Source organism: Pleuronectes platessa, chromosome 5 (genome assembly GCF_947347685.1).
Source record: "Pleuronectes platessa chromosome 5, fPlePla1.1, whole genome shotgun sequence".
Lineage (NCBI taxonomy): Eukaryota > Metazoa > Chordata > Actinopteri > Pleuronectiformes > Pleuronectidae > Pleuronectes > Pleuronectes platessa.
The window spans coordinates 19,941,600-20,085,778 of record NC_070630.1 but is presented as its reverse complement, the minus strand read 5'-3'; the positions used below and the strand labels follow the sequence as shown (position 1 = coordinate 20,085,778).

The 144,179-nt window shown below is 40.7% G+C and overlaps 40 non-coding genes across 40 annotated transcripts; all 40 read right to left on the bottom strand.

The window, feature by feature from the left end:
* Nucleotides 1–48,275: 48,275 nt before the first annotated feature.
* trnaq-uug (transfer RNA glutamine (anticodon UUG)) lies at nt 48,276–48,347 on the bottom strand. The gene has a single exon. It is a non-coding gene; the product is annotated as a tRNA-Gln (tRNA).
* Nucleotides 48,348–50,335: 1,988 nt separating this feature from the next.
* On the bottom strand, nt 50,336–50,406 carry trnaq-uug (transfer RNA glutamine (anticodon UUG)). Its single transcript has one exon. It is a non-coding gene; the product is annotated as a tRNA-Gln (tRNA).
* A 1,158-nt stretch (nt 50,407–51,564) lies between these two features.
* Nucleotides 51,565–51,636, bottom strand: trnaq-uug (transfer RNA glutamine (anticodon UUG)). Its single transcript has one exon. It is a non-coding gene; the product is annotated as a tRNA-Gln (tRNA).
* Nucleotides 51,637–53,851: 2,215 nt separating this feature from the next.
* trnaq-uug (transfer RNA glutamine (anticodon UUG)) lies at nt 53,852–53,923 on the bottom strand. The gene has a single exon. It is a non-coding gene; the product is annotated as a tRNA-Gln (tRNA).
* A 613-nt stretch (nt 53,924–54,536) lies between these two features.
* Nucleotides 54,537–54,608, bottom strand: trnaq-uug (transfer RNA glutamine (anticodon UUG)). Its single transcript has one exon. It is a non-coding gene; the product is annotated as a tRNA-Gln (tRNA).
* Nucleotides 54,609–55,221: 613 nt separating this feature from the next.
* On the bottom strand, nt 55,222–55,293 carry trnaq-uug (transfer RNA glutamine (anticodon UUG)). The gene has a single exon. It is a non-coding gene; the product is annotated as a tRNA-Gln (tRNA).
* A 2,216-nt stretch (nt 55,294–57,509) lies between these two features.
* trnaq-uug (transfer RNA glutamine (anticodon UUG)) lies at nt 57,510–57,581 on the bottom strand. The gene has a single exon. It is a non-coding gene; the product is annotated as a tRNA-Gln (tRNA).
* A 352-nt stretch (nt 57,582–57,933) lies between these two features.
* On the bottom strand, nt 57,934–58,005 carry trnaq-uug (transfer RNA glutamine (anticodon UUG)). Its single transcript has one exon. It is a non-coding gene; the product is annotated as a tRNA-Gln (tRNA).
* Nucleotides 58,006–59,163: 1,158 nt separating this feature from the next.
* On the bottom strand, nt 59,164–59,235 carry trnaq-uug (transfer RNA glutamine (anticodon UUG)). Its single transcript has one exon. It is a non-coding gene; the product is annotated as a tRNA-Gln (tRNA).
* Nucleotides 59,236–61,451: 2,216 nt separating this feature from the next.
* trnaq-uug (transfer RNA glutamine (anticodon UUG)) lies at nt 61,452–61,523 on the bottom strand. The gene has a single exon. It is a non-coding gene; the product is annotated as a tRNA-Gln (tRNA).
* Nucleotides 61,524–62,136: 613 nt separating this feature from the next.
* trnaq-uug (transfer RNA glutamine (anticodon UUG)) lies at nt 62,137–62,208 on the bottom strand. Its single transcript has one exon. It is a non-coding gene; the product is annotated as a tRNA-Gln (tRNA).
* Nucleotides 62,209–63,366: 1,158 nt separating this feature from the next.
* On the bottom strand, nt 63,367–63,438 carry trnaq-uug (transfer RNA glutamine (anticodon UUG)). Its single transcript has one exon. It is a non-coding gene; the product is annotated as a tRNA-Gln (tRNA).
* A 2,215-nt stretch (nt 63,439–65,653) lies between these two features.
* Nucleotides 65,654–65,725, bottom strand: trnaq-uug (transfer RNA glutamine (anticodon UUG)). Its single transcript has one exon. It is a non-coding gene; the product is annotated as a tRNA-Gln (tRNA).
* Nucleotides 65,726–66,338: 613 nt separating this feature from the next.
* trnaq-uug (transfer RNA glutamine (anticodon UUG)) lies at nt 66,339–66,410 on the bottom strand. Its single transcript has one exon. It is a non-coding gene; the product is annotated as a tRNA-Gln (tRNA).
* A 1,971-nt stretch (nt 66,411–68,381) lies between these two features.
* Nucleotides 68,382–68,453, bottom strand: trnaq-uug (transfer RNA glutamine (anticodon UUG)). Its single transcript has one exon. It is a non-coding gene; the product is annotated as a tRNA-Gln (tRNA).
* Nucleotides 68,454–68,805: 352 nt separating this feature from the next.
* On the bottom strand, nt 68,806–68,877 carry trnaq-uug (transfer RNA glutamine (anticodon UUG)). The gene has a single exon. It is a non-coding gene; the product is annotated as a tRNA-Gln (tRNA).
* Nucleotides 68,878–70,035: 1,158 nt separating this feature from the next.
* trnaq-uug (transfer RNA glutamine (anticodon UUG)) lies at nt 70,036–70,107 on the bottom strand. The gene has a single exon. It is a non-coding gene; the product is annotated as a tRNA-Gln (tRNA).
* Nucleotides 70,108–72,323: 2,216 nt separating this feature from the next.
* trnaq-uug (transfer RNA glutamine (anticodon UUG)) lies at nt 72,324–72,395 on the bottom strand. The gene has a single exon. It is a non-coding gene; the product is annotated as a tRNA-Gln (tRNA).
* Nucleotides 72,396–73,008: 613 nt separating this feature from the next.
* trnaq-uug (transfer RNA glutamine (anticodon UUG)) lies at nt 73,009–73,080 on the bottom strand. Its single transcript has one exon. It is a non-coding gene; the product is annotated as a tRNA-Gln (tRNA).
* A 2,216-nt stretch (nt 73,081–75,296) lies between these two features.
* trnaq-uug (transfer RNA glutamine (anticodon UUG)) lies at nt 75,297–75,368 on the bottom strand. The gene has a single exon. It is a non-coding gene; the product is annotated as a tRNA-Gln (tRNA).
* A 2,085-nt stretch (nt 75,369–77,453) lies between these two features.
* trnaq-uug (transfer RNA glutamine (anticodon UUG)) lies at nt 77,454–77,525 on the bottom strand. Its single transcript has one exon. It is a non-coding gene; the product is annotated as a tRNA-Gln (tRNA).
* A 1,158-nt stretch (nt 77,526–78,683) lies between these two features.
* On the bottom strand, nt 78,684–78,755 carry trnaq-uug (transfer RNA glutamine (anticodon UUG)). Its single transcript has one exon. It is a non-coding gene; the product is annotated as a tRNA-Gln (tRNA).
* A 724-nt stretch (nt 78,756–79,479) lies between these two features.
* Nucleotides 79,480–79,550, bottom strand: trnaq-uug (transfer RNA glutamine (anticodon UUG)). The gene has a single exon. It is a non-coding gene; the product is annotated as a tRNA-Gln (tRNA).
* Nucleotides 79,551–81,707: 2,157 nt separating this feature from the next.
* On the bottom strand, nt 81,708–81,779 carry trnaq-uug (transfer RNA glutamine (anticodon UUG)). The gene has a single exon. It is a non-coding gene; the product is annotated as a tRNA-Gln (tRNA).
* Nucleotides 81,780–82,718: 939 nt separating this feature from the next.
* trnaq-uug (transfer RNA glutamine (anticodon UUG)) lies at nt 82,719–82,790 on the bottom strand. The gene has a single exon. It is a non-coding gene; the product is annotated as a tRNA-Gln (tRNA).
* A 613-nt stretch (nt 82,791–83,403) lies between these two features.
* Nucleotides 83,404–83,475, bottom strand: trnaq-uug (transfer RNA glutamine (anticodon UUG)). The gene has a single exon. It is a non-coding gene; the product is annotated as a tRNA-Gln (tRNA).
* Nucleotides 83,476–84,633: 1,158 nt separating this feature from the next.
* Nucleotides 84,634–84,705, bottom strand: trnaq-uug (transfer RNA glutamine (anticodon UUG)). The gene has a single exon. It is a non-coding gene; the product is annotated as a tRNA-Gln (tRNA).
* Nucleotides 84,706–85,429: 724 nt separating this feature from the next.
* On the bottom strand, nt 85,430–85,500 carry trnaq-uug (transfer RNA glutamine (anticodon UUG)). The gene has a single exon. It is a non-coding gene; the product is annotated as a tRNA-Gln (tRNA).
* A 1,403-nt stretch (nt 85,501–86,903) lies between these two features.
* On the bottom strand, nt 86,904–86,975 carry trnaq-uug (transfer RNA glutamine (anticodon UUG)). The gene has a single exon. It is a non-coding gene; the product is annotated as a tRNA-Gln (tRNA).
* Nucleotides 86,976–87,718: 743 nt separating this feature from the next.
* trnaq-uug (transfer RNA glutamine (anticodon UUG)) lies at nt 87,719–87,790 on the bottom strand. The gene has a single exon. It is a non-coding gene; the product is annotated as a tRNA-Gln (tRNA).
* Nucleotides 87,791–88,514: 724 nt separating this feature from the next.
* On the bottom strand, nt 88,515–88,585 carry trnaq-uug (transfer RNA glutamine (anticodon UUG)). Its single transcript has one exon. It is a non-coding gene; the product is annotated as a tRNA-Gln (tRNA).
* A 1,403-nt stretch (nt 88,586–89,988) lies between these two features.
* On the bottom strand, nt 89,989–90,060 carry trnaq-uug (transfer RNA glutamine (anticodon UUG)). Its single transcript has one exon. It is a non-coding gene; the product is annotated as a tRNA-Gln (tRNA).
* A 743-nt stretch (nt 90,061–90,803) lies between these two features.
* On the bottom strand, nt 90,804–90,875 carry trnaq-uug (transfer RNA glutamine (anticodon UUG)). The gene has a single exon. It is a non-coding gene; the product is annotated as a tRNA-Gln (tRNA).
* A 2,249-nt stretch (nt 90,876–93,124) lies between these two features.
* trnaq-uug (transfer RNA glutamine (anticodon UUG)) lies at nt 93,125–93,196 on the bottom strand. The gene has a single exon. It is a non-coding gene; the product is annotated as a tRNA-Gln (tRNA).
* Nucleotides 93,197–93,939: 743 nt separating this feature from the next.
* Nucleotides 93,940–94,011, bottom strand: trnaq-uug (transfer RNA glutamine (anticodon UUG)). The gene has a single exon. It is a non-coding gene; the product is annotated as a tRNA-Gln (tRNA).
* A 1,403-nt stretch (nt 94,012–95,414) lies between these two features.
* trnaq-uug (transfer RNA glutamine (anticodon UUG)) lies at nt 95,415–95,486 on the bottom strand. The gene has a single exon. It is a non-coding gene; the product is annotated as a tRNA-Gln (tRNA).
* Nucleotides 95,487–96,229: 743 nt separating this feature from the next.
* trnaq-uug (transfer RNA glutamine (anticodon UUG)) lies at nt 96,230–96,301 on the bottom strand. Its single transcript has one exon. It is a non-coding gene; the product is annotated as a tRNA-Gln (tRNA).
* A 1,403-nt stretch (nt 96,302–97,704) lies between these two features.
* On the bottom strand, nt 97,705–97,776 carry trnaq-uug (transfer RNA glutamine (anticodon UUG)). The gene has a single exon. It is a non-coding gene; the product is annotated as a tRNA-Gln (tRNA).
* Nucleotides 97,777–98,519: 743 nt separating this feature from the next.
* On the bottom strand, nt 98,520–98,591 carry trnaq-uug (transfer RNA glutamine (anticodon UUG)). The gene has a single exon. It is a non-coding gene; the product is annotated as a tRNA-Gln (tRNA).
* Nucleotides 98,592–99,315: 724 nt separating this feature from the next.
* trnaq-uug (transfer RNA glutamine (anticodon UUG)) lies at nt 99,316–99,387 on the bottom strand. Its single transcript has one exon. It is a non-coding gene; the product is annotated as a tRNA-Gln (tRNA).
* Between the last annotated feature and the right edge of the window lie 44,792 nt (nt 99,388–144,179).

The window sequence follows — 144,179 nt, the reverse complement described above, 5'->3', positions numbered from 1 at the left end:
TGCCAGATCACACAAAAATAAATAACAAAATGTTCTAGACAGGGATTAATCTACTAAAACTTGGCCTGTATTCAGGCACTCCTAACACCCAGCCACAGTGACTCACCTGTGTGGTTTAGGATATTATATTATTTTAGCTTTTTTTTAAATGGGTTTTCACCGAAATGGGGGAACTTAGGGGGAACATTTAGAGGCACAAATGTCTTTCCACCTGATTCCATTTGGATACAGAACAGTTGACTATATTGCAGTCGTGGGTGTTAAAATAAATGTGATGATCATTTACTCTCCTATCTGAAATGGTCCAGTGTTCTTGTTTAGAAGAACACTGACATACAGCACCTATTGTTGACTTACTGTGTGGACATTTGATCATCCATTGTCTTTGAACCTAAATGAGTTTGAATAAATGGTGAATAATTTCTCATTTGGGGGTCAAGTTGTGTTTAAGTGCGGGGCCCTTGCACTAGCAGTGCTATGACTAAGCAGCTCCCTCCCTCAACACTCCCTCCGCTTCTCTCCCACCAGCATGTGCATACTCTAATATGAATAATGTTTCTCCTCCAAGTCCCCCCTGTAATAAATGGAGTGCCATTTCGCACAATGGCAAAGTCAGGCCCGTATTGATTAACTCTCATCATCGACTCACGACGCCTGCTTCCTTGATTTATGATTGTCTGTTATTTTTACATTAGCTGTCAAATTCATCTTGTCTCTCCACAGCCGGGGTCGGCATCTGCAAACAGTAAACACCCAGCACCCTTGCTACTAACCCCCCACCCCCCAACCTGCGCCCAAGGGAATCGGCAGTGTTCTCTGTTAAGCACCGCTCCAGCGCAGCAGATAGAAATGTGTTCAGGCTGGTTTCACAGCAGCTTCAGGAAGGAGAGCCGTGTGGAGCTGTCAGTGGACGGTACCAGCAGACAAGGCAGGAACAGGGCAGATTGCATGGCTCATTATATTTAAGGTATAGAGGTGTTTTATCCACTGTAGTGCATCCTGTTCAAGTTGACTAACCTTTTCAGCCAAAACCTATAATCTGAAAGATGATGCAGAGTCATCGTTGTTGGAAAATACGATCAAAGGTAACTCGTGGCCAGTAGGAAGAAAAGGAACTTAGGACCTTTCAATGTACACAATGAACTTCGACTTGAAATTAATTAAATTGTTTTTTTAACAATTACATTTCTATTCAGCCCTTTAACTGAGGAAACTCTTATAATTGGAGGTTTCTCAGTTGAATGAAAATAAACATGTGTATATATTCATAACACTGGTACATTTGGAATGTAACATATGCTGCTTCTGCATATCCACTTTCTCCTTGATTTGTGCATTTAGTCAATAGGGTTATACTCCACATCGGCTGAAAATCTCTTACCCTGACCCTAAGTACAGTTTTATTTCCCCCTCATTTGTACTATTCAAATTTGTATTGAATTTAATTGAATTTATCTCAAAAGTATAATTTAAAAAACTCTATATTTAAAGGCACTCATTACAAGTAACTAGTTTCTTAATGGTTTGATGACACTGAACTGCATCAAAAATTGAGCGGAACAAAACACAGGCTGAATTTGTAAATCGTTACTCTACATATGTAGACCGGAGCAAATTTATCTTATCAAATTAAATTATAGGCACGTGTTCAAAGTTTTGACAAATATGGTATTTTTGCTACATCATAAAATAGCTGCAAAAGTTAACGTCTGCTCAGTCTGAATGTTCTGCGTCTGTTTGAACAGCACTGAATTAGCATATGTATTGCTGTTTTCCGATGGCAGTCGGAAATTTGCATATTCCAGGATTGAATTTCGGTGGAAGGCGGGCTCGTGTAAGACAATATGTTTATGACTTTGCGATAAGAGCACAAACCTTCAATCGCAGCTCTGCAATTTGACCTGAAATTTCCCAAGACGCAGAACCTTAAACGATTTGAATAATGTTCCACAGATGGATTTTTCTGTTTTACCTTGCTTTAAAATGACAGCCAGATAGACACTCAGCACGTGCAGTATCCATGCTTTGCTTTTCCATTTGGAATCAAGATTGGTCCTTTGGGCCAGCCTGGTGATCAGCTATCAGTTTAAACACAGTGTCCAGCTCTGTCAATTTAGAGAGCTGTTATTTTGCACACCTCCTCAACTGAACTCGATCTAGCAAATGTCAAGGTACACAGGTCTAAGTTGGAGGATCCTCCCCTTTTCTCTATGTTTTTTTTCCACCTACCCTTTCAGCTTGGCGGCGTTTCAACCTTGGAGAATGAAACGATAATAACAGACAGGGCCGAGGCGAATACTATTCGGGTAAAACGGGTCCTCGGCTCTAATGGCGGAGCTGTCTGCTCTCCCGGACCCGCTGGCACGTGGGTTCATTGAGATTCCATTAGAGGCTGCGGGGAGGGATTTCATTGCAGCCTTCCTTTAGTTTGCCTGACACTCACACGGGGATCATTGTAAATTGGCTCTGTCATAGCAGACAATTTTTGAGATGTGAAGTAAATTAAACATGTAATCACACAGGAAGCTCTACCGTGGGTTCCCAACACTTGACTCCCGTCGCGAGCGGCCAGAGGCATCTCACCAGCTTGTTTCCATTCCTCGTTACCCTCCTATCTGTACCTCCATCTCCTTATTGTTAAATTACACTGTACCATTTGCTCTCCTGCCACGTGGAAGAGATGATTTGCTGACCTCTAACATTGCCTGGCCAAACTCTTGTGCAGTTTAATAGTGTGCATCCTCTGACTCAACTACCTGCTTTTCAATGGGGATATTTACATCACTGTCACCTGTTTAATACGGTTGGTAAGGCAACTTACCAACCGTATTATTTTTCTGGAACAGTGCTATGATCAGCTGGAACATGTTCTGACACTGGCTTTTTTTCCACTTGCCCAAAAGATGAGCGAGTGTGGGGACATAAAAAGCTTGTTTGATAACATGTTAAGTCATCTGAGGGAACCTGTATTGATTTTAATGAGACACTATGACCAGATTATTCAAAAAGCATCAGTGGCTAAATGTTCCAGACAGGAACAGATCAACCCACAAGAGGGGCACAGGGCAAATATGAGGCAGTCTCTCTTTTTAGCAGTGAGCATTGGCATAATTGACATAGTTAATTTCCTGTATTGAGGGTGAATACCTTTTTAAGTTAATTATGACTCTCTTTCAACCCGATGTTTCTTCATTAGGCAAATGTTGCAAACCTACATTGCTTCAACCATCATGGTTTTAGACCGAAGCAAATTAGACACGTCATTGTTTTAGACGAGGGTAATGACAGCTCCCAGTTTGTTTAAATATATTCTGCATAAATATATATATATATATATGAAACATGTTATAATTATTTTTAATAAAAATGTTATGGTATATCAGAACTCTGTAGAACTGAAGCCACTGCTTGATCATTCTTTTTTATTAAATTATTTATCAAATCATTCAAATGATATATAGACTGATGTTTGAAACGATTATGTGATTTAAAAATTGCCAATAGAAAAAAATGTAACTGAATAATTATTAGCTAAAGCTGAATAAGAACTAGGAAGATATGGCCACTATAGACCATATCTGCCCTCTACCTCTACACATATACTCTGTTGTGTGATTTCAATGTCAAACCACTTATTTGCATCATATGACATCATATGCATATCACACGCTTTGATAGGACCAGGCTTGGATACCACATAATTCCTCTTTTACACACTCCTTTCCCTGTTCCAGCATCTCTTGTTTCTGCTTTGTGATTAAGCTGTTGTATGTTGTCTCTTCCCATTCCTATGTTACAGCTGAAGGCCCAGTGAAGTGCTGTTGGCAGTACACCGGCTGGGTAGAACTTGAATGGAGGAAACAGCAAGGATAGGGCAGCATAGGCTGAAAAATTAGGTCCCTGCCTTGTAATTCAGCGGCGGGAGCTGATATCATCAGGCTGCAGTCGGATATCAGGCAGGTAATACCACCCACCGACTGTAATCGCTAATGAAGCTACTATTGAGTTTATAATGCGCTAAATGATGCAGACTCCCACTCCAGATAAACATGTCCCAAATAAACGATTTGGGTGGTAATTGCACTCTGCCAGTGGCTTGTTAATAGAGTCGGGCTCTGATGAAAGGGTTAACTCTTTTTCTGAAGCATCCTCTCACTGGCTCATTGCACTCTCATTTCTACGGAGATCTCAGCATTCCCTTGGTTATCAGTGTACTTAGAAAGAAAACCTAATTAGACAAAAAGCCCTTTTTTCTCATTCTCTAATTAGGTCCTTAACATAATTAGCAGGTGATGTTAATAACCCTCTTTTAAAACCTATTAAAAGGCTGTTTGGGAGCAAGTGGTGAAGAGGAGTTGGCCTGTGGGCAGTCAGGCAACCCCTCTGAGGGCCCCGGCGAGGACATCCAAGCATGTTAGGAGTACGGTTCATCAGGACTGGAGTGCCGCTGCACCAGGACACTGGCCTCCTTGGAGACCCTCTTAATACAGAGTAGTGTATCTCCTCAGCCATTAGGGGACATTACAGCGCACCAATACTGTACAAACACCAGCCTGGACTAGAGCTGGGTCTGCTGAATTACTGGGCAAATGTCTTCAAGTTGATCTTTTTGTATTACAAATCAAGTGAAATAAACTTGTATTTAAATAATCATGAAATAGAGCATAGAGGTGCATTAATCAATATTTTTATGTTAATGATCAGTCAGATAAGTGTGAGTGTGCATTGTGAAACAGCTCACATGTCATTAAAAAACCTACTGACAATCTACAGAGCGGTTTAGCGTTGTTTAACTCATTATAGTGGCTTAATGACCAGCAAACTCCACTAATCATCCTGGTTTCCAGCGTTAGAATGCACCACCATACAGCACACAGACCCAGTTAGTGACCAGCTATACTAAGAGGGCATCTAAGCAAATCGAGAGCCCGATTAGTTTTCATAAGAGTTGATGGAGACCAAATCAGAGCAATTATTTGAGTATGGATTGGACTTATACATTCATCAGATGGCACCAAAACACAACTCTAAATAAATGTTATTTTTGCACAGTTTTTGCTCCACTGTTTGTTATACTCACCTTCACATCCTTATATGTCAATATGTTGTGTTTGCAGTTTGCTGTGCTGCCCCAATTTGGCCAAAACTTGATTGATGCTGAAAAAAAAGGTTTAAAGTCCTTATGGTATGAGATCATTTGAAAATATTATACCTCTACTTTATGTCTTGGTTTTTACTGCAAACTATATTTCACAAATCTGGGTGTATTTTGACTATTCTTTATTGATATTTATTAGTATTTACTGGTTTCCATTTACTTCAATATGATTGTCTATTATGAGACTGTTAGACATGTGTTATCCATTATGGCCGGGATAATGTTTTATGTGATCAATCAAAAGCAATTTATATTATTGCTTTTGAGGAAACAGACTTTTTAAGTTCAATCTGTATAAATGACCATAACAAAATTATGTGTAACTTAAATATTGCACTGCAATAGCTTAAATATATACATATATATATACATATACATATACTACATAGCAGCTTTATGATCCACCCATAGTTTTATGGGAATTTCACTCTGATAAAAAAAAATGGAAACACTGAATTTTATACACTTTAAAAACATGTATTTGTTCTAATAAATACAAGTCTGATAATAGCTGACTCTAAAACTTTAAAATACTTTTACAAAGTGAAAAACCCTGCAGAGGTTTCATCTGAGGTTTCATCGTCTAACACTTGACTTTTTCTAATGTTTTAAGATCAATATCTCTGCACCCTTTTCAACGTGAATTCCTGCCACAACTGACCGGTTCACACACTTGCCACAGTATGTGTCCAAGCCACTGACATTGTTTACAAACCACCGGACAGAAGGAGGAATTGCATTGTGTTTGTATATGGTCTGGTAGCACAAACCACCAGGGGGCATTGTGTATTCAATATTGCACCAAGAAAATTACCATAGGCAAAACAGGGGTGCATTGTCACTAACTGGCCTCCAGTGAGATGCTGTTGACAGGGCTCAGGGAAGTGCTGCAGGTTCCAGTGAGCAGTCTGTGCACTCTGCCGAGGAGGAGGAAGATGAGGAAGAGGCTGCCGCCGACCAGAAGAGCCCAGTCCTCGTCTTTAATTAAGTATCTGAAACATCAATTTAAATGTAAATATCGGCGGTGCAGCGCCACTCATGCGTAAATTAGAGGGTTGGCCCAGCCACGTTTCTCTCTCTCCCAAGTCCCTCGCTCACTTACGCTGACATCTGCTCACAGCTGCTCGTCCTGGGGCTGTCCCCCACCCTGCACGCGCACATGCACACACACACACACACCGACACACATATCAACCCAGAATCACGAAAATTTTACCAGCACACTTGGACCCTTAAGTTACTGCTGTTTGTTTTTGTTTTCCATTGATTGAAGTCTGTCTTTTTCATGACTTGACGACTTCTTAATCAAAACATTCAAAGCCTACTGATATGTGTGTGAATGTGCATAAACATTGTTCGTGATTAATAATCTTTATAAAGTATTACGGGCATTTTCAAATCTTCCTCAGAGCAATATGTCAACAGTTCTGCCACCTCCAAGTTGTGAAGCTGCTCCTTTTTCTGTTTCACATTAACTTTGGGTCAGATGTCAATGTGGAACGTGAAGGGTGCTGCATCAGGGCCATAGTTAAAATGGTTAGAAATGCTGAGGTCACAAGCACAAGTCTCCCCTAAGTCTAAGCACAACTTTATAGTAAGCTTCTTAAGAGTTCAAAAGTCAATGTATGAGGGTCTCCAATGTGTTATTAACATATCGCATTATCTTTTTAATTTTACTGCACCAGTTATATTTTCTGTTATTTGTATACTGATGTAGACCAAACCAGAGCTAAAACGACTTTGAATATCGGACTCCTCGCTGCACTCACAAACACATTGAATGAATGAATGTTGTTCTGTTGGATGTGTAAGTACTGAAAAAATGACTTTATAAACCTCTGTACCTGTGGTGTTTTTATCTGACACATTGTTGATAGTGGACTGCATGCAACAATGGTGCCTGCTTCAATTTGAATCAGAGGACGTTGTGTATGTATTGATAATGTATTTATTATTGTGGGGATTTCTGGTGGATCTGGAGAATGGGATGGTGAGTTGAAGCAGGACACCAGGAACAGCTACTGCAATGTGCATATTCATATTGCATATTCTATGATCTGATATGCAAACTACTGCACCTTGAATGAACAGGAAAGGATTTTCCATGCAAACTGAAAACAGGCATCAGGTAATTGTCCATCTTGTTTTTCAGATTTTGTCTGACAAAACAATCCTCAACCTTTTCCATTGCTTTTAAACTGCCTCTCAAGGCCTTCACCAGTTGCATCATTTTGAATTCTGTGACTGAAGATCAAAAAGTTAACCCACAAATACCGTATATACCCCCATATCTTGCTTTCTGTTATGTGCAACCAAGCTTTATGCTCCTATTCACGCACACGCACACGCACGCAAGCCAGTGTATGCATGTCAAATGTCAAGATTATTTTAGCTCCAATGCAGTGAGTGTCTGTGTGTGTGTGTGTGTATGTGTGTGCAAACTGTTGCTTGCACCACTAACTGCCCCTTCCGCTTGCTTGCTCTCCTTCTGGAGGCACCCTAGTGGCACGGCTGGCCTTTAGCCGTCCGTCTGCTGGCCCATCAGGACACAGCTCATAAAGAAGAGGGATGATTTAATGCAGGGGTGGAGGTGATGTCTTCTTACGGCCCCCCCGAGGAGTGCCTCCCATCTCGTTGCTCTCACCAAAGAGGCAGAGCAGAGGCCGCTTCGCTGCGGTCACGGAGGGAGACACCAGCCCTGCATCACCTCACTAACCTCAAGCAGAGCTGATTAACCAGCTCATATTCAATCGTTTAAGGGTGAAGAAGTGAGCACAGTACTCACATTGTGTCCAATATCTGCCTTTTGTGTATTCTCCCGGAGTTTAGATCATGGTATTAGGATGACACCCTGGTGTAATGCCTCAGGAAGATCTCGGCTCAGAGCGAAGACTCAACTGGTGTTCAATCTGCAACTGCCAGTTTGCTGATGGGTTGTTAAATGCGGCTAAAGGAATTAGGATTGACATGTTCACTCCGCAGAACAATGTAGCTTTAAGTGGCATAGTCTCCGCTCCTACGGCTCTACGTGTGTGAGAATGTGCTAATCGGTTAGACAGCACTAATCTGAAGTCAGAGATTTCCATAGGATTTTTCTCTGTTAGAGCTGTTAAAACCTGACCTTCAGAGCAGGGCTGAGTGTTGAATGAGTGCATGTGTTCTGCCAATGAAATGATTGTTCTGTAAGAATAGTTATCTTAAAATAGGGAACAATGGCCTGCAGAAGTTCACATTCTGAGGTATTAAAACATTTATATGTTATTGGACACCAGTGAGCCCAGGTCTGAGCTGCTGATCTAACTGAATGATCTTTTCTCTGCTGAAGCACATGAAAGCCTTTTTTCCAGCAGTCTATTGTTGAAATAGAAATAAAAAACAGTATTTGGCAAAAAAGGGTCCTCCTTGTGTTCCCTCTAAAATACCTAGTTAATGGTGCCCTGTGGCCTAGTTCTGTTTAAAGTCCAACAAACATGCCAAGTGTATTTCTTTCTCTCTTTCAAAATATTTCAAAGTATTTAACACTGAGCAATAGTTTACATCCATATTTATGAGCCTGCAGTCGATCAGATCCGTAGATCAGAGGAATGGGGTGGAGCCTGTTAAATTGGTCCTTGTGTGACCTGCAGTTGCGACACACAAACAGCGCCATAGTGCTAACAGGGGTCTAAAGCTGCACAGGGAGCCTTTAATCAGCTGTGGTAACAAATATTGATATGAATAGAGCGTACACCATACATAACTGCAGGTCGTCTGGTCACCAGTTGAGGAGGATTTGTGACTTCTTGCAAGAGAAAGTGCTTGTTGCTTCTCAGCTTCTGCCTCCTCGTCCTTTTGCTCCACATTAAACTAAACTACTTGAGTTCCTCCAAAAGTTAAGTCGAAGCTAAAACAACAAAAAACATACTACAAAAGTGATCCAACATACACTAACATGCAGGAGGCAGGATTCATGACCTATACTGCAGCCAGTGACCAGTTGGCAATCAAGATGATTTTTCTTCACTTTAGAGAAGCTGTCATGTTGTTCCTCTTAATATACAGTATATACAGTAGAGTTATGGGGACTGGACCAGACCTCGACTCGGACTTGGCACAGACTCTTCTCTAATAACTTGAACAATCTTACTGAACCTAAACCTCTCAAACTATATCAAGGTTACCATAAATATGCTTTCATTTCATTTTGTTTCATAGTTTAAAATCAAAATGAATACTTTTCGTTGATATTGAGTTTAGCTGAATCAGCATCAAACCATCACAGATATGTACAATGACTTTCCTGGTAGATGGTATCAGAGCCTCTGTAATCAGTTGTGTGCACTGTTACCACCACTGTACATTTCAGAACTCAACTGTTCAAATGCAACATCTCCCAAAATAAAAAGCCATGAGAGCCTTGGCCTGCAGTTCTTCCTGTCAGTGAGAGTGGGGATTTCTGGCAGTGAACCAGCTGACTGGTAAGCCTGTCCCAGCGCTGGTGCCCACTGGCAGCCATCAGCAGCCACAGCGCATGCTTTGGAGGACCACCCTTGCCATGGCAAGAGTAATTCCCCCGTCATCGCTCTGTACACCCGCACCTCAGTGCTGGCTGGCATGGCTCCCTGTACACATTCTTAGTCAACAGGATTAAGCTTGCTTAGTGTGAGCTCTCCGGGATCACCTATACTCTATATTGTACACCCACAATGCTGGCTCACCAGTTTGGCTACAACAGCCTGTTTTTTTCACCCCTCCCTCTCTGAATTGGGAGCATATGAATGTGGTTCCCTCGAGCAGAGAGAAGAGGATTGAGTGGTGACAGAGGCCAATCGCTTCCTGGCCTAAATGGAAGATCTGAGTTAATTTGCCATGCTATTTATAGCGTGGGATTAATAGACTAAAAACCATTGGCTGGTTGTGGCCTTATACTGTTTCAAAGCATGCCAGTAAAGGACTAATAAGAAGCCCAGTCGAACCAGCAAGTGCCAAAAATGAAATCAAGCTTGTGACGCTGATCATTTGTTATCACTAAATATTCTCATTAGTGACAAAATTAATTTCGATTTGTTTTCTTCGATTGCATAAATGCCACACAGCTTGATTCAATTCTCTGAATGGTTTATGACACAGACTTTAACTTTACCAACAAGCACACTTTGCCAAGTGACATGTCTGGATTCATACGTTGTTTTACACAGGAAACGCTCTCATCTGAATGGGGGAGCCTCTCGATGTATCACAAAAGGTAAGGACTATTAAACACTTAAGCAGCAGAGCCTGATAAACGATACTCCACTCCTCCTCACCTCATTCATTTATTCATTCAAGACAGTCAGCTTGGAAGCTGTTGCAGTTTACATTATCACACCAATCAAATAAATATAATGATTTATTTTTTGTAAAGCGATTTACAATAACCTTTGCAAGCTGTAATCTCACGCAGGCTGGTTGACGAGCGCAGCACCAGACCAAATCACCTAACTAGTGTCATGGGTGATTCATGTCCATTGAGTACAATTAGATAATTTCCTCTGTTTTTTATCTGGAAAATGGGAGACTTGAGCAACTTGGGGATTATCACCTTTATGTTTAAAAATGAACATTTGGTGGATGTTTTATAGACAAGTATATTTCTTTTGGCTCTTTATATTTACATCTATCCACATTCAAGCAAATAAAATAATTGAAGGATTTGCATTTCCTCAACCAAATGTAATCTTTAAATGTTAATAATATAATTTGCCATGTCAGTGTGTCTAAAACACTAAGATATACTCCACTCCGCTGACAACAACTATGAGTTTGTTTTCAGTCTTTGCAGGATACGACACCTGCCTGAGCCACCTATGACTATGGATCAAAAAAGATACAATTTTCAAGTAAAGACACAACTTGTGCCAGTCACTCTGCTCAATTTAACCTTTCCTTTATTATAATCAGGGTTATACGTGACTTCTGCGCTAACGTGTTTAAATAAAGAAGCAGCACTTGAGTCTGAGCGTGACCTTCCAGTCGGGTGATTTCCCCTCACTGAATCCTGGGAAAGCTCTCCTGACTCAGTATTTTGGTATTAAATTGTACCTCTATACTATTTGTGTCACATTAAAAAATGCTAGCGGTACAGCATGTCATTTGGGAGAATCGGGGCATTTGCTCCAGAAAATTAATGTGGCTTCCTCCAGGATCTCCGTCTCTTTCTTCAGGCTTGTATTTCATCGCAAATGAAATGCCCTTCTACTAGCAGCACTCTTTTGACAAGAGTAATATTTAATGAATAGGTCTATTATACACTTCCAGGTCTTAGGGTATATTTCTTGGGAGTGAATAGGCAAGCAGGCGTGTGAGAGTGCATCATGTGGAATTGACAGAGACATTCAGAACCATTAACCCGGTCATGTGTCTGTGATATTTGGATAATCACAACTCAGTTAGAAGAGCTGTGAAATTTCTTCAATATTGACTTAAGAGTTTGTGTTCACTTCGCCATAATGTCACACCATTATATACATTATGAAGTCTTTGTTTTGTCTGCATGAGCAAGAGTGCAGTTAATTATTACTGTGATCATTAGATAACATGCATATATGTGAGAGCACATTTTATGCAGGGAATATGCATAATAGTGTTTATATGACATGTGGGTGAATATTACTGTCAGTTCTCAATAAGAATGTGCAAATATGTAATGTGTGCACAAGCATACTGTGTGTGTTTGTGCTCCATGCCTGCAAACATATGCTTCTGTGTTTGTCTGTGTGCACGCACACCTGCTGCTCTGTGTATGTGCAGAATGTGCATGTTTGTTCATGTGTCTGTAGGAGGATAATAGCCATCACATGGTCTCAAGTTAATTTCCCATGTAAATAGCACACTGCTGCTTAATCACACAAAAACTAGACAGAAATGGAGCATGGCTGCAGTGTTCAAACATGATGAACGCAAGGTTTTACAAATCAAATGCAAAATATATGTATAATATATACACATATAATATATATACATTTATATATCCTTTTGTATATATAATATATATATATATATATATATTGTATACAATAATAATATATACAAAAGGGAGAATGGCTGAGCTATAATGGCACATCATATTTAGGTCATCTTTGGGTCATATCTTTTCCTGTCAAGCTTCTTGCCTGTTATTCAACAGTTTGGTTTGGGTTAGGCTTTAAATCATGAAACATTGCACGATACATAAAAATCAAAATAATTGTGCCATGACAACATGCAAAATAATTCGGCATGTCTGTTATATTAGGCTGTATATCACCTGCAAGCACAAGTGCACACAGTTGACGTGATGGAATGGCTTCACACTTTTTCACTGATTGACAGTTGGCAGCAATGTGCCGTGAAATACAGGGAAGAACCCTGCTGTTCAGCAAACATGTATGCAAACAGTGCTTGTAATCTAAACATGCATTTTTGTGTTATTCCTAGACAACTGCACAGTGTAAGCTAAAGGAACAATTTTCTACCCGTAGAACTCCACTGAAATACTCTTTGCGAAAAGAACTGCAGACAATAATGTCAAGATTTCCCCTTTCCAACTGTTTCTGGAAAGAGAAATAATTTATACATAATATTTCTGTTTTTAGTGCCACAAACTGTGGGGCACAAAAAAACAGGTGGAAAGATGGCCTGGGCAAATAATCAATACCATCAGCTTTCTGGCTGCATACAATCCAGTGTGAAAAAATATGTTTTATTAATGTATTATCGGGGAAGCAGTCCTTTAAGTAATGTTATAGCCAACATCATGAGTCCAGCCAACTGATCTGAGCTCTTCATGACAGAGAGGACAGCCACAGGGCCGTGAAGCTGTGTGTTAGCTGTTCGCCACCAGCACTGAAGGTGCAGGAAGTCAACGGTGGTGTGTGCGTGTGTTTGGTGGCCGACGGTCGCACTCCGTCACGCCTCGACTCACCGCTGACCCCTCCTCGTCCTTCACACTGGGGCCAGGAGCGCCTCAATAATTTCGGCAGCAGCAGCGGCTTAAAACCGCCAAATCATAAAAAAAAGCCACGGCGAGCTAGAGTGAATTACGAGGAAATATGGCCTTCCTTTACAGCGGGGGCCGTGAATGAAGCCATAAAATTATGAGCAGTTTTTATGATGGCCCATTGAAGTAGGATGCTTGTATATTGATGGTTCACAGGCTGTATCCCTCTTCTCCCCATGCGGTGGAAGAGCTGACAAAGGGGCCCCTGTGTAACTATTTTTCATGCATTTAATATATTAATTATCCGGTAAATGTTCCCCAGGCAGTGCTTGGGATAGCAGAGAATGACAGCTTTTCGATGAAGCTCCCGGGCTGGCCCATCAGGCCGCAGTGTATTACGTGGGAAAGGTCATTGTGGGGTTAATGTAACTTTTTATTTGCTGATTTTTCATACTCGGGGAGGGCGGTAAGAAAAGGAAGCATAGCTGTTTTAGGAAGGAGAAGAAGAAGAAGTAGAGCAAGACAGAGAGATGGGCAGGGACAGAGGCAGAGGGCTGGTGTGTGTTGTGAGCGTAGAAGATAACACCAGGGATTTTATTATTGTGTTTGGGTTCAGACTTTTTTTCCTGTCTGATATTGCCGCTTCCAGTCTCCTCACTATCCCACTCTCACAAAACACACAGACACATACACAGACACAGCAGTTCTGGCTCTGTAACATGAGAGAAACTGAGAGGTGAACTCACAAAAAAGGCATTACTTCAGTGTAACTCACTGATTGTCTGCAATCATCCATATCCCACCTTCACATCCCATCCCAAATCAATTCTTGATCAATTTCATGCCTTGGAAATAAATCATTTCTCCAAAATGGAGAACATATTCAGTTTGATCATTTGTGCTCTTCCAGAAGTAATTAAACTGCTGGGTGGAATAACTGAAAAGATTATTGTGCCGCTGCTGCTGCTTTATGCCAACTATTTCTCCCCTCTACATTTTTAGATTATGATGCTGGAAGCATCTCTTTCAAACATGGTTATGAGAAAGAGAGGAAAAACACAAGAAGGGAAAACCTGACTTTTTTTAATCACCATATGCACCCGCACTAATTCAGGTGCTCTGAAGTGCTGTCAAGAAACAATTGAGTGGAGAGTCCGCTGAAATGATCAATTGTGCGCAGTCCCTAGGTGGGGCTCTCATTTGCTGGCACATTCCTCCAGCTGATTGAGTTAATTAGGCCGCCCCCACATCCTGCTGATTGGATGTAAACATTAATATGCCAGAAAATGACTCTGTCGATGTTTACAGCAGCATTCCGCGCTACGCTAAATTGATCGGCTATGGAAAAAAAACAACGGCCGGCTGCTGTGGTTTGATCCCACTTGGAGATAGTGATGTGGTTCATAGGCAAACACCCCTCAGCCCACCCCATTCCCTTTGCTCCCTTCTCCATTTCTTTTCGTTACAGCGGTCAGTAATATTCAAATGTTTTTGATGTAACTTGTTAAACTTGTTCTGGAATGAAACAGATTTTCTTTCAAACTGAAATGTGTTGGTGAACTTCCAAGCACTTGTTTTGTTTTGCTTCTCCTCCCTGGACAGCCCCTCACTTTTCCACCCAGACCCTTGTGACTTCCCCTCCCCTCCTCAAAGCTGTAGCGCTGCGGTGTTGAAATACAGAGCGAGGACGGCAGCGTGCGGTGAGATGGTCTTTTATAAATCAGAGTGCAGTGTGAAGGCCCAGCTCGATATCTCATCATAGACGTGGTAGTGTTCGGAAAAGTGGCCAGAGCAATGAGCCAAGGCTCAACTATCTATTCGGAGGTGTACGTGCTCTGTGCAAGTCTGTGGATGGTATTTCTATTGACCACTGAATGCACCATTGTACACTGATTTATGAATATGTGCTTTCATGAGTACTGCATGCATTCATGGTTTAGAGGCAAAACATGGTTCATTTGTCAGAGAGGCTAAAATGCATTCAGCTGAATGAACACAGATAGGCCTGTACCTGTCTGTTAATAGCTGCAGCCCAGAGCATGATGCGTACTGTCACCCTGTAGCTTTTGTAGTTTCAATAGATTTGATGAGATTGTTTGTTAAGAATTTTTCTTTCTAATATTATATAATTTACGCATTAACATGGACATTTAAAGTTGTCTATAGTAATTGAATTAAGAATTTGCAAACAACTGAACATATTAAATATATACCGTCTGTATTCATATGGAGCTTTTAAGCATTTTTTAGATTGTAGTTTTGTTGGAAACTAAAGAGTTAAAAGACAAAAGGTGAATGTAGGATGACAATAAGTGGACACAAAGATGATTGAAATAAATGGTAATGTTGCTCTGTGTGCACTGCTTGTGTAAGTGGGCAACATGTTAGCTATGTCAAAACAGTAGAAAAATCACGAAAGTATTTTAAGCATTTCACTTCTTGCAGAATCTATGCACACGTACCGTAGAGATTCACTTAATTCTAATAAATAATTTTATATGGACTTAATAGGGTTGGTGATTCTAGGGCCAACACGTCAAAGAGGCATTGATGCAAATATGAAACCAACACCCAACTTGTAATAAACCAGCAGCGTTCTTTGATGGGCCCAAACTCCCAACTCCAAGCTGCTGATGTCGAACCTTGCTCCTATTGACTTGGCATTAACACAACAGTTATGACTGTAGAGGGTTACAGCTCTTGGTTCTGACAAACCATCACTACCCCCATCACCCCCCCCCCCATCTTCCTGCCTCACCCATCCCATCCTCATCTCAACCCCCCTGTGGTGCATCAAGCCCCATTAACCCCCCGCCTGCCTCTCTGCAGACTCCCTGTGTGCTTAACACAGTGGCGTTAGCGTAAAAGATGCTCCTTCAGATGAGCTTTACACAGTTTAATAGAGGTCTTGGAGAGGTCCACATTAATATAGTAAGGCTGCTGAGAGGAGGCCATGACTTACAGCTCCCACTCCTCCAACAATACACCCTGTCGTCCCCATTTTTTTTATCCTCGTTTCCTTTTTTCCCTGAGACAAGTCATTTGGCGGTGTGGCGACATGTCTGTCCTCACGCTGGTGGTGCTGTGTAAACTTTAACCTTGCAGCTGGGTTATAACCTACTTCCATCTGTGTGTGTTGACAGCAGTGGTGAAACAGCCACAGTAAGGTGGTGACTTATGCTGCCTTTAGCACAGTGCTGATGTTGTGGGCGTCTAGTTGAGCTGAGCCTTTGGTACATAGGCCAAAGAGTTGAAGAGGGGAATTTCTGAGGGAGCTTAGTTTGATTGTAATACACAGGAAGAAAGTGACTTTGGTCTACAACAGCCTCTCCACAGACAGTAAGACATGTAGGTGGCCTTTCCTGATTCTGTCCTATTTTAAACTGCAATTTATGGATCCTCAGACTTCCAAGCTGATAGCACTTTGGTCCTGCAGAATATCTGTAAAGTACACAATACGGCCAGCAAACCCCCTTCCATCGTCCAGGTCTCTTACCAACCCATCCAAAACATGCATGGTAATTTGCCTCGCTATAGATTATAATTCTTTGTTTAATGATCATTTCTATTTCTTGCTAATTGTTTTCAGATGAAGGGATTGCCCTGTTACATCATTTAAAAAGCATGTCATGGAATGCCAAATTTATAATGTCATCATCATTTCCCAATGAATAATATTATAGTGTTTTAAATGCAATGGTTAGAAATTATAACAAACTTCAATACAGTGTCATTACAGGGAATATAAAGAGAGGAAGCATTTATTTTTCCCTGTTGACTAAGGAGGCACCATGCTGGTGAAATGTTATGCATGATCCTCTGATGGCCTGATGCCACGAAGGCAGCATGGAGCATGTTATATAGGTCATACATAATATTTGTAGCCCTCCACACGACCAACTAATTCCAGGATCTTGACAGGGTGAAATTATACAAAAGTTTGCTGAAAATTGTATATGTATTACCATTGCCAAATATGAGAGGCTGGTTAGATACATAAACTGAGAATAACAATGCAAATTAATAATTTGCTGTCAACCTACCTCTAAAAAAAAGTTATCCATGCCTTTTGTTTCTTAACATACATGACTCTTCTTTCCTTCAGTGTGTGTTATATTCCTCTGTCTTCCTTGTGCAGGGTAAACTGAATTTCAGTCCATTTTAAATTCACAATGCGTAGTTATCAAGGCATTCAATAATAATAATAATAATAATAATAATAATACACTTTATTTAAATAGCACCTTTCCAAAACAATGTTTACATGTGCTTTACATGATACAAACAACAGGAATCATAAAAGTGTAATCACAACAACATCATCAATAGAGCAGTATAACAAGCAAAATAAGAAATCCTATAAAAATACTGACCTGTGTAGATATTTTCTATGTCTGACTTATACCTCACTTATGTCTACTAATATTTGTATATAATGTCCTTGTACCTTGAACTGTATTGTATAACTGACATCCAGCTATATGTGAATATCAGCATAGGACTGATGATGACTTTCCGGATACCTGGAAACATGAGAATGTTTTCCAATCGCTACCTTCTATTCCACTTAATACGACCACTGTGCAAGACAATGTTTCTGTCAGTCCATTACTTTTGAAATCTGTGGTATTATGGCAGTGGACTTAATGTGTTGGTGTTTTTGTCTTTTGTTTTGAGTGCATTTGCAGTTTTGAATCCTGTAAATATATCATTCCGGAACCGCACACAAACACATATACACTAACACCCACACACACATACAAACACACACTCCTTAATACTTGCTAAAAACTGATTGTTATTTTTATCTTACCTCTACTTCATAATTCTGACCCCTCTCACCCTATCAGCTGTCACCCATGCCTGCCCACCCCCTCCCTTTCAATCTCCACCACCCTCTCTCTCTCTCTTTTCCCACTTTACCCTTTTTGCTCTCCATCTAGATCCCTTCATAGCTATACCACCCTCTCTCCCTCCCTCCCCCTCTCCAGTCCCCACTCCCTCTCCTCCCCCCTCCTCAGCAACACCCCCACACCCCACCCTGTTTCCCTTCCTGCACAGCCGTCACTCTGAATTATTTTCAATGAGCTCCTTTATAGCGGGCACCAGATCTCAGCTCCAACTCATCACTGAGCACAGGGCTGGTGGGACGCGCTCTGCATTTCGATCAGCTCTGAGCCTCCACTTTGCTATTAACCCCTTTCACACTAAACCCCACAACCGCTACCACCACCACCACCCTCCTCTTCCACCACAACCCCCCTCTTTCTACACCTTAGCTCACTCATTTCTCTACCCATGTTTATGGTCTCACCTCTCTACCTCCAATTCAGCCTCATTCTTTTTAATTCCCAATTTTCTATAGAGTCTTTTTTCTCAATTTCTACCTTGTCCGCACACTCCATACATTCTGTTTCCTAATTCAGACACTTTATTTGTATGATGGTTTGTCAAACAACATCGCCGAAGTGGAATTTTCATCATCCACAGCTTTCTATTCAAAGCAAACTGAGACGTTAAAAATGTACGAGTTTGAATCATTTTACAAGTTGAAGTGTGACAACTCTGCACCTGTAGTAACCATCTTGAATTGATCAGATAATGTGTACTACACAGCATTATATGACAACATCTCAAGTAAAAGTATCATTCATCAGTGTTCTCAATACACTGAATGGATTTAAGTGAGTATGACAGACGACGTTTACCAGCCTTGCTCCATTTAAATCCATGGCGGCAAAATTAGATTTAAAGCCATGCAGAGTTTAAGCATCTCAGTTGTCTTTCGTCTTCTTTTTTATTAGCACTGAACAGGTGACAATCATTTCTACCATTGTGAATATGAGGAAGTTCACTAAAAACAAAGACTGGGTCTGCTCTGTCAAATTTCTGAGATGACCTAGATGACGTTGATGTCTAATGTTGGACCGGATATTAATGTGATGTTTTTACATAAATGTCTAATTAAGTAAGCAGAGTTCCTGCTTTTTTTAGGTATTTCAAAAACAAGATTTATTTGAACCTGTCCTTGAAAATGTAAGTGTCATTACTGGAAAAAATGTAAAGGAAATAATATACTATGTGGCATTCTTAAGGGATATGTCTCGAAACCAAAAGATGTAAACAAAAATGTTGTGAATATTGTATTGCAAATGAATTGTCTTACAATGAAAGGCAAAGGAGATTGACTAAATAATTCAATAACATTTAACTTTCTAAACAGGATATTTTAGAAACTCATCTACTTTTTAAACAGAAATGCAAGGGTTGAAAAAAATATACTAACCCAACATAATGTTGCACTATGGGAAGTATAAAAGCTTGAGTTATTTTAGGCTCCCAAATCTCTCAACTTTAGGCATTAACTCACAAGAGGCAGACTACAGAATAATGGTCACAGCAGACCCTGACCTCCAGGACAGTGTTAACACAAACTGAACGATGAAGGTGTCATAAAGGTCGACTTTATAGCTTCATAGTGGTACTGGGTTGGATTCTGGAGTATTGATGCCTGCACTGTGACGAGAGATGTCACTAAAATGTCTTCTGCAAACCTTGGAACACAAGTCTAATGTAATACCTTACTTATTTTTGTCCCAACAATCTTTGTGCTGTGTCACATGAAAGATCCCAAAATTTGGTTCAAATACATTTTATTGTGAAATGCTGATATATTGCGTTTTAATATATTGTCTCCGGAGAAAAGGTGTTATAACCTTAATGGTATATGTATTGCATCTGTACAGAATAATGAAAACTCTTTAATAGACACAACTTCTACTATTTTACACAAGTGGTAGAATTTATATAAGTCTGCAGTTAGTAAAGTAACTTGTTTTTATCTGCCTACCAGCTGCTTTAAAAAACTAGAACAAAATAAGAGTAGGATACTTATGTCTGATGCTGCTTTATTCCACTCCACATGTAAAGGTATTCTTTTTCATGTACAAAATGTAGTGCATGAGGAGTAACAAAGAGCTTATGAGTATTCCCGGGAATAAGTCACATTTAGTGAACGATCCAATGAGATTGTTGCTTTGCAGCAGTTGGGCCCAATAAGAATTCCACTGAGAATTGCTGCCGCTTAACTGGACGCTGATAGAACTAGTGTTAATCACTCTGTCTGTCATCCCGATGCTCCAAGGCAAGATTAAAGTGCGGTGTAAAAGCAAAGTCAGGAAAACCCCTAAAAGGACTCTCCGTCTCACTCTCACTGACAGCTTGGAGGCACGTGCCAACCACGAGGCGTGTCTGTTATCACAGAAATTTATCTTCAAGACTTCCCGATTAGTGAACAGCAGCAATGACCCAGTGCCGGTTCTGCTTCGCTATTCGCCCATTTTATGTAGTGTAGTTTCCAGGAATGTAGGACAAATGGGAGATATCTTACCAGCAGAAGTCAGCCACCATTGTTAAGAATAACGGCTGTCGCCTACAGGAATGATTTGTCATCAACAGAGGGTTCAGGTTTGGTGGCAGTCACTCCCTTTTCAAGTTGGAAAAGCCTGTTTGTTTGAAGATCACTTGACTGTGTTGAATCAATTAAGTCAACCGTGGCTAATCCGAGAAGAGTGTGAGGAATTGATTTGGGGACGCAGCCAAGTGATGGGTTTGACAGTGGCATTGTTTATCCTATATGTGCTGGGCCTTGATGTGCTGAGTATGATACAGCTGTTAGAACATGACCAGAGATAGGGAGGGGAAGGGAAATGAGAACAGTGTGCACATACAATAAGCAAGTCAAAAGTTTGAATAAAAAATTGCATATATGTCCTTCCCATATAGTTTATTGTGTATGTTGGTTATTGGCCTAGAAGGAGATCATTTTAATTAAATTAATGACAATTTGGTCAAATATAATTTAAAGCTGTTTTAGAATGATGTGATTGGACATTAGCTGATATACATTTTCTGGAGACTTACTAAACCATAACTATTGCTTGCAACATGAGTAAAACCTCTGCCAAAAAGATATACACACATATTTATAATCCCATGACCTCTGACAGGGTGGATGTTGCCCCATACTTTCAGACAACCAAACATAGTTATCAATATTGTTAATTCATCCTTACAGCTGAAAGGCTTATGAGGTTTCCACTGCTCATAATTAGTGGTGGCTAAGATAGTGTGGCTCGCCCACTCATCAAGGAAGTGGTTTAGTTTAGTTTCAAGAATAAACACAGAAATATTCATTTTACTAACAAGCAAACAATATATCTTGCCATTTAAATAGAAAACCTGTCAAGCACATAGAACTTGGCAGACTATCAACACATGTAGTTAGAGTTTCATAAATCATCTCATATCTGCCTTAATGCGGCTGAGTTTTAGTGGCATCAGGATTCCTGCAGCTTATACAAAACCTTCTTCCGCAAATTTTCATTGTAAACTTGTTTTTTCTTGAGAGCAAACATTTGAGTTATTCCGGTCTTCTCAGTCGGTAGACTGGCATCATCATGCACTTCTCCAAAATGTCCTTTGCTTGCCCACCTCTCTTTGTTCTGGCAGCCTGATCAGTACAGAGCACCACTCACCTCAGCTCCACTCCACATGGAGGACCATCACTCCACACGCAGATTACAGTGCTTGCTTCAACTTAGCTCTGTACCCGATAGAATACTATACCAGTCAATGAGTACACTCTCCAGTGGAGGACTGTGACCATTAGCACGCCTCAAATTGATTTCTGTCAGTGAGCACTCTGTAATTATGTTGCACCTTGTAGTGCGTCATATTTTGGTCAGAGAATGCTGCTGCTTGGCTTTATTGTCCCTGATAACTTGTCAAAGACAAACGAATTGTAAGATTGTGTTGTGGACATTAAAAAACCAAACCTTTCACCTGTAGAACACATATTAAATTGTGGGTTTCACATACGGAGGGCGATGTGCAACAAAGACAGTTGATAAATAACTTCATTAAACCTTGAAGAACCCTTTTCATCCTCTAGCACAAGTTATGTACTTTCGGCTTTTGCATTAGATATCTTTACTTGCAAACTCATAATTTAGTAACCAGTGATAAAGGTCAGTTTAGCTTATAACCATCAAAATATCTCTAGCCCTTTTTTCAACACTACATGTCATCACGTATCTATAGGTTTTCTACCAAAGTTATCTTAGAGTAAAGTAGTTTGAATTAAATCTCGATGCAGAATACAAGATTTAGTTTATTAACAGGAGGTAATAGGGTTCGTTTAGATGTTCTATTTGCACTGCTATTCTATTTATGATGGGTGATTGGCAAGGTAGCAATAGAGAACACTTGCCTGCGGAGGAAATTTATTTGCTCAAGCGTAAAGTGCATGTGAAAGTATCTCTGTGTGATAAGCAGAGAGTACTTGTCTTGTGCACCCGCCTATGTATGTGTGTGTGTTGTCTTGATAATGTACCAGTGAAATACTGCATCACTGATTTGAGAGCAGTTTTTTTTTTCTTTTTGTCAAAAGCATTGCCCACGCACCAACAATTGACCTGATCTTATTCTAGTACATATTATACATTATAGGAGAACGGTGTGTTTAACTTGCCATCACTTTGCAACTTATGTAAGCTGGGCCCCATAGTGGCCCAGGCAATGTCCCAAACCTCTGTGGAGAGACATGAAGATACCAGTTCACAGACAATACCCATTCAATCTGATAGAGCTTCAGAGGAGCTGTTGGGAAGAATGGGATAAGGTTGCTAAGTGGCTTCTACAATGTAATGAATTAAGGGACTGAATACTTTTTGAAATGAGAGATTTCCATTTGCTATTTTCAATCAATAAGCAAATAAAAGGTTTTTAGATTGATGACGAAAACTACAGGTTTTTCACAATTTCAGATTAAACGCACAACATAATTTGTACAGTATATATGACCATGTGTATGGACCTTGTCTTTCAGTTTGCACATGCAAGCGCCTATTTTGTATACCCTCTATACTACATATGTGCACATGGACACATTTAACACATTTTCAGGAGGAACACTTATCTGCATGCATGTGTCAGCAAACGTTATCAGCCACTAAAGGTATTTATGTAACATGGATGCAGCGCTACCGGGTTGAAAGGAGAGAATAATACAATAATTGAGTAAAACTAGAATTACTACGTTACAGTTTTGCATCCCCGCAGAATAGTCAACTGACAGTTCACATGTCCAGGCTCATATAAAATATGTAGTGAAGAATTTGAAGGGAATTGAATAAAGTGTATTACATGTATTTTGACATAATTAATACAATAATGTTTTGGACAAAAACCTGTTTAGAGAGGTCACAGTGATTTTCACCATCAATTTATTATTAGTCCATTCTTGAGTCGGAGGGGACAAATGTGCCAGATATAATGAGATTCCCTCCAGGTGTTCCTGAGCTATCATGTTCACAAAAATGTGACGGGATGTGATGGGATGGGAATGTGACGGCAAAATCAAATCAGTTAAGGCTGGAGTTCAAGCAACTGGTTTTGCCAAATTTCAAGACATTTTCTGAGATTTAACGTTCACAAGAGTGAAATAGCTAGACAACCTGAAAACATAAAATCTCTACCTACATTTGTCGCCAGCATGGTGCCATGAAATATAGAATGGATAACTTTCTGTTATGTGTTGTACTTTTGCTTTGTGAAGTGGACGTGACGCCTATAGATATCAATCTGACTCCGATATGTAGGAACCAGGAATGTTTAAACAACTGTACTATACATAACACAACATAACATCTTTAGAATCATCTCTTTAAGTAACTATTAAATAAAGCCATTATTATGTGCTTGAAAACAATTGCAGCATTTTTTTCTGGGACAGTCTGAGAGCTCAGTGCCTCATTAAGCTCGAATCAAGAAATACTGTTTGTAAATTAACCATGTTTTACACTCAGTATGGAACTTAATCACAACTTTTACACTCAAAGACAACACTGACTGATTGGTGAGTGAATGGGGGGAGGCTTGATGTGGCGGCCTAGTGTTCATCTGAGGTGAGGATAGCAACAATTTCAAAAAGTGAAAAAGAGGCAGCGCTCCTGCAGAAATACACTTCAAAATTACTACTGTACAATGGAGGAAATTGTAGTTTAGACAAAAGCCAGAGAAAAATGAGCATTCTGTCGATACAGGGAGTGGTAATTACAGTAGAAAGAGGCAACTATCGCATCTAATCCTCCATCTCTAACCGACTGCCAAAAATCCTCACTCTATCACACACGCACACACGTAAACACAAAGCTTCTCCCCCTGTAATAACAGTTTATGGAGCAACATTGTACAGCCACATAATAGCCATGTTATAATTTGCTCTAACAACTCTAATTATGCCTCTTATTGATTCAGGCACACATTTTAATAGGAGCAGCCACACCTCTTGTATTACCAGCCATTGAAGGTGTTCAATGGTGAGCATTTGAAGCTTCTCGTCCTCTTCATCCCTCATGGATGTGTCCCTGACAGTGTAATTCGCCGCTCCAATTCTGAGGCCACTGTAAACATCGCACAACAACAGTCATTTTAGCACTCAGGAACCTTGTGCCCTTACCGCACCCCCACCCCTCCCAACAGCAAAGGAGACAGGGAGAGAGGCGAAAACAAAAGGTAAAGAAAAGCTAGTTTATTGTGGACTGTGGCGAAGTGGGTCAATCTCAGTGTTTTCAAGTGACAGCTCACCTCATTTTATTTCTAATTGCTATTGTGGATTTGGAGTCGAGGTCGCTGGAGACAAGCAATTGTAGACGTGCGTCTCCCCTGTCACTGTACATTCACTCCTCTCCTCTCTGTGGTGGGTTCCTTATCTCCCTGTGGTTGACATGCAGCCTTCAAACTTGAGGGGTAGTGACTCGTGTTCACCAGGTCTCTACCTGGAACTGATAGATTAAAAACAATATAGCATATTTAAAAACTTGAGTCTAAAACGAGCATATAATGCTGCTCCTGTTTGTCAAGTTGCTCTGGTGATGTGTTAAGACCAAAGATCAGGGTGTAGATATTCACTTCATTTACAGAAATCTTGAATTCTAGTTATTCTTTATTTTCTATGGCAAACTGTTGAAAAGCATTGGGTAACTGTTGGGTTTCTCTATACATTTTCAGCTCTCAACCTTATTATGTTATGATTAGGTGCTTAAAATTGGCCTGAATTGATTACCTTTTATTTAGTCCATTCATTTTTTGCCATGAATTTTTGTGAAGCACGTTCTAACCATGTTTATATAAGTGCTATACAGATACAGTTATTATTATTATTATTTAATGCAATAATTTTATTATGAATGATGTAAGAAAGCCTGATTCACAGTATAACATGATCATCTTAATAACACAAAGCCCAAACATTAGATTATTTTACAGCACACACATGCACACACTTCAAAAAAACATATGCAAATAGCCTGAAGAACATAATATGGACTATTAACCAAGCAACACTTATTTCATTTTAAAGTTGTATTATTCCGTACAAGTCTAGATTGACTGTAGTTATGAAAGAACAGGAATTAAATAGAGAGGCTACATGAAGTCAGTGAAGCTGGTTGCCTGAGTCTGAGGGAGAGCTGCACAGGAGAAGAAGAGAGTACCGGAGAGGAGTTTGAGAAGGTGTGAGAGAGACAGTCAGGACGCAAAGTGTGTGTGATAGAAAGGAGAGAGCTAGACAGTGTGACAGTATATTAGAAAGGCAGCACTATTACCCCTGCTGGACATATAAATATTACAGTTTTTAAATGTGTTAATCAGTATGTGGAGTGTTTTTCTTTTAAGATAAAAAACATGTGAACAAAATAAACAGAGTGAACCAATGAAAATCTTGAATTAACACCTCACAGTTATATGCCTCCAGCAACCAGCAAATAAGTATGTATTCACACTAATGTACCATAATATATATCATAAAGAATTCAAGGGAACATCAATATGTGTTATTGGTATGTGGAAAGGAAAAGGTGGTGTCATTCGAGGAGAGGTAAACACATGTACCTTCTTCGTCTGTAATTCCTTTTACTTTCCAGGCCGCCTGAGAAGAGTTCCTTTCCCAAAGCAATTTCTCTGTTGAAATTGTATTTGTTAAGTTCACCTGATGATTATATGAGGTATCATCATTGAGAAAAAATCAAGTGAGAATCTTCTAAAGCTTGGTTTATAGTTCCATTGTTTTGTCTCCAGAAAGCGCCCCCTCTGCTTTTTTACTACTCACAGTAACTTTGTAAGATAATCACTTGATTTCTGAAGAAGCCTCGTATTCATTTCTTTTTCAGCAGAATACATTCCAGCAGAACGAGAACTGGCGTTTTCCAACTCATGACACTGAAAATACTCTATGAGGTTAACTTTGCAGGCTGTGACAGTAACGGTAAGTAAAGACATAAATTCAAGATGGCATCAACATTAATAAACAATATATTTGACTCTATCAACCTGAAGTATAGTTGACAATAAAAAAATCTAGTTGATAAAATATAGACATTCATTTATATATGATTATTTTTGTTACGTTTTTTGTTTTACTATTTAAGTGGAGACTTTTTTTTTTCCAATGCAGCACTGTACCAGGACTACACCTGCCAGCAGCACAGCAGGGAGCACAGCAGGGAACACAGTGAGGCACAGGCCACACTGGCTGCGTGAGTGGAGTGTGTGCATGGCAGATCCTCTTGCTTTTCCTGTCTGTGGACATGTTATCAGGTTAGAACAACCACTCTGCCTTTCGTCTCAGGCAGGTCTCCTCTGCGTCTGCTGTGTCTGAGCCACAATGCTGTTCTAGAGAGTTGGAGTATTGCCATTTTCTTCGGGTGCCTTGAGAAGTTGCCCAGAGAAGCATTTTCAATTACATCTTCATGTGTTCAATGGGCTTCATACACTTGCATCTGTTGGAACTGAGAGTAGGACATAGGTGTTATGATGACTGGAAAACAACAGTCCTTGTTTCCAATGCAGTCCCGAAAACAGTCCTCAGTTCTTCTATGACTGAGAGATTTAAAGTCTGGAGTCACAACAACAGGAATCAACCACAGTTGACACTAACCCTCCAGTGGTTTGTTCTACTGGTCCAATTTGGGAATCGCTTTGTTTGGACACCTGTGTCAAATAAGATTTTACTGTACTGAGGGACAAAACTGAATACACATTGTACACAAGCAGTTAAATGTAGCCACAAGAAAAGCAATAAACTGCCATTCACCAGGGCTTCCTGTGACAGTGTCCTTGTGTTACCCGGAGGAAGACTTCACCGAAGGCCACTGGATCACACTCAGTCATTTGTTCTCCTTGAAGCTGCCAGCCTCATCAAATTAGACCAATTAAAAAAAGGAGCTACGATGTATTTGCACTTCTGCTGTGTATTAACGGAGTATAATTCATGCTGTTTAACAGTATCCCTGTGGGGCTATATACCAAACAATGCAGTCGGCTACCTGTATGTCAATAAACTACAACATTCATGGATGTCCACTGTATGTGAAAAATTATGTCGCAAAGTCATGCATTCAAATGTCAGCATAACCAAATGTGTTTCGTTACAGCAATGTTGATACACAAGAAGTTTTAAGGTAACTTGTCGGTTGATTGTAATACCTGGTTGAATTTTAATAGATACTAATCATAAGGGACAAAAAAGCTGTATTTTAAAGATGGAAAACCTTACGTTTGACGGTAGAGTAAGAGAAATACCACTGTCACAGGATCAATAGTTTGACATGACTTTATAACAAAGTTAATGTGACATTAGCAGTGCAGATGGGTACATTTCTACGACTTCGGCGGAATATTTTTGGTAGATGGTGGAGGGAAGCTCCAGGCTCTTGTTTGCATCCCCCAAAAAAATTTACAGACAAAATTTCATTATACTAATGCAAATGCTGGCTTCTAGTTGGCCCACTTGGCTTTTAATTTGTGATTTACTGAAATTGAATTTGTGCCGGGGACTGCATCTAGTGTTATCTCAGGTTTAGCGAGGTGCACAGACAGTTCAACTTTCTAGTGAAAACCTTTTGGTCAGACAGATACAGTCAGTGTAGTAAAGGTCTGTCTATTTACAGGTTATACGGAAAACATATTTTTGAGTTGAAAGGATGTTTTAATTCCAGATGAAGTGGTATTCATAGCACTCTTATTATTTTTCCTACCTTCCCTCTGTTATGCACATATTCACGTTTGTTTGTTTAAACTGTATGTCTTTCTTTGTGAAGCACTTTGGTGCAAAGCCGTTTTGTCCATTGTTTGTAAAACCCTTTCTTTCCCACCACGTGCGTTTTGCCCTTCAACCTTTCGTTTTGCTTAGACCTGCTGTCCTCCCTCCACCAGTCCTTTAAAACCTTGCCCTTCACACGCCCCTCTCTCCCATCACCGCCATAACTCATTTTCAATACACCAGTAGGAAAAGAATGAGCAAAGATAAAACATGGGTCACCTTCAGACTAGCATGGTTATGGTGAATCCACCATCATAGCAAGTGTTTTATAAGGAGTTTTGACAACTAAGTCTCCTTAAACCATTGCATACAAACTCAAACAGTGTCCTCTGCAGGGCTGGACATAAAAATAGAGCCACGCATGAAGTATAAATCAGATACATTTTTCGGACCACAGAATTATTGGGGCACATTTTTACTTTTGGTAAGAAACCCTGAGCCAACCTTAACAAAGAGAAATCATCTAGTTCATGAATTTTAACTCATAACAACAGGAGAACAAATTTAAGATCACAGCCCAAACGCTTGTGATTTTTAAATCAACCCTAAAACAAACAGGCAGCCAGAGGAAGGATGCTAAAACAGGGGTCAAATGGTAACTTTTTGGGGATTGTGTCAAAAGCTGACTAACAGCATTCTGTAGATTGCGTAGTAGGCAATAGATATGTCTAAGTTATTATAAAAACTCTACCTGGCAAAAGAAAAAGAGGGAGAGTCACAGAAAATAAGGCGACGCTGTCCCTGTTTCAGTGGTGAAGTTAATCCAAGAGCTGAGTGAGCCTGGTCCCCGGAATTCTCTTATGGTCCAACAGCTGACTAACACAGCGCTCCACCTGGATTTGTCCCAGTACTCCTCATGATCTGTCTATCATAGAAACGTTCAAAACATGAACTATAACAGACTGTAAGTGGGTTGGTTTAGATTATTGTACATCTTTCACACTGCACATGATTGCCGAGTAGGTTTATCCTCAATCTAACTCTTCAATGTTTGTTGGTAGAGAGATATGTCCCAACATTTTAAATATCCCAATTTCAGGCCAAATTATTGTTAACCAGTCACAAATTGACAAATGCCTGGCGTTTCTTTACTTTTTTGCACTGCTGCCTTTGTTTCCCCCCTGGTCACGGAGCCGTGAGATTGTTTCAGCAGTAGCGAGGTGTTGTTCCCCCCTCCCCTTCTGGGTGGGAGCTTACCCAATAAATGCCAACCAGCCCAGGTGTGAAGTGTGGCTTTGGCATGTTGTGCTGGCTAGCTAAAAGCCTGCTGTGTTTGTGTGTGTGTGTGTGTGTGTGCGTGTGTTTGTGTTTTCAGTGCCAGTGTTCCTTGACAACTTGGTGGTGTTTTCACTGTCTGCAGAGAAGTGTTGGAGGTCAGAGAAGCCAAGTGGAGGGCATAAGAAGGAAAGAGGGGGGGTTGCTTTTGTTTGTTTAGCACACAGAACATCAGTAAACAACAAGGCCACATAGATACATGCACCTGGCATTTAGAGTGTGACTCCACAAACATGAGTAAAAGGATTGCACTGAAGTCTAAGCTCAAGGCTAAAGATGGATATTTACACACTCACCCATCCACATGTATCTAGCACTATATGAGGACTCGTATACCTAAACACATCCAAACACATTTACATTTTCTTGGACCACAGGCAGGGAAAGGAGGCCCTGTTTAATTGTCAGCCTCCCTGTGAAGTTTGCAGAGGGTGCCAGGACTGGTGACACATGCAGGGATCATCGCCAGCCACGAGGATCAGGAGCAGCAGTTGTGGGCAGCCCGGCACATCCACCCATCACGGCGCCCTGCAGTCCACTGTGACACCCAGGGACATGACACCGCGCCTGCAGTGCTCCTCCAAAACAGAAGAGACAGAGATTTGAGTTAGAGGCACCAGGGAAATGTGTGACAGTGTGAGAATGGAGGCGCGAAGGAAAAGAATGAGAGTAATGAGAGGAGAATAGGAGAGAGTTGGAGAAGAAAGCCCTTCTTAAGTCCTACTGACAAACTGATCAGCTTGTGATTTACCCTGTTGCCTTGGTAAAAAGTCATGATGTCTGTAATTAGGGTTGAGCAGGACTATGACTTATACTGCAAGTTATTAAAAGTATGATTATTGACACATTTTCTGTTTAATAATAAGCATGCTGTAGTAGTTATCCCTACATTATTCCCGTGGTTATATGTTCTTGGTAATGAGACAAATTAATACCTTCCTCATATAAATATGAAAGGTTTCGGATTTTTGTGTGAATATGATATAAACATTTAATTCTTATTCACTGGTTTAACCAACATTCCAGTACAATCTTATAAACAGTTTAGGGATAAAAGAAAAATGCACTATCAAAAAATTTACTGTATCATGCAATACATAACACTATCATGATTTAATGTATATCAGAAATATTTGCACAATGAATACTGTACGGATTCAAATGAATATAAAAAATATAAAAAATTGTAAAAAAGGATTAAAAAAACTGTATAAAGTTAATAATTAGCACAGTTAATTTTTCTACAACCTATAAATGTGAATTAATTGTTGTAATTCCATGAAGTTAAAAAATTAGAACTTTAAAAATAAATTACAATTGTATATCCGTGTTACCAGCAGACCATCCCTATACTGTGGACAGAAATGGATGGAAAGTCCATGTAGTCCAATTCACAATTGAAAAAGACCCAAAAGACAAATAACAGAGACACAAATACACCTATACCTTTAACTACCAACCTCCGCCATGGCTGAACTCTGGCCAGCAGAGGGCCCAGCATCAACACCACTGTCTGTCACCGTATCTGTCAGTCAGTGGGTGGATAAATCCCCCCCTTCCCTTCATCCCACACCGCCTGCCCATGACACTCCATCCTTAATCCCACCACCCTCTCCCCCTTGAACTTTATCACCTATTAAATGCAGACCAAATAAATCCCACATGAAAAAAGGAGGAGGTTGTATATATATATATATATATATATATAGAGGAGGTTTGCTATATATATATTTTAAACACACACACATACACACACACAAACACTTACTCCTCCCTTCCAGTCTATAGCCCTGGGCTGGCACGTAGATGCCCTTGCTGTATGACTTGATGGGGCAAAAAACTGTTATTTCCCACTACACAGCTTTTCAAATTGAGTCTTATCCACTATCCTGGCTCTCCCTTTCTCCTCTCAGCCTTGCCGACCTTTCCACTCAAGACCATTCGTCCACCACCTCTTTTACTGTCCTCATCTGTGACCCTTTTCCTTAAATTGTGCTGTCATCAGTGTTTGAGCTGGATTAGTAGAAGGGAGATGGGTGGGGGGTTGGGGTTGCTGTCTGACTGTTAGATGGGACGAGCTGATGGCACCTGCGCCGTGAGGTCAGTCATTACGAAGCCAGGGCGGATTGGTGGCCATGACAGCACGTGCTTAACCTCAGGCTGGTAACATGAGGGATGCCGACTGAGAGAGACTGTGGTAAATGTGTGTTTCTAAAGGTGAGGCTCATTTTGAGGTGGGCTGAAGGGGTTGAGATCAGTCAGACAATCCTGGTTTCGAGGGAGTTTGTTTGCTTTGATTTTAGGGGTTACATCACAAGGATCACAAGCTGTGACCTGCCTGTTAGTTGTGGGGAATATGTGCTACCTTCAGCACCTATCTGTTACTGAATGAAAAGCAAGGTGACAGTTAGCTGAAAGCAGTAAGATGGAGTTGAGAAATTGTCTCTCAACCACCTGTCTGTATGTGTGTGTGTTTGTGTGTGTGTGACACAAAGTACTACAGAGGCAACTTTGAATTTAAGCTGGTGTATACTCTGTGTGTGTGTGTCTATCTGTCTGTGGACAGATGTTGTGTCACAATTGTGGAAGTAAGATTCACAATTTACTGCTGTACAGTTAAGATCAACATATAAAATGAGTTTGAAGAAGAATGAGGCTACTAAATATTCCTTTAATAATGGTATGTTAATGTTGAGCACAACAAACTATGATCAGCATCCGACTTGTAAATGAAACACACAAGCCAAACAAAAATCAATCAATCACATTTAATTTTTATAGCCCATATTCAGAAATCCAAATTTGTCTCATAGGGCTTAACAAGGTGAAACATTGTCTGCCCTTAACCCACAAAAAGAGTAAGAAAACTCCCCCCCAAAAAACATGTTAGCGAAAGAAATGTAAAAACTTCAAGGAGATTCACATGTGAGGGATGCCTCTCCCAGGACAGACAGAAGTGCAATAAATGCCGCCTGCGGCAGAGCACGTCAACAAAAACAAGATATTTACAACATTCATGAGAAAAGACAGTGTCTAACATTAATGGAGAGTTGTATCAATGTTTGAAGTATTTATACAAAATAGGAAAATCTGACAGAGAGGAAGGGAGCAGCAATGACAATTTTAATGATGCAAACCCCAATCATGATCCAAGATCATGATCCACAATCAGGGTCCACGATCCACAATGTGGCCACAGCAATGATCCTGGATCTGCAACGATGGAGCACAAGGACTCTGGGGAAGAAGTCAGTAACATGTATCGATTGGAGATTAAAGTGATAAATAGGGAGAAGTGGAAAGATAAGTTCCACGTGACATGTGTCACCGCACAATCTAGACCTATAGCAGCATAAGTGAGAGCTTGTTCAAGACAGATCTGAACCAGCTTTAATAAAAAGGAAGGTTTTAAACCTTCTCTTAAAGAGAGGGTGTCTGCCTCCCGAACTGAAACTGGGAGATGATTCCACAGAAAGGAGCTTGATTGCTGAAGGCTTTTACTCCTACTACTTTACGAGACTCAAGGGATAAAAAGTAAGCCTGAATCCATGGCTCTAGTGTCATATCTGATGGTGCAGTCAGCAGTGATAAAATTCAGAACTAAACAGAGTGAAATTCGCCTATGCTTTAACATTTTACAGTCATCTCCTCCTGTCAGCAATGCATGTATAGTAGTGTGTCGACAAAGAGTAAAATTTGGGGATTAATGTTATGTATTTTCCCTCTTCTCTGCACCCTTGTTTTACGTGTATTCCAAAAGGCATCTGAACGGAAATTGTAGCCAATATATAGAGTCAATAACACAAATGGTAAACCGTTTGTAATTTATATAGCGCTCTACTATGCGGGGCAAGGACACTTCAGCATGCAGATGGGTCAAGACTGGGATCAAACTGCCAACCTTTCTGGTTGGAAAACGACCGCTCTACCCCTCAGCCACAGCCGCCACGTAGGCTACAATGAAACTATAGTGGACTTGAGTGTGCAAGTTCTTGATTTATTCCTCATTTGAAAGAAACATCAGCTAGTATACCATGTGTTATATCACTGCATAATTTCCCATGTATCTATGTATTATTTATTGATGTTTCCTCAACTCACTTTATTTTCATTAATGTACAATATTTATTTATGATTCCTCAGCTGGCGTCATTTCCATCTCCCATGATTGTGTCTAAACCGAGATGACAACGAAGTGAGGATAAGTGTGGAGGGTTGGCACTGAAGTGATGAGTTATTTTTTTGGTCATTGTTGTCAACCCTCGTCCTCCTCCCCCCATCACTTTCCTCTCTTTAAACCCCCCAGTACATGTCCGGACAGCAGGGGGCTGGAATCAAATTCTCTTTGCCTCCCCATCTTTGACCTGAATCTCACTGGGACCCATAGTAAAAGCTCAGAGTGGAGGAGAGAGGGAGTCTGGGAGGGAGGAATCAAGTGTGACACGGAGAGAGAGAGAGAGAGAGCTTGGCTTATATGTGTGTGTGTCTCTGTGTGTGTGTGTGTGTGTGTGTGTGTGTGAGAGAGCGTGATAAAGAGAACTGCAGAAGAGATTGTGAATAAGAGGGAATATAAATCCAACATGTTGTCTACCTATGCTGCACTACTCTGCAATAAGTTACAAAACTGTGAAGATCAAGTTCAAATTTCTTATGTAAAATGCAACCAGATGTTACTGGACTGCTTTACCTGAATTGACAAATGATGCAGCAGTGATTGCGAATTTCAGCTCTTTGAAATATTTCTGGGAAAAATATATGATAGGGTAAGATTTGGATCAGAAATAAACGTAGATGTCCAAACAATATATTTTGCACATGTGGACTAAATTATCAGCCATATATTATTTATGGTTGCTCAACATAAAGTCTAGATTTACATCTTCATATCCAGTCTGGATCTTGAACTCAGTTGTTTGCACTTCACCAGTTTGATATTGATAATCTAAACACACTACTTTTACCTAATGTGCCCAGACTACCTCCAGTGCCACCGCTGGGGGGTTCTTTATATTAACCAATATGTATATTTTATGCAATTGGAGAAATGATTTATATACAGTATGCACAATAGGGTTTCATTAACATAAATTAGTATTTCAGTTCATTACTGCAAAATGTATTTCCCTTCGGGATTGCTGTCTATTTTAGATGACGGCTGTGTTTTAACTCCTGTTGCTACTACTCTGTCCTCTCTCACCCTCAGTCGTGGTCCATATGGTTCATGGTGTCATATCTGATCCTGCCGGGTCCCTAATTAGTTTGTTTCTAAATGAGGATCTGTGTGTGTGTGTGTGTGTGTGTGCATAAATCTTTATAAATCATTATAAAACATTATTTAGAATGAATCCTGTTATTTTTTTCATCATCTGATTATTCATCCTCATTCACCAATATCTTCTTAACAATGTTCTTGAATCTGTTCTTTTCTAAGAAAAAATGTATTCATGACATCCTGTTAAGCTGCAGTATTGATGTATGTCATGTGTTCGAAAAATTACGAAATACACACAATTAAACAACCGGAAATGTCCATCACTTTTAGTTGTCCCTTTGAAACACTTCCATTGTCGTTTACTATAGTTCCAGCGTGTTTCTGTAATGTGGTGTGCATAATGTGTTGTGATGTGTTGTCAAATTGATGAAAAGGTTTTCTTACTTTGCTTGTGTTTTGTCTACTTGCATGTTTTTTCTTAAGTTGCAGTGCGTTGAGCTCTCAGGGCCACTGTACCAATGAGCATACGTAAACGTCCATTAATGCCCACTTTAAAGGGCATAAGACAGTGTTGTGTGCACACATAGGAATCACAGAAACGGGAAAGAGCATTTAAGAAGACAGGAATGATTGAACTAAAATCTCAAGACGGCGCCGAACCGGACTCAAACCATAAAAAAGTTGTTGCAGTGCGCACCTTGTGGTGCAGTTGTACACTTGGATTTCAGAATTAACAGGCCACACTAGGACGGAACATTTCACTAAAAGCTGTAGCAGAAAAACTATGGAACATGTGAAACATTTATATGTGAACACCAGTGTGTAAAATGGATGGGTGACTACTTGCTACTTATTATTCTCCTCTTCAACATGTTCAGTTGTTTAAAAAATATAAACTGCTCATAAAAGTGCCTTTTTTTGGAAAGATAAAGATAAGAAAATACTATGTTAATTTGTATCTTATCACACAACTGTAGGATTAAAGGTAAAAAAAAGAATGATTATTTTACACAAGCATTTCAGTTGTCAACTGTGCGTAAGAATGCTCTTCAGTGTGCGTAGATGCTGTTCTTACGTGAGAACAAAATAAGAAAACATTGGTCAATGTCAGAATCATCGCATAAACTGCGTAAGTGGTTTTTCAAGAATAAGTTTATTCTTAAGAATGGTTGGTAAATGGGTCCTATTGAATGTAGTATCCTTGGCGCTCTGGTGATACTTTTCAAATGACATTCACAGCAATTGCAACAAGAAATGAAGGGAAAGAGAGAGAGAGCGATAAAGAGATCCATCAGATGTCTTTCAGTACTAATGAGCCAGTGAATTGGACAGCAATCAAACTGAGAGAACACACCCCTTGCAAAGCTATCTTTATTAGGTTATTGCACTAACTAATATTCATTTTAGACGACCTAGTCCAAACTCTATCCCTAACCTTTCCCAGGACATCAGAAATAAAGTTTTGCCTCATTAGGACAGGGCCTTGGTCCCCATGAGGACTATTTCCGACACAGCCATCAGGGCAATATGGGGTTCAGTGTTTTCCCCAAGGACACTCCATCATACAGATTGGAGAAGCTGGGGATAGAATCGAATCTGATTACTGGGCAACCCTCTCTCAGCAAAAGCAGTCTCAAACTCCTTGAATTTAAACTCAATTCAATTCAGTTTGATTTGCCCAGCGCCAAATCACAACATATATTAGCACAAGCTCTTTTCATAGGCAAGATGAGACCTTACAATAAACCCAACAGTTTCCCCTTTGAGAAAGCATTCGGCGATCATGGAGAGTAAAACACTTTTAAGATACAGAGACCTCTGGCAGAACCAAACGCAATGTGCCTCAACCAGCTGAGGTGATAAAAGAGGAGAGAGGAGAAGTTGGTGGAATGTGGGGAGATAAAAGAGAGTTGGAGAGGGAGGAGAGGGAGGAGAGTGAGGACAGGTACACAATCATATTTAGGGTCTGTCAGACTGGTAGTCATAATAAAGATACAAATGGTGATACTTGATAGATGTTATGGTGTTATAGATGACAGCAGTTCTAGTAGTAGTAATAATACTAATATTTAATAATTATTTAGTCTATAATGAATATGTAATAACTGTGACTTTATGGGTCAATATGACCTGTTTACTATTATGTATGTAAATAATTGTAAATTGTTGTAACGTTTGTTTGGTGTTGAGTGGATCTCACTGACCCATTAAGGTAAAAATTTGATTCCCCAGATTTCCCTCAAAGAATAATTTATTAGAATCTGGTGGGTAAAAGTAGCAGTTCAAGATAACTGGGACCTCAACAATGCCTTGTGATAGCTCAAAAATAACTTAAGTTTTGAATTCCTTCAAATCTTCACCTAACTTGCACTTATTGTTACGGTTTGGTGGAGGAGATGGACCCAGGATGCAGAGGTTACAAACAAAAAGGTATTTAATATAATAAAAGGCTTTAAACAAGACAAAAACAAAACAGGAACACTAACACAAGTAACTCTGGCGACAAGGCACACGGAGAACAAGGAACGAGGAAGCTGTTTGAGACAGCAGGAAACAAACAAACCTATAGAAGTCTACGTGTAGAAATGTGTAGCACAACAACGAGTACAAACCGACCAACAGCTTGGGGAACACAGAGGGTTAAATAGACACAGAGGGAAGGCAGGAACAATTAACCACAGGTGAAACACATGAGGACTGGGAAGACAATCACCGAAAGGAAGTGAAGATAGAAACCACACACAAGGGACAGATACTACAAAATAAAGCAGGAAACAGAAAATACAAAGAGACTGAAATTAACAAACTAAAATGACAGGACATCACACTTATGGACTCAAACGGATCACTCCAACTACTAAACGTTTGTGCAAAAATTAATGCAGTAATTAAAACCTATTTTACTGTAGGATAAAAGGATATTTTATATCCAAAGGGTCAAAGGTCAACTGCAATGTGACCATTGAGACTATTTTCTTTCATTTGACCGGTTGGCAGTTGCCCACAACCATAAGGAGGTCATTCTAGTTTAAACTTGCTTCCTGTCAGGATGGCTTGAAGTGTTGAGTGTTGAGGGTTAAGACATGCTTTTAGGGTTAGATTTTGGTCTAACACAGGGGTAGGCATTTAGATGTGACGGTTGAAGTTAGTGGCTAGGGAAAGCACTAGGGGTCCCTTCCAATACAGTTAGACAGGGACATGTTTGTGTGTGTGTAAAGCAGTTGGCAGACACTCATGAGTACAGCTTTGTCATTCTTGTTAACAAAAGCCATTCAATGTGTGTGTGTGTGTGTGTGTGTGTGTGTGTATGTGTGTGTGTGTGTGTGTGCGTGTGTGTGTGTGCATTCAAATGAGGGTGTTATCTCCTTACCCAGGGTGCTCAGGGCCTTGTCTTGCCACCCTCTGATCCCTATCTTCCTCCCAGTCGTTCCCTCCATACCTCCCTCTTCCCTCATTCAAATTCTTGCCCCAACACTTTCCCCTCCCTCCATGTCTGTATACTAATTTCCATACGTCACACGCACACACACACACACACACACACACACACACACACACACACACACACACACATTTGAATCATAACACTTGTGAGGAACCTCCTGGCTGATAGAAAGAGTGTTCATCAGTAGGTTGACCACCTCATGAAATATATCAACAATGAATGGATGAATTGTCGAAACATACACTGATTATTTAAGAGCAATGCCTCATGGCTTTGTTGACAAGTCCCCCTTTCCTACAGATTGAACAATTTATTCTCAAAGTCCAGCTATTGTATGAGTTATAATTTATATAAAGTTTTAATGCCAAGCATTTAGAGTGTAAGTATATGACTATTGGTAAAGGCTGTACAATTTTGGATCAGCACTCAAGTGGCATTTAGCCGGAGCAGTACTGAGCCCGAAGCTTGCCCGTTATTTCTTTAGCTTTTTCTATTCGTCTTTAGGATGGCGCCTAATTGAACTTTAGAACTTGCAATCTATTGTATGATGGATTTTACATGAAATCAAAGTTGAACTTGCACCACATCACAGGGTATGAAGAATAGAGCCATGATATTTAAACACACCCTGTCACATATAGGTTAATGTGGAGATGGCGGAGGTATAAATTATAGTACCACTCTTGATACCCCCCCAACAAACCGTGATACAACCATGGCAGGACAATGCCTTTTAAGCTGGCACTATGCTACATGAAGGCCAATTAATCACTAATATAGAGTATGTGTGCTGGCATCTCCCATAATTATTTTGACCTGAGCTACATTTTATCCCCACAGGTGACTGTGAAGTATATAGCTGCTGTGAATTGATAGTTTACCATGAATAAAGACGGTACACTGTTGGAGTGTTTCAAAATATGGTGTGGCTGCTGAAGCACTGCACATATGAGGGATAGTTTAAAGGTAATACAGCAAGAGACCACTATATACTGTAGTGTAATTCCCTTGACCAGGTGTGTGCGTGTGTCTGTGTGTGTGTGAGAGAGAGCGTGAGAGAGAGAAAGAGAGAGTCTGTGTATGTGAGTGCGTGAGTGAGGGTGTGTGAGTGAGAGTGTGTGTGTGTGAGAGAAAGAGAGAGTATGCATGTGAGTGACTTTGTGTGTGTGTGTGTGTGAGAGAGAGAGAGAGAGAGAGTCTGTGTATGTGAGTGCGTGAGTGAGGGTGTGTGAGTGAGAGTGTGTGTGTGTGAGAGAAAGAGAGAGTATGCATGTGAGTGAGTTTGTGTGTGTGTGTGTGTGAGAGAGAGAGAGAGAGAGAGAGAGAGAGAGAGAGAGAGAGAGAGATTGTGCGTGTTTGTGTGTGGGTGTGGGTGTGGGTGAGTGTGTGTGTCAGGCTATGAATTTTATTACAGCTCCAAAATAGACTCTGGCCCCAAAGCCCAGGCCTCTACACATCTTCAATTTCAAAACGGTGGAGAGCGAACGGAGAGGGAGGGCAAGGAGGGGAGTGGGGGGAATGAATAGGCTGCTGTGAAGTAAAAAAAAAATAAAAAAGGGAGAGAAGGACCCAAAAGAATGGCAGTGAGGGGAGGAAAATGAAAGTGAGCTGATTCAATCTTCAAGCACCTTACAAGCGTTTGCGTCACGTTTCTTGTTTAAAAGGACAGGTTGGCGAGAGGATGTAGAGAAAGAGCGAGAAGTGTGGCGAGCTAGTGTTTGGGGGGAGGTCCACAATTCCGCCTCGTTTCTCCCCCTCCCTCTCTCACACATTTATTCCTTCTTCTCTCTTTTCCAAACTGTAGTGAAAAGATTAAATTGTTTACGAGTGCGAAGCATGGCTAGCTAGAGCGGATGAGCCAAGAGCGACAGAGATAGACATTCTAATTCACGTCTGTACTTAGCGCCCGGGTCCCTGTGTGGAACAACTAATTCTTTTATCTGTCTGCAACACTCAGGGCTTCAGCCACTTTCAAAGAAAAAGATATATATATTTATATATATATAGACAGAGAGAGAGAGAGAGAGAGAGAGAGAGAGAGAGAGAGAGAGAGAGAGAGAGAAATTGAAGAGGGGTGAGACAAAAATAATTGAATGGGGAAACATTTTCTTACACTGTGATAAAATAATCAATCTTTACTTGAATACTTTATTTAATTTTTTTCCTCTCATCTCCCCCATTCTCGTCACCCCCCAATCTCACAAAGAAGGGCTGTCCAAGTGCAGTCTTAACCCTTTATCTTGACTGAGCAGAAAGACATTGCCAGCATCTCTGTCTGAGTTGGGTTTGCGGGGAGTGGGAGGTTGTGTGTGTGTGGGTGTGTGTGTTTGTACTCGACCACATGCTAGTAATATGTGTGTAGGCTACATGTTAGTATGTGGTGGGATTGCACAGCTTGATGAGAGATGGACAGACTGGTGTGTGTTGGTGTGTGTATGTGTGTGTCTGCAAGGCGAGTAAGGTGGGGGGATACAGCATGGAGAAGAATTACTGTTATCTCCCAGGCAGAAGAGGGAAGGGGGGGAGATAAGAAACTGCTGCAGCCGACAGAGAGAGAGAGAGAGAGAGAAAACCAGGCTTGCAAGAAGTTGTATGTCGATGGGGCCCGCGCCGTTGTAAATTGGCAGGATATTCAGAGCGAGCTAGCCCTGCTTGTGTGACTGCATCCATCTCTTCTTTTTTTAAATCAGAGGTCTGCAATCCTGATAGTGGCATTGTGCGTGGTACACTGTATAGAAAGCTCATCAGTGCTGGTTGCCTATTGGGGTGTTATCAGACCTAGTAGGTAACTGCACGCTTATAGACTGCACCCAGATAATGGGGGGCAGAATAAAAGAGATAAAGGAGGGGGAGCTCTTCTCATTAACAGCTATCTCCTACACTGCAGACACTAGGTTGTATTGAGTGGTTCCTACGCTGCGCATAAATTAAAATGCACCCACAGAGAGGAAGTGGAGGGACTGAGGAAGAAGAGGATTCTTGAAAATGACAGTGAATCAAAAGGATGGGGTTGGGCGCCGTTGTGGAGTTTCCTCTCCTTTCGGTCTGAGTGAGCCCTGCCCACAGGCCGCAGAAGTACCATGACGTGTGTACTAATAAGAAAATGGACCAGCTGGTTGATGGATATGTCAGCATGTGTTGGTGCCTGTCTTACTTCACTGTTGGCCACAACAGAATGTCCATTCTACATCCAAACAGGGGCTTACAAACAGAGTTCTTCCCTCTGGCAGTGGCTTAAAGGGGACATATTATGAAAATGCAACTTTTTTAGTGCTTTTAGACGTTAATTTGGGTATCTGGCATGTCTACCGTCCCAAAAACTCTGGAAAAAAACAACTGCGATTTGTTGTGGTTCCTCTATGTCAGAAACTATACGCTATAGTGCATCGAATGGGATTGTGACCAGAATTGACGTCAAAGTCAGTCTACATGGCATAGCCCCCCCCGCCCCCCCCCCCCGGAGGCGGAGATCTCTTTTGAGAAAACTGAACACTTGCAGACAAGAAGACAAGTGAACCAGATCCCCGAAAGATGGTCGAGATTTAAACTGATGTTCTAGTCGTTTATTTGAGCCATCCTTGTAACACCGTACACCTTAATACAACTTTGAACAACTTAGAAACACCTTAAAACAACCGTGGACACCGTAAGACATTGTGCTTCTTCGGAGGGTTGCTAAAAACATAAACCTTTTCCGTAGCGCCGTTGTAGTCATCACAGGATGTCCGCGACTCTACCGGAACCGTTTCAAAATAAAATCATGTAACATTTTCACAATAAAACATTTTCACAATAAAATAACAGAAGTAACTTAAAAGTTACTTTGCCTAGTAACTAATTACTTTTGATATACAGTAACTGGTGAAGTAATTCAATTACTTTTAAAAGAAGTAACTAGTAACTGTAACTAAGTACTAATTTTCAGTAACTTGCCCAACTCTGGTTACGTGCCACAGCCCCCTCCTCATCTCGGGGCTGAGAAGCTGGGAAGCTGGGAAGCTGTAACGCTAACCAGCCGGGGAGCGGGGTGAGAGGCGGAGGTCTGGCCGAGAAGCAGAGCCGGCGGTCGGGGTAAGTTACGAGCCACAGCCCCCTCCTCAGCTCGGGGCAGCTGGGAGAAGCTGGGAAGCTAGACAGCTGGGACCAACATTTTTAACAAACATTTCATTAAGACCCCAAGGAACGATATCAACTGTGGTAAAATGGGCATAATATGTCCCTTTAAGCTGCAGTTCCACTGATGACCATCAGATGCTTCTTCCAAATATTATCCTCCCAAAAAAGTCAAAAATTCTACAGTACAAAGTGTTGCTGTTTATTTTCTGGGTGTGTACCGCTGGTGGGTGCTGGATCATGCCTGCCTGCAGAAGACGGTAAAACTTCATTGATGTTTTAACAATAACTGACATGGGCCGGATTTCTTCTCCTGCCTCTGATGGTCAGTCAGACTGTAATAGATGGTCTGTTTATTGACGGCAAACAGGAATCGAGAGCCTGAAGCACACATCACCATACATCTGTTTTTTATATGTGGCATGTCAATTAACCAAAAATATATTAATTTATGTGAGTTGGTCCTGAAGGTCTAAGCCCAAATCTAACGTTTGCTTTTACTCTTTTCAGGGGTTTAAGCTACTAAGCAGATCAGCCAGTCATAGAGCGCAGATGGCAATGTGATAGGACAGTGGATAGAAATGTGAAAAGATTCTCTATTCAGCTCAAACTGTGTTTCAGAGTAGTTTGCAACAAGTTGCCCTAAAACTGTATAGACTTTCTGTTCCTGCTGGCAAACAACTGTCCAGGGTTTACACCAGTCTACTTTTAACCAAGGCGTCATCACTAGATGAAAACCCGATCAAAATGATCATGTGGAACTTCCAGTTGGAAGAATGGAGGTGTAATGTTAAAAAAATCTAACTTAATACATTTGTGACTTCATGTACTGATTTAAAACATTGCACCTGCAGCAGAGGGAGTGGGTAGGAGTATTGTGGTTGCATCGCCCTGTACAGTGGCGACTGGTGATAAATGTATTGGGTGGGGAAAACAAACTGAAGGCACTCTCAATAAAAACAACAAAACAAACAATATGCTAATCCTGTAGCCTTCATTGAGCTGCTCAGCAATGCTAAGCCTAGCCTCACGGTGTCTAAATGACTGTGGGAACTTTCATTCCCTTTCCAGTTGGAAACAGTCCAGCTGCTAAATTTGCAAAGCGGGTCATACAAGACCAAGCTCCTTTATCCTCTTTTTCTTGTTGGGGTGTTTTTGTCAATAAATTACTGGATTTGACTCGGTTCCACTGGAAGTCGCTATATGATCGCATCGAGGGTTGACCAATCACATTTGATTTTGAAATACGTAAATCGATACCAATTCAAATTTAAATACGAAAATCTGCAACAACAAATTAAAGGACCCACAGGAAGTTTATGTATTTAGACAGAAGACAATTTTTCTTTAATTCTATTGAATGCTCACAGGCGCTTACGGTCTATCAGGTGCATATTTAATGTACTTGTATAATAGTAAACTATTATACTATTATATGATGAAATTATATCTAACATTTTTATAAAGGCTTTTCCCCTCAGGATGTCGGAGGAAGCTTCACGAGTTACAAGAAAGAAAGAAATGAAAGTAAAAAAAGCAATATTATCATCCTATTAATCTGGACTCCTCCTCCCCCTACATCATCGGTCCTGACACACAAGCATGTGCAAACATGCTGAACATATAACCCTGCACTAACACATGCTGCACTTTTAGCGAGTGTGTGTATGTGTGTATGGACAAGACAATCATCAGCTGGCAGAGCCCACATCTTCCTGATAGCCCCCTCTCTCTCTCCCAGCCTATCCTTTTCTCTTTCTTGCTCTCTTGTCTCTCCTCCTTCACAATAGAGTCTGTGCCTTCATTTGCATGGTGCAATTGGATCTCGGAAGCAGTGTGCTGTGGCTAGACAAGTGTAGCAATACAGGGGTACAAGTTACTATGAGGGAAGGTTAATACAGACAATAAGGGAGGCAGATAATGGGAATTGGGCTCCTGTTTTTCAAACCTCTTATCGGCCCCGGTGCGAGAAATCAGGACCCTGCTTTGAATGAAGAGGTGGGGGGTATTTAAAGGGGCAGCTCTGTCAAGAGCACTACTGTCATGTCCCTACACGAACGTGGTTTGTCTTGTGACATTTCCACAAATGTGGGGGGGTTGGGGTGAGGGGTAAGGGTGCCAGTAGTAGGCGATGGTAGTACGGTAGCATGGAGAGATTAAGCCTGCCCTGACAAACTCTACTGTGCTGCCTCATCCGACATGTCCTGACTTCAGTCATGTGTGTACAATACCTTGAAAAGAATAAAAGAAGGAAGAAACTGATGCAGTTGTGGATTTTGACATAGCTGTTCATTCCATTGTATCCATGTCCATTCCTCAGTTTCTGTTCATAATGTTTTTTCCTAGTGGATGGGTAGGGGCTAGGGGGTATTGTTTACTATAAGGGCTCAGAAGGGCCTGTGCATACCTGGCATCAGCATGCGTCTTGGGTTATGTCTTCACGTTCAGGTGTAAATGCTACAAAGATCCAGGAGGAGTTGGTCTGGACTGCCAAAGCCAAGTTATTTTAGCTGTGTGTACAGCAAGGGTTGGAACCTTCCTATAAGCCATTTTATGACCATGTAATTTTATTCCCATTCTAAATCAAACAAAAAAAAAAGTATATAAACCAGTGTCCTATTTTAGCATTATTTGAAGGAAATTTTAAGTTATTCTAATTTTTTTCAGAATGTGAATCTCTGAGGAAATGTTGATTTCATTTGCTTCTGTCCGCTCAGCACAAGGACACTGCACCTTTTGGTTAGTAGATGACCCTCTCTTAATCCTGAGCCACAGCTCCAGAAAATGATAAGAACTGATTTATATTTAAAATATAACTAAATATTGTTGCTTGCATGTATTTATAGACAGACAGCACCAAAGCAAATCCAAGCGTCAAATCCTTCTTTGTTTACAATGCGGTGCAAATGACAGGAGGTGATGATTACCACATTGTCTAAACAAGCAGTGTAGGTGTGCAGCTCTGCTTACACCCTTCACCTCCCGTCCCCTTACCTCCCATCTCTCTCCCAGTGCCCCTAGAAGGTTGAGGCACCCAATTACCATGCGCTCACACAGGTCCTAACTATAATACGATGGCTGTGCATTTCTCATCCCTTTCTTAAGGAGACGATGGAAAGAAGGAGCATAGTAAGGGAGGGCAGGGGGCTTCATATGGGAGTGGATGGCAGTGAATGTTGTTCAGGGATAACTGTACTGCCTCATATTCGCAATAAAGTTTGAGCCTCTGTGGAGTTTAGAATGTGTGTGTTTCCATGTTTGCATGTGTGTGTTTGTCCATATTTGCGTGTGTGCATGCAGCAGGGGATTGGTTGGATGGACTGGCAATGGGGGAGAGTTCTTAATCATTCCCCATCCTCTTGTCATGTGGTGATGATGTGGTTCCCATCATCATGACATTTAAAATATTCAATAATTATCTCACTGACTTGATGAGCGTACGGTGATGCTTATACCCCTGACACACATTTTTGCACACACACTGGAATAAATAAATAATGGGACGGTATCATTTTGCATGCACTTGCATCATTTTCAAGGAGCAGTTGTTAGATACCTTATGGCCTTTTGTGAGACTGCAGCCAAAATGCTGGAGCTCTCTGATAATTATGAGGCCATGAGGGCGGCTATGGCTGAGGTGGTAGAGCAGTTTGAGTGGTCATCAACATTAGAAAAGTGGTATATTAATATAGGCCTTTTATCATTGTTAACATAAATGTGAAAATATATAGACAAAGCATCTGGGTGCGTACAGACATGACTGCTTTTGGAGTGGAAGAACTTGAAAAACTCTGAGTAATTTTGCATGTAGGGGAGGATTTTGGCTTTTCAATATTACAGATGAAAAGGTGGTGAAGAAAAACATTACAATATGTAAGCGCTGTGTAAGTGACCAAAACACTCAGTGGGAGTTCTCAGTGAATTGGATTTACCACTTTGTTTGGAAGATTCTTCTACGAAAGCCCAAGAACTTCTTACTTGCTTGCGACCAAACAAGAAATGGTACAAGCACCTACCGACAAACTCACATGGAAATCATTGTTGTTGCAATATTTTAAACAATGGGAAGCTATATACTATACATTTGAACTAAGACAAAAAAAACAGATGGACCCCCGATATAAAATCTAACACAACACATTTTTAAGTCTGATAATGGCATAAAAGTAGCAGAGAAGGTCCTGCAGGTGCTCCAACTGCTAGATGACCTTTTCCAGGAAAACCTTTGCAAGTAGGACAGCTGATCCTCATAAAGGAGATGGCATCCTACAAGGATTGTTGTATTCAAGTGGAAAGTGATCCACTGGAATAAGTGTACCCACTGTGTCATGATAGTAAAATGGTACCTTGCTTTAGCTGGCTCTTCAGGAGGTAGTGAGTAGGAACTCTCCATGACAAGGGACATGGTGACTGCAAAGAGGTCTACCAGCATATATTTGAAAAATAATTCACAAAATATAGGCTCATGCCTGCATTGTTACATATAACAATGCATCTTGTTAAGTGTCTTTTTACATGTATTATAATTGATAGCTATTTACTGTTAAAAATGTATTATTGGATTGTCTCATAGGGCTTAAAAAGGTGGGATATATTGGAATCCTTGATTTATATCATGTTATTGGCAAATTACCTCGCCATGAGTGTTCCTTAGCTTTCTTAATGGATAAATTTCACGATCAAAATGCTACATTCACAGACAATAGATTGCATGCTACTCTTCATGAATTGAGGTACTCCAAACCGTTAATTGATAGTAGAGATAGTGTGAACCACCACATGTGATTGAAACATTTCAGTTAATCTGTAAATCTAAATAATAATAATAATAAAAGTAATACAGGTAACCAATTCTGCTAATCTAATCTCTTCTGGCACATTGTTCCAAAATTTCCCAATTGGCAAAAGCACTGTCTCCTTTGTTTTTCAATCTTAATTTCAGAAGGAATCGCACAGTTTACAAGACTATCTCAGACTGCGTCCTGGCTCGTAGGAAGATAAGATGTCTGAAGTTTGGGGAAGGGCCAGCCCATGGATGGCTTTATAAGTAATTAAAATTATTTAAAAATCAATCTGAAAATAAACAGACAGCCAGTGCAAGGATGCTAAAATATTGGAAATAAAAAGTGATAGCGTTATATTTTGGAGATTTTGGTAGAATAGCTTTTTCAAGGATTTTGGAAACTTTTGAAACAGGTCTTGTTTTAGTTTTTTAAGCAGTTGTCCAACTAAAGCACTGTTGAAATGAAAAGGAATAATACCGGAAATCAGGGAATTAGACTGCTCCAAAAAATTAAGGTGACGATTAATGGTCAAACTACAACACAAAGTCAGTTCAAATTCAGTGATAACAATCTGTCCATTTAGGAATCACAAGTGATTGTAAATCAATTTCACCTGCTTTTCTCCAAATAAAGAGACAACAGGTGCAATGGAGAGACAAAAGCAGGACAACCCCCAGAAATGATATGGTTTTACATGTGGTGGCCACAGATAATTGCTCTCTGCTTATCCTTCCTGACTGATTCTTCTCTAGTCTTCTCTTCTGCTAGTAGCAAACCCTTAGACCGCTCAGCCATTCTGACTGCAAAAGCTGATTAAATTGAATCCAAAGCTGTCCAAGATATAAGCGATAGTGAGTGTTAATCAGTAAGTGTATTTCATGTCCTGACCTTGACAACGTAGACAGGACAGTGTTCTATAAATGTGATACATCTGTAACAGATATCACCAAACAGTAACAGTAACAGTCATCACACAATCCAAAGCGGTCCAAGACATCAGCGATAGTGAGTGTTAATAAGTTGAAACAGGTCCTATGCATCGGGTGAAAATATCTTGTAGAATGTATTGAGAATCTGTACAGGTAGAAAGATGTTATCAAGGTTCATGTTGAGACAGTAAGTGTATTTCATGTCCTGATTTTGACTATGTAGACAGGACAACGTTCTATAAATGTGATACATCTGTAACAGGTCCCACCGAGATTTGAACTCGGATCGCTGGAGTCAAAGTCCAGAGTGCTAACCATTACACCATGGAACCCTGCTTACCTGGGATATCTTAAGCTCAAAAGATTATTCATGTGTAAATGTACAGTGGGTGATGTCCCCAATGGGATAGCTTTTTCTCAACGCTTTGCTCCCTTTTAAAATCAGGTCACAGTGGGACAATAAATAATCAGAGAAAAAGTGGCTGAAAAATATAACTTCCCACCCTCCTCCCTCTGTGCCTGTTTAAACAAAATCAAATCCTGGTTTTCCTCCAATTTCCTGAAATTAAACAGTGAAAAAACGGAGGCAGTCCTCATTGGCTCCAAACACACCCTCACCAAACAGCCCAGTTTCACCCTCACCATAGACAACACCTTGGTTTCCCCCTCTCCCCAGGTTAAGAGCTTGGGTGTCGTCCTCGACAGCACCCTATCATTCCATACCCACATCAACAACACTATCCGGTCTGCCTACTTCCACATCCGCAATATCAACCGACTCCGCCCCTCACTCACTCCCAACACCGCCGCAATCCTGGTTCACTCCCTTGTCACTTCCCGCCTGGATTACTGCAATTCCCTTCTCTTTGGTCTCCCACACAAACTCCTCCATAAACTTCAACTGGTACAGAATGCTGCTGCCCGTATCGTCACTAGAACACCATCCATCAGTCACATCACCCCCGTTCTACATCAACTTCACTGGCTTCCTATTAAACACGGCATTGACTATAAAATCCTCCTCCATACATTTAAGGCCATCCATAACCTCGCTCCTCCATACCTTTCGGCCCTCCTCCATATCAATGCCCCTACCCGGTCGCTCAGGTCTGCTTCCTTCATCAGCCTGACCGTCCCCCGAGTCCATCTGTCCACCATGGGACCTAGAGCCTTCAGCCACTCTGCCCCTCACCTCTGGAACTCCCTCCCCCCTGACATCAGGAACATTGACCAAAATTCACTCACTCTTTTTAAATCTTGCATTAAAACCCACCTGTTTAGGCAGGCATATAACTTTTAATGTTCCTGTCTGCTGAAGCTGTTGTTCTGCTGCTGCTCTGCTTTGTGCATTTTAAAATTTTTTAATTAACTGTATTGTTGACTGTTGTACGGCGACCTTGAGTATCCTGAAAGGCGCCTTATAAATAAAATGTATTATTATTATTATTATTATTATTACTTTGCTACATTCGGTCAGGCAAAGTAAAAGCAGTATTGTGATATTTGCAAGGTTGAAGGTACCCTTTCAAAACAAAATCCACTGATGAAATGAAGGACAAAATACCTGACAAGGAGGTCCGGAAAACACCGTGTTGTTCGAGGTTGGCAACAACAATAAGTGCAGGTGAAAATTGGTCCTCCATTGTGATACAGTGGGTGATGTCCCTAATGGGATAGCTTTTTCTCAACGCTTTGCTCCCTTTCAAAATCAGGTTACAGTGGGACAATAAATAATCAGAGAAAAAGTGGCTGATAACTATCACTTTGCTACATTCGGTCAGGCAAAGTAAAAGCAGTATTGTGATATGTGCAAGGTTGAAGGTTGTTCAAAACAAAATCCACTGATGAAATGAAGGACAAAATACCTGAAGAAAGATAGCACTAATACACCGTGTTGTTCGAGGTTGGCAACAACAATAAGTGCAGGTGAAAATTGGTCCTCCATTGTCACAGGTATCGAACCGATCATACTTAATGGCAAGTTGTCAGAGGTGAGATTTGAACCCATGCCTCCAAAGGAGACTGCGACCTGAAGGCAGCGCCTTAGACCTGAACGCAGCGCCTTAGACCGGTCGGCCATTCTGATTGCAAAATTTGATGACATTGAATCCAAAACAGTCCAAGACATCAGCGATAGTGAGTGTTAATAAGTTGAAACAGGTCCTGTGCATCGGGTGAAAATATCTTGTAGAATGTATTGAGAATCTGTACAGGTAGCAAGATGTTATCAAGGTTCTTGTTAAGACAGTAAGTGTATTTCATGTCCTGATTTTGACCATGTAGACAGGAAAGCGTTCTATAAATGTGATACATCTGTAACAGGTCCCACTGAGATTTGAACTCAGTCGCTGGAGTCAAAGTCCAGAGTGCTAACCATTACACCATGGAACCCTGCTTACCTGGGATATCTTAAGCTCAAAACATAATTCATGTGTAAATGTACAGTGGGTGATGTCCCCAATGGGATAGCTTTTTCTCAACGCTTTGCTCCCTTTTAAAATCAGGTCACAGTGGGACAATAAATAATCAGAGAAAAAGTGGCTGAAAAATATCACTTTGCTACATTCGGTCAGGCAAAGTAAAAGCAGTATTGTGATATGTGCAAGGTTGAAGGTACCCGTTCAAAACAAAATCCACTGATGAAATGAAGGACAAAATACCTGAAGAAAGATAGCACTAATACACCGTGTTGTTCGAGGTTGGCAACAACAATAAGTGCAGGTGAAAATTGGTCCTCCATTGTCAAAGGTATCGAACCTATCATACTTAATGGCAAGTTGTCAGAGGTGAGATTTGAACCCACGCCTCCAAAGGAGACTGCGACCTGAAGGCAGCGCCTTAGACCTGAACGCAGCGCCTTAGACCGGTCGGCCATTCTGATTGCAAAATCTGATGACATTGAATCCAAAACGGTCCAAAACATCAGCGATAGTGAGTGTTAATAAGTTGAAACAGGTCCTGTGCATCGGGTGAAAATATCTTGTAGAATGTATTGAGAATCTGTACAGGTAGCAAGATGTTATCAAGGTTCATGTTGAGACAGTAAGTGTATTTCATGTCATGGATATCTTAGGCTCAAAAGATAATTTACGTGTAAATGTACAGTGGGTGATGTCCCCAATGGGATTCGAGGTTGGCAACAACAATAAGTGCAGGTGAAAATTGGTCCTCCATTGCCACAGGTATCGAACGTATCATACTTAATGGCAAGTTGTCAGAGGTGAGATTTGAACCCACGCCTCCAATGGAGACTGCGACCTGAAGGCAGCGCCTTAGATCTGAACGCAGCTCCTTAGACCGGTCGGCCATTTTGATTGCAAAATCCGATGACATTGAATCCAAAGCGATCCAAGACATCAGCGATAGTGAGTGTTAATAAGTTGAAACAGGTCCTATGCATCGGGTGAAAATATCTTGAAGAATGTATTGAGAATCTGTACAGGTAGCAAGATGTTATCAAGGTTCATGTTGAGACAGTAAGTGTATTTCATGTCCTGATTTTGACTATGTAGACAGGACAGCGTTCTATAAATGTGATACATCTGTAACAGGTCCCACCGAGATTTGAACTCGGATCGCTGGAGTCAAAGTCCAGAGTGCTAACCATTACACCATGGAACCCTGCTTACCTGGGATATCTTAAGCTCAAAAGATAATTCATGTGTAAATGTACAGTGGGTGATGTCCCCAATGGGATAGCTTTTTCTCAACGCTTTGCTCCCTTTTAAAATCAGGTCACAGTGGGACAATAAATAATCAGAGAAAAAGTGGCTGAAAAATATCACTTTGCTACATTCGGTCAGGCAAAGTAAAAGCAGTATTGTGATATGTGCAAGGTTGAAGGTACCCGTTCAAAACAAAATCTACTGATGAAATGAAGGACAAAATACCTGAAGAAAGATAGCACTAATACACCGTGTTGTTCGAGGTTGGCAACAACAATAAGTGCAGGTGAAAATTGGTCCTCCATTGTCAAAGGTATCGAACCTATCATACTTAATGGCAAGTTGTCAGAGGTGAGATTTGAACCCACGCCTCCAAAGGAGACTGCGACCTGAAGGCAGCGCCTTAGACCTGAACGCAGCGCCTTAGACCGGTCGGCCATTCTGATTGCAAAATCTGATGACATTGAATCCAAAACGGTCCAAAACATCAGCGATAGTGAGTGTTAATAAGTTGAAACAGGTCCTGTGCATCGGGTGAAAATATCTTGTAGAATGTATTGAGAATCTGTACAGGTAGCAAGATGTTATCAAGGTTCATGTTGAGACAGTAAGTGTATTTCATGTCATGGATATCTTAGGCTCAAAAGATAATTTACGTGTAAATGTACAGTGGGTGATGTCCCCAATGGGATAGCTTTTTCTCAACGCTTTGCTCCCTTTTAAAATCAGGTCACAGTGGGACAATAAATAATCAGAGAAAAAGTGGCTGATAACTATCACTTTGCTACATTCGGTCAGGCAAAGTAAAAGCAGTATTGTGATATTTGCAAGGTTGAAGGTACCCTTTCAAAACAAAATCCACTGATGAAATGAAGGACAAAATACCTGAAGAAAGATAGCACTAATTGACAAGGAGGTCCGGAATACAACGTGTTGTTCGAGGTTGGCAACAACAATAAGCGCAAGTGAAAATTGGTCCTCCATTGCCACACTTTTCGAACCTATCATACTTAATGGCAAGCTGTCAGAAGTGGGATTTGAACCCACACCTCCAATGTAGACTGCGACCTGAAGGCAGCGCCTTAGATCTGAACGCAGCGCTTTAGACCGGTTGGCTATTCTGATTGCAAAATCTGATGACATTGAATCCAAAGCGGTCCAAGACATCAGCGATAGTGAGTGTTAATAAGTTGAAACAGGTCCTATGCATCGGGTGAAAATATCTTGTAGAATGTATTGAGAATCTGTACAGGTAGCAAGATGTTATCAAGGTTCATGTTGAGACAGTAAGTGTATTTCATGTCCTGATTTTGACTATGTAGACAGGACAGCGTTCTATAAATGTGATACATCTGTAAAAGGTCCCACCGAGATTTGAACTCGGATCGCTGGAGTCAAAGTCCAGAGTGCTAACCATTACACCGAACCCTGCTTACCTGGGATATCTTAAGCTCAAAAGATAATTCATGTGTAAATGTACAGTGGGTGATGTCCCCAATGGGATAGCTTTTTCTCAACGCTTTGCTCCCTTTCAAAATCAGGTCACAGTGGGACAATAAATAATCAAAGAAAAAGTGGCTGAAAAATATCACATTGCTACATTCGGTCAGGCAAAGTAAAAGCAGTATTGTGATATTTGCAAGGTTGAAGGTACCCTTTCAAAACAAAATCCACTGATGAAATGAAGGACAAAATACCTGAAGAAAGATAGCACTAATTGACAAGGAGATCCGGAATACAACGTGTTGTTCGAGGTTGGCAACAACAATAATTGCAGGTGAAAATTGGTCCTCCATTGCCACAGGTATCGAACGTATCATACTTAATGTCAAGTTGTCAGAGGTGAGATTTGAACCCACGCCTCCAATGGAGACTGCGACCTGAAGGCAGCGCCTTAGATCTGAACGCAGCTCCTTAGACCGGTCGGCCATTTTGATTACAAAATCCGATGACATTGAATCCAAAGCAATCCAAGACATCAGCGATAGTGAGTGTTAATAAGTTGAAACAGGTCCTATGCATCGGGGGAAAATATCTTGTAGAATGTATTGAGAATCTGTACAGGTAGCAAGATGTTATCAAGGTTCATGTCAAGACAGTAAGTGTATTTCGTGTCCTGATTTTGACTATGTAGACAGGACAGCGTTCTATAAATGTGATACATCTGTAACAGGTCCCACCGAGATTTGAACTCGGATCGCTGGAGTCAAAGTCCAGAGTGCTAACCATTACACCATGGAACCCTGCTTACCTGGGATATCTTAAGCTCAAAAGATAATTCATGTGTAAATGTACAGTGGGTGATGTCCCCAATGGGATAGCTTTTTCTCAACGCTTTGCTCCCTTTTAAAATCAGGTCACAGTGGGACAATAAATAATCAGAGAAAAAGTGGCTGAAAAATATCACTTTGCTACATTCGGTCAGGCAAAGTAAAAGCAGTATTGTGATATTTGCAAGGTTGAAGGTACCCTTTCAAAACAAAATCCACTGATGAAATGAAGGACAAAATACCTGAAGAAAGATAGCACTAATTGACAAGGAGGTCCGGAATACACCGTGTTGTTCGAGGTTGGCAACAACAATAAGTGCAGGTGAAAATTGGTCCTCCATTGCCACAGGTATCGAACCTATCATAATTAATGGCAATTTGTCAGAGGTGAGATTTGAACCCACGCCTCCAATGGAGACTGCGACCTGAAGGCAGCGCCTTAGACCTGAACGCAGCGCATTAGACTGGTCGGCCATTCTGATTGCAAAATCTGATGACATTGAATCCAAAACGGTCCAAGACATCAGCGATAGTGAGTGTTAATAAGTTGAAACAGGTCCTAAGTTGAAACAGATACATCTGTAACAAGTCCCACCGAGATTTGAACTCGGATCGCTGGAGTCAAAGTCCAGAGTGCTAACCATTACACCATGGAACCCTGCTTACCTGGGATATCTTAGGCTCAAAGGATAATTTATGTGTAAATGTACAGTGGGTGATGTCCCCAATGGGATAGCTTTTTCTCAACGCTTTGCTCCCTTTTAAAATCAGGTCACAGTGGGACAATAAATAATCAGAGAAAAAGTGGCTGAAAAATATCACTTTGCTACATTTGGTCAGGCAAAGTAAAAGCAGTATTGTGATATTTGCAAGGTTGAAGGTACCCTTTCAAAACAAAATCCACTGATGAAATGAAGGACAAAATACCTGAAGAAAGATAGCACTAATTGACAAGGAGGTCCGGAATACACCGTGTTGTTCGAGGTTGGCAACAACAATAAGTGCAGGTGAAAATTGGTCCTCCATTGCCACAGGTATCGAACCTATCATAATTAATGGCAATTTGTCAGAGGTGAGATTTGAACCCACGCCTCCAATGGAGACTGCGACCTGAAGGCAGCGCCTTAGACCTGAACGCAGCGCATTAGACTGGTCGGCCATTCTGATTGCAAAATCTGATGACATTGAATCCAAAACGGTCCAAGACATCAGCGATAGTGAGTGTTAATAAGTTGAAACAGGTCCTAAGTTGAAACAGATACATCTGTAACAAGTCCCACCGAGATTTGAACTCGGATCGCTGGAGTCAAAGTCCAGAGTGCTAACCATTACACCATGGAACCCTGCTTACCTGGGATATCTTAGGCTCAAAGGATAATTTATGTGTAAATGTACAGTGGGTGATGTCCCCAATGGGATAGCTTTTTCTCAACGCTTTGCTCCCTTTTAAAATCAGGTCACAGTGGGACAATAAATAATCAGAGAAAAAGTGGCTGAAAAATATCACTTTGCTACATTTGGTCAGGCAAAGTAAAAGCAGTATTGTGATATGTGCAAGGTTGAAGGTACCCGTTCAAAACAAAATCCACTGATGAAATGAAGGACAAAATACCTGAAGAAAGATAGCACTAATACACCGTGTTGTTCGAGGTTGGCAACAACAATAAGTGCAGGTGAAAATTGGTCCTCCATTGTCAAAGGTATCGAACCTATCATACTTAATGGCAAGTTGTCAGAGGTGAGATTTGAACCCACGCCTCCAAAGGAGACTGCGACCTGAAGGCAGCGCCTTAGACCTGAACGCAGCGCCTTAGACCGGTCGGCCATTCTGATTGCAAAATCTGATGACATTGAATCCAAAACGGTCCAAAACATCAGCGATAGTGAGTGTTAATAAGTTGAAACAGGTCCTGTGCATCGGGTGAAAATATCTTGTAGAATGTATTGAGAATCTGTACAGGTAGCAAGATGTTATCAAGGTTCATGTTGAGACAGTAAGTGTATTTCATGTCATGGATATCTTAGGCTCAAAAGATAATTTACGTGTAAATGTACAGTGGGTGATGTCCCCAATGGGATAGCTTTTTCTCAACGCTTTGCTCCCTTTTAAAATCAGGTCACAGTGGGACAATAAATAATCAGAGAAAAAGTGGCTGATAACTATCACTTTGCTACATTCGGTCAGGCAAAGTAAAAGCAGTATTGTGATATTTGCAAGGTTGAAGGTACCCTTTCAAAACAAAATCCACTGATGAAATGAAGGACAAAATACCTGAAGAAAGATAGCACTAATTGACAAGGAGGTCCGGAATACAACGTGTTGTTCGAGGTTGGCAACAACAATAAGCGCAAGTGAAAATTGGTCCTCCATTGCCACACTTTTCGAACCTATCATACTTAATGGCAAGCTGTCAGAAGTGGGATTTGAACCCACACCTCCAATGTAGACTGCGACCTGAAGGCAGCGCCTTAGATCTGAACGCAGCGCTTTAGACCGGTTGGCTATTCTGATTGCAAAATCTGATGACATTGAATCCAAAGCGGTCCAAGACATCAGCGATAGTGAGTGTTAATAAGTTGAAACAGGTCCTATGCATCGGGTGAAAATATCTTGTAGAATGTATTGAGAATCTGTACAGGTAGCAAGATGTTATCAAGGTTCATGTTGAGACAGTAAGTGTATTTCATGTCCTGATTTTGACTATGTAGACAGGACAGCGTTCTATAAATGTGATACATCTGTAAAAGGTCCCACCGAGATTTGAACTCGGATCGCTGGAGTCAAAGTCCAGAGTGCTAACCATTACACCGAACCCTGCTTACCTGGGATATCTTAAGCTCAAAAGATAATTCATGTGTAAATGTACAGTGGGTGATGTCCCCAATGGGATAGCTTTTTTCTCAACGCTTTGCTCCCTTTCAAAATCAGGTCACAGTGGGACAATAAATAATCAAAGAAAAAGTGGCTGAAAAATATCACATTGCTACATTCGGTCAGGCAAAGTAAAAGCAGTATTGTGATATTTGCAATGTTGAAAGTACCCTTTCAAAACAAAATCCACTGATGAAATGAAGGACAAAATACCTGAAGAAAGATAGCACTAATTGACAAGGAGATCCGGAATACAACGTGTTGTTCGAGGTTGGCAACAACAATAATTGCAGGTGAAAATTGGTCCTCCATTGCCACAGGTATCGAACGTATCATACTTAATGTCAAGTTGTCAGAGGTGAGATTTGAACCCACGCCTCCAATGGAGACTGCGACCTGAAGGCAGCGCCTTAGATCTGAACGCAGCTCCTTAGACCGGTCGGCCATTTTGATTACAAAATCCGATGACATTGAATCCAAAGCAATCCAAGACATCAGCGATAGTGAGTGTTAATAAGTTGAAACAGGTCCTATGCATCGGGGGAAAATATCTTGTAGAATGTATTGAGAATCTGTACAGGTAGCAAGATGTTATCAAGGTTCATGTCAAGACAGTAAGTGTATTTCGTGTCCTGATTTTGACTATGTAGACAGGACAGCGTTCTATAAATGTGATACATCTGTAACAGGTCCCACCGAGATTTGAACTCGGATCGCTGGAGTCAAAGTCCAGAGTGCTAACCATTACACCATGGAACCCTGCTTACCTGGGATATCTTAGCACTAATTGACAAGGAGGTCCGGAATACACCGTGTTGTTCGAGGTTGGCAACAACAATAAGTGCAGGTGAAAATTGGTCCTCCATTGCCACAGGTATCGAACCTATCATAATTAATGGCAATTTGTCAGAGGTGAGATTTGAACCCACGCCTCCAATGGAGACTGCGACCTGAAGGCAGCGCCTTAGACCTGAACGCAGCGCATTAGACTGGTCGGCCATTCTGATTGCAAAATCTGATGACATTGAATCCAAAACGGTCCAAGACATCAGCGATAGTGAGTGTTAATAAGTTGAAACAGGTCCTAAGTTGAAACAGATACATCTGTAACAAGTCCCACCGAGATTTGAACTCGGATCGCTGGAGTCAAAGTCCAGAGTGCTAACCATTACACCATGGAACCCTGCTTACCTGGGATATCTTAGGCTCAAAGGATAATTTATGTGTAAATGTACAGTGGGTGATGTCCCCAATGGGATAGCTTTTTCTCAACGCTTTGCTCCCTTTTAAAATCAGGTCACAGTGGGACAATAAATAATCAGAGAAAAAGTGGCTGAAAAATATCACTTTGCTACATTTGGTCAGGCAAAGTAAAAGCAGTATTGTGATATGTGCAAGGTTGAAGGTACCCGTTCAAAACAAAATCCACTGATGAAATGAAGGACAAAATACCTGAAGAAAGATAGCACTAATACACCGTGTTGTTCGAGGTTGGCAACAACAATAAGTGCAGGTGAAAATTGGTCCTCCATTGTCAAAGGTATCGAACCTATCATACTTAATGGCAAGTTGTCAGAGGTGAGATTTGAACCCACGCCTCCAAAGGAGACTGCGACCTGAAGGCAGCGCCTTAGACCTGAACGCAGCGCCATAGACCGGTCGGCCATTCTGATTGCAAAATCTGATGACATTGAATCCAAAACGGTCCAAAACATCAGCGATAGTGAGTGTTAATAAGTTGAAACAGGTCCTGTGCATCGGGTGAAAATATCTTGTAGAATGTATTGAGAATCTGTACAGGTAGCAAGATGTTATCAAGGTTCATGTTGAGACAGTAAGTGTATTTCATGTCATGGATATCTTAGGCTCAAAAGATAATTTACGTGTAAATGTACAGTGGGTGATGTCCCCAATGGGATTCGAGGTTGGCAACAACAATAAGTGCAGGTGAAAATTGGTCCTCCATTGCCACAGGTATCGAACGTATCATACTTAATGGCAAGTTGTCAGAGGTGAGATTTGAACCCACGCCTCCAATGGAGACTGCGACCTGAAGGCAGCGCCTTAGATCTGAACGCAGCTCCTTAGACCGGTCGGCCGTTTTGATTGCAAAATCCGATGACATTGAATCCAAAGCGATCCAAGACATCAGCGATAGTGAGTGTTAATAAGTTGAAACAGGTCCTATGCATCGGGTGAAAATATCTTGAAGAATGTATTGAGAATCTGTACAGGTAGCAAGATGTTATCAAGGTTCATGTTGAGACAGTAAGTGTATTTCATGTCCTGATTTTGACTATGTAGACAGGACAGCGTTCTATAAATGTGATACATCTGTAACAGGTCCCACCGAGATTTGAACTCGGATCGCTGGAGTCAAAGTCCAGAGTGCTAACCATTACACCATGGAACCCTGCTTACCTGGGATATCTTAAGCTCAAAAGATAATTCATGTGTAAATGTACAGTGGGTGATGTCCCCAATGGGATAGCTTTTTCTCAACGCTTTGCTCCCTTTTAAAATCAGGTCACAGTGGGACAATAAATAATCAGAGAAAAAGTGGCTGAAAAATATCACTTTGCTACATTCGGTCAGGCAAAGTAAAAGCAGTATTGTGATATGTGCAAGGTTGAAGGTACCCGTTCAAAACAAAATCTACTGATGAAATGAAGGACAAAATACCTGAAGAAAGATAGCACTAATACACCGTGTTGTTCGAGGTTGGCAACAACAATAAGTGCAGGTGAAAATTGGTCCTCCATTGTCAAAGGTATCGAACCTATCATACTTAATGGCAAGTTGTCAGAGGTGAGATTTGAACCCACGCCTCCAAAGGAGACTGCGACCTGAAGGCAGCGCCTTAGACCTGAACGCAGCGCCTTAGACCGGTCGGCCATTCTGATTGCAAAATCTGATGACATTGAATCCAAAACGGTCCAAAACATCAGCGATAGTGAGTGTTAATAAGTTGAAACAGGTCCTGTGCATCGGGTGAAAATATCTTGTAGAATGTATTGAGAATCTGTACAGGTAGCAAGATGTTATCAAGGTTCATGTTGAGACAGTAAGTGTATTTCATGTCATGGATATCTTAGGCTCAAAAGATAATTTACGTGTAAATGTACAGTGGGTGATGTCCCCAATGGGATAGCTTTTTCTCAACGCTTTGCTCCCTTTTAAAATCAGGTCACAGTGGGACAATAAATAATCAGAGAAAAAGTGGCTGATAACTATCACTTTGCTACATTCGGTCAGGCAAAGTAAAAGCAGTATTGTGATATTTGCAAGGTTGAAGGTACCCTTTCAAAACAAAATCCACTGATGAAATGAAGGACAAAATACCTGAAGAAAGATAGCACTAATTGACAAGGAGGTCCGGAATACAACGTGTTGTTCGAGGTTGGCAACAACAATAAGCGCAAGTGAAAATTGGTCCTCCATTGCCACACTTTTCGAACCTATCATACTTAATGGCAAGCTGTCAGAAGTGGGATTTGAACCCACACCTCCAATGTAGACTGCGACCTGAAGGCAGCGCCTTAGATCTGAACGCAGCGCTTTAGACCGGTTGGCTATTCTGATTGCAAAATCTGATGACATTGAATCCAAAGCGGTCCAAGACATCAGCGATAGTGAGTGTTAATAAGTTGAAACAGGTCCTATGCATCGGGTGAAAATATCTTGTAGAATGTATTGAGAATCTGTACAGGTAGCAAGATGTTATCAAGGTTCATGTTGAGACAGTAAGTGTATTTCATGTCCTGATTTTGACTATGTAGACAGGACAGCGTTCTATAAATGTGATACATCTGTAAAAGGTCCCACCGAGATTTGAACTCGGATCGCTGGAGTCAAAGTCCAGAGTGCTAACCATTACACCGAACCCTGCTTACCTGGGATATCTTAAGCTCAAAAGATAATTCATGTGTAAATGTACAGTGGGTGATGTCCCCAATGGGATAGCTTTTTTCTCAACGCTTTGCTCCCTTTCAAAATCAGGTCACAGTGGGACAATAAATAATCAAAGAAAAAGTGGCTGAAAAATATCACATTGCTACATTCGGTCAGGCAAAGTAAAAGCAGTATTGTGATATTTGCAAGGTTGAAAGTACCCTTTCAAAACAAAATCCACTGATGAAATGAAGGACAAAATACCTGAAGAAAGATAGCACTAATTGACAAGGAGATCCGGAATACAACGTGTTGTTCGAGGTTGGCAACAACAATAATTGCAGGTGAAAATTGGTCCTCCATTGCCACAGGTATCGAACGTATCATACTTAATGTCAAGTTGTCAGAGGTGAGATTTGAACCCACGCCTCCAATGGAGACTGCGACCTGAAGGCAGCGCCTTAGATCTGAACGCAGCTCCTTAGACCGGTCGGCCATTTTGATTACAAAATCCGATGACATTGAATCCAAAGCAATCCAAGACATCAGCGATAGTGAGTGTTAATAAGTTGAAACAGGTCCTATGCATCGGGGGAAAATATCTTGTAGAATGTATTGAGAATCTGTACAGGTAGCAAGATGTTATCAAGGTTCATGTCAAGACAGTAAGTGTATTTCGTGTCCTGATTTTGACTATGTAGACAGGACAGCGTTCTATAAATGTGATACATCTGTAACAGGTCCCACCGAGATTTGAACTCGGATCGCTGGAGTCAAAGTCCAGAGTGCTAACCATTACACCATGGAACCCTGCTTACCTGGGATATCTTAAGCTCAAAAGATAATTCATGTGTAAATGTACAGTGGGTGATGTCCCCAATGGGATAGCTTTTTCTCAACGCTTTGCTCCCTTTTAAAATCAGGTCACAGTGGGACAATAAATAATCAGAGAAAAAGTGGCTGAAAAATATCACTTTGCTACATTCAGTCAGGCAAAGTAAAAGCAGTATTGTGATATTTGCAAGGTTGAAGGTACCCTTTCAAAACAAAATCCACTGATGAAATGAAGGACAAAATACCTGAAGAAAGATAGCACTAATTGACAAGGAGGTCCGGAATACACCGTGTTGTTCGAGGTTGGCAACAACAATAAGTGCAGGTGAAAATTGGTCCTCCATTGCCACAGGTATCGAACCTATCATAATTAATGGCAATTTGTCAGAGGTGAGATTTGAACCCACGCCTCCAATGGAGACTGCGACCTGAAGGCAGCGCCTTAGACCTGAACGCAGCGCATTAGACTGGTCGGCCATTCTGATTGCAAAATCTGATGACATTGAATCCAAAACGGTCCAAGACATCAGCGATAGTGAGTGTTAATAAGTTGAAACAGGTCCTAAGTTGAAACAGATACATCTGTAACAAGTCCCACCGAGATTTGAACTCGGATCGCTGGAGTCAAAGTCCAGAGTGCTAACCATTACACCATGGAACCCTGCTTACCTGGGATATCTTAGGCTCAAAGGATAATTCATGTGTAAATGTACAGTGGGTGATGTCCCCAATGGGATAGCTTTTTCTCAACGCTTTGCTCCCTTTTAAAATCAGGTCACAGTGGGACAATAAATAATCAGAGAAAAAGTGGCTGAAAAATATCACTTTGCTACATTTGGTCAGGCAAAGTAAAAGCAGTATTGTGATATGTGCAAGGTTGAAGGTACCCGTTCAAAACAAAATCCACTGATGAAATGAAGGACAAAATACCTGAAGAAAGATAGCACTAATACACCGTGTTGTTCGAGGTTGGCAACAACAATAAGTGCAGGTGAAAATTGGTCCTCCATTGTCAAAGGTATCGAACCTATCATACTTAATGGCAAGTTGTCAGAGGTGAGATTTGAACCCACGCCTCCAAAGGAGACTGCGACCTGAAGGCAGCGCCTTAGACCTGAACGCAGCGCCTTAGACCGGTCGGCCATTCTGATTGCAAAATCTGATGACATTGAATCCAAAACGGTCCAAAACATCAGCGATAGTGAGTGTTAATAAGTTGAAACAGGTCCTGTGCATCGGGTGAAAATATCTTGTAGAATGTATTGAGAATCTGTACAGGTAGCAAGATGTTATCAAGGTTCATGTTGAGACAGTAAGTGTATTTCATGTCATGGATATCTTAGGCTCAAAAGATAATTTACGTGTAAATGTACAGTGGGTGATGTCCCCAATGGGATTCGAGGTTGGCAACAACAATAAGTGCAGGTGAAAATTGGTCCTCCATTGCCACAGGTATCGAACGTATCATACTTAATGGCAAGTTGTCAGAGGTGAGATTTGAACCCACGCCTCCAATGGAGACTGCGACCTGAAGGCAGCGCCTTAGATCTGAACGCAGCTCCTTAGACCGGTCGGCCGTTTTGATTGCAAAATCCGATGACATTGAATCCAAAGCGATCCAAGACATCAGCGATAGTGAGTGTTAATAAGTTGAAACAGGTCCTATGCATCGGGTGAAAATATCTTGAAGAATGTATTGAGAATCTGTACAGGTAGCAAGATGTTATCAAGGTTCATGTTGAGACAGTAAGTGTATTTCATGTCCTGATTTTGACTATGTAGACAGGACAGCGTTCTATAAATGTGATACATCTGTAACAGGTCCCACCGAGATTTGAACTCGGATCGCTGGAGTCAAAGTCCAGAGTGCTAACCATTACACCATGGAACCCTGCTTACCTGGGATATCTTAAGCTCAAAAGATAATTCATGTGTAAATGTACAGTGGGTGATGTCCCCAATGGGATAGCTTTTTCTCAACGCTTTGCTCCCTTTTAAAATCAGGTCACAGTGGGACAATAAATAATCAGAGAAAAAGTGGCTGAAAAATATCACTTTGCTACATTCGGTCAGGCAAAGTAAAAGCAGTATTGTGATATGTGCAAGGTTGAAGGTACCCGTTCAAAACAAAATCTACTGATGAAATGAAGGACAAAATACCTGAAGAAAGATAGCACTAATACACCGTGTTGTTCGAGGTTGGCAACAACAATAAGTGCAGGTGAAAATTGGTCCTCCATTGTCAAAGGTATCGAACCTATCATACTTAATGGCAAGTTGTCAGAGGTGAGATTTGAACCCACGCCTCCAAAGGAGACTGCGACCTGAAGGCAGCGCCTTAGACCTGAACGCAGCGCCTTAGACCGGTCGGCCATTCTGATTGCAAAATCTGATGACATTGAATCCAAAACGGTCCAAAACATCAGCGATAGTGAGTGTTAATAAGTTGAAACAGGTCCTGTGCATCGGGTGAAAATATCTTGTAGAATGTATTGAGAATCTGTACAGGTAGCAAGATGTTATCAAGGTTCATGTTGAGACAGTAAGTGTATTTCATGTCATGGATATCTTAGGCTCAAAAGATAATTTACGTGTAAATGTACAGTGGGTGATGTCCCCAATGGGATAGCTTTTTCTCAACGCTTTGCTCCCTTTTAAAATCAGGTCACAGTGGGACAATAAATAATCAGAGAAAAAGTGGCTGATAACTATCACTTTGCTACATTCGGTCAGGCAAAGTAAAAGCAGTATTGTGATATTTGCAAGGTTGAAGGTACCCTTTCAAAACAAAATCCACTGATGAAATGAAGGACAAAATACCTGAAGAAAGATAGCACTAATTGACAAGGAGGTCCGGAATACAACGTGTTGTTCGAGGTTGGCAACAACAATAAGCGCAAGTGAAAATTGGTCCTCCATTGCCACACTTTTCGAACCTATCATACTTAATGGCAAGCTGTCAGAAGTGGGATTTGAACCCACACCTCCAATGTAGACTGCGACCTGAAGGCAGCGCCTTAGATCTGAACGCAGCGCTTTAGACCGGTTGGCTATTCTGATTGCAAAATCTGATGACATTGAATCCAAAGCGGTCCAAGACATCAGCGATAGTGAGTGTTAATAAGTTGAAACAGGTCCTATGCATCGGGTGAAAATATCTTGTAGAATGTATTGAGAATCTGTACAGGTAGCAAGATGTTATCAAGGTTCATGTTGAGACAGTAAGTGTATTTCATGTCCTGATTTTGACTATGTAGACAGGACAGCGTTCTATAAATGTGATACATCTGTAAAAGGTCCCACCGAGATTTGAACTCGGATCGCTGGAGTCAAAGTCCAGAGTGCTAACCATTACACCGAACCCTGCTTACCTGGGATATCTTAAGCTCAAAAGATAATTCATGTGTAAATGTACAGTGGGTGATGTCCCCAATGGGATAGCTTTTTCTCAACGCTTTGCTCCCTTTCAAAATCAGGTCACAGTGGGACAATAAATAATCAAAGAAAAAGTGGCTGAAAAATATCACATTGCTACATTCGGTCAGGCAAAGTAAAAGCAGTATTGTGATATTTGCAAGGTTGAAGGTACCCTTTCAAAACAAAATCCACTGATGAAATGAAGGACAAAATACCTGAAGAAAGATAGCACTAATTGACAAGGAGATCCGGAATACAACGTGTTGTTCGAGGTTGGCAACAACAATAATTGCAGGTGAAAATTGGTCCTCCATTGCCACAGGTATCGAACGTATCATACTTAATGTCAAGTTGTCAGAGGTGAGATTTGAACCCACGCCTCCAATGGAGACTGCGACCTGAAGGCAGCGCCTTAGATCTGAACGCAGCTCCTTAGACCGGTCGGCCATTTTGATTACAAAATCCGATGACATTGAATCCAAAGCAATCCAAGACATCAGCGATAGTGAGTGTTAATAAGTTGAAACAGGTCCTATGCATCGGGGGAAAATATCTTGTAGAATGTATTGAGAATCTGTACAGGTAGCAAGATGTTATCAAGGTTCATGTCAAGACAGTAAGTGTATTTCGTGTCCTGATTTTGACTATGTAGACAGGACAGCGTTCTATAAATGTGATACATCTGTAACAGGTCCCACCGAGATTTGAACTCGGATCGCTGGAGTCAAAGTCCAGAGTGCTAACCATTACACCATGGAACCCTGCTTACCTGGGATATCTTAAGCTCAAAAGATAATTCATGTGTAAATGTACAGTGGGTGATGTCCCCAATGGGATAGCTTTTTCTCAACGCTTTGCTCCCTTTTAAAATCAGGTCACAGTGGGACAATAAATAATCAGAGAAAAAGTGGCTGAAAAATATCACTTTGCTACATTCGGTCAGGCAAAGTAAAAGCAGTATTGTGATATTTGCAAGGTTGAAGGTACCCTTTCAAAACAAAATCCACTGATGAAATGAAGGACAAAATACCTGAAGAAAGATAGCACTAATTGACAAGGAGGTCCGGAATACACCGTGTTGTTCGAGGTTGGCAACAACAATAAGTGCAGGTGAAAATTGGTCCTCCATTGCCACAGGTATCGAACCTATCATAATTAATGGCAATTTGTCAGAGGTGAGATTTGAACCCACGCCTCCAATGGAGACTGCGACCTGAAGGCAGCGCCTTAGACCTGAACGCAGCGCATTAGACTGGTCGGCCATTCTGATTGCAAAATCTGATGACATTGAATCCAAAACGGTCCAAGACATCAGCGATAGTGAGTGTTAATAAGTTGAAACAGGTCCTAAGTTGAAACAGATACATCTGTAACAAGTCCCACCGAGATTTGAACTCGGATCGCTGGAGTCAAAGTCCAGAGTGCTAACCATTACACCATGGAACCCTGCTTACCTGGGATATCTTAGGCTCAAAGGATAATTTATGTGTAAATGTACAGTGGGTGATGTCCCCAATGGGATAGCTTTTTCTCAACGCTTTGCTCCCTTTTAAAATCAGGTCACAGTGGGACAATAAATAATCAGAGAAAAAGTGGCTGAAAAATATCACTTTGCTACATTTGGTCAGGCAAAGTAAAAGCAGTATTGTGATATGTGCAAGGTTGAAGGTACCCGTTCAAAACAAAATCCACTGATGAAATGAAGGACAAAATACCTGAAGAAAGATAGCACTAATACACCGTGTTGTTCGAGGTTGGCAACAACAATAAGTGCAGGTGAAAATTGGTCCTCCATTGTCAAAGGTATCGAACCTATCATACTTAATGGCAAGTTGTCAGAGGTGAGATTTGAACCCACGCCTCCAAAGGAGACTGCGACCTGAAGGCAGCGCCTTAGACCTGAACGCAGCGCCATAGACCGGTCGGCCATTCTGATTGCAAAATCTGATGACATTGAATCCAAAACGGTCCAAAACATCAGCGATAGTGAGTGTTAATAAGTTGAAACAGGTCCTGTGCATCGGGTGAAAATATCTTGTAGAATGTATTGAGAATCTGTACAGGTAGCAAGATGTTATCAAGGTTCATGTTGAGACAGTAAGTGTATTTCATGTCATGGATATCTTAGGCTCAAAAGATAATTTACGTGTAAATGTACAGTGGGTGATGTCCCCAATGGGATTCGAGGTTGGCAACAACAATAAGTGCAGGTGAAAATTGGTCCTCCATTGCCACAGGTATCGAACGTATCATACTTAATGGCAAGCTGTCAGAAGTGGGATTTGAACCCACACCTCCAATGTAGACTGCGACCTGAAGGCAGCGCCTTAGATCTGAACGCAGCGCTTTAGACCGGTTGGCTATTCTGATTGCAAAATCTGATGACATTGAATCCAAAGCGGTCCAAGACATCAGCGATAGTGAGTGTTAATAAGTTGAAACAGGTCCTATGCATCGGGTGAAAATATCTTGTAGAATGTATTGAGAATCTGTACAGGTAGCAAGATGTTATCAAGGTTCATGTTGAGACAGTAAGTGTATTTCATGTCCTGATTTTGACTATGTAGACAGGACAGCGTTCTATAAATGTGATACATCTGTAAAAGGTCCCACCGAGATTTGAACTCGGATCGCTGGAGTCAAAGTCCAGAGTGCTAACCATTACACCGAACCCTGCTTACCTGGGATATCTTAAGCTCAAAAGATAATTCATGTGTAAATGTACAGTGGGTGATGTCCCCAATGGGATAGCTTTTTTCTCAACGCTTTGCTCCCTTTCAAAATCAGGTCACAGTGGGACAATAAATAATCAAAGAAAAAGTGGCTGAAAAATATCACATTGCTACATTCGGTCAGGCAAAGTAAAAGCAGTATTGTGATATTTGCAATGTTGAAAGTACCCTTTCAAAACAAAATCCACTGATGAAATGAAGGACAAAATACCTGAAGAAAGATAGCACTAATTGACAAGGAGATCCGGAATACAACGTGTTGTTCGAGGTTGGCAACAACAATAATTGCAGGTGAAAATTGGTCCTCCATTGCCACAGGTATCGAACGTATCATACTTAATGTCAAGTTGTCAGAGGTGAGATTTGAACCCACGCCTCCAATGGAGACTGCGACCTGAAGGCAGCGCCTTAGATCTGAACGCAGCTCCTTAGACCGGTCGGCCATTTTGATTACAAAATCCGATGACATTGAATCCAAAGCAATCCAAGACATCAGCGATAGTGAGTGTTAATAAGTTGAAACAGGTCCTATGCATCGGGGGAAAATATCTTGTAGAATGTATTGAGAATCTGTACAGGTAGCAAGATGTTATCAAGGTTCATGTCAAGACAGTAAGTGTATTTCGTGTCCTGATTTTGACTATGTAGACAGGACAGCGTTCTATAAATGTGATACATCTGTAACAGGTCCCACCGAGATTTGAACTCGGATCGCTGGAGTCAAAGTCCAGAGTGCTAACCATTACACCATGGAACCCTGCTTACCTGGGATATCTTAGCACTAATTGACAAGGAGGTCCGGAATACACCGTGTTGTTCGAGGTTGGCAACAACAATAAGTGCAGGTGAAAATTGGTCCTCCATTGCCACAGGTATCGAACCTATCATAATTAATGGCAATTTGTCAGAGGTGAGATTTGAACCCACGCCTCCAATGGAGACTGCGACCTGAAGGCAGCGCCTTAGACCTGAACGCAGCGCATTAGACTGGTCGGCCATTCTGATTGCAAAATCTGATGACATTGAATCCAAAACGGTCCAAGACATCAGCGATAGTGAGTGTTAATAAGTTGAAACAGGTCCTAAGTTGAAACAGATACATCTGTAACAAGTCCCACCGAGATTTGAACTCGGATCGCTGGAGTCAAAGTCCAGAGTGCTAACCATTACACCATGGAACCCTGCTTACCTGGGATATCTTAGGCTCAAAGGATAATTTATGTGTAAATGTACAGTGGGTGATGTCCCCAATGGGATAGCTTTTTCTCAACGCTTTGCTCCCTTTTAAAATCAGGTCACAGTGGGACAATAAATAATCAGAGAAAAAGTGGCTGAAAAATATCACTTTGCTACATTTGGTCAGGCAAAGTAAAAGCAGTATTGTGATATGTGCAAGGTTGAAGGTACCCGTTCAAAACAAAATCCACTGATGAAATGAAGGACAAAATACCTGAAGAAAGATAGCACTAATACACCGTGTTGTTCGAGGTTGGCAACAACAATAAGTGCAGGTGAAAATTGGTCCTCCATTGTCAAAGGTATCGAACCTATCATACTTAATGGCAAGTTGTCAGAGGTGAGATTTGAACCCACGCCTCCAAAGGAGACTGCGACCTGAAGGCAGCGCCTTAGACCTGAACGCAGCGCCATAGACCGGTCGGCCATTCTGATTGCAAAATCTGATGACATTGAATCCAAAACGGTCCAAAACATCAGCGATAGTGAGTGTTAATAAGTTGAAACAGGTCCTGTGCATCGGGTGAAAATATCTTGTAGAATGTATTGAGAATCTGTACAGGTAGCAAGATGTTATCAAGGTTCATGTTGAGACAGTAAGTGTATTTCATGTCATGGATATCTTAGGCTCAAAAGATAATTTACGTGTAAATGTACAGTGGGTGATGTCCCCAATGGGATTCGAGGTTGGCAACAACAATAAGTGCAGGTGAAAATTGGTCCTCCATTGCCACAGGTATCGAACGTATCATACTTAATGGCAAGTTGTCAGAGGTGAGATTTGAACCCACGCCTCCAATGGAGACTGCGACCTGAAGGCAGCGCCTTAGATCTGAACGCAGCTCCTTAGACCGGTCGGCCGTTTTGATTGCAAAATCCGATGACATTGAATCCAAAGCGATCCAAGACATCAGCGATAGTGAGTGTTAATAAGTTGAAACAGGTCCTATGCATCGGGTGAAAATATCTTGAAGAATGTATTGAGAATCTGTACAGGTAGCAAGATGTTATCAAGGTTCATGTTGAGACAGTAAGTGTATTTCATGTCCTGATTTTGACTATGTAGACAGGACAGCGTTCTATAAATGTGATACATCTGTAACAGGTCCCACCGAGATTTGAACTCGGATCGCTGGAGTCAAAGTCCAGAGTGCTAACCATTACACCATGGAACCCTGCTTACCTGGGATATCTTAAGCTCAAAAGATAATTCATGTGTAAATGTACAGTGGGTGATGTCCCCAATGGGATAGCTTTTTCTCAACGCTTTGCTCCCTTTTAAAATCAGGTCACAGTGGGACAATAAATAATCAGAGAAAAAGTGGCTGAAAAATATCACTTTGCTACATTCGGTCAGGCAAAGTAAAAGCAGTATTGTGATATGTGCAAGGTTGAAGGTACCCGTTCAAAACAAAATCTACTGATGAAATGAAGGACAAAATACCTGAAGAAAGATAGCACTAATACACCGTGTTGTTCGAGGTTGGCAACAACAATAAGTGCAGGTGAAAATTGGTCCTCCATTGTCAAAGGTATCGAACCTATCATACTTAATGGCAAGTTGTCAGAGGTGAGATTTGAACCCACGCCTCCAAAGGAGACTGCGACCTGAAGGCAGCGCCTTAGACCTGAACGCAGCGCCTTAGACCGGTCGGCCATTCTGATTGCAAAATCTGATGACATTGAATCCAAAACGGTCCAAAACATCAGCGATAGTGAGTGTTAATAAGTTGAAACAGGTCCTGTGCATCGGGTGAAAATATCTTGTAGAATGTATTGAGAATCTGTACAGGTAGCAAGATGTTATCAAGGTTCATGTTGAGACAGTAAGTGTATTTCATGTCATGGATATCTTAGGCTCAAAAGATAATTTACGTGTAAATGTACAGTGGGTGATGTCCCCAATGGGATAGCTTTTTCTCAACGCTTTGCTCCCTTTTAAAATCAGGTCACAGTGGGACAATAAATAATCAGAGAAAAAGTGGCTGATAACTATCACTTTGCTACATTCGGTCAGGCAAAGTAAAAGCAGTATTGTGATATTTGCAAGGTTGAAGGTACCCTTTCAAAACAAAATCCACTGATGAAATGAAGGACAAAATACCTGAAGAAAGATAGCACTAATTGACAAGGAGGTCCGGAATACAACGTGTTGTTCGAGGTTGGCAACAACAATAAGCGCAAGTGAAAATTGGTCCTCCATTGCCACACTTTTCGAACCTATCATACTTAATGGCAAGCTGTCAGAAGTGGGATTTGAACCCACACCTCCAATGTAGACTGCGACCTGAAGGCAGCGCCTTAGATCTGAACGCAGCGCTTTAGACCGGTTGGCTATTCTGATTGCAAAATCTGATGACATTGAATCCAAAGCGGTCCAAGACATCAGCGATAGTGAGTGTTAATAAGTTGAAACAGGTCCTATGCATCGGGTGAAAATATCTTGTAGAATGTATTGAGAATCTGTACAGGTAGCAAGATGTTATCAAGGTTCATGTTGAGACAGTAAGTGTATTTCATGTCCTGATTTTGACTATGTAGACAGGACAGCGTTCTATAAATGTGATACATCTGTAAAAGGTCCCACCGAGATTTGAACTCGGATCGCTGGAGTCAAAGTCCAGAGTGCTAACCATTACACCGAACCCTGCTTACCTGGGATATCTTAAGCTCAAAAGATAATTCATGTGTAAATGTACAGTGGGTGATGTCCCCAATGGGATAGCTTTTTTCTCAACGCTTTGCTCCCTTTCAAAATCAGGTCACAGTGGGACAATAAATAATCAAAGAAAAAGTGGCTGAAAAATATCACATTGCTACATTCGGTCAGGCAAAGTAAAAGCAGTATTGTGATATTTGCAAGGTTGAAAGTACCCTTTCAAAACAAAATCCACTGATGAAATGAAGGACAAAATACCTGAAGAAAGATAGCACTAATTGACAAGGAGATCCGGAATACAACGTGTTGTTCGAGGTTGGCAACAACAATAATTGCAGGTGAAAATTGGTCCTCCATTGCCACAGGTATCGAACGTATCATACTTAATGTCAAGTTGTCAGAGGTGAGATTTGAACCCACGCCTCCAATGGAGACTGCGACCTGAAGGCAGCGCCTTAGATCTGAACGCAGCTCCTTAGACCGGTCGGCCATTTTGATTACAAAATCCGATGACATTGAATCCAAAGCAATCCAAGACATCAGCGATAGTGAGTGTTAATAAGTTGAAACAGGTCCTATGCATCGGGGGAAAATATCTTGTAGAATGTATTGAGAATCTGTACAGGTAGCAAGATGTTATCAAGGTTCATGTCAAGACAGTAAGTGTATTTCGTGTCCTGATTTTGACTATGTAGACAGGACAGCGTTCTATAAATGTGATACATCTGTAACAGGTCCCACCGAGATTTGAACTCGGATCGCTGGAGTCAAAGTCCAGAGTGCTAACCATTACACCATGGAACCCTGCTTACCTGGGATATCTTAAGCTCAAAAGATAATTCATGTGTAAATGTACAGTGGGTGATGTCCCCAATGGGATAGCTTTTTCTCAACGCTTTGCTCCCTTTTAAAATCAGGTCACAGTGGGACAATAAATAATCAGAGAAAAAGTGGCTGAAAAATATCACTTTGCTACATTCAGTCAGGCAAAGTAAAAGCAGTATTGTGATATTTGCAAGGTTGAAGGTACCCTTTCAAAACAAAATCCACTGATGAAATGAAGGACAAAATACCTGAAGAAAGATAGCACTAATTGACAAGGAGGTCCGGAATACACCGTGTTGTTCGAGGTTGGCAACAACAATAAGTGCAGGTGAAAATTGGTCCTCCATTGCCACAGGTATCGAACCTATCATAATTAATGGCAATTTGTCAGAGGTGAGATTTGAACCCACGCCTCCAATGGAGACTGCGACCTGAAGGCAGCGCCTTAGACCTGAACGCAGCGCATTAGACTGGTCGGCCATTCTGATTGCAAAATCTGATGACATTGAATCCAAAACGGTCCAAGACATCAGCGATAGTGAGTGTTAATAAGTTGAAACAGGTCCTAAGTTGAAACAGATACATCTGTAACAAGTCCCACCGAGATTTGAACTCGGATCGCTGGAGTCAAAGTCCAGAGTGCTAACCATTACACCATGGAACCCTGCTTACCTGGGATATCTTAGGCTCAAAGGATAATTCATGTGTAAATGTACAGTGGGTGATGTCCCCAATGGGATAGCTTTTTCTCAACGCTTTGCTCCCTTTTAAAATCAGGTCACAGTGGGACAATAAATAATCAGAGAAAAAGTGGCTGAAAAATATCACTTTGCTACATTTGGTCAGGCAAAGTAAAAGCAGTATTGTGATATGTGCAAGGTTGAAGGTACCCGTTCAAAACAAAATCCACTGATGAAATGAAGGACAAAATACCTGAAGAAAGATAGCACTAATACACCGTGTTGTTCGAGGTTGGCAACAACAATAAGTGCAGGTGAAAATTGGTCCTCCATTGTCAAAGGTATCGAACCTATCATACTTAATGGCAAGTTGTCAGAGGTGAGATTTGAACCCACGCCTCCAAAGGAGACTGCGACCTGAAGGCAGCGCCTTAGACCTGAACGCAGCGCCTTAGACCGGTCGGCCATTCTGATTGCAAAATCTGATGACATTGAATCCAAAACGGTCCAAAACATCAGCGATAGTGAGTGTTAATAAGTTGAAACAGGTCCTGTGCATCGGGTGAAAATATCTTGTAGAATGTATTGAGAATCTGTACAGGTAGCAAGATGTTATCAAGGTTCATGTTGAGACAGTAAGTGTATTTCATGTCATGGATATCTTAGGCTCAAAAGATAATTTACGTGTAAATGTACAGTGGGTGATGTCCCCAATGGGATAGCTTTTTCTCAACGCTTTGCTCCCTTTTAAAATCAGGTCACAGTGGGACAATAAATAATCAGAGAAAAAGTGGCTGATAACTATCACTTTGCTACATTCGGTCAGGCAAAGTAAAAGCAGTATTGTGATATTTGCAAGGTTGAAGGTACCCTTTCAAAACAAAATCCACTGATGAAATGAAGGACAAAATACCTGAAGAAAGATAGCACTAATTGACAAGGAGGTCCGGAATACAACGTGTTGTTCGAGGTTGGCAACAACAATAAGCGCAAGTGAAAATTGGTCCTCCATTGCCACACTTTTCGAACCTATCATACTTAATGGCAAGCTGTCAGAAGTGGGATTTGAACCCACACCTCCAATGTAGACTGCGACCTGAAGGCAGCGCCTTAGATCTGAACGCAGCGCTTTAGACCGGTTGGCTATTCTGATTGCAAAATCTGATGACATTGAATCCAAAGCGGTCCAAGACATCAGCGATAGTGAGTGTTAATAAGTTGAAACAGGTCCTATGCATCGGGTGAAAATATCTTGTAGAATGTATTGAGAATCTGTACAGGTAGCAAGATGTTATCAAGGTTCATGTTGAGACAGTAAGTGTATTTCATGTCCTGATTTTGACTATGTAGACAGGACAGCGTTCTATAAATGTGATACATCTGTAAAAGGTCCCACCGAGATTTGAACTCGGATCGCTGGAGTCAAAGTCCAGAGTGCTAACCATTACACCGAACCCTGCTTACCTGGGATATCTTAAGCTCAAAAGATAATTCATGTGTAAATGTACAGTGGGTGATGTCCCCAATGGGATAGCTTTTTTCTCAACGCTTTGCTCCCTTTCAAAATCAGGTCACAGTGGGACAATAAATAATCAAAGAAAAAGTGGCTGAAAAATATCACATTGCTACATTCGGTCAGGCAAAGTAAAAGCAGTATTGTGATATTTGCAAGGTTGAAAGTACCCTTTCAAAACAAAATCCACTGATGAAATGAAGGACAAAATACCTGAAGAAAGATAGCACTAATTGACAAGGAGATCCGGAATACAACGTGTTGTTCGAGGTTGGCAACAACAATAATTGCAGGTGAAAATTGGTCCTCCATTGCCACAGGTATCGAACGTATCATACTTAATGTCAAGTTGTCAGAGGTGAGATTTGAACCCACGCCTCCAATGGAGACTGCGACCTGAAGGCAGCGCCTTAGATCTGAACGCAGCTCCTTAGACCGGTCGGCCATTTTGATTACAAAATCCGATGACATTGAATCCAAAGCAATCCAAGACATCAGCGATAGTGAGTGTTAATAAGTTGAAACAGGTCCTATGCATCGGGTGAAAATATCTTGTAGAATGTATTGAGAATCTGTACAGGTAGCAAGATGTTATCAAGGTTCATGTTGAGACAGTAAGTGTATTTCATGTCCTGATTTTGACTATGTAGACAGGACAGCGTTCTATAAATGTGATACATCTGTAACAGGTCCCACCGAGATTTGAACTCGGATCGCTGGAGTCAAAGTCCAGAGTGCTAACCATTACACCATGGAACCCTGCTTACCTGGGATATCTTAAGCTCAAAAGATAATTCATGTGTAAATGTACAGTGGGTGATGTCCCCAATGGGATAGCTTTTTCTCAACGCTTTGCTCCCTTTTAAAATCAGGTCACAGTGGGACAATAAATAATCAGAGAAAAAGTGGCTGAAAAATATCACTTTGCTACATTCGGTCAGGCAAAGTAAAAGCAGTATTGTGATATGTGCAAGGTTGAAGGTACCCGTTCAAAACAAAATCTACTGATGAAATGAAGGACAAAATACCTGAAGAAAGATAGCACTAATACACCGTGTTGTTCGAGGTTGGCAACAACAATAAGTGCAGGTGAAAATTGGTCCTCCATTGTCAAAGGTATCGAACCTATCATACTTAATGGCAAGTTGTCAGAGGTGAGATGTGAACCCACGCCTCCAAAGGAGACTGCGACCTGAAGGCAGCGCCTTAGACCTGAACGCAGCGCCTTAGACCGGTCGGCCATTCTGATTGCAAAATCTGATGACATTGAATCCAAAACGGTCCAAAACATCAGCGATAGTGAGTGTTAATAAGTTGAAACAGGTCCTGTGCATCGGGTGAAAATATCTTGTAGAATGTATTGAGAATCTGTACAGGTAGCAAGATGTTATCAAGGTTCATGTTGAGACAGTAAGTGTATTTCATGTCATGGATATCTTAGGCTCAAAAGATAATTTACGTGTAAATGTACAGTGGGTGATGTCCCCAATGGGATAGCTTTTTCTCAACGCTTTGCTCCCTTTTAAAATCAGGTCACAGTGGGACAATAAATAATCAGAGAAAAAGTGGCTGATAACTATCACTTTGCTACATTCGGTCAGGCAAAGTAAAAGCAGTATTGTGATATTTGCAAGGTTGAAGGTACCCTTTCAAAACAAAATCCACTGATGAAATGAAGGACAAAATACCTGAAGAAAGATAGCACTAATTGACAAGGAGGTCCGGAATACAACGTGTTGTTCGAGGTTGGCAACAACAATAAGCGCAAGTGAAAATTGGTCCTCCATTGCCACACTTTTCGAACCTATCATACTTAATGGCAAGCTGTCAGAAGTGGGATTTGAACCCACACCTCCAATGTAGACTGCGACCTGAAGGCAGCGCCTTAGATCTGAACGCAGCGCTTTAGACCGGTTGGCTATTCTGATTGCAAAATCTGATGACATTGAATCCAAAGCGGTCCAAGACATCAGCGATAGTGAGTGTTAATAAGTTGAAACAGGTCCTATGCATCGGGTGAAAATATCTTGTAGAATGTATTGAGAATCTGTACAGGTAGCAAGATGTTATCAAGGTTCATGTTGAGACAGTAAGTGTATTTCATGTCCTGATTTTGACTATGTAGACAGGACAGCGTTCTATAAATGTGATACATCTGTAAAAGGTCCCACCGAGATTTGAACTCGGATCGCTGGAGTCAAAGTCCAGAGTGCTAACCATTACACCGAACCCTGCTTACCTGGGATATCTTAAGCTCAAAAGATAATTCATGTGTAAATGTACAGTGGGTGATGTCCCCAATGGGATAGCTTTTTCTCAACGCTTTGCTCCCTTTCAAAATCAGGTCACAGTGGGACAATAAATAATCAAAGAAAAAGTGGCTGAAAAATATCACATTGCTACATTCGGTCAGGCAAAGTAAAAGCAGTATTGTGATATTTGCAAGGTTGAAGGTACCCTTTCAAAACAAAATCCACTGATGAAATGAAGGACAAAATACCTGAAGAAAGATAGCACTAATTGACAAGGAGATCCGGAATACAACGTGTTGTTCGAGGTTGGCAACAACAATAATTGCAGGAGAAAATTGGTCCTCCATTGCCACAGGTATCGAACGTATCATACTTAATGTCAAGTTGTCAGAGGTGAGATTTGAACCCACCCCTCCAATGGAGACTGCGACCTGAAGGCAGCGCCTTAGATCTGAACGCAGCGCATTAGACTGGTCGGCCATTCTGATTGCAAAATCTGATGACATTGAATCCAAAACGGTCCAAGACATCAGCGATAGTGAGTGTTAATAAGTTGAAACAGGTCCTAAGTTGAAACAGATACATCTGTAACAAGTCCCACCGAGATTTGAACTCGGATCGCTGGAGTCAAAGTCCAGAGTTCTAACCATTACACCATGGAACCCTGCTTACCTGGGATATCTTAGGCTCAAAGGATAATTCATGTGTAAATGTACAGTGGGTGATGTCCCCAATGGGATAGCTTTTTCTCAACGCTTTGCTCCCTTTTAAAATCAGGTCACAGTGGGACAATAAATAATCAGAGAAAAAGTGGCTGAAAAATATCACTTTGCTACATTCGGTCAGGCAAAGTAAAAGCAGTATTGTGATATGTGCAAGGTTGAAGGTACCCGTTCAAAACAAAATCCACTGATGAAATGAAGGACAAAATACCTGAAGAAAGATAGCACTAATACACCGTGTTGTTCGAGGTTGGCAACAACAATAAGTGCAGGTGAAAATTGGTCCTCCATTGTCAAAGGTATCGAACCTATCATACTTAATGGCAAGTTGTCAGAGGTGAGATTTGAACCCACGCCTCCAAAGGAGACTGCGACCTGAAGGCAGCGCCTTAGACCTGAACGCAGCGCCTTAGACCGGTCGGCCATTCTGATTGCAAAATCTGATGACATTGAATCCAAAACGGTCCAAAACATCAGCGATAGTGAGTGTTAATAAGTTGAAACAGGTCCTGTGCATCGGGTGAAAATATCTTGTAGAATGTATTGAGAATCTGTACAGGTAGCAAGATGTTATCAAGGTTCATGTTGAGACAGTAAGTGTATTTCATGTCATGGATATCTTAGGCTCAAAAGATAATTTACGTGTAAATGTACAGTGGGTGATGTCCCCAATGGGATTCGAGGTTGGCAACAACAATAAGTGCAGGTGAAAATTGGTCCTCCATTGCCACAGGTATCGAACGTATCATACTTAATGGCAAGTTGTCAGAGGTGAGATTTGAACCCACGCCTCCAATGGAGACTGCGACCTGAAGGCAGCGCCTTAGATCTGAACGCAGCTCCTTAGACCGGTCGGCCATTTTGATTACAAAATCCGATGACATTGAATCCAAAGCAATCCAAGACATCAGCGATAGTGAGTGTTACTAAGTTGAAACAGGTCCTATGCATCGGGTGAAAATATCTTGAAGAATGTATTGAGAATCTGTACAGGTAGCAAGATGTTATCAAGGTTCATGTTGAGACAGTAAGTGTATTTCATGTCCTGATTTTGACTATGTAGACAGGACAGCGTTCTATAAATGTGATACATCTGTAACAGGTCCCACCGAGATTTGAACTCGGTTCGCTGGAGTCAAAGTCCAGAGTGCTAACCATTACACCATGGAACCCTGCTTACCTGGGATATCTTAAGCTCAAAAGATAATTCATGTGTAAATGTACAGTGGGTGATGTCCCCAATGGGATAGCTTTTTCTCAACGCTTTGCTCCCTTTTAAAATCAGGTCACAGTGGGACAATAAATAATCAGAGAAAAAGTGGCTGAAAAATATCACTTTGCTACATTCGGTCAGGCAAAGTAAAAGCAGTATTGTGATATGTGCAAGGTTGAAGGTACCCGTTCAAAACAAAATCCACTGATGAAATGAAGGACAAAATACCTGAAGAAAGATAGCACTAATACACCGTGTTGTTCGAGGTTGGCAACAACAATAAGTGCAGGTGAAAATTGGTCCTCCATTGTCACAGGTATCGAACCGATCATACTTAATGGCAAGTTGTCAGAGGTGAGATTTGAACCCATGCCTCCAAAGGAGACTGCGACCTGAAGGCAGCGCCTTAGACCTGAACGCAGCGCCTTAGACCGGTCGGCCATTCTGATTGCAAAATTTGATGACATTGAATCCAAAACAGTCCAAGACATCAGCGATAGTGAGTGTTAATAAGTTGAAACAGGTCCTGTGCATCGGGTGAAAATATCTTGTAGAATGTATTGAGAATCTGTACAGGTAGCAAGATGTTATCAAGGTTCATGTTAAGACAGTAAGTGTATTTCATGTCCTGATTTTGACCATGTAGACAGGATAGCGTTCTATAAATGTGATACATCTGTAACAGGTCCCACTGAGATTTGAACTCAGTCGCTGGAGTCAAAGTCCAGAGTGCTAACCATTACACCATGGAACCCTGCTTACCTGGGATATCTTAAGCTCAAAAGATAATTCATGTGTAAATGTACAGTGGGTGATGTCCCCAATGGGATAGCTTTTTCTCAACGCTTTGCTCCCTTTTAAAATCAGGTCACAGTGGGACAATAAATAATCAGAGAAAAAGTGGCTGAAAAATATCACTTTGCTACATTCGGTCAGGCAAAGTAAAAGCAGTATTGTGATATGTGCAAGGTTGAAGGTACCCGTTCAAAACAAAATCTACTGATGAAATGAAGGACAAAATACCTGAAGAAAGATAGCACTAATACACCGTGTTGTTCGAGGTTGGCAACAACAATAAGTGCAGGTGAAAATTGGTCCTCCATTGTCAAAGGTATCGAACCTATCATACTTAATGGCAAGTTGTCAGAGGTGAGATTTGAACCCACGCCTCCAAAGGAGACTGCGACCTGAAGGCAGCGCCTTAGACCTGAACGCAGCGCCTTAGACCGGTCGGCCATTCTGATTGCAAAATCTGATGACATTGAATCCAAAACGGTCCAAAACATCAGCGATAGTGAGTGTTAATAAGTTGAAACAGGTCCTGTGCATCGGGTGAAAATATCTTGTAGAATGTATTGAGAATCTGTACAGGTAGCAAGATGTTATCAAGGTTCATGTTGAGACAGTAAGTGTATTTCATGTCATGGATATCTTAGGCTCAAAAGATAATTTACGTGTAAATGTACAGTGGGTGATGTCCCCAATGGGATAGCTTTTTCTCAACGCTTTGCTCCCTTTTAAAATCAGGTCACAGTGGGACAATAAATAATCAGAGAAAAAGTGGCTGATAACTATCACTTTGCTACATTCGGTCAGGCAAAGTAAAAGCAGTATTGTGATATTTGCAAGGTTGAAGGTACCCTTTCAAAACAAAATCCACTGATGAAATGAAGGACAAAATACCTGAAGAAAGATAGCACTAATTGACAAGGAGGTCCGGAATACAACGTGTTGTTCGAGGTTGGCAACAACAATAAGCGCAAGTGAAAATTGGTCCTCCATTGCCACACTTTTCGAACCTATCATACTTAATGGCAAGCTGTCAGAAGTGGGATTTGAACCCACACCTCCAATGTAGACTGCGACCTGAAGGCAGCGCCTTAGATCTGAACGCAGCGCTTTAGACCGGTTGGCTATTCTGATTGCAAAATCTGATGACATTGAATCCAAAGCGGTCCAAGACATCAGCGATAGTGAGTGTTTATAAGTTGAAACAGGTCCTATGCATCGGGTGAAAATATCTTGTAGAATGTATTGAGAATCTGTACAGGTAGCAAGATGTTATCAAGGTTCATGTTGAGACAGTAAGTGTATTTCATGTCCTGATTTTGACTATGTAGACAGGACAGCGTTCTATAAATGTGATACATCTGTAAGAGGTCCATTAACCATTACACCATGGAACCGTGCTTACCTGGGATATCTTAAGCTCAAAACATAATTCATGTGTAAATGTACAGTGGGTGATGTCCCCAATGGGATAGCTTTTTCTCAACGCTTTGCTCCCTTTTAAAATCAGGTCACAGTGGGACAATAAATAATCAGAGAAAAAGTGGCTGAAAAATATCACTTTGCTACATTCGGTCAGGCAAAGTAAAAGCAGTATTGTGATATGTGCAAGGTTGAAGGTACCCGTTCAAAACAAAATCCAATGATGAAATGAAGGACAAAATACCTGAAGAAAGATAGCACTAATACACCGTGTTGTTCGAGGTTGGCAACAACAATAAGTGCAGGTGAAAATTGGTCCTCCATTGTCACAGGTATCGAACCTATCATACTTAATGGCAAGTTGTCAGAGGTGAGATTTGAACCCACGCCTCCAATGGAGACTGCGACCTGAAGGCAGCGCCTTAGATCTGAACGCAGAACCTTAGACCGGTCGGCCATTTTGATTGCAAAAATCCGATGACATTGAATCCAAAGCGATCCAAGACATCAGCGATAGTGAGTGTTAATAAGTTGAAACAGGTCCTATGCATCGGTGGAAAATATCTTGTAGAATGTATTGAGAATCTGTACAGGTAGCAAGATGTTATCAAGGTTCATGTCAAGACAGTAAGTGTATTTCGTGTCCTGATTTTGACTATGTAGACAGGACAGCGTTCTATAAATGTGATACATCTGTAACAGGTCCCACCGAGATTTGAACTCGGATCGCTGGAGTCAAAGTCCAGAGTGCTAACCATTACACCATGGAACCCTGCTTACCTGGTCGGCCATTCTGATTGCAAAATCTGATGACATTGAATCCAAAACGGTCCAAGACATCAGCGATAGTGAGTGTTAATAAGTTGAAACAGGTCCTGTGCATCGGGTGAAAATATCTTGTAGAATGTCTTGAGAATCTGTACAGGTAGCAAGATGTTATCAAGGTTCATGTTGAGACAGTAAGTGTATTTCATGTCATGGATATCTTAGGCTCAAAAGATAATTTACGTGTAAATGTACAGTGGGTGATGTCCCCAATGGGATAGCTTTTTCTCAACGCTTTGCTCCCTTTTAAAATCAGGTCACAGTGGGACAATAAATAATCAAAGAAAAAGTGGCTGAAAAATATCACTTTGCTACATTCGGTCAGGCAAAGTAAAAGCAGTATTGTGATATTTGCAAGGTTGAAGGTACCCTTTCAAAACAAAATCCACTGATGAAATGAAGGACAAAATACCTGAAGAAAGATAGCACTAATTGACAAGGAGATCCGGAATACAACGTGTTGTTCGAGGTTGGCAACAACAATAATTGCAGGTGAAAATTGGTCCTCCATTGCCACAGGTATCGAACGTATCATACTTAATGTCAAGTTGTCAGAGGTGAGATTTGAACCCACCCCTCCAATGGAGACTGCGACCTGAAGGCAGCGCCTTAGATCTGAACGCAGCTCCTTAGACCGGTCGGCCATTTTGATTACAAAATCCGATGACATTGAATCCAAAGCAATCCAAGACATCAGCGATAGTGAGTGTTAATAAGTTGAAACAGGTCCTATGCATCGGGGGAAAATATCTTGTAGAATGTATTGAGAATCTGTACAGGTAGCAAGATGTTATCAAGGTTCATGTCAAGACAGTAAGTGTATTTCGTGTCCTGATTTTGACTATGTAGACAGGACAGCGTTCTATAAATGTGATACATCTGTAACAGGTCCCACCGAGATTTGAACTCGGATCGCTGGAGTCAAAGTCCAGAGTGCTAACCATTACACCATGGAACCCTGCTTACCTGGGATATCTTAAGCTCAAAAGATAATTCATGTGTAAATGTACAGTGGGTGATGTCCCCAATGGGATAGCTTTTTCTCAACGCTTTGCTCCCTTTTAAAATCAGGTCACAGTGGGACAATAAATAATCAGAGAAAAAGTGGCTGAAAAATATCACTTTGCTACATTCGGTCAGGCAAAGTAAAAGCAGTATTGTGATATTTGCAAGGTTGAAGGTACCCTTTCAAAACAAAATCCACTGATGAAATGAAGGACAAAATACCTGAAGAAAGATAGCACTAATTGACAAGGAGGTCCGGAATACACCGTGTTGTTCGAGGTTGGCAACAACAATAAGTGCAGGTGAAAATTGGTCCTCCATTGCCACAGGTATCGAACCTATCATAATTAATGGCAATTTGTCAGAGGTGAGATTTGAACCCACGCCTCCAATGGAGACTGCGACCTGAAGGCAGCGCCTTAGACCTGAACGCAGCGCATTAGACTGGTCGGCCATTCTGATTGCAAAATCTGATGACATTGAATCCAAAACGGTCCAAGACATCAGCGATAGTGAGTGTTAATAAGTTGAAACAGGTCCTAAGTTGAAACAGATACATCTGTAACAAGTCCCACCGAGATTTGAACTCGGATCGCTGGAGTCAAAGTCCAGAGTTCTAACCATTACACCATGGAACCCTGCTTACCTGGGATATCTTAGGCTCAAAGGATAATTCATGTGTAAATGTACAGTGGGTGATGTCCCCAATGGGATAGCTTTTTCTCAACGCTTTGCTCCCTTTTAAAATCAGGTCACAGTGGGACAATAAATAATCAGAGAAAAAGTGGCTGAAAAATATCACTTTGCTACATTCGGTCAGGCAAAGTAAAAGCAGTATTGTGATATGTGCAAGGTTGAAGGTACCCGTTCAAAACAAAATCCACTGATGAAATGAAGGACAAAATACCTGAAGAAAGATAGCACTAATACACCGTGTTGTTCGAGGTTGGCAACAACAATAAGTGCAGGTGAAAATTGGTCCTCCATTGTCAAAGGTATCGAACCTATCATACTTAATGGCAAGTTGTCAGAGGTGAGATTTGAACCCACGCCTCCAAAGGAGACTGCGACCTGAAGGCAGCGCCTTAGACCTGAACGCAGCGCCTTAGACCGGTCGGCCATTCTGATTGCAAAATCTGATGACATTGAATCCAAAACGGTCCAAAACATCAGCGATAGTGAGTGTTAATAAGTTGAAACAGGTCCTGTGCATCGGGTGAAAATATCTTGTAGAATGTATTGAGAATCTGTACAGGTAGCAAGATGTTATCAAGGTTCATGTTGAGACAGTAAGTGTATTTCATGTCATGGATATCTTAGGCTCAAAAGATAATTTACGTGTAAATGTACAGTGGGTGATGTCCCCAATGGGATTCGAGGTTGGCAACAACAATAAGTGCAGGTGAAAATTGGTCCTCCATTGCCACAGGTATCGAACGTATCATACTTAATGGCAAGTTGTCAGAGGTGAGATTTGAACCCACGCCTCCAATGGAGACTGCGACCTGAAGGCAGCGCCTTAGATCTGAACGCAGCTCCTTAGACCGGTCGGCCATTTTGATTACAAAATCCGATGACATTGAATCCAAAGCAATCCAAGACATCAGCGATAGTGAGTGTTAATAAGTTGAAACAGGTCCTATGCATCGGGTGAAAATATCTTGAAGAATGTATTGAGAATCTGTACAGGTAGCAAGATGTTATCAAGGTTCATGTTGAGACAGTAAGTGTATTTCATGTCCTGATTTTGACTATGTAGACAGGACAGCGTTCTATAAATGTGATACATCTGTAACAGGTCCCACCGAGATTTGAACTCGGATCGCTGGAGTCAAAGTCCAGAGTGCTAACCATTACACCATGGAACCCTGCTTACCTGGGATATCTTAAGCTCAAAAGATAATTCATGTGTAAATGTACAGTGGGTGATGTCCCCAATGGGATAGCTTTTTCTCAACGCTTTGCTCCCTTTTAAAATCAGGTCACAGTGGGACAATAAATAATCAGAGAAAAAGTGGCTGAAAAATATCACTTTGCTACATTCGGTCAGGCAAAGTAAAAGCAGTATTGTGATATGTGCAAGGTTGAAGGTACCCGTTCAAAACAAAATCCACTGATGAAATGAAGGACAAAATACCTGAAGAAAGATAGCACTAATACACCGTGTTGTTCGAGGTTGGCAACAACAATAAGTGCAGGTGAAAATTGGTCCTCCATTGTCACAGGTATCGAACCGATCATACTTAATGGCAAGTTGTCAGAGGTGAGATTTGAACCCATGCCTCCAAAGGAGACTGCGACCTGAAGGCAGCGCCTTAGACCTGAACGCAGCGCCTTAGACCGGTCGGCCATTCTGATTGCAAAATTTGATGACATTGAATCCAAAACAGTCCAAGACATCAGCGATAGTGAGTGTTAATAAGTTGAAACAGGTCCTGTGCATCGGGTGAAAATATCTTGTAGAATGTATTGAGAATCTGTACAGGTAGCAAGATGTTATCAAGGTTCATGTTAAGACAGTAAGTGTATTTCATGTCCTGATTTTGACCATGTAGACAGGATAGCGTTCTATAAATGTGATACATCTGTAACAGGTCCCACTGAGATTTGAACTCAGTCGCTGGAGTCAAAGTCCAGAGTGCTAACCATTACACCATGGAACCCTGCTTACCTGGGATATCTTAAGCTCAAAAGATAATTCATGTGTAAATGTACAGTGGGTGATGTCCCCAATGGGATAGCTTTTTCTCAACGCTTTGCTCCCTTTTAAAATCAGGTCACAGTGGGACAATAAATAATCAGAGAAAAAGTGGCTGAAAAATATCACTTTGCTACATTCGGTCAGGCAAAGTAAAAGCAGTATTGTGATATGTGCAAGGTTGAAGGTACCCGTTCAAAACAAAATCTACTGATGAAATGAAGGACAAAATACCTGAAGAAAGATAGCACTAATACACCGTGTTGTTCGAGGTTGGCAACAACAATAAGTGCAGGTGAAAATTGGTCCTCCATTGTCAAAGGTATCGAACCTATCATACTTAATGGCAAGTTGTCAGAGGTGAGATTTGAACCCACGCCTCCAAAGGAGACTGCGACCTGAAGGCAGCGCCTTAGACCTGAACGCAGCGCCTTAGACCGGTCGGCCATTCTGATTGCAAAATCTGATGACATTGAATCCAAAACGGTCCAAAACATCAGCGATAGTGAGTGTTAATAAGTTGAAACAGGTCCTGTGCATCGGGTGAAAATATCTTGTAGAATGTATTGAGAATCTGTACAGGTAGCAAGATGTTATCAAGGTTCATGTTGAGACAGTAAGTGTATTTCATGTCATGGATATCTTAGGCTCAAAAGATAATTTACGTGTAAATGTACAGTGGGTGATGTCCCCAATGGGATAGCTTTTTCTCAACGCTTTGCTCCCTTTTAAAATCAGGTCACAGTGGGACAATAAATAATCAGAGAAAAAGTGGCTGATAACTATCACTTTGCTACATTCGGTCAGGCAAAGTAAAAGCAGTATTGTGATATTTGCAAGGTTGAAGGTACCCTTTCAAAACAAAATCCACTGATGAAATGAAGGACAAAATACCTGAAGAAAGATAGCACTAATTGACAAGGAGGTCCGGAATACAACGTGTTGTTCGAGGTTGGCAACAACAATAAGCGCAAGTGAAAATTGGTCCTCCATTGCCACACTTTTCGAACCTATCATACTTAATGGCAAGCTGTCAGAAGTGGGATTTGAACCCACACCTCCAATGTAGACTGCGACCTGAAGGCAGCGCCTTAGATCTGAACGCAGCGCTTTAGACCGGTTGGCTATTCTGATTGCAAAATCTGATGACATTGAATCCAAAGCGGTCCAAGACATCAGCGATAGTGAGTGTTTATAAGTTGAAACAGGTCCTATGCATCGGGTGAAAATATCTTGTAGAATGTATTGAGAATCTGTACAGGTAGCAAGATGTTATCAAGGTTCATGTTGAGACAGTAAGTGTATTTCATGTCCTGATTTTGACTATGTAGACAGGACAGCGTTCTATAAATGTGATACATCTGTAAAAGGTCCCACCGAGATTTGAACTCGGATCGCTGGAGTCAAAGTCCAGAGTGCTAACCATTACACCATGGAACCCTGCTTACCTGGGATATCTTAAGCTCAAAAGATAATTCATGTGTAAATGTACAGTGGGTGATGTCCCCAATGGGATAGCTTTTTCTCAACGCTTTGCTCCCTTTTAAAATCAGGTCACAGTGGGACAATAAATAATCAAAGAAAAAGTGGCTGAAAAATATCACATTGCTACATTCGGTCAGGCAAAGTAAAAGCAGTATTGTGATATTTGCAAGGTTGAAGGTACCCTTTCAAAACAAAATCCACTGATGAAATGAAGGACAAAATACCTGAAGAAAGATAGCACTAATTGACAAGGAGATCCGGAATACAACGTGTTGTTCGAGGTTGGCAACAACAATAATTGCAGGTGAAAATTGGTCCTCCATTGCCACAGGTATCGAACGTATCATACTTAATGTCAAGTTGTCAGAGGTGAGATTTGAACCCACGCCTCCAATGGAGACTGCGACCTGAAGGCAGCGCCTTAGATCTGAACGCAGCTCCTTAGACCGGTCGGCCATTTTGATTACAAAATCCGATGACATTGAATCCAAAGCAATCCAAGACATCAGCGATAGTGAGTGTTAATAAGTTGAAACAGGTCCTATGCATCGGGGGAAAATATCTTGTAGAATGTATTGAGAATCTGTACAGGTAGCAAGATGTTATCAAGGTTCATGTCAAGACAGTAAGTGTATTTCGTGTCCTGATTTTGACTATGTAGACAGGACAGCGTTCTATAAATGTGATACGTCTGTAACAGGTCCCACCGAGATTTGAACTCGGATCGCTGGAGTCAAAGTCCAGAGTGCTAACCATTACACCATGGAACCCTGCTTACCTGGGATATCTTAAGCTCAAAAGATAATTCATGTGTAAATGTACAGTGGGTGATGTCCCCAATGGGATAGCTTTTTCTCAACGCTTTGCTCCCTTTTAAAATCAGGTCACAGTGGGACAATAAATAATCAGAGAAAAAGTGGCTGAAAAATATCACTTTGCTACATTCGGTCAGGCAAAGTAAAAGCAGTATTGTGATATGTGCAAGGTTGAAGGTACCCGTTCAAAACAAAATCCACTGATGAAATGAAGGACAAAATACCTGAAGAAAGATAGCACTAATACACCGTGTTGTTCGAGGTTGGCAACAACAATAAGTGCAGGTGAAAATTGGTCCTCCATTGTCACAGGTATCGAACCGATCATACTTAATGGCAAGTTGTCAGAGGTGAGATTTGAACCCATGCCTCCAAAGGAGACTGCGACCTGAAGGCAGCGCCTTAGACCTGAACGCAGCGCCTTAGACCGGTCGGCCATTCTGATTGCAAAATTTGATGACATTGAATCCAAAACAGTCCAAGACATCAGCGATAGTGAGTGTTAATAAGTTGAAACAGGTCCTGTGCATCGGGTGAAAATATCTTGTAGAATGTATTGAGAATCTGTACAGGTAGCAAGATGTTATCAAGGTTCATGTTAAGACAGTAAGTGTATTTCATGTCCTGATTTTGACCATGTAGACAGGATAGCGTTCTATAAATGTGATACATCTGTAACAGGTCCCACTGAGATTTGAACTCAGTCGCTGGAGTCAAAGTCCAGAGTGCTAACCATTACACCATGGAACCCTGCTTACCTGGGATATCTTAAGCTCAAAAGATAATTCATGTGTAAATGTACAGTGGGTGATGTCCCCAATGGGATAGCTTTTTCTCAACGCTTTGCTCCCTTTTAAAATCAGGTCACAGTGGGACAATAAATAATCAGAGAAAAAGTGGCTGAAAAATATCACTTTGCTACATTCGGTCAGGCAAAGTAAAAGCAGTATTGTGATATGTGCAAGGTTGAAGGTACCCGTTCAAAACAAAATCTACTGATGAAATGAAGGACAAAATACCTGAAGAAAGATAGCACTAATACACCGTGTTGTTCGAGGTTGGCAACAACAATAAGTGCAGGTGAAAATTGGTCCTCCATTGTCAAAGGTATCGAACCTATCATACTTAATGGCAAGTTGTCAGAGGTGAGATTTGAACCCACGCCTCCAAAGGAGACTGCGACCTGAAGGCAGCGCCTTAGACCTGAACGCAGCGCCTTAGACCGGTCGGCCATTCTGATTGCAAAATCTGATGACATTGAATCCAAAACGGTCCAAAACATCAGCGATAGTGAGTGTTAATAAGTTGAAACAGGTCCTGTGCATCGGGTGAAAATATCTTGTAGAATGTATTGAGAATCTGTACAGGTAGCAAGATGTTATCAAGGTTCATGTTGAGACAGTAAGTGTATTTCATGTCATGGATATCTTAGGCTCAAAAGATAATTTACGTGTAAATGTACAGTGGGTGATGTCCCCAATGGGATAGCTTTTTCTCAACGCTTTGCTCCCTTTTAAAATCAGGTCACAGTGGGACAATAAATAATCAGAGAAAAAGTGGCTGATAACTATCACTTTGCTACATTCGGTCAGGCAAAGTAAAAGCAGTATTGTGATATTTGCAAGGTTGAAGGTACCCTTTCAAAACAAAATCCACTGATGAAATGAAGGACAAAATACCTGAAGAAAGATAGCACTAATTGACAAGGAGGTCCGGAATACAACGTGTTGTTCGAGGTTGGCAACAACAATAAGCGCAAGTGAAAATTGGTCCTCCATTGCCACACTTTTCGAACCTATCATACTTAATGGCAAGCTGTCAGAAGTGGGATTTGAACCCACACCTCCAATGTAGACTGCGACCTGAAGGCAGCGCCTTAGATCTGAACGCAGCGCTTTAGACCGGTTGGCTATTCTGATTGCAAAATCTGATGACATTGAATCCAAAGCGGTCCAAGACATCAGCGATAGTGAGTGTTTATAAGTTGAAACAGGTCCTATGCATCGGGTGAAAATATCTTGTAGAATGTATTGAGAATCTGTACAGGTAGCAAGATGTTATCAAGGTTCATGTTGAGACAGTAAGTGTATTTCATGTCCTGATTTTGACTATGTAGACAGGACAGCGTTCTATAAATGTGATACATCTGTAAAAGGTCCCACCGAGATTTGAACTCGGATCGCTGGAGTCAAAGTCCAGAGTGCTAACCATTACACCATGGAACCCTGCTTACCTGGGATATCTTAAGCTCAAAAGATAATTCATGTGTAAATGTACAGTGGGTGATGTCCCCAATGGGATAGCTTTTTCTCAACGCTTTGCTCCCTTTTAAAATCAGGTCACAGTGGGACAATAAATAATCAAAGAAAAAGTGGCTGAAAAATATCACATTGCTACATTCGGTCAGGCAAAGTAAAAGCAGTATTGTGATATTTGCAAGGTTGAAGGTACCCGTTCAAAACAAAATCCACTGATGAAATGAAGGACAAAATACCTGAAGAAAGATAGCACTAATTGACAAGGAGGTCCGGAATACAACGTGTTGTTCGAGGTTGGCAACAACAATAATTGCAGGTGAAAATTGGTCCTCCATTGCCACAGGTATCGAACGTATCATACTTAATGTCAAGTTGTCAGAGGTGAGATTTGAACCCACGCCTCCAATGGAGACTGCGACCTGAAGGCAGCGCCTTAGATCTGAACGCAGCTCCTTAGACCGGTCGGCCATTTTGATTACAAAATCCGATGACATTGAATCCAAAGCAATCCAAGACATCAGCGATAGTGAGTGTTAATAAGTTGAAACAGGTCCTATGCATCGGGGGAAAATATCTTGTAGAATGTATTGAGAATCTGTACAGGTAGCAAGATGTTATCAAGGTTCATGTCAAGACAGTAAGTGTATTTCGTGTCCTGATTTTGACTATGTAGACAGGACAGCGTTCTATAAATGTGATACATCTGTAACAGGTCCCACCGAGATTTGAACTCGGATCGCTGGAGTCAAAGTCCAGAGTGCTAACCATTACACCATGGAACCCTGCTTACCTGGGATATCTTAAGCTCAAAAGATAATTCATGTGTAAATGTACAGTGGGTGATGTCCCCAATGGGATAGCTTTTTCTCAACGCTTTGCTCCCTTTTAAAATCAGGTCACAGTGGGACAATAAATAATCAAAGAAAAAGTGGCTGAAAAATATCACTTCGCTACATTCGGTCAGGCAAAGTAAAAGCAGTATTGTGATATTTGCAAGGTTGAAGGTACCCTTTCAAAACAAAATCCACTGATGAAATGAAGGACAAAATACCTGAAGAAAGATAGCACTAATTGACAAGGAGATCCGGAATACACCGTGTTGTTCGAGGTTGGCAACAACAATAAGCGCAAGTGAAAATTCGTCCTCCATTGCCACACTTTTCGAACGTATCATACTTAATGGCAAGCTGTCAGAAGTGGGATTTGAACCCACACCTCCAATGTAGACTGCGACCTGAAGGCAGCGCCTTAGACCTGAACGCAACGCTTTAGACCGGTCGGCCATTCTGATTGCAAAATCTGATGACATTGAATCCAAAGCGGTCCAAGACATCAGCGATAGTGAGTGTTAATAAGTTGAAACAGGTCCTATGCATCGGATGAAATTATCTTGTAGAATGTATTGAGAATCTGTACAGGTAGCAAGATGTTATCAAGGTTCATGTTGAGACAGTAAGTGTATTTCATGTCCTGATTTTGACTATGTAGACAGGACAGCGTTCTATAAATGTGATACATCTGTAAGAGGTCCATTAACCATTACACCATGGAACCGTGCTTACCTGGGATATCTTAAGCTCAAAACATAATTCATGTGTAAATGTACAGTGGGTGATGTCCCCAATGGGATAGCTTTTTCTCAACGCTTTGCTCCCTTTTAAAATCAGGTCACAGTGGGACAATAAATAATCAGAGAAAAAGTGGCTGAAAAATATCACTTTGCTACATTCGGTCAGGCAAAGTAAAAGCAGTATTGTGATATGTGCAAGGTTGAAGGTACCCGTTCAAAACAAAATCCAATGATGAAATGAAGGACAAAATACCTGAAGAAAGATAGCACTAATACACCGTGTTGTTCGAGGTTGGCAACAACAATAAGTGCAGGTGAAAATTGGTCCTCCATTGCCACAGGTATCGAACGTATCATACTTAATGGCAAGTTGTCAGAGGTGAGATTTGAACCCACTCCTCCAATGGAGACTGCAACCTGAAGGCAGCGCCTTAGATCTGAACGCAGCTCCTTAGACCGGTCGGCCATTTTGATTGCAAAATCCGATGACATTGAATCCAAAGCAATCCAGGACATCAGCGATAGTGAGTGTTAATAAGTTGAAACAGGTCCTATGCATCGGGTGAAAATATCTTGTAGAATGTATTGAGAATCTGTACAGGTAGCAAGATGTTATCAAGGTTCATGTTGAGACAGTAAGTGTATTTCATGTCCTGATTTTGACTATGTAGACAGGACAGCGTTCTATAAATGTGATACATCTGTAACAGGTCCATTAACCATTACACCATGGAACCGTGCTTACCTGGGATATCTTAAGCTCAAAACATAATTCATGTGTAAATGTACAGTGGGTGATGTCCCCAATGGGATAGCTTTTTCTCAACGCTTTGCTCCCTTTTAAAATCAGGTCACAGTGGGACAATAAATAATCAGAGAAAAAGTGGCTGAAAAATATCACTTTGCTACATTCGGTCAGGCAAAGTAAAAGCAGTATTGTGATATGTGCAAGGTTGAAGGTACCCGTTCAAAACAAAATCCAATGATGAAATGAAGGACAAAATACCTGAAGAAAGATAGCACTAATACACCGTGTTGTTCGAGGTTGGCAACAACAATAAGTGCAGGTGAAAATTGGTCCTCCATTGTCACAGGTATCGAACCTATCATACTTAATGGCAAGTTGTCAGAGGTGAGATTTGAACCCACGCCTCCAATGGAGACTGCGACCTGAAGGCAGCGCCTTAGATCTGAACGCAGAACCTTAGACCGGTCGGCCATTTTGATTGCAAAATCCGATGACATTGAATCCAAAGCGATCCAAGACATCAGCGATAGTGAGTGTTAATAAGTTGAAACAGGTCCTATGCATCGGTGGAAAATATCTTGTAGAATGTATTGAGAATCTGTACAGGTAGCAAGATGTTATCAAGGTTCATGTCAAGACAGTAAGTGTATTTCGTGTCCTGATTTTGACTATGTAGACAGGACAGCGTTCTATAAATGTGATACATCTGTAACAGGTCCCACCGAGATTTGAACTCGGATCGCTGGAGTCAAAGTCCAGAGTGCTAACCATTACACCATGGAACCCTGCTTACCTGGGATATCTTAGGCTCAAAGGATAATTCATGTGTAAATGTACAGTGGGTGATGTCCCCAATGGGATAGCTTTTTCTCAACGCTTTGCTCCCTTTTAAAATCAGGTCACAGTGGGACAATAAATAATCAGAGAAAAAGTGGCTGAAAAATATCACTTTGCTACATTCGGTCAGGCAAAGTAAAAGCAGTATTGTGATATTTGCAAGGTTGAAGGTACCCTTTCATAACAAAATCCACTGATGAAATGAAGGACAAAATACCTGAAGAAAGATAGCACTAATTGACAAGGAGATCCGGAATACACCGTGTTGTTCGAGGTTGGCAACAACAATAAGTGCAAGTGAAAATTGGTCCTCCATTGCCACAGGTATTGAACCTATCACACTTAATGGCAAGTTGTCAGAGGTGAGATTTGAACCCACGCCTCCAATGGAGACTGCGACCTGAAGGCAGCGCCTTAGATCTGAACGCAGGACCTTAGACCGGTCGGCCATTTTGATTGCAAAATCCGATGACATTGAATCCAAAGCGATCCAAGACATCAGCGATAGTGAGTGTTAATAAGTTGAAACAGGTCCTATGCATCGGGGGAAAATATCTTGTAGAATGGATTGAGAATCTGTACAGGTAGCAAGATGTTATCAAGGTTCATGTCAAGACAGTAAGTGTATTTCGTGTCCTGCTTTTGACTATGTAGACAGGACAGCGTTCTATAAATGTGATACATCTGTAACAGGTCCCACCGAGATTTGAACTCGGATCGCTGGAGTCAAAGTCCAGAGTGCTAACCATTACACCATGGAACCCTGCTTACCTGGGATATCTTAAGCTCAAAAGATAATTCATGTGTAAATGTACAGTGGGTGATGTCCCCAATGGGATAGCTTTTTCTCAACGCTTTGCTCCCTTTTAAAATCAGGTCACAGTGGGACAATAAATAATCAGAGAAAAAGTGGCTGAAAAATATCACTTTGCTACATTCGGTCAGGCAAAGTAAAAGCAGTATTGTGATATGTGCAAGGTTGAAGGTACCCGTTCAAAACAAAATCCACTGATGAAATGAAGGACAAAATACCTGAAGAAAGATATCACTAATACACCGTGTTGTTCGAGGTTGGCAACAACAATAAGTGCAGGTGAAAATTGGTCCTCCATTGTCAAAGGTATCGAACCTATCATACTTAATGGCAAGTTGTCAGAGGTGAGATTTGAACCCACGCCTCCAAAGGAGACTGCGACCTGAAGGCAGCGCCTTAGACCTGAACGCAGCGCCTTAGACCGGTCGGCCATTCTGATTGCAAAATCTGATGACATTGAATCCAAAACGGTCCAAAACATCAGCGATAGTGAGTGTTAATAAGTTGAAACAGGTCCTGTGCATCGGGTGAAAATATCTTGTAGAATGTATTGAGAATCTGTACAGGTAGCAAGATGTTATCAAGGTTCATGTTGAGACAGTAAGTGTATTTCATGTCATGGATATCTTAGGCTCAAAAGATAATTTACGTGTAAATGTACAGTGGGTGATGTCCCCAATGGGATAGCTTTTTCTCAACGCTTTGCTCCCTTTTAAAATCAGGTCACAGTGGGACAATAAATAATCAGAGAAAAAGTGGCTGATAACTATCACTTTGCTACATTCGGTCAGGCAAAGTAAAAGCAGTATTGTGATATTTGCAAGGTTGAAGGTACCCTTTCAAAACAAAATCCACTGATGAAATGAAGGACAAAATACCTGAAGAAAGATAGCACTAATTGACAAGGAGATCCGGAATACAACGTGTTGTTCGAGGTTGGCAACAACAATAAGCGCAAGTGAAAATTGGTCCTCCATTGCCACACTTTTCGAACCTATCATACTTAATGGCAAGCTGTCAGAAGTGGGATTTGAACCCACACCTCCAATGTAGACTGCGACCTGAAGGCAGCGCCTTAGATCTGAACGCAGCGCTTTAGACCGGTTGACCATTCTGATTGCTAAATCTGATGACATTGAATCCAAAGCGGTCCAAGACATCAGCGATAGTGAGTGTTAATAAGTTGAAACAGGTCCTATGCATCGGGTGAAAATATCTTGTAGAATGTATTGAGAATCTGTACAGGTAGCAAGATGTTATCAAGGTTCATGTTGAGACAGTAAGTGTATTTCATGTCCTGATTTTGACTATGTAGACAGGACAGCGTTCTATAAATGTGATACATCTGTAACAGGTCCCACCGAGATTTGAACTCGGATCGCTGGAGTCAAAGTCCAGAGTGCTAACCATTACACCATGGAACCCTGCTTACCTGGGATATCTTAGGCTCAAAGGATAATTCATGTGTAAATGTACAGTGGGTGATGTCCCCAATGGGATAGCTTTTTCTCAACGCTTTGCTCCCTTTTAAAATCAGGTCACAGTGGGACAATAAATAATCAGAGAAAAAGTGGCTGAAAAATATCACTTTGCTACATTCGGTCAGGCAAAGTAAAAGCAGTATTGTGATATTTGCAAGGTTGAAGGTACCCTTTCATAACAAAATCCACTGATGAAATGAAGGACAAAATACCTGAAGAAAGATAGCACTAATTGACAAGGAGATCCGGAATACACCGTGTTGTTCGAGGTTGGCAACAACAATAAGTGCAAGTGAAAATTGGTCCTCCATTGCCACAGGTATTGAACCTATCACACTTAATGGCAAGTTGTCAGAGGTGAGATTTGAACCCACGCCTCCAATGGAGACTGCGACCTGAAGGCAGCGCCTTAGATCTGAACGCAGGACCTTAGACCGGTCGGCCATTTTGATTGCAAAATCCGATGACATTGAATCCAAAGCGATCCAAGACATCAGCGATAGTGAGTGTTAATAAGTTGAAACAGGTCCTATGCATCGGGGGAAAATATCTTGTAGAATGGATTGAGAATCTGTACAGGTAGCAAGATGTTATCAAGGTTCATGTCAAGACAGTAAGTGTATTTCGTGTCCTGCTTTTGACTATGTAGACAGGACAGCGTTCTATAAATGTGATACATCTGTAACAGGTCCCACCGAGATTTGAACTCGGATCGCTGGAGTCAAAGTCCAGAGTGCTAACCATTACACCATGGAACCCTGCTTACCTGGGATATCTTAAGCTCAAAAGATAATTCATGTGTAAATGTACAGTGGGTGATGTCCCCAATGGGATAGCTTTTTCTCAACGCTTTGCTCCCTTTTAAAATCAGGTCACAGTGGGACAATAAATAATCAGAGAAAAAGTGGCTGAAAAATATCACTTTGCTACATTCGGTCAGGCAAAGTAAAAGCAGTATTGTGATATGTGCAAGGTTGAAGGTACCCGTTCAAAACAAAATCCACTGATGAAATGAAGGACAAAATACCTGAAGAAAGATATCACTAATACACCGTGTTGTTCGAGGTTGGCAACAACAATAAGTGCAGGTGAAAATTGGTCCTCCATTGTCAAAGGTATCGAACCTATCATACTTAATGGCAAGTTGTCAGAGGTGAGATTTGAACCCACGCCTCCAAAGGAGACTGCGACCTGAAGGCAGCGCCTTAGACCTGAACGCAGCGCCTTAGACCGGTCGGCCATTCTGATTGCAAAATCTGATGACATTGAATCCAAAACGGTCCAAAACATCAGCGATAGTGAGTGTTAATAAGTTGAAACAGGTCCTGTGCATCGGGTGAAAATATCTTGTAGAATGTATTGAGAATCTGTACAGGTAGCAAGATGTTATCAAGGTTCATGTTGAGACAGTAAGTGTATTTCATGTCATGGATATCTTAGGCTCAAAAGATAATTTACGTGTAAATGTACAGTGGGTGATGTCCCCAATGGGATAGCTTTTTCTCAACGCTTTGCTCCCTTTTAAAATCAGGTCACAGTGGGACAATAAATAATCAGAGAAAAAGTGGCTGATAACTATCACTTTGCTACATTCGGTCAGGCAAAGTAAAAGCAGTATTGTGATATTTGCAAGGTTGAAGGTACCCTTTCAAAACAAAATCCACTGATGAAATGAAGGACAAAATACCTGAAGAAAGATAGCACTAATTGACAAGGAGATCCGGAATACAACGTGTTGTTCGAGGTTGGCAACAACAATAAGCGCAAGTGAAAATTGGTCCTCCATTGCCACACTTTTCGAACCTATCATACTTAATGGCAAGCTGTCAGAAGTGGGATTTGAACCCACACCTCCAATGTAGACTGCGACCTGAAGGCAGCGCCTTAGATCTGAACGCAGCGCTTTAGACCGGTTGACCATTCTGATTGCTAAATCTGATGACATTGAATCCAAAGCGGTCCAAGACATCAGCGATAGTGAGTGTTAATAAGTTGAAACAGGTCCTATGCATCGGGTGAAAATATCTTGTAGAATGTATTGAGAATCTGTACAGGTAGCAAGATGTTATCAAGGTTCATGTTGAGACAGTAAGTGTATTTCATGTCCTGATTTTGACTATGTAGACAGGACAGCGTTCTATAAATGTGATACATCTGTAAAAGGTCCCACCGAGATTTGAACTCGGATCGCTGGAGTCAAAGTCCAGAGTGCTAACCATTACACCATGGAACCCTGCTTACCTGGGATATCTTAAGCTCAAAAGATAATTCATGTGTAAATGTACAGTGGGTGATGTCCCCAATGGGATAGCTTTTTCTCAACGCTTTGCTCCCTTTTAAAATCAGGTCACAGTGGGACAATAAATAATCAAAGAAAAAGTGGCTGAAAAATATCACATTGCTACATTCGGTCAGGCAAAGTAAAAGCAGTATTGTGATATTTGCAAGGTTGAAGGTACCCTTTCAAAACAAAATCCACTGATGAAATGAAGGACAAAATACCTGAAGAAAGATAGCACTAATTGACAAGGAGATCCGGAATACAACGTGTTGTTCGAGGTTGGCAACAACAATAATTGCAGGTGAAAATTGGTCCTCCATTGCCACAGGTATCGAACCTATCATACTTAATGGCAAGTTGTCAGAGGTGAGATTTGAACCCACGCCTCCAATGGAGACTGCGACCTGAAGGCAGCGCCTTAGATCTGAACGCAGAACCTTAGACCGGTCGGCCATTTTGATTGCAAAATCCGATGACATTGAATCCAAAGCGATCCAAGACATCAGCGATAGTGAGTGTTAATAAGTTGAAACAGGTCCTATTCATCGGGGGAAAATATCTTGTAGAATGTATTGAGAATCTGTACAGGTAGCAAGATGTTATCAAGGTTCATGTCAAGACAGTAAGTGTATTTCGTGTCCTGATTTTGACTATGTAGACAGGACAGCGTTCTATAAATGTGACACATCTGTAACAGGTCCCACCGAGATTTGAACTCGGATCGCTGGAGTCAAAGTCCAGAGTGCTAACCATTACACCATGGAACCCTGCTTACCTGGGATATCTTAAGCTCAAAAGATAATTCATGTGTAAATGTACAGTGGGTGATGTCCCCAATGGGATAGCTTTTTCTCAACGCTTTGCTCCCTTTTAAAATCAGGTCAGAGTGGGACAATAAATAATCAAAGAAAAAGTGGCTGAAAAATATCACTTTGCTACATTCGGTCAGGCAAAGTAAAAGCAGTATTGTGATATGTGCAAGGTTGAAGGTACCCGTTCAAAACAAAATCCAATGATGAAATGAAGGACAAAATACCTGAAGAAAGATAGCACTAATACACCGTGTTGTTCGAGGTTGGCAACAACAATAAGTGCAGGTGAAAATTGGTCCTCCATTGTCACAGGTATCGAACCTATCATACTTAATGGCAAGTTGTCAGAGGTGAGATTTGAACCCACGCCTCCAATGGAGACTGCGACCTGAAGGCAGCGCCTTAGATCTGAACGCAGCACCTTAGACCGGTCGGCCATTTTGATTGCAAAATCCGATGACATTGAATCCAAAGCGATCCAAGACATCAGCGATAGTGACTGTTAATAAGTTGAAACAGGTCCTATGCATCCTGGGAAAATATCTTGTAGAATGGATTGAGAATCTGTACAGGTAGCAAGATGTTATCAAGGTTCATGTCAAGACAGTAAGTGTATTTCGTGTCCTGCTTTTGACTATGTAGACAGGACAGCGTTCTATAAATGTGATACATCTGTAACAGGTCCCACCGAGATTTGAACTCGGATCGCTGGAGTCAAAGTCCAGAGTGCTAACCATTACACCATGGAACCCTGCTTACCTGGGATATCTTAAGCTCAAAAGATAATTCATGTGTAACTGTACAGTGGGTGATGTCCCCAATGGGATAGCTTTTTCTCAACGCTTTGCTCCCTTTTAAAATCAGGTCACAGTGGGACAATAAATAATCAGAGAAAAAGTGGCTGAAAACTATCACTTTGCTACATGATGTTGGACTTACTATCCAACAGACGCCAGTCTGTTAGGTTAGAAAACCACACCTCCTCAACCCTCATCCTAAACACTGGCGTGCCACAGGGCTGTGTGCCGAGTCCTCTCCTCTACTCCTTCTTCACCTATGATTGCACACCTTTACAAGGTTCTAATACCATTGTAAAGTTTTTAGACAACACAACAGTGATTGGCCTCATCAGCGACAACGATGAGTGGGCCTACAGAGAAGAGGTCCAGCACCCGGTGAAGTGGTGCGCCGACAACAACCTGGCTCTCAACACCAAGAAAATTCACCGGAAATGGCAAATATAAAAACAATTAGGTTAGCTTAATCTTGCATTGCTTACACACACATTGTCCACATGTATATATTGCAGATTATTGACTGCAGGGGACTTTGATGATATGTACCCTTCTGTGCCTGCATGTGTAAGTGAGCGTGTTTGAGAGAGAGAGAGAGAGAGGTGGGAAATAGAGGGGAGGAGAGGGTGTAATGTTTCTGCAAATCATTTATCATCATAGTTGAAATACTACTTCAAACTTTTTGACATCTGAACTTCACAGGTCACAGTCAAAGAGAAAGTAAATTCTGTTTATTTGTTTGGACTGTACAACTAACCTGTTTTTATACATACATTTCTGTCTGTTCTCCACATGCCATCCTACTCCTCCCATTCTCTATTTGGGTCAACCCTATTGGCCACATCCTCCCTCTCTCCTCCACTTGCCCTCCTATCGCTTCTCTTTGGGTCTTCATGGCTTATCTTGTTCTTTCTCCCTGTCTTCAGGCAAACACCGACCAGGTTCAGGCAATCGATACCAGGCATGGCCCTGCAGTGGAAGCCTGTCAGCTGCTACTCCGGATCCCCGCTGCTCTGGCTCATCAGTCATACTACACTACTACTACTAGCTCTGCCATACTACACTACTACTACTGGTACTATTTTGATTGTGGCATTTCTGGGGTCATTTATTTTACTGTTATCTTTTCTCAGGTAGACAATTTCTATTAGTTGATTGGATAACAGTGTTCAACCCATTGAGGCTCTCTGCTCTTCACTCAGTGCACAACATATAACTACTTCAGTTTGCTGAATGTCTCAGTTTCTTAATACGTACAACTGTTATGCATTTGAAATATCTGTTTCTGCGCCTATGTTACCAGATTGGAGCTGTGGTTCACCCGGTAGTTGCGCTGCTCCTCTGGGGATTCGAGGTTACCCTAATGTTTTCCGCATTTCACATACGGTTCACAGCAGATGTGTTTATGTTTATCTGATGTAAACGTCACCAATATAAATGTTTGCAACTCTTCATGTAGCCTACCCCTTTCAAAATAAAAACACTCAGCATGTTATATTACAAAAATCGATCACAAGCGTTGTGTCACCTCTGACATAATTTTGTTAATGTAATAGATTATTAAACAGTCTTTTCTCAAAATCATCATGACTTCAGCTGCTCCTGTGTCACTGATGGTTAGCCATAATTCTAAGAGGAGACCTTTGTTGATAGGGTACATAGGATGGTATTTGAAAGCAGCTGACTGTCACTTTAGTTAGAAACGCTGTCCAGAATTTAGCCCTTTAGAAGTTAAAAGTTTTGAGATTGAGTATTACTATGGGGCTAAATGAATGTAGATAGCACATACTTCATCCCTCGCACAGCCAATCGCAGCACATTGATTCGCTCAAGCCCTCCTGGCTCTACACTCTCTCTTTCTTTCTCTCTCTTACACAAACACACACACACACACACACACACACACACACACACACACACACACACACACACACACACACACACACAAAAGAAACTGCACTGACAATGAACATATCTGTCACAGTTTAAAACCAACATAATTTGGTATTTACTTACAAAATTGATGTTCCTGATTATGTACATATAGAGCGGGGAGGTAAGATATTATCACTCAAATAAATGCCAGCACTATACAGTATGAAACCGTGCATCTTTCTCGCTTGTATATATTTAACATTTTAAAGCCATATTAAAACAAATTAATGGATTCAATTTGGAAAATGTACAGGAAGTTTTGCTTTTAATGTCTCTGATGTATTCATCAGATAAACATTGAAACTGTTGTGAAAGATAATATTCTTTTGGTCTATTCTGTTGTTAACTGCGCACAGTACACAGAGAAAATAGGCGTCATCTCTAGAAGAACAGCACAGCTACCGCAGCTGAATCACAGCCAGTATACCAGGTCTTTTCTGTAAACAACAACAAAAAAGTGTTCCATAGCCGGTGTGACCGGGCATAAGAACTCACTTGATCCACTGGCAATATCATTGACCTACCTTTAATTATTGGCACTTTTGATTTGAGTTGATTCACGTCTTCTGCCCCTGATACACAAATAATGAATGAAGTAATCCTGTGTTGAATCTAAATATGACACCTCCGTATGTGCAAGTAGAATATGTAGCAAAGATCAACCAGCACATCCAACCGCCAAGCCCCCATAGTAAGATTTCCTTCGATTAGTTTTGTAAATCGAAACCAATACATATATCATTCAAGAATTAATTTGTTTTATATTCCTTGGTTACATTTTTCGAGGGAAGACATTTGGAAGATTTAGAACGTATTTGTGCCTGCTGCTACCCACCATTATATGCTTCAATTCATACATCTATTTGTGAGCTCATAAAACAGGCATTGACTACCCATGTAAATTGTGTTCCCTACAATAAATTATATGCATACTTGCAAAAATACATAACTGCTGTCGGTCTCTCCGCTCCATGTCACCGGCATACTAATAGCGCCGTGCTAGGAGGCCAATGATGCCATTTCCATTATTTTTCCATTTAGCCATAATTTTGCGGAGGAAGTTAAGAGTTGGTGAAATTGCCTCCCTCTGCTTTCCCTGTGCCTGATTACCACCAGCCTTGCTCCTTGTTTCTCAGGTTGGCTCTATTTCTCCTGGTCTCCATTTCCTCTCTTCTAATTCAGCTTCTGAGGCACGTGGGGGATTGTTTTCATCCTTGAGAGTAGATAGAAAACGCCGGTGACCTGAACTAGCCTTCGGTTCAGTGGGGGATTCCTCAAGCTGGGCGGCTACAAGGTCGGGGGTTACAGGTCAATTCAGCCAAGTGTGAAATGTCACCTAGCGACAGCGATGCAACCAGAACATTCTTTCCATGCCTGGCTGATACCAAGTTGATTATCTTGTTATGAATCATATCTCCACTTTTCTACTTTAATTTTGTATATATCAACAACAAAGGGCACATGTCTTGTGTTAATTGCTGCCTCCATTGGACTGAACAAACATCCACTAACGGCAGTGCACATTTCAACAAGATCCACAGTATGTACTGTAACAGTCAAATGCAGCTGCTCACAAAGATTTCGGATCTTTTGTGGTGTAGATATAATTTTACCTGGATGAAATTTGCTTTTGCTTAAAGCTAGGGTTGGAAAAGCTAGCAGGTACAAGCTACTCTTGGAAAATATGCACGGAAGGCATCTGACCCCCCTCCCAGTTTTCTCTCGTCAAAGTTACACCCTCAAAACACATGAAAGCACAGTACATCACTAATTTCTCTCCTTCAGTGGTTTAAGTCTCTCTAGTTTGTGAAGATTTCGGTCATGCGCAGGGAGAGCACGGGCAAGGTGTGTGCAGGTTGGCAGGTCAGTAAGTGACAGACAGTTACACCAGCCAATCATTTCATCCCAAATGCTTTTGGGACATGAGGAGCATATCAACCAAAAAAGATAAAACATGTTGCAACTTACAAACCCTGACTTTAAACATTTTACATTCAATGACCCATAAACACAATGTGATGATTGATTTAGATTTGTTGGTCTTTTTATTAAAAATAAAATGCTGATATTTGCATTTCAAAAAGTTACTTATGTCTGTCAAACACATTGAGTCCATTGAGGAACCCTGCTGAGTCGTGGCAACCTGAGACTGGGGTTTATCCTGGTAAAGGATCGTATGTTGTATGACCTTCTGTTGCCAGTCTGTTGTGTAGCATGAACACACAAGTGAAACACTCCCAATCACATGACAGCAACTAGTGTAGTGTGAACTGCCCAGCAATTTTACAACTTTAAAAGTTTGAACTTCGCATAATAAATCCTGAAAATCCCTTAAACAGATTTTACATTGCAAATGAATGGCTTATGAGAGTATAGCTGCACTGTAGTGGTTTATTAATGCACATTTACTCTATATTAACAGCATATTTCAAGAGAGTATTATACAGGTTAGTATAGTGGTAATATATGAATATAATTGATGATGTGAAAGTACAAAATAGTTTGTCCTGAAATAAGAACAAATTTAAAAGATCTTTAGGACAATACAATGTGCTGGGCAAGATGTGTGTGTGTGTGTGTGTGTGTGTGTGTGTGTGTGTGTGTGTGTGTGTGTGTGTCTGAGTGTGATGGTTAATTGATGCAGGATGGTCAGCAAGGAGAGTTTACATAGTGCAACTGAGGACTGAAGGTCACCAGAAAAAACACACACTCTCTCAAGTTGTTCGCTCATTCCCATGGGCACACACACACATACCCACAGACACACACACATGCGCGTAGAGCTCTCTCACAGCTCTTATGGTCGCGGAAAACCAATAAAATTGCAAATTCCCTTAATATTTTCACAATATCCTAAATAAACAGCCGCCTACCTTTGCACATCCTCCATTCTCTCTCCTCCCAACATTAAATATTAATCCATATGTGGCTAGGATGACTCCAATCAGTAGAGGGTTGAGAGGGAGACGATGGCTGCCCCTCTCTGGGTAAACAGCAAGGAGATTGTTAACTCCCCACAGATACACCACCACCACCAGAGCCACCACCACCTCCATCTCAATCTCTCAGGACAAATTCTCTTCTTAATTACACAAACCTGCCCTCTGTGGAAACTAGGGGGGGAACATGTCCATGCAGACTGGTATGGACTCTGTTCAAAGGTCTCATTGGAATAAATCAATGATGACAAACAACGTTGATCAGCTGTACAATGGAACATTTTGCACAGTTATGAAGATCAACGTAAACTTCATCTTTGTGGGAGGCAGATTTAGCCTGTAGCACAAAGAAGAAGACTTGTCAATATACAGTGTGATAGATAAGATAGAGAGATAGATGTGACCCACAATTATCATATTTTCGATAGCGAGTAAATTCTGAGGCATAATGTTATTACACATGTTATGTTTATTTTTGTCTTTGTTTTGTATGAATCAAATAATTAAAGCTTATTTGGCAAACAAGTTCTGCGCATATCCACCAAATATGCCTGTGTATAGCTTTTTTCGTGTTTTCACCTTCAAAAAGCTGTATGCAAAAAGTAAATTCCAGATTGAGTTGATTGTTGAAGTGAAAGGAAGTGAATTAAAGTTTCAACTTATAAATTAATGGTGGGTTCTGAAGTCGGCTGTGGGTCATTGTCCTGGTGCAGGTACCAGCTTCTTTTCAGTTTCACTTTCTTGACTGACTGAGGGACTTTTTGAATCAAGAATCCATTATATCTGTGTATTATTCATGTATCATATATATATATATGACATCCACATGTTCTTGTTCTATTTAATCTCTAATCAATCATTTTGTGATTGAGGCCAAATAACTTAATCTTACAAAAATATAATTTCACTTAAATATTTTAATCACAACAGGCTCCGCACTGAAGTGTTTAATCTGAGTCTTCAGATTTTTTTGTCCTGCCCTAATAAAAAAAAAAAATCACCAATCCCATAGAGCAGTGTTAACAACCTTAAACTGCAGCAGTGGTAGGTAAACGTTCTAGTCTCAGCTGATATAATGGATCACTACTGAACAGAGTTTTCATGTCCAGTAAGTGAAACCCCTCCTTTTCTTTTCCTTTCTCCTCTTTTTTCTCCACACAGTAGTGCATGCGAGACTCAATCATGTTATGACTCCACAAGGGGCAGCAGAGGTACATGTTCCAACACCTGCAGCTTCTTCTAACACTGTGATCAGATAGAGCAGCTTTCTTTTTTCTTCATCTATTAAAGAAAGATAGACAGGCAGGCAGGCAGGCAGGCAGACAGACAGACAGACAGATAGACAGACACAGAGAGGGAGAGAGAGAGAAAGAGAGAGAGGGGGGGGGGAATAGTGAGCAAACAAACACATCTATGAAGATATGCAACAAAGCGGGAAAAAGACAAAGCACGACAGAAACAAACAAATTAAATAAGACAGAAATAAACAAGCAGTGGCCAAAATACAAACAACGAACAAACACGAAAGAAAAACAAATCAATGCATCAGAGAGACAAAAAGCAGAAGAAAAGAAAAACAAACAAGATCGGAAAAAATCACAAAGGAAAGCAGAGTGTGGCGACCAAAAGAAAAATAAATAGAGGAAAGACAAAGACAACAAAATTACAGAGAAATTACAAAGAAAACAAGTCTGGAAAAACTATTCTAAAAAGACATATTAAAAGTTTTTCAATGGAAGAAAATAAGCATGAGTCATCACTAATTTGTTAAACATGTTGTACATATTTTTTACTAGCTCACAGGGGTAAGCAAAGACCTTTGAAAAAACTATATAAAGATAAAATAGATAAATACAGACTAAGGTTGTGTGAATGTGTGTGTGCGTGAATGCGTGGGCATCTGTGTCACAATTATGCATGTGTCTTAATGGTAACCCTTTGACATACAACTTCAATTTTTTATACAACTTATAGCAACAGCAACTATGTTAGGAAGTGTAATGGATATTTACTTGATTATGATACTCTTACGATAAGGAGTATATGTTAATAGTATGTAATTCATGTAGTCTCAAATACAGTAACACTGAATAAATCAGTAAAAAAGGTATATTTGTTTTGCTCTGAGCCGCTTCAACATGTACCGTAAAGATCTGAATAGGGGCGCACTACAGATTATGGGCCGGCTGGTTTGACGACAGGGATGCAAACAGCGGCTGGATGTCGGGTCCGTTTTGTATTTGAAAAACAAAACGCATTAGTTTGTTTGTATATGCAATTGAATGGTGGGGAATTTGTGAAACATGTTTTGTTTGTTTGTTTTGGCATGAATTTAGGATAAAACCCAACAACCGTTTCCTAATCCACTCTTGGTTATGATGCGTTGCTCCTTGGGAAGTTGGTGGCAGCAATTAGCTGTGAATTAACTCCAGACCAGAGTTACTGGGTAAGAATCGCCAGTCACAGCTGTCAATCATGAACATGAGCATCAGATAAGTAATTATACCCAAACTTAAAGGAGAAATTGTCACTTTCATTTATGTCGGTTACATTAACCCAGCATAAAGGATTAAACTGTCAACATACCAGCTTGTTGTTTGCTGAGAAGTTTCTTCTGTTCATTGTGTTTGGAACAAAACTCCTAAATGTGCAAGGCAGGCTAATTGTTGAGCTAGGTGACTGACAGTCTTTTTTACAAGTCCAGGGTCAATTCCTGAGGGCGATAAGACAGAAGGATGACCAAATGAATGAACAGACTTAAGAGAACGAACTGGATAGGCTGTTAGTTTGCTTGTTTACGTCCATGTTGACATCGCAGACTGATGTGAAAACAGCTTGCAGCAGTGCCTATATGTAATCAACCTCAACTCCCGCCACCTGTTTAGACTTTGCCTATCGCTTGCTCCTTGCTACTTTTTACCCAGTTTTCTTTTCTACCGCTTACTGAACACCTCCTGTCCTTATCTGCCCTACCTGCACTTCAATAAAGATGTTGTAACTTTTCATTGGTTTGTCTGAGTCATGCATTTGAGTCATATGTGTTGTTCAGACCCACAGCTGCTGTATTTTTACTACCATCTCATTGTGGTGATACAACCTACTGCAATGATGTTTCTGGTGGTCAGTTTGTGTGAGGGGGGCAGAGCTGTGCCTTTAAAATGTAAATATATACCTAAGGTGAAAGAAAGCAAAAGAAAAAATGGATTTTAGACATAATGGAGATGGGACATTTGTGACAGAAATTGATGACCTGCTGCTTTCGAGGTAAAACAAATGTATCAGCCAATGTTCCTCTTATGGCAATTGAACAGTTGATATTTATGTCGTGAAACTGTTTTTACAAGGCTGTCCTTCAGGGCACGTCCTTTTGCCTAATATGTGTATTTGCTGGCATGCATGACCAACAACAAGTTCAGCTCTGGTGCATGATCAAGAAGGCAAGTAGAGTCATTGGGTGTGACCAGATGTTCTCTGCTCAGTTGTGGAAATAGCTCCTCTTCAATAAGGCAGAGCACAAACTGAGTTTTTTTTATTATCTGGGACAGTAAAATTAACCTTGACCTCGATGTTCATATTTAGTTATAGTCGTGGAATTTACTGAAAATATTAATGATCTATCTACCAATTCCACAAGCGTCTAATTCCACATCTCCATTGTAAACAGACAGTGTCAAATTTGGCACGCCGTAGCAATCAATGGAGGCGGGGAAGCGTGCCAACGGTCAGTCATCCCCTCAGTCCTCAGATAAACTACAGCAGTGGTCGGCAACTAGCTGCCTGTGGCCAATAATATCTGTCCTACCAGATCATTTGGATATTTTGATTATTTGTATGTCGCCGTATTGGACCGAAACAGGCATTCACTTTCACAGGTGTCGCTGGTGCAGAATTCTGTCCTGACAACAACATTAATTAAATCACTTCATCTTTGGCAAGTTGTCATCAATCATCTCAGTTGTTGAGCTGAATGACACAGCTTTTATTTTGAAAAGTTTGAAACGTGAACACGCTTTGTCGAGGAGCCTCTGAAATAGCTGACATGCAGTATATGAAAAAATAAGACCAGTTAAGCTTACATATAAAGCACACTCTTGAACAGTTATAAAGAAAATTTAATTTATTTTTATGAAAAACATTGAATATAACATTTACATTGTAGATAAACCAGGTATGACAAGATATTAGAGTTTTCTAACTCTACTCTGCAACATAGACTCTTAAAAAAAAGAAGCTCTCACACAAAGTCCAGCACACATACAATAAAAAGTGACAGCATATTGTAAAACTGTTTGAGGAGGACTCACTAATAACAAGGAATAATTCTGAAGTAGCTCCAGAGCATCAACACAGGTCAAAAGAACAGTGAATTCCAAACCGGCAGGTTTAGAAAGGGGTCTGTACCAGTATAGAGAAAATTACCAGAAGTACACATGAATATCAAACTAGATTCCATGTGTGTAATTTATATGTAGAATTATGTAATTTTACAGATTAATTGTTTGTTTCCACTATATTACACCAAGCAACTGGTCATCTGATGATATTTGTCTGATTTCGGTGGGCATCTCAGATATCAATCTTTGAGACACTGAGGCTACAGAAATATTTTTGAAATATTATCATCTTAAATACCAGTAAGTATGTAACAATTTACATTTACTGTCTATCCACTTGGCCCAGTCTTTACACATGTACAGAGGTATGAGAGGGCTCTGGGAATATTAGACCACTTCTTCAAAATGCCAGACAGGAAATTCCACGAGTTCAGTGTTGACCTGCATCATCACATCTAATTGTGAAGGAGATCCTATATTTGATGGATGGAGGCAAAAAAAGACAAAGGCTAATCCATTATTCTTCTCTCTCTGCAGTACGACTAACAGAATGATGAGACAGCCTTGATCTCAGCCGTCTGAAAAATCAGAAATGTAGGGGGTCTAAACAAATGAAAGAAAAGGGCAAAACAACAACCATCTATGTCCTGTCTTGATAAATTGTCAAATTATTCCTCTAATAGTTTCCTCATGATTTTAGACTCTTCATATTTGTAGAGTTTTATTTATTCCACAAACAGTTGCAAAATAACACGATATTTGAGCCAGGTTCTAAAATATATCAACAAAAAATAAACCTGCATATGAAAGACACCTTCAAAAACTGAAGATTAAAACTTTAAACCCTAAAAAACTATATCTGAGAATGAAGACCAGATTTTTTTATATGGCTTTCAGATTTCTCTTGTATGTAGTGAGGAGCTATATAAATATTCAACAACATGTAGCAGTGGGCTTGCATAACATACATCATTGGCCAACAGGCTACAAGATGTTGAGGCGACAACATCAACAGAGATTGCACAAGGGAACTGGGGTGGGCTTCTTATGTTTTTTTGTTGTTTTGTTCTGTTTCTGATGCTGGTGGAGATTGTTGAGAGTGGATGCAACATTAAGCAACTTAAAAAGACTAGTAGTCTCCTTTTCATTGACAAATCTAACACTGCAAACCTCCTGCTCAACGTAATCGAGGCTCTACATGAATTCATGGAAGTAAATGCAGTGATCGTGGGGCAGCTCTTATTCAAAATCACAAAGTAATAAGAATGCAGACACATTCATGGGGAGTATTTAGCATTATATGGCCTAATAATGCATGTCCAGCTTTGCAGAGGTTACATCCATGGGTGACATCTGACATCTTATACTACAAAAACCTGATCCATTGGTTCCTACTATAGGGCTCTCCCATAGAGTATAAATCCACTTTAAGTTATGAATAACGGGTGTAATGCTTGAACAAAACATGAGAGGCTGCTGGCTAAGTGTAATATCTGTTCACATCTGATTGATCTTACATGCATACATCTCTGCACTGTAAAGACAGATATTAAATACCTAACCAGTGTAGTCAAACTATTTTTTTTATTGAGCTTTAAAATTCTTGACCAGCAGATCTCGATATGATCTCAATGATCTCCATGATCTCTATCCATGAAGGTATTTTGACTCTTTCAGTGTTTCAGAGATTTAATCCCGTCCATACTAACATGCTTGAAAATGAATATCACGTGACTACTAATCTTCAATGGACATGTGCCTGCAAGTGTAGACAGGAAGTATTTGGTTGTTGGTTGCAGAAAGAGCTACTCTACAAACGAGAGGCAGAAATAGGGAATAATGGTTGTATCGTTTTAGAATGCAAAATGAACTGTACAACAGCTGTTTGGAAATACAACAGGTTCAGCAGCTCTTGTAATGGATTCACCATGTTGTGTTCTGCACTGATAGCCGACATCTTAAATTCTGCCCGTCCAGACTAAAATGTAGACCTGCAGTTCACAAAATAAAACGTACCAGCAGCGTTTCCAAACTACACCAGGCATATCTGTAGCAAGGTCTCTTGCATTTTCAAACGAAAACATAATAGTGTGGATGTAGCCTCGTTTTCTCAGCAGATGGAGTTTGTTCAGTGTTCTCTCATTTTTCTTTCAGTTTTAAGTGCTAGGACTTCTTGGGGATTTAGGCAAAAGGTCAAGGTCCCTGACATTTTCTTTTCTCGAAAATTATTAAAAACAATATGTCTGAGTTGTCTCTCTCAGTACATTCTGACCTGAGTTTTGTTCACACGGAAGAATTCATTAATATGTTAAATATAGGTCTGTTTCTACATTGTGGAGAATGTGTGTGATACGGTCTTTAGCACTCGACACCAGAAAAACACATTTGCTGTCCTTTGCTTTGTCACTGTCTTCCCAGATATACGTACATGTTCCCATCACTTCTTTCAATTCATATTCTATCCATCCTCATTTTCTCCTTTTTTCCTTACAACGATATTCCTCCTATTTTTCTCCCCGCTCCTTCCATGTGCGACTCCCATTCTCATTGTGGACAGCTCAGCTAAACCTGGCAACACAAACACACACATCATACCCACATGCTCACATTAAGTCAGGGAACCAGAGTCCCTCCCCTCCTCCATGATGGACTGGGATTGGCTCCCACTGTCACAGTGTGTGATTGCGACCTCTGTTTGACCTGCTGGGGATATATGGCGTCCCCGGGTTATCTACATAATGCACAGGGAGAGGGGTGAAGAAAGCCATCTTAGAACAAGAGAGAAGGGAGAGCAGGGGGAGAGAAAGGGAGAGGGAGTCTGGATGAGAAGATATTGCAGGGGACAGTTTGATTAGATAGACAATAGTGTTGGCTAAATGAAAGAGGCAAATGTTGCTTTTTTATTGGAGGCCAAGAGCAGTCTGACGTGTGTGTGTGTGTGAAAGTATAGCGGATTCATTTTTAATGGTGTTTCAAGGACAGACATTGATTCGTTACATCCTAGAAACAAATAGAGAATTCTCTTTTAGTGTTTCTGTCTGTCTTCCGATTAACTCAATGACTGCTCATCTGATCGACTAAAAACTTGCTCAGAGTATTTCCGAGGACCCCTGGAAGAGCCATGTCATCTATGAAGGGATTTGGACGAGCAATTTGCTTTACAGTGCACTTTCTGATTAAATCTTAAGAACACCAAATCTGCATATAATTAAACTACTATGGCCACCAGGGGCTCCCCAAATAAATAATAAATAAAGCATTGCAAGTATTCACAGAAATCGTTAAAAAGTGTACTCTGACTATCCAGTGAATGTAATAATGGCATAAGTAAAAACTGAAAAGGTTGAGGTATTTTAAATGATATTCTAAAAGGGTAACTGTTTATCCACTCAAATACAGGCTGACTACTGTATTTTGCTCAGGAAATAATTACCCAACCTTACTAACCTGCGTGGTAATATGCTTCCTATTTTAACATCTTGAATTCTCAGATTTTTGGTTGTTACTGTTTCATTATTATAAATATTAATCAATAAATTTGAAATTAATTCTAAAAAAATTCATGTTTGTTTATGTATTATAGGTTTTATCTGTTCTTATTTTGTCTAATCTTACTTTTCACCATAGATGATTAAGTTATTCAGAAAAATTACTCATAAAAACATGTTCTCTGTCTTGGTGCAATATTCAAAAATATTGTAATTGAAAATGTATGAATGTTTGGTTTTTGTACCACCCCTGAACAATAGATGTCCGGCATCATATATTCCTTTTTGTATGCTGTAAATATTCAGGCCCATCGCACCTCATTCGAATTTAAAGTTACCGACGTACAACAATCTTCACATATACAAGGTAAAAGGCTAACACACACACACACACACACACACACTGAGGGAAATGTTCTTAGCAGCCTGTGCTCAGCTAGTAACCAGGCTGTTGGAATTAGCCGGTCTGCTCCTGACTGTCTGCACACTCACAATAAATACTCCCTGTGGAGCAGCATGTTCAGTCACGCCAGAGCGGTGCTAAAATTAGCTCATTTCAATCCAAAGTTGGAGGCAAACTGATGACAGAACCTCTCTGTCTGCTTTTGCTGTTGGTGTGGGAAGAGGCTGCAGGCAGGGGAATGTAACTCCGCCTTCGCTCAGATTACACACCTTACGATTGGCAGAACGGAGAAAAGAAAATGTGACATAAATCCACCAATGACCTACATTCAAACTCTAGTGAGAAGTGTCAGTCTGACCTAAATAATCAGCTAAATACAATAATGACAATCCATATAATTGATTTTTTTTCTTTTGTATTGGTGATTGATAGGTTATTGATGATTAGCTCAAACAATCATATGGTGGCGTTACGTCATTCTGAATAACGGTCCCTGTTACAGTGTTATGTTTGTAAACTGTTAGTACAATACATTACTGCACTAAAATGTATCATTGCAATAACCTGTCCAATTGGCTGGACCAATTGGCATTAAACCTAACCAAACATGGTGTTTTTAGCTATATATTCTATGTATTTATAATAAAAGATATTATTATATTAATATAATATTAGATAATGTTATATAAGGCTGTTCTGTGTGGATTTTGCATATTTTACCCATCTCTGAGTCAGCTCACTGGCAATAGAGCACAATGCTTAGAATGTGAAAATGCCAGTAAAAATTGTAGTTCATGTGGCCAAGAAATAATAGTTATCTTTCCTGCAGAATTGTAGAGTGACTAATAAACCACAGAATATTTACAGAATATACACATTGGTGAAACTATATTTTCTTTAGCATGGCAGAGCTAAGTGTTCATAATTACAATTGTATCTCTGGAGTGTTACATTGAATGACAACATGTAGTATTGTTTAAATAACTTGAATCAACTAGGCTGTTGTTTTCACAAAAAATGTTAAGCTTCTTTTCTATCTCTCATCAAAGGGAAAATTAGGACACAAGTCATGTGTCTTGAAAAACGTCTGGCATTTTCCTCCCATAATACCTTAATACGTGGCACATTACACTGTGACATATTGTGCTCAAGTAGAGCAGGAATTATTTGTACGCTGAGCCCTTAAACGCCAACTAAAAGCCTCAGGTCATTGATCATCTTCAAACATTGCACAATGATGCATAATCCCTCCCCATAATACCCTCTTCATAATCATCATGACAACTGGCAGCTCCCCACACAAATAAAACAGCCTTGGAAAAAAACAGGGGCATTTAAGAAGTGGACCATTATGACACAGTTCCTCTCCTTTTATTTTTTTATGATAGCAAACGATCAATTATCCAGCTGGCAAGAGATGTGGAGGGGTGGCTGAAATTGGCCTGAAACACACACATATGCAGGAACACACAAACACACACAAACACACACACTTACAAACACAATTTTAAACAATCAGAGAGATAAACAAATATGCATTTATTCAAAAACAGAAAACACACCCTGTGACACATGCACACAAGCTCTCTCTCTCTCTCACACACACACACACACACACACACACACACACACACACACACACACACACAAACACAGAAGTCATAAACATCTGTTGTGTTGTACAAGCAGGTATCCCGCCATGCTGCCTATAGCAGCAGCAAGTGCACAGATGAGGCGTGCAGCTGCTCGATGGTTCCCAGTGAGAGTACAGCACCGCTGTGATGGATAAGGTGGGATTCTTCTAATTGACAGTTTGTGGGGAAACAGATGGTTTATTTGCTGGCATTTATCACATCTTTATGACCAACAGAAGATAACGTCACAGCAGAAGCAGATTTCTTATTGGAGCATGTTACAAGTCTTTTAGTATCAATACCGTAAAGCGTCCGTCCATGGACCCAGATCCACAGTGCACAATTTTTAAATGTTTTGGGTGGGTATTACTTTGGGACATGAAATATAACACCTTGGTAATATCCTTGTTTTTTAACAAAGAATATGATCTGCCCCTCAACCTCTCCCAGGTAGCTTTGGCTGCCAATTGCATTCGTTGTTTCATGTGCAAACATCTGTTAAAGTGAACATGTTGAAGTATCAAACCTTTATTTTGAAGGGTTTCCTCCATATCGCTCTTAATCCTTGAGTGTGTCATAGGACTTGTGCATCTCCAGGCACCTGTAGACATGCGTGCGTGTGTGTGTATATTGAGTTGGGGGGGTTGTATCCGTCAGCCTCCTGACCTCCTGCAGTTTTCATTATGCCTGTGACCATTCTACAAAATGGAGGTCATATGAGGTGCCATTTCCCGCCCAACCGTCCTCATCCAAAATGCATAATTTCCCCACAAATGATACACACATGATGCTTCAGCAGTAGAAACAAGACCTGCTTTTGCTTTAGATTAAATAGCGAGGAACTGACAAACCAACATATGAATATGTACTGTAGATAATATCTGCACGTATACACACTCCCAGTTGGCCAAAGATTCTAGCTAGTGACAGTTCGGCTCTGTTGAAACACTGAAAACACTACTGATGTAACACATATGACATGTACATTCCTACATATGATGATTTTATTACAAAATCGTTATATCCTCTCTGTTTTGGTTTCTAATAATCCTTCAAAATCATGGATTCAGTCCTCATACTGAACGTCCTGGATTTTATTCCATCCATCACCTGTTGCAACAATCTGACCAAACTGCAGCCTCTTGATTTATTTTTGTCTAAATGTCCCATGAGAGGTTTATAGTACTTTAATAGGGTCATGTGACTTCTGCGCTTGCTACTGGCCAACCACAGTCAGTGTGGAAACGTGCTAATAATTCTTGTTTTGAACGTTTATCCACCCTATTCAGATACACACAATACAGTTACTAGCGTTGTAACATCCTGTCTAGCACTGTCCTCTTGTGTGTCTGTGGGAACTGAAACACATGCAGGGAAATCCAAGGCCACAGGCCCCCCCAAAGTGTCACTGCCCCTATATGACGAGGACCACTTTTGGACCCTCACTGCCCTAACCGCGGCTCAAGTACCATTGCCCCCCACCCGACCTGCCCGCATCAGGGCTCCAAATGCGGGGCTTTATTGACTGGTTTTGGAATCCTCCTCCTCAGGATAGCCTACTTATCCTTGCAGCTCTGCCGCCATCACAAGAAGATAATCTCCTGTGATTACCTTCTATTTCTCATCTGCTCGCTCTATCTCTTTCCCTCTCTCTGTTTTGTCGCTTTCCACTCCACTCTGTTCTGTTGTTAAATGACCGGCACCGACCCTCCCTCCTACACACACACACACACACACACACACACACACACACACACACACACACACACACACACACACACACACACACACATCCCCTTGCTTTCTTTTCTGCTTTTCAGCTCTTTTTTTGAGTTTGGATGTAGCAATGGTGAATAGAGAAGGCCTCATCTCCAGCACCGTCTCACTGTGTGTTCTTTTCTTTTGTACAGGCGGTCCTCGGCCAGCTGCCTATTCACACAGCCCTGCCAATTAGGACCCCATTCAGAGAGCATGAGAGAAGACATGAGATGAGATTACGTACCCCCCAACACACACACACACACACACACACACTCACACACACACACAGAGAGACACACACACACACACCACCTGATGTAGATAGGGTTTGGTTTTAAAGCCTCTTCTTCCCTGACTCAACCTCATCTATGATCCCTTGATCGTTTATCCAGCATTTTCGTGCATGTGCTTCATCTCTTGCAGGACCTGAGCAGTAATGGTTTTTGACACTTGATACTTACAGACATATTTCTTGATTGACTTTTGGACTGCACTGTGTGCCATATTAATTACATTTAATACAAAATAAAGGCTTCACTGCTGTGGTTAGAGTAGCTGGTAACTTGATAAAACACGCATGTACCTCATAAAATGGACCAGTTTATCCCAATATAAACAGAAAAAAAGTGTTTCATCATAAAAAATCCTTTGCAAAAGTGAGCTACTGCTGCAGATGTTGCTTTACGGCTGTGATAACAAACTTCTTTAAACCACATCACTCCTTTATATCATGTTTTTCTTCCCATGCCCCCTGAAACATGCCTTGACATGCCAGATGTCACATTTGACATCTTTAATCACAATACATAATAATGGTAATAATCTTATTGTACATCACCTTTCATACAAGACCTGTATACAAGACATGCACCTCAAACAGCATTACAAAGAAGTTGTTCAAAAAGAAGAGTGCTTTACGTGACATACAATAAACATAAACATGACAGAATGCCATGTAACATAAAATGGAAAATAAATCCCTGTTCGTAATAATAATAAGAAGAAGAAGATAAAAAAATTGACACAGTATGCATATGGTTAGGAATACAACTTAATAACATAAATAAACCACACATAATAAAACAAAAATCCGGTTGAACTTTTTTTTTTTATATCCATAAAAAGGGCTTGACTAAATCTATCGAGATTTTATATTACTTTCCAAACATTTTGCTTGGTTGGCTTCTCTAATATCTGTGGCATCTGGTGTAGTTTCAGATTGCAACCGACTGAATATCCCCTCACCTCACTTACAGTGGCCCTCAGGAAACATTCAAACTCAAAAGGCCTCTTCTAGAGCCAGTGTTTGGTTTGTCAATACTGGGCAATTTAAGAAACGTGGATTACTTTGTAAATATTATTAGTATGTGTTTTATCCCATTCCCCCCCCCCCCCCCATTATTGTTGATGCAGTCCTTTGGAATATTGAGGGGTTAATTTATAAGTTATCACAAATACAAGCGTTCTTAGCTTTAGAGGATAATATATGAATGACAAACTAATTACGAATATTGTATTTCTCCTAGATCCTTCAGACAAATCAGGTTTACAGCATCTTTTACTTACACACATGGCCGTATGGATGTACGCATTCTACCATGTTTTTAAGGTGAAAAATTATGTTTCCATCACCTTGTTAATGCAACATGCAACAACCTCAGATCTAAATCTAAATTAACACTTAGATCCAGACCTCAGTTTTTACCCAGATTATTAAATAGCATTTCTCCTTTTGTTTGAGGGCCAAGTACAAAGATTTCATATTTGTACCTAAAATATTGGTCGTCTATATATTATTGCCAAAAGACAATCAGGAATAGAGTTTTATTTGAACTAATACCATTATTTAATGTGTAAGACTTAAAGTCACATACTTTATACTCTTGTGCAGAGTTGGATATTAATACCAAATTTTTACAAAAAATGAGTTGTAACTGCTACACATGAACTTATTTGACAACGTTGCTGTATTTAACTTTAGATGAGCCATTCATCTAACTTCCCACAAAAAGGCTGGTTCCAGTCTGATTTCAGTTCTATCAGCCAGGTCAGATTTGGTTGTTCCAGACCGTGTTGAGGGCTCAGATGTATCGGCATTTCTTAACAGAGACAAATCTTTCCATAGTTGGCTCTGACAGTTGCTGATGTTTCTGACCTCTGTGTTGCTGGAAAACTCATGTGCTACAAAGCATATTTGCGTCATCGTGACAACCTGCAACTGTGGGCTGGCGTCACCAGCCTTAGCTGCTGCATAACTGCATCCTTTATATTATGACAAAGACTGAAGTGTCAATAATGTCAATAAAAAGTGTAACCTATTTTAAAGTAAATCCAAAGTAAATTCCAAATTTGTTTACCTACTTATTCTTAAGTGGTATAAAAAAAGAAGCCTTTTTATCATATGACCCCAACAGAATATAATATTCTCATCAACAAGCAATATATTTGTATTACTTTTTATGTTCAATTATGACTATAATAGAATCAAAATTGTTGTGATTCAGTCTTTACTTCTACTTACTTTATATAATTTACTTTTTTCTTGATGCCTTACAAAATTTGTATTCAGACCAATCAAACATTAAATCTGTAACATTTTGTACTGATGATAAAAAAATGAATATGTCATAACGAGTGTGATGTATATGCATATAAATTCAAGATGCCATGTTTTTCTTGGGGTGCCATTATGTCAAATGCAAATATCTTGTGCACCATTTTCGGGACACAGCCACACAATTTGGGATCCAGCGTAGCAAGTAAAACAACCTTTTGTGCGTTACTATAATGGTTAGCCATGCATGTGCTCGTAATGATGAGCCGCAGGTGGGTCTGGCAGGGTTGGAGAGGTTAACTCAAGGAGGCAATTTTGGTACTTTTACATCCTGAAGGCTTTAATCAACTCAGACACCAAGTTACACATTTGCTTCCTTGTGTTGGCTGCCACACTCAAACTCACCCCCACTACAATGGCCCTCTAATCTCGCTCTGTAGAGCAATCATTAACAGGCCGATTCCACTGTGGCTGAGATGGGTGGAAGAAAAAGAAAGAGGAATGTTAAGAGGGGAGCAGAGGAGGGGCCTGTAATGGATACTATGGCCAGTAATTAGGCATCAGGTCCCGTGTTAAAGTGTCGTGACTTTGGGAGAGCTATTTAGCCTGCTAATGAGTCTCTAACAGTTTATTGATGCCACTTCTCCCATCACTTTTCTGACGCTTGCTTCCCTTCAGCCCATTTTTCCCTCTGCCCTGTGGGACTCCCCAAGCAACCATTGTCGCTAATTAATTGAAATTAGGACAAATCAAATGCATTCCAACTTTTCTCATATGAGCAGAAGTACCTGGGGGAATGAAATTCCAATTTAGAAACTTGAGGATTTCTGGTCCGCCCCTTGAACAGTGGTAAACGAGGATTCTTAATATGTGTATGAGGCACTAATGCATCCTAGTAATAGAAGCTAATCTCGGGGCCATTGTGGTCCAACTTGATTCATTGTGATACAGAGGCATTTGTATCAAAGTGGTGCCATAGTTTGGGGCTTTATTGCGTTGCCTTAGGGCACTTTTTTCTCAACACCCAATTGCATTCTCTCCAGAGAGATAATGAATTAAGACTTGATTACAGTAACTTGTGTTCCGTTTTCCTTGGCGGACCGGTCCTTTTCTAAAGTACACCAGGACATTGCATTGTAATTTTGTCTGTTTGAAGCTGAAAACTAAAACTCACTTGTCCTTTTCTTAGTCTTTCCTGAGTGCGTCTGGAAAGTTTTCTCCAGGTTGTGGGAGCTCTCACAGCAGACTATATATTTCCAACATATCAGCTGTTTACTGATACGACCTAATGCTGATGTGTGTATCTTCCTTTTCTCCTGCAACAAGATTTTCATACTACGTGAGATTTTGTTTACTGCAAAGAAAGATGAAAAAAAACAGTTATGGCACTGCAAGATCAGCAGTCCAGGAGGTGCAACACTATGAGAAGTTCCAAATACTAGATTGGAGGTGCAGGTCAGCAATGATGAAGACCTGCTCAATGCAGAGGATCAGCGAGCAAAACTGTTGACTAGTGTGTGCAGACAATTCATTTAGAGTTTTATGTTAATGGTTGTCAAACACGTGAAGATTCAAAAAGTTAAGTATACATCGCAGTTTTATAATTAATTTGTTATGTTCTTTTTAGTCCGAACTTCAGATTTGAATTATTATTATGGTAGCAATGGTACAGCACTTTAACTGATCTTCTAAAGGATGGAGATTATCTTTATGCTTAAATGGTAAAACTGGTGAATGTATAAGATCTACAATGACATAGACAGCTGAAACATACAGCAAAGTACCTGTATGTGTATACAGATGTTTCCAATTACTCTGGCTCATTGGAACTTTGTTCAGACTGAGTTATAATGCATTTATGATGGAGCGACAATATTATCAAATAGATGTCTATTAAGCAGAGACCTCATATTGCTTCACATTCTGAAAAGAGGTTTAACAACTCATATGTGGGTGGTGCAAGCTTGTGTAGGTCATCTAAGTCAATAACATTGTACTTTGTCTTTATTTAACTCATCAGTGTTCTAAAGTATGTTGGGTGACCTTCTTTAGTGCAGTTGGATTATCGTTTCAGGTTAGTGTAAACTATGTTAATAAATTGATGACTTGCATGCCAAATATTTCACAATAATATTGTAACTAGCTGTACTTGCAACTGGGACTATAGCTGCACCAAACCATAAGAGAAACATCAGGTACTGCACACCGCTACAGCCAAAAGCTCTGGATCAGGAGGAAAGAACCCAACTGGGCCCTGAGATGCTAGGGACACAAACACAGGTCTGATCTACCTGTGGTGGACCTGCCTTAGAAGAGGGTGTCTTGTGATCAAAAGACAGAAACACCCGATGACGCCAAGGTTCACAAGTGATTATACGTCCCTCCATCGGCCAGTGGTTGCTAATTCGTGCTGGTGATCACTGATACCTGCTGGTGGTTGGCAACTTAAAGGGATAGTTCACCGGAAAATTCACTCATTATCTATTCACCATTATGCCGATGGAGGGGTGGGTAAAGTGTTTGAGTCCAAAGAACACTTTTGGAGTTTCAGGGATAAGCAGCGTTCAGCCAAAGTGAACTCTTCTTCAGATGTAATAAAACAACATGCCTCCATACTGCTTGTGTGGTGTCATTCAAGTGTCATCAAGCCCCAACATTCAAATTTGGCACGAAACAATAAGTCAATCAGTCAATAATGACTTTCTATAAACCTTAATTTTGAAACCCGTACTTTCCTATACAGCAACACACAGTCACAATGTTAAGTTGTCTTTCACTTCTCCAGTGTGGGCCATTTAACACAAGATTTAACTGGGTTCATGCCCTGCCAAAATTTGTAGCGGTTAAACACATTATTACTTTCTCAATATCCACAGCCTTGTTTGTGAAGATTTTATCGGTATATATAGCAACAAAATAAAAAAATGTATCTTGACTGTGTGAGGCATGAAAATATAAGTCATTTTATTAGAAAGAAATATTCAAATATATAGCAATCATAACAATATTAAATATGTAATTGTTTTCCTGAAAACAAAATTCATATATTTAATTTAATACTAAAGTCAAATGTATTTGTAGAATTGAAGTAATCAATTGAATTCGTAATTAAAACATGAACTTTACTGAACTAACTCTACTTTTAATTCTAAATAGTTTGACAAGTTTAGGAGGCAGAATGAGCACATTCTCTCACTATGTAAAAACGAGTAGTTCAAGTTTAGCTATGGAGGCCCTGACAGGCAATTTTTCTGTGATAATTATTCAAAGTCAGGGTTTTTTGGGTCGAAAACAGTTGAACATCATTCAAAACCCTGAGACACACATCGTCTTTTTTGAGTGATTTTGTTGTAATACTTATTCTGCCCACATGAGGCAGAATTACACAACCATTCTAGTCAGAATAGGCCTGAAATAATTTGTGTTTTCCAACAGAGGATTTTCAACTTCTCCATGCGCTCTAAACACAAGGTATTGTGTGTCAGTAAGTTCCAAAGTCAAAGTAAATTTGTTCAGCACATATATAACAACTGTTAATCAAAGTGCTGAACAGGCTTGAAATTTGAAAATAAAAGCATGGAAATACATATCTAAAAACAGATTAAAATATTGCACAATAGCGGATCAAATCAAGATCGGATTAAAATCCAGTCAAAAGAAGTATATATTTACAATGAGTGAAACATTACCGTAATGTTACTGTCAATATCTTCCTTGTAGCTTAAAATTTGTTTTAATCTCCAACATCTTTCTACCAGGGAGACATGAGGAAGCCAGGTGAGGAAGAGTAGCTATGTCCCCACATTGAGCAGGTGGACGAACATGTCCAACCAAGGACTTTTCACCCTTTCGTTTAGTGTAAGAAAATTATTGAATCTCCTTTTATCCTATATGGGTTGGGGTACTGGTGCACTCCAGCCTCTTGTGGCTGAAATCACTACTGCAACAACAAACAGTTATCAAAAAGGAAATTGCCTGAGATGAGAAATGAGAAATAAATCACATGTTTTATTAGACATTTTTTCCTGCATGATTCCTTATTTGTTTGCCTGTCAGGCTTCTCTTAAATTTCTCTGCATATAAATACTAATATACATTTTTATTCATATGTTATATTTTCTTTTAATGTATATGAGCATTTTATTAGAAAATTTAAATGGGTTGATGTCAGGCCTTTTGATCAAAGCTAATTTTTCTTGTATTAAAACCCTAGATCAAATTATTTATCCAGACATGTGTACTTAACTGAAATGATGAGCATGCATCATTCTGGACTTCTGATATTATACTGGAGCTGCTCTTTACTGGTGCTCTAATCATACCCAAGACTTAATGATATCATTATATCATCAAATTAAGAAGTGAATGAGCCTGATTGTTAATACATGCATAATAAAGACAAAATGTATTGTCTTTGGGGGAAATAGGGTAAATTAACAATTATGACACAATTTTAAGCTTTTGAAAAATTGTGCGTAAGGCCAGAAGAACGAAGATACCAGACAAAATCCAACATAAACACATATAACAATGTTCTGAAATCCCTGTATTGGTCAGGAGTTAAGGCCCTTTAACTATTAAAATAGCCCACTCCTACTAGATTTTTATAATCCAATGTGAAACATGAAAATCTGTTGATTTACGTTTCAGTCGCAACAAAAACACAGTTTCCTTTTTATTAATGATCTATTAAAAAAAAATGGTACTCTATATATAAGCACTGTGAACGGCCACTGTGAATGGAATCTGTACTATTTTAAAAAAATGTGATCCCATCACCTCTGTTCAGCCGTTTCTTCATGTTTGTGTTCATCCAGAGTCAGCCAAACAGGGAAAATTAAAGGAGTCAGCGCAGCACAGAGCGAATGGCTCCACTGGGGGTGAAAGAAAGCAGGGCCGTATGTCTTCTTTAAAAGTCAATCTCTCCCTCTTGTGTACTGATTAAGAGGCCTTATTGGCATGTACATCTGTATTAACACAGCTATCGGTGACCTTCTGCGCGCGTGTGTGTGCGTGTGTGTGTCTGGCCAGGCGAGGCGCGAAGAGCCCCGCCACATTGATTCACAAAAGGAAAGGGCTGCTTCACGCTTGTCACAGGGACTTTGGGGGCTAAAATCCCCCTCAGGGTGGAGGCTGAGACTCAACACCCACCCAGCCAGAGCACGGGCACCCAGCAAGAGAAAAGTGTCACCCCTTTGTCCGGCTGACTCCCTTTCTCTCCCCCATCCCACTCACACCAACACACAAACACACCACAGGGACTAGGATTAACCCACGAGAGGTCCACAATAGGCGCACATGTGTCCCCCTCGGCCTGCCTGGGCCCATTCAGGTCCTCTGTTACTCACCATCCTAACAGGGATTAGGCTTAATGAACTGGAAGGAGTTAACAATAAATGAATCAGGGCCCATAAGCAGCCTCCTAATTCCATTTTGTGTTCTGCTGCTTTTCTTTCCTCTCTTTCTGTTTGAACACAAGGTGTAATCCACTTGACTATCAAAGGTGAAGGGAGAGTATGAATTGAAACTAGCCCTGTCAAACACGCACACACACACACACACACACACACTGCCCCTTATGCAGCTTGCTGATACCATCTGCTCCCATCAGTACTGACTGGAAAGCACACACACTTTGGAAGAAAGAAAAACAATTCAACAATTTACAAATATATTTTTTCATATTGTTCTCTAATTAAACCATTACATACTCATTCAAAGAAGCTACTGGAGAATGGAAAAGCTGATTAAATGCATTATTATTGTATGCAGCCTACTGTACAGTTAGTGTTGATGTAGCCTGCAGGGGGAATATAATATGTTTGTTGTTCCTGTTTGCATAGCACATTAGGGCACTTTAAAAAAAAAAAAATCCTCTGTAATTATGCCTTTTCCCGGGCTTTGACAAGAAATATTCCGACATCTCACTGAGAAATCAACTTGTTATTTTGATGATTTACAACTCAATTAGTCTGTTCACAACATGTAAAAAAAACACTTAAGACAAGGAAATAAAGGACTAAATAAAAACAGGCTTGATGGGCTCTCTTGTCTGAGGGATTCAGTCTCTGTTTTTTACTTGTTTTGCTGACTGTTTGTGCGTGGATTCATTCATGTGTGTGTGGATGTGTGTCTCTGTGTGTTTGCAGCTACATGTGCATCAGTGCAGTGAGCTCCTTGCCTGCATCAGCGTGTCCTTCAGTGTTTGTATTGACTCTGGTCTCTGAGGAAAGAACCTGCACATTCCTCTTCCCTGCCCATGTTTTTTAATTGGAGTGGCTGTAGTGACACACGCACACACACACGCACACACACAAACACACACAGACACACAAACATACACAGACACACACGCAAACACACAAGCACACAGATGCATACAGGTATGACTTTGTGCATAAATTATTCTTTTCATATTTATTTAACACAAGTTTCACTTCCTTAATCCTTACATGATCAGTTGCTTCATTAAAGTGGTGGAAAAATAGAAATTAAGGAATATTCAAATCAATGCATTTATGCACCCAGTCTGTCACCGTGCAGGGGGAAACTTTTGGCATATCTCCAAGACACAGCTTTTCAAGACACAAGATCATTCAATGTGGGGCTGCATTAGAGGTTTTTATTGGACAAGATTGAAATATGTAGAAATATATATATAGATATATTTATATATTTATATAAATTTTGTCTGAAATAGTACATGCCGAATTATGTGTTCATTGAGTTGTCCGATACCCCACATGTACAGTTTTACATATTGTTTTTGATATGGAATGAAATGCATGATATAATAATGATAGGCTATAGTCACTTAAATTTGTAAGAGATTTAGCAAGGAAAAATTATCAAAAAATGTGGAGGTAGCCTTAAAATGCAGGGCATATACATTTTTAGTCTAATGACATAATATGTGAAAAAAAGGAATCACATCAGGACCTTGTGACATGGCTTTCATTTGGCTTAATAAAAAAACAACTGTATTTCAATTACAGCAATGAAGTTTAAACTAATTCAGTGACTTGTTTCTATATTTCTATATATTCAATATATCATAAAACCATTAATGTTAGTTGACAATAATGTTGCATATTATTTTCATTTTAATGAGTAGTATTGTATGTGAGTATGTTTTTAAATTCAATGATTTTTTCATCCGCAATATACAGGAAATTGTCTATTCCATTAACTGAAGTGTGTTTTACAAACAAAAAAATATATAAATAAATAATTTCAGATAAAATGTTCCTCAACAACAGAAGTATTCTATATTTCAAACTACACTCCATTCATTATATCATTTGTTAATCAATAAGTGGACCAGATCCTGTATTTCATAAAAAATACAATTTCAGTCTCATATTCAGTCTTAAGGATATATAAGCCTTCATGTACACATGATTTTGTCTATAATTTTGTAAGGTCTCGACCTTAATATTTATAAGGACTTGTGAGAATGTACGTTATGATGTTACACGATTTAAATTGAATGGAATAGCCTTTATTTTGATTAAAAATTAGATATCGCCCTCCTCAAACTAAAAGTAATCATCTAACAACACCGTATAATTTCTTGCGTGCGTGATGCGTGTATGGGCATGCATGTGTGTGTGTGTGTGTGTGTGATGCAGATGTCCATAGTTTAGAGACAGTTAACTGGGAAGCATATGTGGGTTTGTGTTTTAGCAGAGTTAGTAAGTCTGTTGGTAAGTTGTCTTATTTAGACATTTGATTTCATCCTATTCTAAAGACCCTTTCTCACTGCCACCACTCCATCCCAAAACCTCCCCGGGGACACTGTTGATAATAGTGTCATTCATTACAGGGGACAGAGCTCTACAAAACGATTGTGTAGAGCTCTGTGTAACCCTAACCCTATGATTCATAAATGTTTGTTCATCAAAATTGCATTCGCTGCTTAAAGGCTCAATGTGTAGAATGTAGTGGTGAGGTGTCAAGTGTCACCTCCCCCTCCCCTTCCAAACATGAAAGAGAACTTGTGGATCTTCAGTTGTAATAAAACTCAAAAGGTGTTTAGTTTGTTCAGTCTGGGCTACTGTATAAAACATAGCGTCCTCCATAGAGAAGACCGATGTTTTACAATGTAGATGATTACCCACTGGTGATATATCCCTACAATTATTTTATATTCAATTTCTGGAAATGTTCACCTTTCACCTAAATCTTACACATTATTTCACACTATCTATGAAAAAGAGATCTTGTGCTGTGTGTGGGGTGTGACTGTGGTGACATGTCTGGGGACTTGTTCAGATAAACATCTTCTGTCTCCCCTTTTCTGTGTGGGGAGGGGCTTGAGAATATCACTGAAGAAAGGCATCTGTACACTCTGTATAGTTATATACCTTTAAAAAAAAATCTAACAATTTAAAAAGGGTGACTGATTAGTGACCTTTCTTCTCACACCACAGGCAGGATATACATGAAGGGTATACGAAAGAGTGTTGCCTCAAAAAAGTCTAGGATGTCACACACACACACTTCAAGAGGTCACCATTCAGCTTCTTTCACTGTATTTCTGTCTCCACTAGGAGCAGAAGTACATCCTGGGCTCACAGAGGTTGTGTAGGAGGCTTCACCTGATAAGTGTCTGCAATTCCAGAGGCAATCACATCTAAAAATAACATGTGCGTGCAGCTCAGTGGAAGGTCGGGGCCAAGCCGGGTTCATCTCCTCGCTCCAGCCTCCATGACACCCGGAGTATCCAGTGTAATTTCCAGTCGACACAGTGGTGCATTAGCAGCTGCAGTTAACGTCACGTTTAAAAGTGGCTGATCAGAGCAACCTACTGAATCAAGAGTTTTTTTATTTTTCATGAGTCGACATCGCAGGGAGGTTTTCACAATCTTTCTGGCCATTTTATATCTTCATTTCATCAGCTACCAAGCTGCCTAACTATGTCATGAATGATAACTGTATGCTTAATCATGACAGCCAGCTCGTAACAGATCAGAGACTGTCACTGCTCTGTTCACTTGTTTGGGTCTTTGGATGTGTTTGCTTTTTCAGCTGATAATTTGAAATCCAGATGTCCACTGACCAAGATCCATCATTTGGATAAAACATTTGGTTAAAAATAACCAAAATCAAATGTTAAATGTTCCCTAAAACTGGTCAGTCTTTGGCAGTCAAGTGTCAGTTCACATTGTATTGAGATATGAAACCACTGACAGGCAACAGTATGAAAGAGAATTACATTGATTCAATTTGCAGTTATATATATATATATATATATATATATATATATATGATATGTGCTGTTCACATGTCCTAAGCTAGTATAATGCAAATGCTATAAATTATTTAAAAGTTATCATTAATCATTTATTTTCACATGTTGTTATATCATATTTTATATTATTAACAATTCAAATTGAAGTATTTTCATAAAAAAATGCAGTCTTAAGTTAGTAATGAATGCAGGAACAGTATACAAGCTTTTGATTTAATACTGATGATTATTATTATTATACATTTTTTTATTATTATATCTTATCTTATCTCCCTATAAATCTAGTGTAGAAGTAAGTCTGATAGAAATATTTGTGGGGTAAAACCTTATTTTGTCTACAATTGAAATTTAAAGCTGACAGCCTGAGTTGAAAACTTGAGATCCCCCTTTAAAAGTAAAATTCAAATATCTTTACTCTCCAGGAAGGAAAAATCAGTGATGGTTTTGTCAACAGGGAGTGTGTTTCCCCACAATCCAAACCCAAGCCTAAATCTGTGTGTGTGGATTGACAGTGTGGTCACTCCTAGAATCTGGTGAGGCCTGTCATTTTCCTCAGAGCCCTGATGAGGACTCATCCGCAGACGCATCATTAGAATATGAAAGAAGAAATAAGGGGTCAGAAGTTTCCTGGATGGCTTTCATGAAAAGTTTTCTTGATTGGGACATTTTGTGACTGTCACCCCCCCCGAGCCTGTTGACGATTTGAAGCGTCTGGTGATTGTTTGGCGGTGTCCGAGGCGATCCCGCCGCCCGTTCTCCTGTTGGCTCAGTGGATGGGAAGCAGCCAAATCAATCCTGAACTGTCAGAGGCGACGTGGTGCAGGTGTGTGAAAGTGGGAGGATGGGGGAGGGTGTTGAATTTACATTTATATATGAATGTAGATGCCTGCAGCGGCGCTCCCATCAACATGTTAAGACGTTGACATGCTAATCACGGGGCTCGGGGATGCCACCTGTCCAGTGAGGTGAGGGGAAAAGGCGGCCAGGACACACACACACACACACACACAAGGTTACATGTACGTCCTGCCCCTACAGATAACTACCTGCACTAGCCGTCACTCCTCTGACAACACACAATATTATGCAAATAGGTGTCTGTGTGACAGCGTCGCTGCTGTCTGTGTTGCCCGCTCTGCCCTGCTGACTGCTGATCAGCCTTACTTACATTCACTATGTGTCTGCAGCCTGTCTCTCCCTCTTTCCAAACATCTGGTTCCTGCAGTGTAAATTTGCCTCCCCCCTTCTATTTCATAGTCTGAATAGTCTTCTCAAGGACATCGCACTCTACTGCTCAGTCTTTCACTACCCTCATACCTGGCACCTCGAAGTTAGAGCAAACTTGAGTGAGAATTGAATTTTCCTGGCTCCATTATCTCTTGGGCTATTTGTTCAGCAGTGTGACCTTTGACCTATTGATGCAGCCACTCCCCTCTACTCGTACATGTACTGTAGCTATCAGTGAAACCAAAGCATCAGCCCAGACTGATAAGACTTGACTCCAGACTGACCTTTAAACCTGTGAACTCTCAGGTGAGCTCAAAGTGCACGGAGCCAGTCACAACAATCACAGGAGCAGGTTTTTTTTGGGAAACTGAATTAGTTGGGGAGGGGTTTTAAAAGCAGAAACCTGACAAACGTACCAAGGTAAATAATATTTTCCACACATTTAACATGTAAATAAAGTTTATTATCTGCTTTGTAATAGCTCATATTTTTTAGATGACAACAATTTGAATACCATAGTCATAGCTGTGTTAAACTAAAACTAATATTCTAGCATCTGAAATCTATGAGTATTAAGCCCTCCCCAACTAATTAATACTCATTAATTAGTTGGGGAGGGGTTTTAAAAGCAGAAACCTGACAAACGTACCAAGGTAAATAATATTTTCCACACATTTAACATGTTTATTTTCTGATTTGTAATAGCTCATATTTTTTAGATGAAAACAATTTTAATACATAGTCATAGCTGTGTTTGAAATATTTGAGTTATAAGAAAACTAATATTCTAGCATCTGAAATCTATGAGTATTAAGTTTAAACAGGACAGGACAGTTTGAACAGTTATTGACTGCCATGACTGACCAACAGATAACACCATCTCAATAGAGTTCTGTCTATAGTGGTGCCAACCTAAAAATAAATTCCTGTCATATAACTTTTAAAAGAAACCGTTTTATAAAAAGGATAACTTAAAAGCTATTGGTACCATTGTGATGTTTCCTGTCACTGTTACTGTTGTTTCCTGTTTGGTTGTCCCTGGCAACAGCTTCAGAGACAGCTGGGATGATAACAGACTGGAATCAGTGTGAACTTCCCTGGAATGTCATCTCTATATGGAATATGATCCTCCGCAACTCCTACAGTCTGCGGCAGTGTGGCCCACAGTTGAACCTCACACAGTACAGACAGGCCGATGGGCTGCAGTGATTACATCTGTCCCTAGAGCAGGGCCAGAAAAATGGCCCTTTTCCACATTTCTATTATCACATTTGACCTTCCTCATCCTCCCTGGCCTGATGAAATGAGCATTTAAGGCACACTTATTAAACATAATCTAGTGAAGTTATTAAAACAAGCCAGCTTACTGAGAGATCTGCCACAATTCAATTACCTGTGTAGCTGGAGGGAGAAGCGTCCAGAAAGGGTGACGAGTCTTCTGCTTTTATAGAGCGCGAGGAATGGTGTAGTTAGCGTGGCTTCAATTAACACAATGGGGCTGCGGTGGTAATGAGCGAGTTTGCAATTGGCTTAGAGGAGAGTTGGAGGTTGGCGGCTGTCTGCCGTCGGCGCTGAGGGCAGTGTCGGGGCCACGGTGAGCTCATACTTCCTTGTCACTCACTTCCTAGTTAGTTCCTGGATTGTGGTTTTTCCATTAAAGCCCGAGTCAAAGATATGACACTGTCATTACAGTGCAGGGATGGAAAAAAAACTGCAAAGACAATTTATTTCATTTTTTAGAAGGTCTCTGTTATAAATTACTGTCATTTGCTTGTTTAATTATCTATTATCTCACTTTATGCTATTTTTAGTTTCCTTTCCTTCTTTCATCACTGTCGATCTTGTCGTTTATTAAAGGAGCTTTTCCCTCATCTCCTCATTTTTACCTATTAGCCCCCATGACACTTTGTGCCACTGGAGGTATGTTAACAAGACACTAGAACAGTGACTCTGTAGCTGCATCAGGGCACAAAGAGCAGCCTCCACACTTGTGAATGGACATGTTCAAATTCCTTCAAAGCAGAACTATCACATCTATTATTTTTTTCTTTAGGATGTTATTGTAACAATGAAGGCTCCGGGGCCCAAATGTTCTTCAGAGGAACAAGTGAGTTAAAAGTTGTTTAACAGACAACAACACTCCAGAGGTTAACTTCGCCAGAAAAAAGAAAGACAATAGTGGAGTCCAGAGGACTTTGTTGTGTGTAACATTCAAGTGTTGAGAATTGCATGTAGATCATGTAGATTATTATGTAATGAAAGACAGGCTTTCAAATATATCCTATTATAAACAACATCAGAGTTTATAAGTCTTTTCCACTTTTCCACCACAAGCATTGAGCTTTTATCTTTTGACACAAATTAGTCACTTGTCATTTAAATCGGTTTTATTTTAGTGGAGCTCACTGTTCATTTCCCAGCCCCAGCAAAGGTGATGTTATTGTACTGAATGAACTGCATATAACTAGTCTGCATATAACGTTTCATAGTGAATTTGTCATTCACCCATTCTCACTGACGACACAGCATCAGGAGCAGGTAGGGGTTCAGTGTCTTGCTCCAGGACACTTTGAAGCACTCTCTGAAGGAGCCAGGGATGAAACAGAGAATCTTCTGATTACTAGATGGCCGTACTACCCTGAACTTCTGTGATGTGTGTGTGTGTGTGTGTGTGTGTGTGTGTGTGTGTGTGTGTGTGTGTGTGTGTGTGTGTGTGTGTGTGTGCACTGAAGTGATGGAGCATTGTATTGAAGCTGCTGTATGTGTTCTGGTAACATTTCTGTCATATCGGATGAATCGCGAGTTCAAAGAGTAGACACAGAACAGCAGATAGAGCTAAATCATCATAGCTTCAGCTGCAACCAGAGCCATAACCATCCAGTTGCAGCCCCTTCAAGGAGTAATGAGCGATGAATGCATAATGTAACATATCACATCATTTATCTTTACCCTAGAATCTGCAGACATTTTCCCTAAACATATTATTAACTGAATTGGACCAATACACTAACTCTTCCTATGGATCAGGGCAGATGCAAAAAATAATGCAAGGCAATGTGACAGCATATGCAAGGAAAAAGTGCTTCAGCCCCTCCCCCTGCAAAAAAAAGGGTTTTCAGGGACTCTAGGCAGCCTTCTCTCTCATAGGGGGGATGGCTACATTGACAGGTTGTCAGGAGGATGAATCCCCTCTTATCCCCCTAGAAATCATCGACTGACAATGTCAAGCTCCAGCGTGATTCATTTTACATTATCATCTTAAAAGTTTTATGCCTTAACATTATGGTGCCATACATTTATAATTTAACATGAAACTAATAATGTTTTTCTTTTTCCTTTATCGCAATATGGTTCTACTGGGATTTTTAAATTATGTCTCAGGACCCAGGTTTTATTTTCTCATGTAGGGCAGTCACATTACCATTGTTGTTGCTTTCAGTTAGAATTATCCACAAATAATACAAAATTAATGTATGTGTGTGTGTGTTTTTGTTGGCGAGGTTGACTTATAACAGAGTTATGTTTGGTCAGTATGGTCGCACAAACATTGCACAAATATCAGTTACTACAGAAAAAGCAGTTGCAACACATTTGCTCCAGTTTTCGGGAATGCTGTTAAACCGTTGTGGGCTTCTAGTGTAGTTGTAAGTCGACCAAACATCAATGCTTGTAACATGACGGCATCACCTTATATTAATTGTCCTTGCCTGAAAATAAATAGTGATATTAAATATTGAATATTGTTTGATTAGTCGTATTTATTTCAGGGGCTATTTTGGATGATATAGTATAATAGAAAAGAACATGCTAGTACTCTTTTGGACGTCATTCCCATGGCAGCAGCAATTTAAATCATTTTGTTTTAGCCCAATGTTACATACAAATGAAGTTGTATTGGTTATGACATCCAGAATGTCATCTCAGTTTTTTGTATTTGTAGGTCTCTGCTGATGAAGATGACTTATTTGTGTGACATTTTTTTTCTTTGTGTTCAGTCCCCACTTCCAATTATTTCTGCTTTATTTAATGTTATTTTCTATGGTGGACCCCAATCTGATAACACATACACAGCGTTAAGGTAAGAGGCTGTAAAGTACGGAGTCACAATAAAACAACCAAATAACATTTTGTGTTCTGTGATGCAAATGCAACTAGTTAATTTTGACTATAATCAGTGGTGCTCCTAAAATGATGGTTTCTCCCATATATCTTTGTGCCTGTTTGAAACCTGAACCCAGTCCTGAAGCATTTGACAATATTTGATGAAGGTCACATGATCACATGATACCCTTGAGCAAAAAGACATTGCGCTTTTGTCATTAAATTGTATTTGCATATTATTTTCGTTTTTTTCATTGTTCCTTGTTTGATTGACAGGTGTCTCAGCCTATCATTTCATGGTGGCAGCTCCACTATCGCCTCTTCCCTTTTGCCCACCCACGGTTACTGTGACAATACTGAACATTTCAATGGATAACAAGAAACCTGTTGTGCTCTTCCCCAGCTGTATTACAATGCAGCTCTGTTTGTCAACTGACAAGCACTCGCCAAAATGTGACCACATGCATGTGCGTGCATCTCTATCAATGTTCTGCTGTGTGTGAGTGTATATGTTTACCTCTGTTTGTTCCAGTGTCTCCTGCAGCACGCTTGGATCCGTGGGTTATCAGTGTAATTGGATCCCCTCCATGTCATCTTGTCGCAGTGTTTGTTGATAGGCCCTGTTTTAATTTGGCCTTTGTCTCTAATCTGTGGTAGCTGGCCCTCACCGCAGTAATCCCTCAGATAAATGGCAGACAGATTGGGTATCTGAGGAGCAGCAGCCATGTGCCCTGGCCCTGTTTGTAAGCCTCTGTAAATACGAAGGTGGAGGCTATTTAATGGGGAAAGCAGAGTAATATAAACGAGAGGGAAATGGATTAGAGAATATGTTCTGGGGCTGGGTTTTCTGTGAGACACAACAGACACTTCACTCTAATGTCAAATCAAGGTCAACAGAAGGTATCGGCTAAGGTCAGAGGGGCTCCAAGCATTTTGCTACTATTCCTCTGGGTGTCACTCCCAGAGAAGACACAAGATCTCACTGCTACATTTCAGACCATTTCAACCTAATGCCCATTACATCTGAGTCATGGAATCCACTGATTGAGTGACTGGCCCTACATGCTTGCATCGTGGTTACAAATAGTTTGTTCAGTCTTTATCTCTTTTTATGTCAACATCCCAACCAAGGCAAAGCACTATAAAATGAATATATAATACAGCTTTAACATGCTTATAGCTTTAATTTGTTAGTAATTGATCGCACAGTGAAGCCTTACAGTGTTTTTCCTGCATCCACTGGTAATGAAATGTGGCAGGTGTGTATTGTAAAGGATGTTGCCGATCATAGCGCACCTCTCTCAGACACATCATATTACACATGATGTTCAGCAGGAGAGGAAAACTGTATCATCCCACCTCTGACCCTGCCTGAGAACTGCTTAGTGGACGTCTGGCTGACCACTACAGCATCTGGCTATCAGGGCGTTAGCGTGCAAAGAGGATATGAAGAGGCCAAAGTGATGCAGTCAAAGTTTAGACCCTGCAACCCCAGCTCCTCTCCAGGGGGAAAAAAGGGAAGAATCTGCTGTCCCAGGCTCGTTTGGAGAAGAGCCTAATTGAATTAGGGCAGAATGAGCACATGCAGGAAGAGTTCACATGCTTCGTAAATGCCTGGAGATCCGTTACTTAGTCTTGGCAGGATCCTCAGCTCTTTTAAGCTGACACTAAAACCACTGAGTACACTGAGAAATGACAGCCATCGAGAAGGGAACTAGAGCTCTTCTCCCACCAGGGATTCCAGGTTCATCCCTCTGGCATGCAAACACACTTAGAATGTATGGGCTCTTGTGCACATCACTTTAGTTGGGACCGTGAGCACTTTCTCTTTGTTTCATATGCTTTAACTTATGATCTCAATGATTTATATCCAGTCAAGGTTCTTTATTTACAGTACTTGTTCCTGAAACAAGTTTTGATTGTCTATATTGTACAAACCATTTAATGTGTTTTATGTTTTGTGTATTAGGACCAAGTCTCTTTTAAACAAATCTATGTGAATGATTGAGGTTAAATACACATACAATTTGTATTTCTTTCCCTTTAGCCCTTTTTGATGACAGGCTTATGATTGTTTTCAGCTGCTTTTCCCAGCCCTGCCCTTTTTTAGAAATATCTGTCTCTTAATTGTCTACATCCACCCCAATAAGAAATTTTGGTGGGAATTGTTGTCTTTCATTTCTAAAACAGAAAACAGTGCCCTAGTTTCTCTGGATAATCTTAATAGCTTACTGTTCATGTTTTTCAGTGGGGCTATTTCCTGAAAGGAATGCAGTTCCAATGAAAACTGTTGACAGTGGACATTTATAAAAAGAAATGCTGCTGTTGAATTTTTGAATTGTCATTATTCAATGGTGTGGGCACCACAAACAAAAATCCAATTACCTGCTTTGTACAGGGGTGAAGGGAGACATTTTGGAGAGTGATAATATGAAAACCTTGGAAAACCCACTTCAAAAATCTTCTTCTGGTGAAGTCAATGCAGCACTGAGGTTTTACTCTCTTCTTGGGAGTTGACACCTCTGACAGGTAGCTTTGTCTTTGTTCTGTTCTTTGAGCTGCAGTCTGGTTCATGCCATCTCCGGGCCTCCCGCTGCACCGGTCCTGTTTGCCCTGTCCTCTCTAGCAGCAGGGCTCGCTACCCTGTTTGTTTTAATCAGCACAATGTTTGCCAAAGAGCTTACCTCAGGAGATGGGAGTCCTTGTGTGTTCTCCTGTGAACCGGAGAGGACAAGGCCAAGTACAGTTATACTGTAAAGTCCTAGATAGTGCAAGCTTCCCCTTTCTGTCCTTTTTCTCCCTCAGGACACAAAGGTGCTCAAAGCCAGAGTGTGACTGAAATGGTATCAAAGCATCTCCTCACTTGGCTCTATTGCAATTTTTTTTCTTTTCTAACAAAGCCTTCAGGGAAAGATTCCCATATCATTTAGATGCAGCTTATTCAGACTCATAGTTACATTTTACTGTTAGGTGACCTTTAAGGGACAGCAATTATGATGGAAGCAAAGGAGGAAGGTAGGTGGTACAGTATGAAGAGCAATGAGGTCCCCATTAGAATATTTGGTGGATGGATAAGTCCACAAGATAAAGAACTTTGACACAGACCATTGCTGTTCATCATTACTTGTTGTTGCTTGTTTTAACTATGACCTTTCTACAACCCTAACTCCTTGTTTATTAATGTAACCACAATGTCAGTGGTCCTCTTACATTAAAGTGAGGCAAATTTTTCAACTATTTTCAACAAAACGTAACAAAGTAACTCTAACAATGGCTGTTCCATAAGCTTTACCAATGTAAGGCTGCTCTCATCAGGGCACTATTTGAGGAGACCCTGCAATGGGTTGTTTCAGAAGATCAGGGCAAACAACCTATGTGGTCACTGAGGTTGAAGGAATTGCTATTCTTCTCATGCATGTGCGTAGCTGTGGTATGGTTTTCAGTTTTCATACTTGGTTGAGACTGTAGAGTGTTTAGTCCTTACCTTATTTTATGCTTAGCTATAACGTTTTGATCTTCTTACAACTACTATGATTCTATCTACAAGAATTGGTGTTCTTTGACTCACCCCAATTTTACGTTCGCAAAATAGGTTTTCCACACATGCATCAGCTGACATGCACTTTATAAATTAACCCGCACAAAAATGCTTCTTAAATAATCTTTCCATCTTTGCATTAAGCCGCAGCATTGCCCTTCTCATCAAGTGTCTACTTTTGGCATTCGCATGTTCCACGCCTCTCCTCCCTCCTCTTATTTGGTCTCCATTTCTGCACGTCTGCCAGTCAGATTATCATCAGCCCTCATTTAGCACGTCCACTACCAGCCAGACATACCATCTTTGGCATCTCACCATTCTGTCAGGCTGCTTCTCAATGGCATCACCTCAGCCCCCTATTCTCCCCACACACCCTTTTGTCAGGAGCAGAGTTGATCTATTTACCCACCATCCCACTGATCTTTTTCACAAACAAGCCAAGCGAGATGAAGGAGGGGATGCAGAGATGTCAGCCAGCCAGTCAAACAACCAACTCGCCAGCTTGCCAGCCAAGCACAGCTCCTTTCCTTCAGTCGGCTGTAAAGCCCATCTGCTGGAGGTAGCATTAGATGAAATATCCCATTCAATCCCTTCCCTCAACTTTCCAGAATGCTTTTTGCCACATTTTAGCGCACAAAAGCTGCTGCTCTGGCCTTTGTGGCTTGAGTTTCTGTTTAAAAAGGTGAGGGTGAGGATGCAGGGGGAAGAAATCAATAAGGTGTCCTGGCTCTCAATCTTCTTGGCCTGCAGTGGAGGTGTTTTTAGGCTGAGAGGGGGAGGAGGGGCAGTGGAAAGAGGTGGGCTGTTTTTGTCATTCATAAGCTTTGCTGACAAATCCTTGACATCATTTGGCGGATTGTATCGATAACTTCTTCCTGGACTGCAGAGGACAAATCGAAATCATTTGTCTGGCTTTGTTGGGGTGATGGTGGTAGCGGTGCGGGGTTGCCATGGGCAGCAGAGAGGGATGACGTCCAGGACAAAGCCAGCCCTGCCAACCTCAGTCGTGACATTGGCAGCTGAAAGCATTTGTATTACAGGGAAGTTCAGGGGTCACAGCGAGACAGGCCAGTTGTGTCATTCTCAACAATATTTAGAGTTGACAGAGGATGGACAGCTGCGGTTTTCCACCAATGAACCTCCATCGAGAAAATGCAGATCAGTATTTGTCAAAGAGATTTCTGTCTGGATCTAGTTTACATTGGGCCATGGATCACAACATACGACAACAATGCCCAAAAATGGTGGCAAATCTGAAAAAGATATATCAATCGACATGAGTCTTGTAACAATGACTGATATCCATTTTAATCCTAAAATGCTCACAAATATGCACTCACACTCGCTCGCAACCCCAAAAAACACATTTATCTCTCATAAATATGCCAACTCACACAGATCTGTATTCATGTATTGTAAGTGGGAGCCGTTCCAGAGGGGAGAGGAGAACTGCTTTTCCTGCCTGCTGTTTTGACAGTTGGGGCTTGAGCGTCAAATGGCAAATCTCTTAATCTGCCTTTATTAATAAGAAAAACATGAGACTGTCTGATATTGCCCAACACATTCCCATCTGCACTGAAATGAAAGCAAATGGAAATAGCTAAATACTACAGGGGTATTACTATTACATAATAAAAAAAAAAAGGATTGTGATAATACAAAATACTATGGTGACACCTGGATCCAAATTGGTGTGAGCTTCGGTGTTAGGTTTTAAAGTGTGTGTGAGTGTGTGTGTGATGTCTGCATGTGTGTGTGTGTGTGTGTGTGTGTGTATGCTTTCTGTATTGGGAACAGGAATGAGACAGTGCTAATCGCAGTGTGTATCTGTGGCTGGGGGGGATCTATTTGAGTGCATGAGGAGCAGACTTGGTTAATTAGTTTGATCCATGTTTGAGAGCTGCGAAAGGTCAAAACATTAGGTCTGAAAGTTTTGTCTAGGTTGTGCCCTGCCGACTTCTTTTTCCTTTTTTAGTTATCATCGTCATCTTAAACCATAGAGTAACTTCACAGCTTTTAAGAGAACTATGGCCAGGCATCACAATAATATGAATGAGATACCACAGATGTCTGAGAAAACAATCACACAGTAAAACCCCTTGTCGTGTCTTATTCCACATTCAAGTGATAATTGTTTGCTATTTTGTGGTGATTTGGATTAAAATCTGGTATTAATACGGCTCAGACAGAGGGAAGTCAGGTTCATGGGGTGTTTGGGAATGAAGGGAAGAAAACAGCATAAAGGAGGGTAAAACCTGAGATGTGGAATCAAGCCGACACCCACTGGGCGTTGAGAAGTCAATACTTGTTGTCAAATGAAGGTTTATAACAAAAATAATGAGACAGGCTACTCATGATCAACTGTAGCTGTGCTCACAGCAGACCAATGTGCAGATGCAAACATTAGCAGTTTTATATTGCTTCAAACTAACTAGGGAATAAAACCTATTGACTAAGTCTAAAAGTGTTTATACTTGTTCCAAAAAGCCACACTTGAAAGCCTGTCCACGTAAACTCAGGCTGCATCCAACTGCTTCTCTTCAAAAATACTGTGACTTTGGATTTTTTGCGGCAATGACATAAATAAGTGACTTCATGTAAAAGACTTTCTTTGAAAACAAATTTATTGTCATTTTCATGTCATGAACTCATGTTAAGAATTGATAAAAAAAAGGACCTGAGACAGTTAATTTTATCTTTGGACATTACTGCTAAATGCACCAAGAAGCAGGGAAGTTATAAGAAATGGACAAAAAGCGAACAAACAAACATACCAATAAAATTTAGTTTTTACATATATAGGTAATTACATATAACCCTTTTGGAATAGAAGGTGAGTAAGATATCAATGATCAAGTAGGATTTGGTTGCTTGAAACTTAACATTTCAAAGAGTAATTTTCCATCTTTTGTTGCTACATGAGCAAATAACCGATGTTCAAATTATGCAGTCGCTGATCATTGGGACACTAACATTGCTTCTGCATCAAAAGTCAGTTTTGACCACTTCCTGACTCATTCCTCTACCCAGCGATATGTCATTGAAAGTGTCTCATGGCCTCAACCTTTAAGAACTCTTGTTTGGTCCCACAATGTCATTCATACTAACTCATATGCTTTACATATGCTGCATTATTCATATTATAGCTCAGCCCTTGCAAAGTCCAAAATTTAATCATAATAGGACTTGCCGAGGAAAGGACTGTCTTTGAAAGCCAGCAAAATGGGAAGGTCTTTTATCTTCAAACACCCACTGATTATGTCTTGGTGCCTATATTTGAAGGAATGTTATCCATGCGGTCACAGAGGAGAACAGAAAATATCATAAAGGTTGTCAGAATATTACTTTGTTTTTTTAGTGACGATCCATAATGTCCCTTTATGAAGGGTTACCATTGAAATTTGGTTATCAAACTCTTTTAAATCCTGAAACATTTGACTACTGTTTCTTCTTAACCTTTTTCGACTCTATTGTATTAATGTCACTGTCATTGCTCAGCAAAATCCCTGTAGTGCGTGCAGTGTTATTAGAAGTTATAGAATCAATCAATCAAATAAAATTTCTAAAGCCCATATTCCAAAATCACAGTTTGTCTCATAGGATTTAACTTGAACAGAACTGCCATAACTTTACATAGAAGGCAGATTTGTAATATAGTGGAATTTTCCTCTAAGAACAGCGAGGAAGTTACAGTAGGAGTGGCAGGGACACCCGGCCAAGGTCAGAGGTATTGGGAGTGAAAGGGGGGAGCAGTTGAGTGGTCTACTCCCCCTCCCCTCCCCCACCCCATTGTTGTGGCCCCTATCCTCTAGTGCATCCAACTTCAATTCCACTTCAATTTTTATCAACCTTCTGCTCGCCTCTCAAGGAGATAGGATTCAAACCCTGACACACATTAGCCCCCCAGATTGACTTGATACTGCCACACCCAGGGGACATTCCACTAAAAAGGAGACCCACTTTTTTCTCCTCCTTTCCCCCCTTTCACTTCAACCTGTTCCCTATCTCTCACACTATTGCTCTCTACATTATGTGTCCTTCCATTTCTTATCCTCTCCTCCGCTTCCTCCTCGGTTCTTTCTCCATCCCTCACTTGTCCATCCTCAACCTCATCTTGTTTTTCCCAGTGCATGCCTCCTTGTCAGTCAGCTGTCGGGGCGACATTCAACCTCCTTCTTCAGGGTGATGGACAGGCGCTACTGGCTTCTGATGGAGTAATTTGCTTACGAAAACAGGCTGGCATCAGAAAAAAAAGGGGGGGGGGTAGCCAAGTGATTGCATTAAGAACAGGGAAAAGAGAGAGAAAAGTGTGTGTTGGGGATCACGGGGAGAGGGGATGGTTTTCCGTTTCCATTCATCACCACGGCTGATAGACAGACCACAGACAGTTTCTTTTTTCTTGTTTCCTCCCCTAGCAGGTGTGACGTACAAGGAGAAGCCAGAGCCAGGTCAGAGGACACACAATACTACGAAAATTCTACAAAACTACAGAAAACTTTACTCTGTCTCTTACAGTTTTGTAAGGGTATGATTTAATATTTACTTTTATGATTTTTATGGTACTGTAACTAACTGGATACCTTCTCGCCTCATGAAAATAGGAGATCTCAAAGTGCCCTTCAGATTATGAAAAACATTTTAGAAAGCTCTCGCTAGAGGCCGGTGCTTTGTCCGTTCTTGGCTGCTCTAAAAAAAGTCTCAAGGAGGACCTGCTCCCAATGTGAATATGCAGGGCTCATGTAAAGGTTATGGAAATCTTGTTATTTTTCATGTGATTATGAACCAATGCAAACAAATTAAAGATAAAAATGAATATTAAATGCTGTTCCTGCTGATAGATCCCCCTACGCATTGGACCTTTAAAGTAAGGGTTGGTTCTCCTGGAAAAGCTAGAAAGAGTAGGCTACATCAATAAAATGCGAGTGATACATCCCATCGACTCCCATTGGCCCTTTTTCAAAGCTAGGCCCCCACAACACATGAATATGCACTTTTCCTCGTTTTGTTTTGCAGTGGAAGTTATTGTCACGCTACTGGGAATTTGTCGTCACTTTCCCTTCTGGCTCTCGTCTCTGCTTCAGCAGTGGAAGTCTCCCCAGCTTGTGAAGCCTCCGTGTCATGTGCAGTGAAAGCACAGGTAGGGTCCGCGCAGGCAGGCAGGCTGCTTAGGCTAGCATATCATTTCATTCATTCCGCATGAAATACTTGTCCAGTTTATAACAGTCCTACGAGGGCCACAGACACCTTTTATCTGTTGATGCTATTTGGAGGTGAAAAGGATTTCAACAATTAATGTAAAGTGTTTCAGAAACCACTTACACCTAAGTCTTTGGGCCAGTATTGGTGAAAAATCAACAACTAATAAAATAAAAAATGCAAGCGTTGTCTTGCATGTCCCTGTTTAAAATACACAACATTTATCCTTGGCTTGATGGCCTGCTTTAGAAAAAATTAGATACTTATATGAGTATACCCGCTTCAACTTGCACCACTACACCACTGGATACACTCTCTTTACAACTGTGATGAGCAGTAAAAGCATCTCAGAATGACCAACACATCTTAAGCTAATGGTCGACTCACAGGAGGAACTATTCAGTATAAGTATAATGTGCTTTCCAAAAAAGTACTCCGTGAGTGTATATCTCATTTAAATTAAACTGAACACTGTTCTCTAATGCGACAAAATTCTTAATTAGCTTCTAATACCAAAACGTCTTTGTCTTTCTCTCCGTCTGAATGTGAAACAATTATCTGGTGAACTGTTTATATCAACAGCTTTACAGTTGGCAAATGTATTGATAATGGCCAAGGAAAGTGCAGCACCAAATTTATTTAACTTTTAAAGTATTAATAAAAAAAATATATATAATATGAAATTACATGAAATAAACAGCAGTAGCAGTCTGAGTAGGGTGGGCAGTGGGCTAACAGTCATTCTGTGCATTGAGTGGAACATGTCTTCTTCTACATCCTCGGATAAACCACGCAGTGGTCGGCAACAGCATCAAACTGATTGTTTTTGTTTCACCATTTCATCGACTCACAAAGACATACATGGTGTCACAGGTGCTGTCATAGCAACAGAATGCTGTCATGACAACAGCATTCATATACAATTCATAAACGTAATGGGGTTGGGCTTTGGTGAGCAGTGATTTGGAGGTAGGTGACTGGCTGCTTGTATGAGGGCTCGAATATATTTCATGGCTGATTTATGGTGTCTTGTGGATGTGTTTTAGCAATCACTACCCCCACCCCCCTTACTTAAGTTAATTTACATGTCAAAAATGTATATTTCCTCCTCCTCTTCCACAGACTCATTGTGGTTTTTCCCCTATATACAGGGGAGCCAGAATGAGTAATAGTTTGCAGAGGTAATCCAAAGAAATCCTCATCCTCAGACTCAACCGTTGTTGCTGTTGCTCTTCTAGTTGCTGTGAGGTTGGGTAACACAGTCTTAGGCTTGACATGTGGTCCTTCTGTCTTCTCTAGAATCATCCAGAACTACGTAACAGTTCAGATGGATAACCTGCTGGACCACACAATATCAGCCTTGCCATTTTGGAGTGAGTTTTGTGGCAAAGGGCTTGGACAGTGGATATCCACATATCTTACTTCCCTTCCAGTCCCTTGCGGGCTGCAGCACCATGTCCAGTGGTCCCCTGAGTCGCAGGTGGAGGTTGATTTCAGGAGAAGGTTCTGGAGAGCCTTTGGTTTCACTGGGTCAACCTGAACACCGTCTGATGACATGGCATGTCCAAGGATTGTAAGAGAGGTGTGGAGAAATTAGCTTTTCTTCTCATTTAGTGGGAGGCCAGTCTGCCTGAGTTGATCTATGATGGCTTAAACGTCCAGTTTTGTCTATGGAATCATAATCCATCTCTACTTGCCAGTATCTACTGTTCAGATTGAGAGCTGAGAATACTGTGGATCTAGCAAGGGACTCCAGACTTTCCTGAATGGTTGTGATCGGGTAAGCATCTCTGTGATTCTTGGTGTTGGGCTACCTATAATCCATAAAGAATTTGTGTTTTCCAGTTTCCGGGGAACGATAACCACTGGTTATGCCCATGCCAAAGATGTTCCACCACATTGTTTTCCAGCATCGCATCCAAATGCTCCTTTAAAAATGTTTGCTTTTGTGCAGGTTTATCTTTTATTGGCATTTCATCAATCAGGAGCCGCCAGAAACATCGATTTACATGCCTCTGTAGAACACAGAGTCAAGCTCTTGCACTACAGTGAATTCCAATGCATCAAGAGACAGCACGACTATGGGTCCCAACCAGGTCTTTCCTGCAGCCAAGCGGAAAATTCGGTCCATCCCAGAGGCTTCTGAGGTTCTCCATTTGCCAGCTATAGGGGAATATCTGTCCACGGATTGAGCCTGGCATCTGATGGTTTGATGTGTCCCAAAAGATGCTTTTCTCTACACAAGGAGATTTGGAGATCTTTCAGTTTACAGCCACTTACCTGTAGATACACTGGAGATACGGCTGGTAGCTCGAAGGTAAAATCCCACTGAAGAGAGACAAGAGGGTTTTGTCACTCTAGAAATATTTTGTCACAGAAGCACCTC